General features: G+C 60.2%; 1 protein-coding gene across 1 annotated transcript; it reads left to right on the top strand.

Annotated features, from left to right (window-relative positions):
• Positions 1-51754: 51754 nt before the first annotated feature.
• On the top strand, positions 51755-136960 carry TCERG1L (transcription elongation regulator 1 like). The gene is made up of 12 exons (XM_053668614.1): positions 51755-52006; positions 53945-54091; positions 54829-55009; positions 70824-71003; positions 108128-108219; positions 110461-110549; positions 112923-113077; positions 119947-120016; positions 125210-125345; positions 131558-131647; positions 134983-135101; positions 136804-136960. Exons 1-12 carry the CDS (start codon positions 51755-51757, stop codon positions 136958-136960), a joined length of 1668 nt encoding a protein of 555 aa, XP_053524589.1.
• The last annotated feature ends 2513 nt before the right edge of the window (positions 136961-139473 follow it).

Here is a 139473-nt window from a genome sequence, read left to right as displayed (position 1 = left end):
CGGAAGGGGCTGGGCTTTCACTTAGGAGGACACGGGCTGTGGGCCTGATTCGTGGTGGAGCTGAGCGCGGACCCCGGGCGCACAGAGGGTCCACCTCGGGCACCGGCGTGGGGCCCGGCCGGGTGGAGGCCTTCTACAGGTAGGAGCCGCCGGCCCTTCAGTGCAGTTGTGAGAAGGGGGGGCAGCCCCGTGACTCAGGCCCCTCCTGGAGCCGCATCCTGTCCCCAAGCGGGTGGGGGGGGTCTCTCAGGGAAAATAGCGCCCCAGGCACTTGCTGCTGGTCCTCGATTTCAGGAAGTGTCACCCCCCTGGACGGTTTCGGAAGGGGACCCGGGCTTGGACCCTGCACGAAGGTGCTGCTGCCCCTGGCCCCCACCCACCCGGCGTGTGGCCCCTGTGAGGTGCCACACGGAGAGACACCGCCCAGACTCCCACAGGGAGGAGAGGGTCCACGCTCCGACACGGGCAGGCCTGGGGGGTCCCGAAGTGTCCACAGGAGCCGGACGTCACCGGTCAGGGACGCGTGTTTGGGGGCTGTGGGTGCGCAGAGCAGGCGTGAACTCGGAAACTCAGTGGAGGCTGGGGTCACGCAGCCGGTTCACAGCCGAGCGCCGAGGCCCAGCCGTCCCCTTCCCCGGGGTCAGCCGAGTTCCAAAACACTGCGGAGGAGTCCGGAGACTCACATTCGGGACCCGCGTGTGGGTCTGAGTGGCAGGAGGAAGCCCCCAGCTCCCCGCAGCCTCCCGCTGGCACGAGCACGGTCCCACCCAGCACGTCCTCGCCGCCCGCGCTCCCGGCCCGGCTGCCGTCTGTCCAGGTGACGCTCGTGTTACGTGGCCACAGGTCCCAGGCCGCTCAGGTACTGCTGCTGCGGCTTCTCGCTGCCGTCCTGCCGGTTTCCTGCCAGTCACTGCTGTCAGCCTCTGTCTGCGCCTGAGCCACATGTTAACCTGCATCACAGGCGTGTTTGCGTTGGCAGAAACACAGGCTATCGGGGTCTCTGTGACCCGAGGTTTCAGGCATCCACGCCGGCCTTGGAACGGACCCCCTGTGTTGAGGGGGCTACTGTGAACCCAAATGCCCGACTCAGCCAGTGGGACAGAGAGGAAGGGGAACCGAGGGTCAGGCCCAGGTTTCTGGGGGTGGAGGGAGCAGGGCAGCAAACCCACCTCCCTAAGAGGACCGTACACAGGACAAAATGACCAGGACCACCAGGCAGTGGCCGGGACGCCAACCCAACCCCTGCAGGGAGCCCGAGGCCTTTACTCCTGGAACCTCCCATTCCTGGGTGAGAACCGTGGGTCCGCCTCTAACGGGGCAGGCGGGACTACCGGCCACTTCACCGCTGGAGGGGCTGACTCGCTTCGGAGCTGAAGTGGCAGAACCCCTGCGTGTCGGCATCAGCCGGGATCCCAGGGCTGGTGAGCGGGGGCCGCGGGCAGGCCGGGAGGAGCACAGACCGGCCGGCACCTGCAGGCCGATGTCCCGCATGAACACAGATGCGAAAAGCCTTCTCCGAAGTACAGCCAGCGGGACCAGCAGCGTATTAATGAGATTGATGGCCGGTGGACCTCTCCCGAGACTACGAGGTCGGGGTAACGACTAGCGGTGAATTAACGAAGTAAATCATTAATGAAGGACAGAACGGAGGACAGAATCCACTTGACCGTCTCCGCAGAGGCCGGACACGCATCTGGCAAGCCCGCCATCCGCTCAGGAGGAAAACCACCTTGCACACTCGGAAGATCAGGGTCCTCAGCTCTGGAGGGACCTGCTCTGGAAGATCTCAGCTCAGGTTGGACGCGGCGTAAGAGACGGGCCGCGTTCCTGTAAGATGAGGAACAAGACCCGCGCCGCCCACCGCCGCCCCGCCAGCTGCTGCCGCCACGCAGAACAGGAGGCAGCAGGACAGGAAGAAAGGAAACCCCCTGTATGTGAAGATAGCATGATCCACGCAAAGAAAACACGGACAATCCCGGAAAACACTACGGGAAACGTAAACAAGGTCACAACGCTGCACAATGTTGAGCCCAGTAAAAACCTGCGTTTCTGTGTGTGGGCGCAGAGCCACCTGGAAATGAACTAGGACAACAGTTTCATTCGCGACAGCACCTTGTGCAGCGGGACAGATGGCAGCACTGGAGAGAACTTTCGGGAGAGGGGCACGTCATTCTACCCCACTGGGGTGGACACTTGGGGGCCCAGGTCCCACCAGCCCGAGGGCCCGCGTCCCCCTCTCCTCCTCTGACAGGTGACAGGCAGACCTGTGGTGCCTCCGGCAGAGACGGGGGCCCCTCGGCGCCCAGGCACTGGAGCCTGTTGGGGGGACAGGGGACGGCTGCACGGACAAGACTCCTGGCAGCTCTGTCCTGAACCGGGAGCCCCGAGGCTGCGGTGACGTCAGCAGGTACCGGAGGGCGGACTCGTCCTCGAAGCTGATGTGGAGCAGTTCTGGAAGGCACTTCCGAGACACACTGGCCAGTTCAGGAAGGACGGGGGCCCCCCCCGCCCCCACCAAGGCACTGCCAGCCCAGGTGTGGGCCTGGGGAGCTCGGGGCTGGTGCCCACATGGCGCTGAGTCTCTGGTGGACGCAGCCGAGACGCCCCGGGCTGTGCAGTGCGGGCCTGCACCCTGGTCCCCGGGGTCCTGGCTGCGAGTCCTCTGGTCCCACTGGGACCTTTAGGTACTGAAAACTGGTAGAAAGCTCCAAGTCCAGGAGAGCTCAAGTTCTTCACCTGGATGCCCTGGGGTTGCTCCTGGCCACCTTCCCTATTTAGAATGCATCTTGAAACGTGGCTGTTGCTGGCTTTGCCCTGCAAATGTAATGTGTTTCTGAAAGCTGCACTCACGCCAGTGGGGAGGGGACGGATGCTCCGCACCCAGTGCCCGGTGTTCAGCACAAGCACAGTGTGATCATTCATCCCATGGCAGCGGTCCCAGCTTCCCCCCCTTGGCGCTCCTGCCCCCAGCCCAGCCCCGCTGCCCAGCCAGTCCCCGCACCGTGGTCCACGTCCCCTGGCTCCTGGCAGGGACAGCCTCTGACGGGGGACCTTGGAGGGCCACAAGGGCTGCGGAGCTAGGCGGACGGGGTGTTCATGTACCGGTCTGCAGCCGTGTTGGGGAGGGCCTGACGCTCGAACACAGTGGTAGTGTGGGTCGCCTTTACTGTCCCCGCTGTCCCCGTCCCCTCCCACTCAGTGCCCGCCTGGTCACAGACGTGGTTCTCACCCTGGCCTCCTCCCCCGAGGCCCAGCCCTCCCGGAGGCAGACCTCTCAGCTGCGGGAGCAGTTGGGTCGCACCTGCAGCTGCGTCCCAGGGCCCCCACCCAATCACCCGCCGGGTGCAAAGCTGCAGGGGCCGGCCCTTCCTCCCGGGTGGGGGTGGGGGCGGGGCAGGCCCGTCAGCACAGGGCTGAGTCGCTGGCCCGTGGAGTCACTTGGTGTCACAGGCACACGAGTGGAGGTGACTTCTTTGCACTCACACGGGACTGAGGAGATCGGTGCAGGCACCTGGAGTCAGACCTTTTTTGGGCAGGAAACCTAAACATGTCAAAAATGGATGCCCTGGTTCACAGAAGCTCAATACTCAGAGATCTGGGCTCATGGCTAGAAATCGCGCTTTGCTTTAAGGAAAGGCAGTCCCGTTTGATTCGGTTGCCTTGCTGTACCAATGGAACGGAGTCTCTATGTAAACATTTTAGCTCTTTGGCCACAGAGGGGGGATGTCACCCACCCCAAGGAGCCCCCCTAACCTGGAGCGGGGGCCACCTCCGCAGACGAGCGCCTGGTACTGTTCTGCTCGAAGCTCAGGGTGTGAACCCAGGGCCCAGACAGAATGGTGTGGAGACCAGTGGACGCAGTGACCCCTGGGGGAGCCCGGGGCCACCTTGTGTCTCAAACCGTCTGCAGAGAGGACAGGAAGGGGACAGGCTGACCGCCCGCTAGCGGCCGCAGACTGAAAACTCCGTCGTTTAGAATCAGTGTCACTGCGTCCGCCCACCTGCACCAGTAGCCAGGCCTTCCTTCCGGTGAGGTGATTGCCCCCTTCGCTGTCTCACGCGCCCCTCGTCTTTGTCTCCCGACCTCGGGACACTCTCCGGCTCCCGCCCGGCTCGGTGCTCCCCCGGCAGCTGTTCCCGCTCACCCCAGATAAACGCTGGCTGCCTGTCACTTTGACCTTGTGTTTGCAGGTCAACAGTGGGAATGGCACCCGAGTACAGGGGGCCCTGCTCACGCATTTTGAAAGGAGACAGAGAGGAAGTCGCTCTGAGGTTACAAACGCAGCTTGGTAACGAGGGACTGTGACAGGGCGTGCGTGCTGCCGGGACGTCCCGTGGGTGCTCCGGTCTCTGGAGACTGGTCCACACGCACCGGTTTTCTCTCCAGAGGATGTGCTGGGGACGAGGGCTGGGCGGTGGCGGTGCGCCCCACCCCCAGCCCCGGTCTGCACCTGAGACCCCGCCCCCAACACCCGGTTTCTCGGCAGGACCATCCCCTGCTTCCCGGTGCGAGACTGGACTCTGTCTCTCTCGGTTGGTCCATAGCGCTTGTCCCACAGCCCCCTCTGCACACCCCCTCCTGCCACCTTCAGGCGTTTTGCACGAAGATGCAACTCCTGCCAGGAGCTCACTGGGCCGAGGTTGACTGGACCTGATCACGATCGGAAGCACAAAGCTGAGCCACGCACTCCCGTAGCCGCTCGTGGCGGAGACACTTGGGAGGGAAGGGCCGAAGTGGCTCTGCTTTGTGCAGGGTTTGGGGGTAAGTGACCCGCAGGCCGGCTGAAGCCAGACCTTCACGAGGACGGGTGCACAGTCCCATTCCAGTCACCGCGAGGAAATGGACTCAGAGGGAGAGGAGGAGGAGGAAGGCCGCTGGGCGCCACCCGGAATCTCGGGAGGGGCCGCCGCCGCCGCCGCCGCCAGGGAGCCCGGGGGTCACAGGGCCTTTGGTGTGCAGGCAAGACGGCCATCAGGGGCTCGGCCACCCACACCACAGGGCAGATTCGTGGTCCTGGGAGCTGCCTCGGAGAGAGGGCAGGGCGGGTGGGGGGAGTGAGGCCTGTGGCTGCTGCTGGTGACGCTTTTAAGCAATCCGGACTTCCGGCCAGGACGGAGGTGTAGGTAGAGACGCTTCGCCTCCCTGCACAACCATGGGAAGGATCACCGCCGACCTGAACACAAAAACCCGGAACTGCCAGAAAACTGAGCGGCACAGAGGTCTGGCAACCAAGGACTTAAAGAAGCCACACTCGTCCAGGTGGGTAGGAGGTGCAGGGGCAGGGACCTGGGGTGCAGGGGACCTGCCGTGGCAGCGACGAGCCAGCGGCAGCAAGGCGGGGCGGCCAGTGGAATGGTGCGTCCCACATTCAGGTGCGGTGACTAAAAACCCAAGGGACACCTGGGGAGAGAGCGACCCCTGGCCCAGGCCAGGCCACACAACCCAGGGTTCCAGCACCGGGAAAATAAAACCGTTCTGGGGTGGGTTCTGCAGGGGGTGGGCCCTCGGGGTCCTCGGTCCATGGGGGGCTGCCGACAAGGGTGTGGTTCCCCGGGCTCTGTATCCTGTGTCATAAACTGACACTTATTTCTTTATTTGTCATTGTCCTCAGAGGGGTGAGGACTCCCAGATGCCAGGTCTTAGTCTGCGTGGGTGCTGCCGCCCAGGGCCCGAGGCTGCGCGACTCTTGGACACTGAGTTAGGCCCCCCCAGCCCCTCTGCCGGCAGGCCGGTGCTCCACAGGAGCTCCCCTGTGGGGGGCCTCAGCCCACCCACTCTCCCCGCCGGGTTACCTGGAGCCTGCCTTTGGCTCAGGCCATTTCCAAAGTCAGATCTGATGGGAAAAATGTTCTCCCACAGACCTGACGCTGCAGGCCTTCCAAACCGGCTATGAGTGGATGACAAAAATCAATCCCAGCCATTAAAGCGGAGGATGTGGCACAGGACGGAAAGGACGGGGACACTCTGGTCTCAGAGTCTGGTTCCTGCAGCACAGACGTGGTGGCGGCCGCCCTGGTCGTGCCTCAGACCGTCCCCCACGGAGCCCGGTGCTGCTGTGATGGCCGTGGGCATCCGCCATATGGCCTGGGGCTGCTGCTGAGGTGGAGGCCGTGATACCGAGAGCCTGTCGGCAAGAAGGCCGTGTTGGCTGGTCCAGGCTTGGTGGTGGCCAGTGGGGGGGTACTGACAGATCTCGGGGGTGCATGGCTCTCCTCGGTGAAACGGCAGAGGGGCCAGGGTGATGTGCCGGCTGCCCCCTGTCTGAGGGGTAACCTTCGGGTAGCTGCAGAATTTTTAAATCTGTGACATGTGGGGACGGCGCAGGTCACATACGACCTGGACGTTTCTTTGCATTCGACCAGCAGACCAGCCGCAGCAGCATCACTCGTGTCTCCTCCCTGGGGACGAGGGGCTTGTGAGTGTCACCCGGGCACGCAGCTGGCGGCCGACGCGCACGGCTCGCCGGCGAGGTTCCTGCACAGGCTCCGGGGTTCCGGCGGGCGAGCCCACAGTGGCCCCGTCCGCTGTCTACTTCTGAGTGTCCACCGCCCTGCGGCTGTGCTGCCAGGCCCACCGTGAGACCCCAGGGGTAGCCCACCGGGCCAGGCCGGGCTCAGGCTGTGGGGCCCCGGGACGTCACCACGAAGCAGGGAGAGTGAGTGTCCTGTGAGAAGCCTCCAGAGGAGGCCCGGCCACCTGCCCCCTGTCCTGGTGACAAAAGGAGCTTCTTCCAGCCTTGCCAAGTGTTTACCCGTCAAGCACCTTTCTCCCAGTTTGAGTGCTTCCGACACTTCTTTTTGCAGCAAAATACACTCCTTAACTTTCAGTACAAAGAGCTTCTTTGTGTAAAATCAGGGAAGCAGCGGGAACAATGCACTGAAATTTGACAAACCGCCGTGGGGCGGACGCCTGCCCTGGGCCAGCTGGACTCCAAGGCGCATCAGAGGCAATTCTTCTGGAAAGAAGCAAGAAACAATGGCTTAAAAATCACAAATGGGAGAGAAACCCTCGAAGCTCCTGACAATTTGGGTCATTTTACTTTTTCTATTTTCTGCATGTTTGATCTGGGCGGCCATTCGGGTGGAGAATGGGCCGTTCTGTGTGGCTGGTCGCGTTTTTCTGCAGCCAGCCTAGCAGGAAGGGGTTTGATTGAGGTGATTCACAAGGACCAGACTCAAGGTCGCGTGGACGCCTGGAGGACAGACGAGGGACCTTCAGATGGAGGCCCCAACTCTCCCAGGACCCCCCCTGCAGCAGGCTGAGCAGGTGCTGAGCTGGGCCCCGCCCACCTCGCGGCAAACCCAGAGCTAATGACCAGGTGGCGTGACTGTGTCCACTGCTGGCCTTCCCACCGGGAGAGGCAGGTCCATCGGACCACCCAGCCTGCCTGCAGGGGCCAGACAGCAGGAAGCGCGGAGGTCCTCCTCCGCCCCCACACCTTGCCCAGCAGGTCGGCTGGTGCAGGAGAACCACACGCATGAGACGCAGGCCAGGGCGTGTCCCCGCCTGGCAGCACACACATGACCGACCCACCTGTTCACTGTGACACCTGCTTGGACCGTGGCCTCCTCCGGCTCCCGCCGGCCCCAGCTCCTCCTCCCCTCCCAGCGGCCTGGTCTCAGGCCATGGTCAAGGGCCTGCAACGCCAGCCCCTCCTCTCGACATGACAACCGAGGTTCGTTTCCCCAGAAAGAAGTTCAGAATTACGTGCCCTACTCACGTCAGAGCCTGCCGCTCCGAGGCCCAGGCTTTGGACCACAGAGACCTCCTGCATCCAAAGAGAAGAAGACACCCAGAGAGTCCACGGACAGCCCTCCACCCTGCGCCCCGTCACCCCTCTTTTCTAGTTGCTCCCACCCGGCCAGCCACGCTGGTCCCCCAGCGGCTGCCCCAGGAGGCGCTGTGGAGGCTGCTGTCGGAGCACTGACCGTCTGCGGGCGATCTGGGAGCACCCCGGGGTGGGGAGGCCTGGGACGCAGGACTCGGGTGGGGGGCAGAGACCCGAGGAGGGCCCCGCACGGGGGCGAGGGAGGGCGGTGTCCGGAGACGGGGCTCCGTCGGGGGTGGGGAGGTCGCAGGTCTGTGCCCAGAGGGGGCACAGCCTGAGCCTAAGGGCCAGTGGGGGGGGGCCCAGCTTCACCACAAGGGTCGCAGTTCCTCAGCAGCAGGTGGCCGGGCCACGGGGACAGCCCTCTGGGTGAAACTCAAACCAAACCAAACCTGCCAGCCCAGGTCATTTCGGTCGAACTCACTCGGTTCACAGAGGCTGAGGACGGACCCACGTGGAAAACCCGAGGCCGACAGGCTGAGCCTGGGCAGCGCGTCCCTTGCTCCTGATCCAGTGGGTCCCAGTCCTCTGCCCTCCCCCCTCCAGCCTTTGGTCGAAAGCAGAGGAAAGGCCCAGGGGCCCAGGAGGCCCCTCCGCCGTTGGGTGTGGCCCCCGCCGACCCCCCCCCGCCCCCATCATGCTCCCCCGGCTAACGCCCAGACCTGCGGTTTTCAACACTTGCGGACCAACGGGGGTAACGGTGACACAAACAAGCAGAGTTGGCATCTGAACGAGGTTTTGTGTCCTGGTGACTTTTCTCGGTGACCTCCTTTGGGCAATGTTTCTCTCTCTCACCGGAGAAAGCGGCGGTAGGCAGACGCAGAGGCCTGAAGCCGCTGTGTCGCTCCAAACTATGACGTGCGTGTGACGTGAGCTGGGGCTCCGCGGAGCCGAGGGCGCCCCGGTGGCGGGGCCTCTGGTGTGCGTGTTGCTTGGTACGGCTCCAAACGGCGGTCGTGGGCTCTGACCCTGATGGCGGGTCACGCAGCTGAGCCCAGAGCCAGGGTGCGGGGCTGCGTGACCCGGGGCAGACAGTGGGCACGGCCCTTCCCGCCATCCGGAGCAGCTGCCCGTTGTCACCTCAGGCACCGCAGGGACTTGGTGCCGTCAGTTCTCCGGAAACAAGACAAATAGGAGACTAAGCAGAGTGTGCAGAGGGGGATGGGATTCCGGCGAGAAAATGGCCTGGTAATAGCTGGCATTGTGTCGCGGTGAACAGACCTGAGTGTGTCCGAATCAATGTCTATTCATTTCAAACAAACGTCAATTAAACAAGCTGGTGTAATTGCCAGGTTCCGAAATGATGACGTCCACCAGGCTGAGCCTGCGTGAGGGCGGGAAATGACAGGACCGACCGTGTCACTCACCTGATGTGCCCGCCCCCCCCTTGCCCGTTTCACTGTGGGGAGGACCACACGCCTGGCTAACCCCGTATTTCCTTCCGGTACCGATCCCGCCTCGGCAAGTCCAATACGAGTCAGAAAGCCTGACCTCGGTGTGGGGGGGTTAATTAGCCCCCTTTGCCTGTGCCTGCTCTTCCACACAGAAGGATGGCGGCGTCATTTTGAATTTCTGCCATGTGCCTGTCAAAGGCCCGCAAACCACCCACAGCAGAGCTCATTTCGGTGGAGATCTGTGGGCCTCACAGACATAGCCTTTCTCAAAAGGAAGTGTCCTGTAGTCACACAGAAAAGATGGGGTGTTATGTCGAAGGAAAGGAACTTGCGAGTGTCTGTTCCCACCGCACGGTCTGCCTGCCGACTGTGGCACTGCCAGGCCCGCCTGCCCTCCTCCCACCAGCGGAGAGGGCCCGGCGTCAGCGCGGCCTCTCCCGCCACCCAGGGGGACGTGCCAGGTGTCCCCAGGGAGAGGGTGTCCGCCCAGGCTGCGGAGAGGCGGAGGTTTCCTCGCTCTGTTACTGCGGCCGTCAGAGGGAAGCCGCGGGGACGGGGCTGCGGGCGGGTTGGTCCACGGAGGGCAGCGCCCGGCGCTGGTTTTCACAGCCTGTGTTTGCATCCGCCTGGCACTGCTGGGCATGTCACCCACCTGCTCTGAGCTCTGCTCCTCCACCTGTCACGGGCATCTGTGGCCACGCCGAGTGCCAGCTGCTTGCCGTCCTGACGAGCCGCGGGCAGGCTGGGCTGCGTAGGGTCCCTGCAGAGAGTCACCGGGACCCCAGGCGCAGTGTTCGGTCCGGCCACCTGGGGGCCTCAACCTCTACTGAAGCACCGGAGGGTCCTGGGTGCATGTCAGTGTGCGGCCACCTGCCTCCAGGGCCCGCAGACCCGGGGCAGCTGCTGAGACGCCTCTGTGCCCTTGACTTTGTTCGCAGCTCCCTTTCCGTGGAGCCCTGGCCCCGCCTCGCCGGCCCCACTGCAGACTGAGAAAATGCTCCTAAACGTGAGAGGTGGGCACAGTAGATAGTGATGGCCCAGGGGGCCGGGAGCGGCTGCCACCTGAGGTTCTGGCCAAAGCCTCGGCCGCTGCCCAGACTGGCCACTCCACCAGAGCAAGTCCATCTCTCCTCCGCTGGAACCCTGTGGACCGATCCCCCTGTGTCCTCATCGGACGCCGCTGACCTGCCTCTCCACGTTTTGTCTCGTGCAAGGCACCGCCCAAGAAGGGTCCAGATCGGAGCAGCCAGTTTTGTTTGAGGTCCTTTGACCTTGGCTTGAGTGGGGACCTCAGCGACACCTGAATGTGAAGCCTGAATCCCGAGAAGTCAGAGGGAGGGAAGAATTCTCAAACAGCTTCACCCAACTCTGCACTTTCTTTTTAAATTAGCCTTGTGCATTTATCACGCGAGCTATTAAAAACGGAATCTTAAATGCTTTGCGTGAGCAGCTGAAAGGCTTCCATTGTTGAGGTTTGGAATGGAATTTGCTAATTTTAATGTCAAGGGCTTTGTTACAATGTTTATCCAGCTTCTTAATGGGAAAACAATGCACAATAACCTTTAAAAGTTAATACAAGGGGACGGAGGATGACGGCAAAGATGGGTTTGTTTTCTAAGAGCTTCCGTGTGTCACTCTGCCTACAGCCCAAGGCTCCCCTGTCGAAGTCACAGTCTGGAATGGGATGCAGTGACAGGTGACTGATGCCACAATATTTTTCTGTCACCTCCGCGGGGCCACTGTGTCCTCGGGGCCGCGTCTCCCTCTGCAGACTGAGACCGAGACTTCGCCAGCAGGCGTCTGGCACCCAGGACGAGACTCCGGGTGCTTCCTCTTTGAAAACATTCCATTTTGTCTTTATTACATTTGCCAGTGACAAGACTGAAAAGTAAATCTTTGCTTTAGGACTCACAGATCACAACCACAGTTAACACAGAAGTAAAAGCCAGAGCCCACTGGTGTGCGAGCACCGTGTGTACTCGCCCAGACTCTGCCCCCCAAGAGGGTGTGGTCGCTGCGGGTCATGCAGCCGTGTGATGAGAGGTGACATTTGTGCACCACTTTGAGGTGCCTGGTTCCATGGATTTGTTCATGGGACACAGGGACGCCGTGACACTTGCGCGGCGTCGCCCGGGTCGGCTTGGGCGACGTGACACAGGAGCCCTGGTCCCCCCCACCATGTCTTGTCATTGTCCCCCACACGACTGTGACACGCTCTCACTTCCGAAACCTGCCTCGGCCTCGCCCCACGACTTGCGCCTCCTCACACGTCAGGGCCTCTGACCGCTGGGAACCCGCCACACGTGTGCGAGGTCAAGACCTGGAGTGTCTAGTCGTCGCTGACAGACTGGCCCCTCATCTGTTCAACCCCACGGCCAGGAAGGTCCCGGGACGGGCGTGCGGTGGGACGGATGGTGAGAGGACAGTGCGGTCCGGGCTCCCCCCACCCCGCCGAGCCGGGCGTCCTGGATTTCTCGCCTTCGCCGCCCGATGGAGAAGCGGCAGCCGCGTCGCGTTTCCCGGCGGTTCTTTGTTTCCTAGCGAGGTCGGGCGTCTCCTCTCACTCCATTCGTGTGACTTTCACTGGGGGCGTCATGTCCCTCTCTGTTTTTACGTCGAGTTTAATTTTCTTGCTCTGGAAGGTTCCCTTGCATAGGAGGGTTGGGGCCGGTGACTGTGCAGCAAAGAGAAGCGGTAAAGGAGGTGTTAGTGTCTGACCGGGGACTCGGCTCTGGTGCGGGAGCTGCCACGGCACGCTCGGCGCCCGTCAGAACGACACGCACGGAGTCCTCAGGGCACGTGGGCAGCTGCACTGAGCTCCTCGCCGCCTCCGAGAACGGCCGGAAAAGCGGGGAGGCTGCGCCAAGGGGGCTCCGGGGACCTGCCACTCGGGGGACACGTGACAGGTGGGAGCCAAACGCTCGATGCTGTGAAGCAGCCGGTCGCCCCCCAGCTTGTCCGCCAAGGTCAGGCAGCACCACGCCGGACGCCCACGTGTCTGTTCTTTTGCTATTTTGTTAAGTTTTAAATAAGTTAACAAGCAAATTCTAACACTTACATGGAAAGGGGAAGGCCCTCAGATGGCCAAGGCCACAGTGAAGAAAAAGAAAACAGTGAGACATTTGATTCCCCTGTGATCGACACCAATTCCCGTGAGATTTAAGAAAGCGGTTATTAGAACAAAGGTCTGCAGAGGCCGATGTTACAGAGAAGCCAGAGCAAACTGTGCGTGTGGGGCCTGATTCACGGCAGACACGGTGTCTGTGTCACAGACGAGGCAGGTCATGCACACGGTCAGCACCATCGGAAGGACACGGAGTCCTTGTCCCCAGCGTGCGCACCGGCCCCCACCCTGGGCAGTGTCGCTGGCTGCCGTTGAGGGGACGGGCCCCAGAGCCACGTCCCCCCGCTTATGGCTCATCGGCAGTGTCCAGTGGCACCTGCCGGGGTCGGGTGGTTGAGGCCACTTTTCCCGGCTGTCAGCTCGGGGGCCCGGGCCCGCCTGCCTTCCCTGCAGCCACTGGGGTTGTGAGGCGGTTTGCTCAGTAAACAAACGTGTTGAGTCCGGAGAGAAGAATACGCCAAGGGCTCAGGCCGCCTCTTCCCTAATCTTTTCAGCTTAGTGAGAAAATTTGCTGTGGCCTCTCCCTTCACAGGCCGCTGGTGACACATGGGGGACAATCCGTGAGAGAACGACATTCTCTGTCCTTCCAGAGCCGCCCCCGCATGTCCTCCCGCCAGCTGGGAGTCCCGCTGTCCCTTTAAAAAGAGACAGGCCGGGCTGAGCTGCGAGCCGCCTTCCTGCTGGGAGGTGCTCTCAGGGAACAAGCTCGCGGTGACGGTCCCGGTCTGAGAGGCGACCGCCTTCGCCGAACGGCCAGCGTGCGGCCCCCAGAATAACTTCTCCAGCGGGAGCCACAGGGTGTCCCTCTCTCTGGAAAGGTGAACCAAGGCAGCGGTTTGGAAATCGAAGGCCGAGAATTACGTCATAGAACCTGCTAGAGGGGAACATTCCCATGAAAGGTCTCTGGCCGACCGTCGCAGCCCTGTGTCCCTGGGGCTCTCCGTGGCTTTCCATGGCTCTCCCGGCTCTTCACGCCTCTCCACGGCTCTCCAGTCACCTGCAGGCACTGTCCTTGCCTGCTCCCATGCCACGTTCCTGGGTTGTGTGTCTGTGTGTCCACCTGCATCCACTCCAGAACGCGGGTCATCCAAGGCCCAGGTTCAGTCAGGTCAGCAGAAGCCGGTTGGACTCTCAGGCAGCTCTCGGGCCTTGGCTTCTTCTACCTCACGTGGTGGTGAGGGAGGAACCGAACCCTGCAGCCTTCCCGGCGGCCACTGCTGGGCCATTCACAGAGCGGGGAACGTGCCACGCGTCTGCATCTCCCCGCCCCACAGCCAGTGGGTCTCTCCGGGGCCACCGGAGCCCCGACCCTGCGTCCTCCCGGCATCTCCCCTGACCCGGCCCATGGGGAGCTTGAGCCGCTCCGCCCTGTGCAGAAAGGGCACCTGCGCCTGTGCTGGAGCCGCTCACTATGAGGCCCCGATGCGGCCGGGCCTCCATGTGTCTCGCCGCCGCCTCCCTGGAGAAAGTCGGAGCTGTAGCCGGGGCCCTCGGGGCCGCTCAGCGTGTGTGGTCCCACCCGTCAGCGTGTCGTCCGCGTGCCCTCTCCACTCCTCCGCCCGGCTCGGCCCCGGTGACTGGAGCCTGCAGGTCGAGCGAGTCGCCCACTGATGCGGCACAAGTGCATGTCCACTTCCTCGTGGCCTCTGAGCAGCCAGGCGCTGGGCAGCGGCCGCTGGTTCCCGGGTGACAGCCCAGAGCAGAGGACGCTCCCCGCCTCCCCCACCCCTGTGGCTGTGCTGGGGGTCGCTTTCCTTTGCTGCTTTTGCTCCTGTGCTTGATGGGTTCTGGGGTGCAGTACGCAGACTCTCTGCCCGTCATCGGCCCCTAGATATGTCTCCGGGGACCCACTGGGGCGACTTTGCTAAATGACAGCCAAAGAACAACATAAAAAGCTGCTGGGGACCGACTCTCTAAGGTGATCGAATGTCACCCAATCACAAATGACTTCCATGTCAACGCAGTCAGGGTCGAGTGGCCATCAACGATGCATTTCCCAAGCCAGTTCTCCTGACACTGTCACTGTTTCATCAGCCTCGAGGGGGCCGGTGCTGTGGTTTGTGACAGCGGAGTGCCAGCTGCTCCTGGTGCGTCCGGACTGTGGGAACCAGATTTGGAAGCCGTGCTCCCCCCCCCCCCCCCCGTCAGCACCATTTAGAATGGGGACCAGCCGCCACTTTTCGAACATCGCAAACCCAGCCGAGGGCCGGAATCGATGTTGGAGGGTTGCAGATGCAGGCGTGGTCTGCGGGCTGGTGTCTGCCGACTTGTGAGAGATCAGCGAGCCCCACGGAGGGTCTCGGGGGCATTTACACTGGGTGACAGGACGGAAGCGAGGAAACCTGTCAGGAGACGCACCTGAGGCTGTGACACTGTGCAGGGGGTGTGTGGAGGGACAAATGAACGGAGCTCCATCGCTGGTTTTCTTACAGTTTTCTTTCCGCCCTGCATGTCCGTGGAGCAGACAGAATGTGACCCGGAAAAAGTTGTCAAAATCCGCTTTTCAAGCAGCTGAGTGCCGAGCTGGAGTGCGGGCAGCGGCACCCCTGTAGGAAGCCAGGTGGCCCTGAGCCCGGACACCTCCCTGGATCCCCCGGCACCTCCCCCGGCGGCGGCTGACCTGCACCTCCCCCGGCTCCCTCGTCACCCCCCCACTGGCCTCCCCGTCCCAAGTCTCCGACGCGTGTCCTCAGGACAAACACCAGCCGCAGCATCGCACCCTCAGCCGCGGCAGCTGGCCTGGCCCTGAGCTGCCTCCCACGTGGCCGTTGCCCCCTTTTGGTAAAAAGAGCCCCGGGTGTCAGCACTGTGAGAGCTGGTCTCTGGGGCTCCCAGGGCCCCTCCGATGCTGCACCCCAAATCCCTCTCCCCTCCACCGAGGCCTGTCCCTCCAGCGGGGAGAGGGATGTGGAGTAAGGAGGAGGCGTAAGGGATGTGCCTCCTGCTCTGGTCCGAGCGGCGCCCCAGGCCCTGTCCTTCCTCACCTACTCCTCCCCCGCCCCCCCCAAGGGTACAATGTTGGTTCCACCACCATCACCACCGGTGCCCTCTGATACGCTGAGCTGGACGGGGCAGCAGCCAGAACCAGGACCATGGCTGGTGGGCAGCGCCGTGCCTGTGGACGGGGGCGGGGCTCCTCCCTCCAGCACACGTGCCCTCTGTGCTGTGGCACCACGACCTCACAGGGCACGTGGCAGCGCCGTGGCACCCAGGGACGCTCGTCTGTTTGGGCTGTGAGCTCTAGCACTGCTGCCGGCCACGTGGGTGTCCAGACCAAAGTGGAGGCACCGTGGTGGTCTGCACGCGAACCATCCGGGCAGGATGGCACAGACCGGGTTCCCGAGCCCCCGTGTCACCCCGTCTCTCACGTGGTCCCCACCCCCGGGTTCTCACGAAGCGGTTCTAGTGTGAGTCCTGCGGACGGTCTGACGTTCCCGGTAAGGGTGGGGTTGGCTCTAGAAACTGTGTGGTGGCCCGTGGTTGTGGAGAGGCCCTGGCGGCTTCTGCACGGCTCCCGTCGCGACTCCCACTCTGCGCTCCGGCACGAGACACGGGCTCTGGGTGGAGGTGGGGCTCCAGTGGGTGTGGACACGAGTGCAGGTCCCCTGACCCCACGACTCCCAGGCCCTTCGGAGCCTTTGCCACCACTCAGCTCCTCTCAGACGCTCGGGGGCTGGGAGCCCCGTGACATTGCCCGTCTCCCGCTTGTCATCCCCCTTGTCATCCCGCGGCCGCGTCCCTGCTTCCCCAGCGCCCACCCCACCCACGCCGAGCACTGTGGACACCGGTGACATGTGGCCTGCAGTGGCCGGCCAACAGAGCATGTCCCCACTTGACTTCTGAACGTGAGCGAGGTGGCAGCGGGTCGGGCCGCCTGCTCTGCCCCAGCGCCACCGAGCCCTCCCTGGGCAGCCGGGATTGATTAGAAGCAGCGATCGAAGCTGCGCGTAATCAATGATGTCGTTGGAGCGACTTGGGTTTTAATTACACTACAATCACCTCACATGCCTGGGGCATGTGGCGGGGGACCCAACCCCAGGCCGCCCGCAGGTCCCGCCTCACACCCCCCGGGATGCTCACCTTACACCAGCAGCCGAGGGGCCCCCATCACCTTCTCGGTTGCCGGAGCCCACCCCTCGGCCGCCCATGAGGGAACAACCTGGGCTCAGGAGGCCTGGCTATGTTGCCCTTGGTGAGGCCCAGAGGGGCCGTAGACAACTGTCCCTTGTCACCTGTGGATGTGAGGGTGAGGCTGGTACGGGGCATCTGCACCTCCGTCTGGAGGAAGCTTCGTCTGTGCTCCACGCAGTCAGTGCTGGCCCCGCACCAGTGGGGCCGCTGCGGGGCCGCCGCTCACAGGATGCCGTTCCTTTCCCTGTGACTGACCTCTGGCTCATTCTTGGGGGTCTCTGCCAAGTCGGACGCTGGTTCGGACAGAGGTTCCTGTTCCTCAGAGGGGCCTCAGACCAGTCACATGGATGGGATGGTTCATTGTGCAGCTGGGATTCTCTCCAATGTCACCGGGCAGCGAATGTCCCCGGGGACAGAGGCCCCTGGGCTCTTTGGCGTCTCCACGGTGTGGCCACTACTCTGTGCAATGGGGGTCTCCCCTACACAGGCCCCTCTGCGGCCTCACCACTCGGACCGGCCCTCCTGACTGCTGGGCGTCTGGCTGGCTTGTTGCTCATTACCGGGACCAGCCACAGGCTCCAACGCAGGGGACTCTGTGGGCGGGCGTCCAGGCCCCGGGCGGTGTCTTGTCTGCAATACGAGCCCCAAGTGGCAGGACTTGCACCCTCTCAGGTTCACCGTCCGGTGCTCACGGTGTCTGTTCCCAGCTGAGGCTCATTCGCCGCAGAGCCCTGCCAGGGCCCTCAGGGAGTGGCCGGGACCCAGGCCCGTCATGGTCGGCCGTGATCCTGGTCCTTCCTGCCCGCCTGGACGTCTGCTGGCCCCCCTCTTGCTCCTGCCCCCTCCGGCCTTGATGCCCAGAACCTGTGCTCTGGTGACTGCTCTTTGGGGAGGTGTGGTCTGGATTCTCGGGGGTGCGGCCTCTCCCTGGGCTCCCACACTGAGTGCGGGACCTGCCTCTGTTTCCCAGGCCGGCACCTGCGGCGTGGGGCCGCTGCCCGCTGAGGGATGTGGAAGGTCTCTGCAGGTCCTCGAACTCTGAACAAACTTAGGACGCTGGTCCTCTGCGTTGTGTAGTAAATCCCTCCTGTCCCCAAAGCACCTTCGAAAACGCCGGACCAGCGGACCCCAAAGCGAATCGCTTGTGTTGCTCAAATGCCAGGACGCCCGGCGGAGACGCGCTGAGCTGGCGCTAAGGCCCACACAGCCTCGCTTGGAAACGCAGCGTCCGGGCTGCTTAGAGCCACAGCCCCCACCAAGCCTTGAAGCGCCCAAATTGGAGGGCCCTGGGGACCACCTTCCAACCAGTCACTCCAGATCCATGGCGTTGGGGTAGGGGCTCACAGCAGTGTCCCCGCGCCGCGCCGCGGTCCGGGACTCGTGCTTTCGTGGTGGATGTTCGGCTTGGGCTCGGGGCTCCATGCGTTTGCTGACTCGGCGCGTGTGGGAAGGACCTTCGTAAATAGTAATTACCAGGTTTGTCGCTCTTCTCGAATCCCAATAAATCACGGGAACCGAGCGACACACCCATCGATCTGCGAGACACCAGCCCGTTGCGCAGTCCGGGTCCTCGAGGCCCCACAGTGCTTCTGGGTCCCTGAGCGGCCTCGTGCGGTGGAGCCAGGCCCGTGTCTCTCGGGCCATCGGCTGCAGGGACAGAAACATGACGTCACCGCCCAGGCTGCCATCTGAGAGATGCAGATTAAAATTTGATCTTCTTTTTAAGAAAAGTTTAATATACTCATTGCAAAGGGCGTTGTGTGCCTTTCAGCATTTGAAAGAAAACAAGAATAAGGTAAGGGGTTATTTTTATTTGGGGCTCAAAAGCATATTTAAAATGGATTAAAATGGAGTACTCCGTTTGCCGGGACTTAGGTCCTTGAGTGTGTATGTGTGTGTGCGTGTGTGTGCACGGGTGTCTGTGTGTCCATTTCCACTTTTTAACCATCAGCAGAGGAGAGCAGGGTGCCCAGCGAGGCGCAGGGCATGGCCTGGGGGAGATGCACGGCCAACGCTGGCGAGTGGACACCGCGGGGCAGGGCGGCGCACAGAGCACCTCTACCTCCCCCTTAGCGTTCGGCAGGCCACCCCGTTCTGCAGAGCGAGGCTCTCTCGAAGGCAACAGCCCGACTCCGAAGGTCCCCTCCCAGGCGTTGGGTCCTGGGACACGCTTCTCAGGACAGAAAGAGAAGCAACGTCAGCCTTGTGGACGTTCCCCAGCCCCCGAGACCCCCGAAACCTTCTGTGACCCGTGAGTCATACTTAGGTGGTAAAGGAAGAGCAAAGCTATAAACTACATTTCTTTCTACTTTAAAAGCTTGAAGAGATTTGGACTTTAAACCCTGTGCCTGGAGCCGGCTGAGAGTGGGCTGTCCCCAGAGCTGCCCCGCCCCTGTGTGTGCCCGGAGGCGGAGGCCGGCTGTGCCCAAGGAAAAGCCTGGCCCGCGTCGGTGGGTCACCCCTGGGGCGGGGATGAAGCCGTGAGCTCTGCCCCCACGTCTGGGGCCTGGGAAGAGGGTCTCTTGGTCCTGAAGGAGTGAGTCGGGGGCCTCACAGCGCCCCCCACGGACCCACCCAAACCCCACATGCCCCCAACAGAGTGACGTGCAGGCCGCGGAGAGGCCGCTACATGGCGCGTGCGCAGGTGAAAATGTTAAGTGATTATTTCTCTTCCAGGCCAAAGACACCAAAAGACTGAATTTCTGGGGCTGCACTTAAAATTTTAGTCTACACTCTCAGATTACTACTTGGAGAGGTGGAATTCACAATTTTACTCTTAACAATAACTATTTAAAATTATTAAAGTGTCGATTCTTCCATTATTACTCTATAATTTAATGACATTTCTATTAAAACATTAATAATACTTTTTTGAGAAATGCAGTTACTGAGCCTGAAACTTGTCTGGAGAGATAAAAGAGGAAACTCAGAATTCAGAGTGTGTGTGCCAGCCGCAGCCCCTCTCCTGTGACTAGTGGGAAAGTAAGGACAACCCGGGGGCGGGGCGGGGGCGGGGCAGACAAGGGCGGGGTTCCGGTGGGGGGGCGGTCATGCCACAGAGTCTCGGGACAACCCAGTCTCCATCTGCGAAAAAGGAACGTGACTTTGCTGGGCTCCGTGTCACATGACACGCATGGGCCCCACCTGCTCCACTCGGGAGAAGTGCCAGGGCATCACAGGTGAAAGGAGGGCCGGCCACCCGCTGCAGGTTAGTCTCCGGTGCTGGAGGAGGCCGCCCGGCTGAGCCCCGGGCAGTGCGGCGGCAGGTGGGGGGTTACCTGGGACCACGGCCCGACAGGCTCTGGGGCGATGAGAACGGGTGGGAGGCGTTCGTGCGGAAAAGCAGAACTTGAAGTAGAGAGCTGCCTGCCTGTGGGTTGGGCCGTGGGAGCAGGCGGGTGCTGGGGGGGCCGGGCTGACTTTGGAGCCATCGGTGCTGGGGGCACTGGCCACTCTGGGCCCTGCAGAAGTGCAGCTGGGCCCCCAGAAACAGTGGTGGTGTGTGAGTGAACCGGGGATCCCCAGAGAACTGGGGTCGGTCCTTGAGAGCTGTCCGGTTCTGAGATGAAAACCAGAAATCTCTTTAGAAAACCTCTGAAAAAATGAGTTTTACTCTCATGAGCTGGTGGAGGGCACTGGGGTGCAGACAGGCCCTCAGACAAAAACCCTGAAGGAACCCGGGGCAGACCCAGCTTTGGGGGGGCACTGGCCCTCGGGGGAGTATGGTGACCACCCCTCCCTGGGCTCAGGGAAGGAGGGAGGGCCCCCAGGAAGGGCTGGGGCTGCGGGGTTTTATTCATGAAGCTGACCGAGGACGGTGTCCTTGGACGACGGCGCCATGGGAGCGAAGCGAAGGGCCTGGGCCAGGTCCACACGGGCGCAGGTGTCGCCCCGAAACCGTGTAAAACCAACAAATACCGCGGCGGCTCCTGGGGCGGGGGAGGGGCGACAGCGTGGACTCGGGATTCCTGCGCCGGGGTGGCCAGGGCCGTCACCTGGCCCTCCACGGGGCGTGCGGTGCTCTGCGTGTTTAGTCACTTAATGAAACGTCCACATGGGATGCCAGAGAGAGAGAGAGAAATATAAATCCCCCAGTAGAATAACGAGTGAACATTTTACGGGAACCCGAGAAACACAGAAGGGACTGAAAGGGTGTCAGCGCAGTGGAGGGTGAGGGAGCCGCACCTGGAGCAGCGGTGACGGGAGCCTGGGCGGCGACTGGGCACTCGAGGCCCCCGGTGGCCTCGGGGTCTGACCGTCGGCACTTTTTTGGCAGAACAGTCTGCCTCGCCCTTGTGTGCCCTTGTTTATGGGGACCGTGCCCTGAGGGACACAAAGGACTTCGCAGCCCTTTCGTCTGTTTGTTTACATAAACTGAATGGTTCAGCACAGGGTGGGCACACAGCCGCCCCCCAGGTCCACGGCTCTCCGCCAGTTCAATGGAGACAGGGGCAGAAAGACAGAGCCTGTCCGCAACGGGGTCACATCTCGCCTGACGGGGGCCTGGGGCGGTGAACCGCAGACCGAAGGGGAGAGGAGGCCCCGGGGCGCGCCGGGCAGGCAGCGCCCGCACCTTGGAGTGGCCGCCAGCTTTGCAGTCTCCTCCATGATTCTGTGCTTTGGGGAGGGGGACTTGTTTGTCAGGAAAGTCACTCAAAAGGACAGCCTGGGAAGAGAAGGGACGCTCACGCAGTGTTTCCCAGGGAGGCGCGCCCTGATTCCAAACCGGTGACGCTGAACCCTGTTCAGTAGAAAGGACTGCAACTCAGTGGGAGGCACTGGGAGTGTGGGGCCCCTGGTGCCCAGGACGCTGGTGCCGCCCTGTCATTTACTGGGAGGCAGTGGCACACCCTGGTGACCCCGGTGGGCAGTCGGGGGGCACAGTGAGTAGGCATCGCTGGGAACTCCGTTGGGACTAAGCTTCCTTCTTCGAGTTTACATCCCCTGTTCGTGGCGATTCAACATCCAATCAGGAAGAGGAGAGAGGGGACTGTCCTGGTTGGTTCTGGATGTTTCATGTCAGTGACCTAACTTAACTTGGGTGTCTCTTTTGTCTTTTCTTTTCTTTTTGTGGTTCCAGCCCATTTTATTATTAATAAAATAAAATGGGCTGGAAAGTCTTAATTTTTACAAGATTTTATTTATTTATTTAAAACGTATTTTATTGATTATGCTATTACAGTTGTCCTATTTCCTCCCCTTTCCTCCCCTCCACCCTGCACCCCCCTGCCCCCACATTCCCCCCTTAATTCATGTCCATGGGTCATACATGTAAGTTCTTTGGCTTCTCCATTTCCTGTACTATTCTTAACCTCCCCCTGTCTATTTTCTACCTACCATCTATGCTACTTATTCTCTGTACTTTTTCCTCCTTTCTCCCCACCCCCTTCCCCGCTGATAACCCTCCATGTGTCTCCATTTTTATGGTTCTTCTCCTGATCTAGCTGTTCACTTAATTTGCTTTTGTTTTAGGTGTGGTTGTTAATAACTGAGTTTGCTGTCCTTTCACTGTTCATATCTTTTACCTTCTTTTTCTTAGATAAGTCCCTTTCACGTTTCATATAATAAGGGCTTTGGTGATGATGAACTCCTTAAACTTGATCTTATCTGAGAAGCACTTTATCTGTCCTTCCATTCTAAATGAAAGCTTTGCTGGATAGAGCAATCTTGGATGTAGGTCCTTGCCTTTCATGACTTGGAATACTTCTTTCCAGCCCCTTCTTGCCTGCAAGGTCTCTTTTGAGAAATCAGGTGACAGTCTTATGGGAACTTCTTTGTAGGTAACTGTCTCCTTTTCTCTTGCTGCTTTTAAGATTCTCTCCTTATCTTTAATCTTGGCTAATGTAATGATGATGTGCCTTGGTGTGTGCTTCCTTGGGTCCAACTTCTTTGGGACTCTCTGAGCTTCCTGGACTTCCTGGAAGTCTATTGCCTTTGCCAGATTGGGGAAGTTCTTCATTATGTTTTTAAATAAATTTCCAATTTCTTGCTCTCCCTCTTCTCCTTCCAGAACCCCTATGATTCAAATGTTGGAACATTTAAAGTTGTCCTGGAGGTTCCTAAACCTCCCCTCAGTTTTTTGAATTCTTGTTTCTTCATTCTGTTCTGGTTGAATGTTTCTTCCTTTTGCTCCAAACTGTTTGAGCCCAGTTTCCTTCCCTTTACTGTTGGTTCCCTGTACATTTTCCTTTATTTCACTTAGTGTAGCCTTCATTTTTTTCATCTAATTTGTGACCAAATTCAACCAATTCTGTGAGCATCCTGATCACCAGTGTTTTGAACTGTGCATCTGATAAGTTGGCTATCTCTTTGTCACTTAGTTGTATTTTTTCCGGAGCTTTGAACTGTTCTTTCATTTGGGTCATTTTTTTTTTTTTGTCTCTGAGCACCTGTTAAATATAAGGGGAGGAGCCTTAGGTGTTCACCAGGGCGGGGCAGCCCATGGGGCTGCATTGTGATACTGTACATGGGGGAGGGTCTGAGAGGGATCAGTGCCACTTCCTGTGCTCTCTGCCAGTCCCCAGTCACCTCCCCCACTACCCACAAGCAAATTGGGCCCTTCTGGCGCTGATTCCTGGGTGGGTGGGTTTGTGTACATTCTGGGACCCTGTGGGTCTCTCCAATGAACTCTCCTGTGGGGCTGGGAGTTTCTCCTGCTGCCTCAACCCCCACAGGTGTTTTCATTCAGAGGTTTGAGGCTTTATTTCCCCATTGGGACCCTGGGTTGTGTGGTCTGCCTTGCTCCCCAGTTGTTTCCCTCAGTTTATGTGTTCTCAAATGTGGGACCACCTGCTCCACCAGCCACCACCTCACCGGGTTCGCCAGGTGCAGCCTGGCCCGCCCCAGGCCTCCAGCTGCCACCTTGCCACAAGTCCTCTCCGCCCCGCTGCCTGTCTCCACCCCTCCCACCATCTGGATGACTGTTTCTTCTTTAACTCCTTGGTTGTTGGATTTCTGTACGGTTTTGATTTTCTGTCAGTTCTGGTTGTTTTTTGTTTTCAGAGTTGTTGTTGTCCTTCTTCTGGTTGTGCGAGGAGGCACAGTGTGTCTACCTACGCCTCCATCTTGGCCGGAAGTCCTCCAGGGTGTCGCTTAAATGAAGAAATCAGGGGTCAAAGAAGTGAAGTCACTCAGTTGAGCCAAGCAGCTTTTTTCAACCCCACTGCACGTAAGCGTAACTTCCAAACCCCGCATTCCTGCCTCTGCTTCCTGCTGGTTTTTTTAAGACTTTGGTCTTTATTTTTCAAATGTCACAATTACCTGGCAAGGCAACGTGCCGTCGTTGGGTGTTTTGCTTTTATCAAGGTCGCTACATGCTTGACGGAGGCCCTAGCCCACATCAGCCCAGATGTGAGCGAGGGGAGTTCTCACACACCCACTCACAGAGGCGCACAGGCGTGTGTCCACACACGCACTGTGCATGGCAATGACCTGTCCCCCACGCACTGCTGTCAGGCACATGGTGACACTCAGCTGGTGCCGAAGGGGAGAAGAATGCTCTTCGGTGAGTCAGTGACACCGGTCACAGCACAAGTTAGAGGCGCCCCTGTTGCAGCCCTGGGTCCTCGGCACGGTGCTGGGGAGAGCTCCGGCCGGCACCATCAGACGGGGTGGTGGGGCCGCCATGTGGGGGTGTCTGCCAGGGCTTCCTGTCCAGAGCTGGGATCCTGGGCTCACAGCAGAGTCTGAGCGTCACTGACAGGACACATGGCACCCAAGTGTGCTCCCCTTCCCCGGGCTCCGTGGCTCTGCGGGGCGGTTTGTGCCCCTGTCTCCTGTGGGAGCACCAGCCCCCAGGCGGTGTCCACGCTCCCCACCAGGACTCAGTCCTCTCGTCCTTCCAGACACACAGAAGAGCTACCACCGTGCCTGCTCCAAGGCAGGGGCCGCAGGGCTAGCAGGGGCAGAACTGTGATGCGGCGGTCACCACCAGACCAAGCACGTCATCCCCGGTGTGACACCTGTGGGTGAGCGAGGAAGCTGAGTGCCTTCACCCCCGACTCCTGGAGGGTTCCCAGAGCCGTGGTGCACTTTGCTTGTGAAGTCCAGAGGCACAGGGGATGCTCGTTACTGTGGCGTAACCTCCCCTGTGCGGATGGATGCACCTGCCCTGAACACTCATGCCCGTCCCTGTGGGCGCCGCCCCACCATCGGTCCTCTCCCCTTCCCCGCACTGGGCCTGGGCCTGATCCCTGGGGCTCCCGCTGTCCCTGGGACCCAGCTCTCATGAGGCACTTTGTCACACTCCGTCACAGCCGTGTGTGTGCATGTCTGCCTCTTAAGGATGGCACTGTGCCAGCCTTAGTTACCGCGATGGTCCCCGTGTGTGTTCAGGGACGTTTGGGGGACAAGGGAAGGAATGAATGAAGCTTTGTGGAGGGACAAGAATGACATTGTGCAAATAACCACTTGATAACGTGTTGTCTCTGTGAGTCAGGAATGTTTATGTTGGGCTTGTTTCAGATGGGGCCCACATATCACGCGGCTGCTGGAATTATTTTTAATTAAGTGAACATTCGAGCTGCAGTTGTTTTTGCTTTAACCTTTTAATGCTGCTCCTTGTTCATGTGTGATTCTGCCTGTGGCTTTCTCTCCCGAAAGCAAGGGGGCCTGACTTTCATCAGGAGATCTCCGAGTTTGTTACAGAGGGGCCGGCTCAGACAGGTGAGCACACACCTGTCTCCACGGCGGTTCTCCTCTCGGGTGCCCTGCCGGCCGGGCGGGCTGGGGTGCAGGCAGGTGGGGGTGCTTCTCACCTGGGGGCTGTGCGTGACGGGGGGCTGCGGGCAGTGTCCTGTGCGGGGTCTTGCTCTCACTTGCCAGCTGCTCTCTTACCCAGGTGTTCATGCCCTGATTCACTTGTCGACCTGCGTGGGGCCGGTGTCCGGGGTCCGTGACGAACGAGGCCCAGTCCTTGTCCTCACAGAACTTTGAGTCTCCTCCTATGGGCCCCAGTGCTCAGGCTGCCTACTTGCAGCCCTGCCCCATGGAGCACACACGTGTGTGTGACACACACATTGGTGTACCTGTACACACAGACACAGACACGTGTGCACACCAGGACATGTGCGTGCATGTGGGTGCACACATGCATGGACATGCAAGAACACACCCACATAGGGGTCAGTTCGCACACACAAGCATGAACCTATGTGCATGCGTGCACACACGTGCACGGCTCAGGCCCAGGGCCCAGTGGGGGTGGGCTGCCTCGCCCGGGCACCTGTGGCCGTGGGAGCACCGGTGAGGCTGGTGCTGCTCCCAGAGGCGGAGCCTGCAGCGGCTCCCACAGTCACTTTCCAAGGAGCCACGTTGACCACGAGCTATTTAAGTGGTGCAGCTGCGCACTGTGACCGTGATGTGCTGACAGGTTTCCCTGCTCCGACGCCGAGATCGTCGCTGAACGGAAGGACATTATCTGCTCTGGGGAATTTTGCCAAATGCTTTTCCTTCTCAGCTTCATAGGAGACTCAGTTGGCCTGCGGACCACGTGGGCAGATTGTCACCTGCCTTCCAGGGGTGAGGGGGGGAGGGGACCTGTGAGCTCACCCAAAGACACACACCGCCCCCCCGCCCCCCAGCCGCCCAGCCCGCCTGCCCTTGCACCCTCCGGCGTGGACTTAATTACCAGCCGGTGAGGAGTCAGATGAGGCACTGGTCTCGCTTCTGAAATTGATGGAGGTGCCTTTCATTTCACTGGTTTAGAGTTTTCTGGTGGGAAAGGGCTCGGTGACGAGCTCTGTGACCAGAGTAAGTCACGGTTTTCATAGCAGAGGACATGAAAAACCGAGGGGAACCCTCGGCTGGAGCCCGCGGCACACTGGGCTCTGGGCTGTTGCCCCATCCCAAGGGTGACATTCTTCATTCTTCCCCCAAACCAGAAATAGTTGGTGACGAGGACAGAAGGGGCATCCCGAGGGCGTGGAGGTAGCTGAGCACAGTGTCCCAGCTGCAGCAGCGGGGACAAGGTGATGAGCCGGTGCCGAGAGGCCGAGGCCCTCAGAGTTCGGTGCAGAGTCTGGAGACAGAGTGGGGGCGGGGGGCCCCCACCTCCCCCCGTGGGGTGAACCGGGTCTCCCTGGGCGTGGGGAGGACAGCACTGTGCTGAGCAGACGCACCCCCCGGCGAGTCCGCCGTGACCGATCTTCAAAGGTCCTGGAGTGACGGGATCTTTGCTTCTGTCTCCTGCTGTTAAAACAGTTTCAGGGAAGCACGTTCTGATCCCGTTGCTTGTATACGTCTCTGCGGTGACAGTTTGGCTGCGTTCTTTTGCCAGGACGTGCCGGTATCTCTCCCCCCAAAGCTCCGCTCGCCGGCGGTGCCCCCCGGAGTGGACCGAGGAGGGTCCTGGGCCTTCTTTGCACGATGAGTGGTTTCCAGCCCCGACGGCTAATGGCCGGCGAGGGCAGCCCTGCTCTCCTGCAGTCTCTCACGGAACAGCGTGTGGCCTGCCCAGAACCTGGACGGCCACCTGGGAACCGAGACCGGGAATGACCCAGTCGGTCTCCGGAGGTGTCAGGAGTCCACGTTAAACCCTGTGACTGCTGCCTGGGGGGACTCGGGGTGATTCTGGGGGGTCCCCTTATCCAGATGTGGGCAGTGGTGGCTTCTCTGCCAGCGCACGTGACACAGCGTGACAGCACTGTCATCTTGAGTCACTGCCACCAGATAGTGAGCCTGTGCTCGGGTCCTGGGGGCCCATGTGGCATGGACAGGACCTGCCTCCCGCACCGGGGGCCCCGTCAGGTGAGCGACAAGTCAGGGCGCACACAACCGATGTCTCGGGCGTGGGAGCGAAGGGTGAGAGAGCCGCGTTTTCCCAGTGGGAGATGTCACCTCCCGTTTTCACTGGACGTGCATGTCCTTAGCGAGTTCCCCGCTACGGGGGAATGAACCCCATGCTGCTGTGCTAACTCGTCTCGGTCGAAATTTCTAATGGCGCCGTGATTTCAGTGGGATTTGTGGCTGGTTTCCAGTGTCTGGGATCCTGTCGTCAGTCTCCCTGGGACCCCTCGTCCTCTCACTTGGCCTCCGTCAAGTTCCCCTTCATCAAAACCTGGTGCCGGGGGGAGGGGTGCGAAGCAGCCCACAGGGGAGGGGCCGTCACACCCCGGGACTCGGGGCTCATGGCATTTCCTACTCTGAGCGAGTGACTCCAGGGTGGGGACACTCAGCTGTTCTGAGTGGGGGTGCTCAGCCCGGAGGGAACAGGTCCCCAGGTGAACGTGAACGGCTCCAGTGGTGGTGGCGATTATGTGTCACGCAGGGCTTGAGCTCTGGGTGGAACCAGGGCGGGTGAGTCACAGGCCAGCCCCCAGCATGAGGTTGGGCTTGTCATTCCACAGAGAGGTCTGTGACGGGGGACAGGCCCATCAGGTAACTGGCTGCAGCCAGTTGGAGCCCCTTCTTCTTGCTGGCCGTCACTCACAATTCCGTGCTGAGTCCCTTCTGAGGGATGGGCTGCCATTCCTGGTGCCAAGCTGCAGCCGTGGACGCAGATAAAGCAGTTAGGAAGGAGGACGGTGGCCGCGGCAGAGGGCGAGGAGAGGCTCCAGGAGGAGCCCCAGTAAATGGGATGCTCACTGCGCCCCACTTCCCGGCACTGCCCGCTTCCACTTTAACAGGGTGTCATTGAAAATAGCACCCATGCCTCCTAAAACTCAGAAAACAAAATCTCTTCAGATATTCCCGGCCATAAAAGTGGGCCTGAACGTCAGGGGAAGGGTTCTGGTTGTGAACCGCCTCTCCCTGGGTCTCCCTGGGTCTCCCTGCACCGTCAAGCCCTGATCGTCTCCTGCTGGGACAGGAGCCAGTCCCGGTCACACAGCCCCTTCGAGTTCCACGGTGGTAGGTGGTGGGTGGCGGGAGGAAGCCATGGCCCAAGCTTCAGGACAAGCTGGGCTGCCTTGGAAAAAGCTGGTGAGGCCGGCGGTGGGGAAGCCAGGCTCCTTCCTGAGCTGGGCGCTCTCCCAGGTGCTGAAGACACGAGCCGGAAAAGATGAGGGTCAAACGCTGACCTCTAGGAGGGGCCTGAAGGAGTCCCGCCCAAAGCAGCCGGCCCTGGCCCAGGTCACAGAGCCGTAGGCCAACCCGTGACTGCTGGGGGACACCAGATGTGGGGTGGCCGAGGACAGGGGACCCAACGACAGCAAAGCCCCCGTCTGAGATCCCGGCAGGGAGCAGCAATCCCGGGAACCTGTGACCCACGGACGGCATGAGCTGTGGGGCAAACTGAGCCGATGGGCAGGGACTGAGCGCCAGCTGCCCATGTACCACAAGGGTGCAGCCCCTGGGGAGCCAGTGCCTGGCCGCTGAGAGCCCTGTGCAGCTGGACTGGCACAAGGGAGTGTGAGAGATGGAGGGAGGGACCAGGGCCGCTGAGCAGGGCCCGGCTGCCCAGTGTGAAGGCCTTGGCTTCACCCTCAGCTAGACAGGGGGCATTGCTTGGTCTGTGAGGCCCAGGGGTCCCTGACAGCAGGTGGCCATGCTTCCACCGGGGCCCTAGGGTGCACAGGTGTGTGGGAAAAAGGAGGCCCTCCAGCCCGCACAGCCCACCTTACTCACTCACCCTCATCTGGGAAGAGCCAATCACTGTCTTCAGAGACCGTGAGGTTTTGCCAGGAGAGCCTTCCCTTCCAGCAAGGACCACAGCAGCGTGGCTTTTGGTCAGTGAAGAGTCTCATGTTTGCAAAGAAATGCCCCCACCACCTCCCAGTGTGCCTGGCGTGCCCGGTGTGCACGGTGGTGGAGCACAGAGCAGGAGAAGCTCCCCAGACTGCGCTGAGTCCTCCGTCTGCTGTCTCACCTCCGGGCGTGCCGCTGAGCCTGCGGTGAGAATGGGGCACGTCACCGTTCAGCTGTCGTGCTGGTCACACCACAGCAGCCCGCACTGGGGAGAACCGGTGGAGGAAACAGCAGCCGCCGGCGCCCGGTGGATGGCACCCCACGCAGCACACAGCGGAGACGCCACTGGTCCTGGGGGTAAAGGCCGAGTGTGCGGGCTCTCCGGCCGGCGACCTGCATCGCTTATTCCGAAATTAGACTGACTTCCCCCAACCAGCGCCAAGTGGGGGTCTCACTGCAGCCTTTGCCCCACGCACCTGGCCCAGGGCCACCTGCACTGTGTGTTCATGCGTGTCCCTGTGTCCCCGGCCGCCTAAGCCTAAACCCCCACCACTCCAGGTGTAAAAGGGGTGTTTCCAAGGATACGGGGACTCAGCACCCACATTGCATCACCTGGGGAGTCCCAATGCAGACTCTGCCCCCCAAAGTCTGGGGGACCGGGAAATGCATCCCAGGGACTCTGAGACATTGGGCGAGGACACCCTGTGACAACGCTGTCACCAAGGGGGTGAGGGTGAGGGGACAGTCTCCTCTTCCCCAAAGTCCAAGTGCTGCTTCCAAGGTCAGGGGCTGGGCTCTGAGAATCCGCAGGAAGAGCCGGCTGCTGAGGGCTGGGGTGGCCGCGATGACAGTCCTCTCGGGTGGACCAGAGGCCACAGTGCAGGGGGGGGATGGGCAACCATGCCCTGCAGGCCGGGGGTGGGGAGATGACAGGCTGGCTGTGTGGGGAGGGGGAGAGGAGGGGAAGGAGCAGAGGGAAGGGCGGGAGGAGCTCACTGTCCTCGCAGCCAGCCCTCCGGGCTCCTCCCAGCGCACGAGTGGACGTCCGTGCTCTGGGACTCTAAGCGGCACCGTGGTGGGCGGTCCAGCTGGTGTTCGGTGAGCAGCTGTTGAGTGGACCAGTCCAGGCTGTCCAGCGAATATTTATTAATTAGCCTTCTCTGCGTGGCTCGGCCTGCGAGGGCAGACCACACCCACTGTGGTGCCACCTGGCGTCGCCGCACCTGGTGCCCACCGTGCCCCCCAGGCTCCTTTCAGTAGCAGGAGGCCCGGCCTCGCCGGTTTCTGCCATCCCATCTGGACGGCCGGTGGGACCTGGCGACGCTCCGTCAGGAGGTCCTGACACGAGCGGGCCGGGCGTGGGGGAGCGGCGCCACGCTGAGGGCTGTCTCGGGGCACAGTGCTTGTCCCAAGTGGGCCCGTCTCCTCGGGTGGTCTCTGGACCCCAAAATTACCAGACGGCGGCAGTGAAGCTGAAGCTGAGGCAGAAGCACAGAGAACACCCCAAGTGTAGGGCACACGCCCTGCCCGGGTGCCACAGACGCTGCGGTGAAGGAAGTGCCGTTGGCGTGCTGTCGGTGTGGTACCGGCTACATGCTGAGCCTCTGTGTGCATCTGTGGCTCACAATCACGCATTTGCACACATGCCAAGTCTGTTTTCCACAGTGACCTGAAGAACAGGACGTCCATCTGCCGTGGGGGGACCAGGCAAAGAGGGTTGCAGGCCACGTGACCAGAGGAGAAGAGGGCAGGGGTTGAACCCCAAGGGAGCGTCTCCCGCGATGACAGAGGCGGCGACCCTGGAATGAGCAGGAGGACAGACGCTGAGTCCCCCCACCCCAGAGCCAGGCCATGGGGAGGGACCTTCACAGGGGCCCGAGGGTGCTGGCCACGCAGCACAGCAGGGGGCGCCCAGGGGGGTCCCACCCAGGGGTCCTGCCCCACTGCAGAGGCTCCTCTCAGGACGCAGCCCCCAGCACCTGCAGCTCGGCTCCCCCCTCGGGGACCCCTTCCCTTGCTCGGACGCCGTCCATCCCACACTTCCATCTTCTGGTCCTCATCCCCGCTCCCCACAAGGGTCTGCTGCCCCCAGAGCTCCTATTGTGGAAAATGGAGCTGTGGCGGCCACGTGTGGAGGCTGGGCCTTCTGGTCCACGTGACAGGCCCACAGGGGTCAGGGCGGGGCTGTGTCACAGCCGCCCGTCCACAGCGCGGCTCCCCGTCCCCGGCCACCCGATCACATCAGACCTAGCCCGCCCTGCAGGCGGGAAGGACCGAGTCAGCGTGGGGGCCACCGTGCCACCAGAAGAGAGCGCTGCAGTGACAAGTGGTGACAGGCTTCCGACGCTGCCTGGGTCATTGCCTCCCTGCCCCCCCACCCAGTGGTGTCCCCTTACACTGACTCCAGAGCAGCCAGACGGGCTCCGTGACAAGCAAACCGGATGCGAGCGGAGGCCTGGGAAGGTCTTGCAGTCCGGGCCTCCCAGTCTGTCCCTCTCCTGGGCCAGAGCAGCGGGTCTCCGCTGCCCGCGGGAGGACAGGGACGTGTGGAAGTAAAGCCCCTGCAGGCACCAGCCTCCAGACCGGCGAGTGAGCCCACCCGAGAGCACAGCAGCAGGGCCACCCCGTGGGGCCGTGAGCCCGGAGTGTCTGTGGTTTTGAACCAGACACTGTGGGCTCACTGTGGCCCAGCCTCCACACGTGGCCGCCACAGCTCCGTTTTCCACAATAGGAGCTCTGGGGGCAGCAGACCTTGTGGGGAGCGGGGATGAGGACCAGAAGATGGAAGTGTGGGATGGACGGGCGTCCCAGGCCGAGGAAGGGGTCTCTGAGGGGGGAGCCGAGGGTGGTGGTGGCTCGTCAGAGCAGTGGATACGCTGGCAAAAGGTGACCGAGACCCAGGGCGACAGAGTGGCAGCTGCAGACACCGGCCCAAGGGGGCCTTTCCCACCAGGACAGGGGTGCTGGGAGGGCAGAGACCTGCGGGGCAGGGACCCGGATCGTCCACCAGGGCCCAGGACCAAGCTCTGGGGACAGAGATGGAAAGACAGGCAGCCACCTCCCAGCTGTTTCCTCTGCAGACACACAGCTGGGGGGGGGGGAGGGGTGTGGACCAGAAATAGTGGTTGCCCCGAGGGCTTGCTGGGGGAGGCCCAGCCCAGGGTGAATGTCCTCCCCACCAGGACACTCCCTGGGGCCCAGCCCGCCCTGCCTTCTGGAGACGGAGCGTCTATCTCCACCGCAAATGTGGCCGCAGGGTCCACCGGCTTCCACGGCGCGGCGATACAATAATCACGCTGAACAGATAAAATGATGTATTTGGACAGTGATGAACCTGCGGAGAACGGGATTGGTGGAATTAAATTAAACAAAAGTCTGAACCGGGAACAGGCCTGGCTCCCATTATCTGGGCTGCAGAAAAATTTGTTTCTGTAAACATTTTTAAAAAAGATTTCATCCCGTTATTCCTGGATCTCGATTACTCTTGAAAATGAGACAAGCTGGCAGTTTAAAACAGCTTTCTTTTAACTATTCGGTGCCAAGGAAAAACATAAACATGACTCTTTTATTGAGCGAACTTCCCTTATGCTCTTGACCTTGTGGGAACCCTGGCCCTGCAGGAGACCCCACTCTCCGTGAGGTCAGGGGCCGCTCCCTCCCATGGGTGACCTCTGCCCCCGCTTCCCGGAATCGAGAAGGCCACATTGATCTCGATTCCCCATAGTCTAGAGAACAAGTAAGTGACCATTTCTTGTCAAGGGGGCACAAAGCCAAGCCCCCCATCCCTGTGCCCTGTCCCGGCGCATGTGCCTCCATTGGGAAGAACGGCAGGGGAGGGGCGGGTCCCCGCTGAGCTGAGGAGGGGCCCCGGAGCCTCGTGTCCCAGTCCCTGGGACGGACAGGCACCTCCTCTTTTCAAGTAGGGTTGTTGAGCGGCCCAGGGTGGACGCTCAGGACTGTGGGCGGCCGTGCCTGGCCTGTGGACACAGCTCCGCAAGGTCAAGGAGGCCAGCGGTGTGGGCGGCTCATCTGGCCCCAGTCACCTGCCCGTTGTTGGCCGGCTCACTGACTGCGGCTCTACTGGGGAGTGCGATGGGGTCCTGGCTGCGGGCTGCCCGTCGGACTCAGCCTGACCTGCAGTGCGGGCCCCCGTCCAGCTGCGTTTTTTGCTCAGGGAATGTTTGGGCCAGATTTCTGCCTCTGCCTCTGCCCCTGCCTAAGGCCAGTCTTCCCACTTGGCCTCAGATTTGCCAGAACACTGGCCAGTCTCCCCAGTTCCTCCTTGGGTGAAGAACCAAGTGTCCCTGCTGTTGTCTCTGTCTCAGACCTCTGAGCACTGAGGCAGAGCCTCCCTGTCATTAGAGTAGCAGCACAAATTCACTCATTCATCCACCCACCCATCCATCCATCCATCCATCCATCCATCCACTCATTCATTCATTCATTCATTCATCCATTCATCTAGGCAGCATCATTCATTTATTGTACCCAAACAGCCACAGCCAGACTTCAAACATCAATCCATCCATCCATCCACTCATCCATCCACCCACCCACCCATCCATCCATTCATTCATCCATCCATCCATCCATCCACTCATTCATTCACTCACCCACCCATCCATCCATTCATTCATTCATCCATCCATCCATCCACTCATTCATTCACTCACCCACACATCCATCTATCCATTCATTCATGCATTCACACATCCATTCATCTAGGCAGCATCATTGAAGTGGTAACTGTGCACAAACAGATGAGATAGAACTCCTGTTCTTGAGAAAAACGTAAAAGATGATGCAGCAGTGACTATTCAATCTGGGGGGGACAGAATACTCTCACACAGACTCTTACGTGTCTGTTTACAGTCACGCATGTGAGGGACATTCAGTGAGATAGAAAAGCAGAGACGGCGTAAGTAAAATCTGTGTCATGGAACCACACCACAGTGTCATGGCCACAGAGAGTGGGTGCTGGTGGCGCTCTCTCAGATGTGAGTGACAGTCTGTGACTGAGAGTGTCTCATGCAATAAAGAGCTTTCTGTCATCCCTCGCTGGATGTTTGGACACAGGTGGCCCCAGAATTAGTCCAGGGCCCTTTTAAAGACTCAGAACTCTTGTCTTTCCTTCCTACCACTTTGTGAGTCCTGGCCCCTCCTGCTGCACAAGGTGATGGCCAGTATCATGGACTCACAGCTAGGCCATGGGGTTAACAACAGCAGAAAACCAACACCCAGAAGTATCTATCTACCCATCTTATCTAGCTCTCTGTCCATGTCTCTATCCATCCATCCACCATCCACCCGCCCAGCATCTCGTACCTAGTCCCCGGTAGCCTGGCCTTACGTGGATTTCACTGACCATGGTTCAACATGGCCACGCCAACACTAGTCTCTGGTGATGAGAGTGTTCAAGACAAAGCTAACATTCACGTTGCAATGGTGAGGAAGAGCCACGTTCCCCAACCACATTGCCACCTAATATCTGAACAGGCCAAGCACTTTGCCAGCAAAGACTGTGAGCAGAGGGCCTGCGGCTGCAGGGAGGACAACCGGTTTTCCTGGAATAGCCTTCGAGTGAAGAGAAAGTGCCCAGTGACTTCTCGGTGGCTGCCCCTAGGTCATGGTTGGGTTAGAACTGAGTTCCATTTTCTTCATTATGTGTCTGCACCTTTACACATATTCTCCATCACGTGTCTTTACTGGCAAGTCAGAGAGGGAGTAAGATAGAAAAAAATAAACATTCATATGAAGAAGCTTGAGTAGGTGTGAGATTTGTGTGGACCGTCCCTGACGAGCCACCACTAGAAGCCTTGCACCTAAAAGTCGGTGCGGCGTGTCCCTGCTGCCGACCTTGAGTGGCTAAGACCCAGGGTCTCTGTGCAGTGACGTCCCCCCACAGAGCGGGGAGAAATCAGGAGGGGGGTGCGGGCCGCCACTGCCGAGACCAGCTGCCAAAGCGAGATACGTAAGGAATGAAAGAAAGAAATAATTTATTCACTCAATTATAATCAAATTAAGAACAGGAATACAGAAAGCCAGGGTTCAGAGAGAAGTTAAAAGTAAAAGCAAGAATGTATCAATAAAACTCAGGAACAAATAGTATGCAAAAACACTGGACGGCCATGGCTTTAAAAGTGAAACGCATGATGACTAGAAGTAATAATAGATCATTTTAAATAAACATGTAAATAAATGAGCACGTGGCAACGAGAAACATGAAATGATGATACAGGGTTCACTGCATTCCACGTGCAGTCACGGCAGATCGGTGAGCACAGGGTGGGTGAAATCCGAAAAACAAGAGTTCGGGGTCTTCCGCTGACGGGCAGCAAACAAATGAGGTGAGTCCAGGGACCGACTCATCCCGTGTCCCTGGGGTGCGTTGTCCAGATGGGGGTCTCGGTGTGCGTGACAACCCGGCCGAGCTGAGGACACAGGCCGGAGCTCAGCACGGCCACGTGGCGGGACTCTGCAGAGCGGGTCACCAGAGAGGAGGAAGCCACGCGGAGAAGGGGCTCCAGAACTCGCCACGGGTCCCCATTGCGTGTTTGGTGGGAGGCTCAGCTGCGTGTCCACCACGTAGAGCTTCCTAGAATCAGAAAAGGGACCTACTGTGTGGTTGTAAAGTGAACAGTTTCCTCTGGTCACGCAACGAGAGGATGGTTGAGTCCCGGCTGGCCAAACGGTGTGGCCTTATAGGGACACCACTTCGTTCGTCAAAGCCGTGAGGAAAGGCAGCAATGGTAGGACAGCAGTCGCGGAGTCCACCGCGTGTCTCGGAGTCCACCGCGTGTTGTGGAGTGAAGGGAGCAGAGCGCACAGGAAGGGCGGGCGGCGGGGTGACCGTGGTCACCTCTCTGCCCACGTGCAGCTGCGTGCCGCCGCCGGCTGACTGGGTGCCGGCTGCTGGCTGACTGGGTGTTTCCATTCTTCGTGGTTCCCAGTAGCCTCCACCAAAAAAACAAACGAAAAAGGGGGGTGGTTGCTGGTACCCCAGCGGGAGAGAGAAAACGACCACGAGAATTTCTCCATCAACCCAAAACAAAGGTAAAAAAGAGGAAAAGTACTAAAAAGTTTGGAAATAAAAAAGGAAGGACGAAGTGGTGGACACAACTGTATCAGGAAGCACATCAGATGCGAACGGCCCAAGTTACGATGAAAGGGCAGAGGTCACTAGACTGGGAAAATGAGCTGCGACTCCAGCCCGTCTCCGTGGAGCGTGTGTCCGGTATGAAGAGGGGGAGGTGTTTAAAAAGTAGACCACGTAACTACTAATGGCCGGAGAGCCGGCACGACTGTGTAAGTACTGGGTTTCAGAGAGAGGGACTGTCATCGGAATAAAGAAACTTTCACGAGGATAAATGGATCCTTCCCTCTGGAAGACACACAGTTTTAAGTGTGGGTGCCACTGAGGACAAAGCCTCGGGCTCTGGAGGAGGAAATACTCAGAATTTCATCAGGAGACAGAGAAGCCAACAACTACAGCCAGATGTTCTCAACTTCCCCCTACGTTACCTGAGAACAGGTAGGCGGGAAGTCAGGGAGCGTGGAGACCTGCAGGGCCTGGACAGTCGCCGACTCAGGGCTCGCCGACCACCCACCCCAGGCAGCAGGGCACACGCCCCTCCCAGGACTCGCACACTTTGCCCAGACACGCTGCACGCCCGGCCCGAGCGAGTCACCGTAAACTTAGAAGGACTGGAGTCACCCAGGTTATCTGCTCCGAGCAAACAAAAATTAAATCAGAGCCCAATGAGAAGAATGTCTAGAAAACATCAAAATACTTGGAAATTAAACATATTTGGATTTCAATGATAACATATCACATCAAAAGTTTTGGTGTGTAGACAAAAGTGACATAGAGATAAATTTGGAGTTTTAACTGCTGATATCAGGGAATAAGAACATTTAAAAATTAATCATCAGAACGTTTACATTAAGAAGAGAGAAGAGGAACACTCTAAACCCAAAGTATGGAGAAGGAGTGAAATAATGAAGAGAAGAGGAGGAACCAATAAAACAAAACCAAATAAACAAGAACCACAGGAAATATATGAAAAGTGGCATCTTAAAAATCAGTAACATAGATGCGTTCCTACCTAGACTTATTCTTCAAACCTGAAAAAATGCAGGTATTGGGACTGAGCCAGGTGACACCGCCATGAGCCTGCAGACATGGTGGGGTCACGGGGTGACACCAGAAAGCCAAGCGGAACCGGCAGGTTCCCCAAAGACAGTGGCCCACAGACATGGTACAAGCAAATATGTTTTCTGCGAATGCATTTGAATTTATATTTCAAACCCACCCACAAAGGAAACTGAGTTAATGGTGAATTCTCTCAAAAGTTTAGGAGGGACATGGTACCAACAGTACCTAACGTCCCTCAGAAAACAGAGGAGGGGCACTTTCCAACCCACCCATGAAAAAAATCGCAAGAAAAGAAAGCGATGGACCAATATTCCTCATGAATATAGATGGGAAAATTTAGCTAAGTATTAGCAATTCAAATCAAGCAATATATAAGAGAATAACATTATCGAGGGGTGATTATTCTCAGAATGCAAGAGTGATTTTACATTAAAAATCAATTTTAATTTACTGTATTAAAAGATTTTTTTTTTTTAAAAAAGGGGCCTCAGTACTCGTGGGAAATGCCTGTGGTAGAAGGCAGTGCCCACCCCGGGGGCGGTGTCCCCGTGTGTGACCGGAGGGGCTGGCATGGGCGAGAGACCTAAATTCACTGGCGGTTCCCGGGGCTTCTTCTTTTGCTTCTGAAGTTATTTCGGCTCCTCTGGTTATTTTGAATTTCATATGATCGTACCTCTGATTTGAAAACTCACGATAACGCCGCCTTAATCAAGAAAATGTGCAATTTGCAGGGCAGGTGAGCAGAGCGAGGGAACAGGATGTAATAAGGCCAAGGTCATTCAGTGGAGAGTAAATGCCCTTCTTGGAAGCCACATCCAGAAAGCAGGGCACGGGGTCCTCTGACCGCCCCGCCCCCCACGAGCGGGGGTGGGGGACACTGGGGACAGCGGGCCACGCCCTGTGTGGTTCAGGGCTCTGAGTCCTCCCAGGACTGCAACCCTCTGAGGGGCACTCACTCAAGACAAGTGGCCGCATCCTGGGGTCGTATCCAAAACATGAATGACTCACACGCCTCAACACGAAGACAAACACGCCAGTAAAAATGGAGCAGAGGTTTGGACGCGCCTGGCAGCAGAGGGAGTATCGGTACCTTCACTGAGTTACACACTTCGAATCAGTGCATCACACTCCACGGAAACTAAATCTCAGTGGAATCGAGTTCAAATTTGAGCATTAAAAACTCAGCAAAATACCCAGGTAGACATGTGACAAGGCGAGGGGTGACCGATAAGACTGATGGCCTTTCGGGGACCGTCGGAAGGCAAACCAAAGCCCCACGGGCGAGGCCACACGGCGTGGACAGAACTGAAGAGCAGCCACTCCAGCGGGATGTCAGAAGCAGCGGAAACTCTCATGTGTTTCCCAGGGAGATTAAATGTGATATCATCACTTTGGAAAGCAGCTCGGCGATTTATTGCACAGTTTATTTATCATAAAACCGGAAACACCTCGCAGTCCCTCCGCAGATGAAGTGATAAGAAGGCTCAGGCACATTCGCTCAGCGGAAAACTGCTTATTAACCACGGGGTGCTCTTCCGCTCTCCCCGAAAATGTGCTGAAACCCTGAGGACGTTATGCCGAGCAAAAGAATCAAAATACTAATGTGTGATGTTGCAAAAATGCTTCCACATGAAATTCTGGGGCAGACCCACAAATTCACAGGACACAGAACACGCCAGGGGCTGCCGGCATCCTGGGTGGGCTGGGGGGACGGGGTTCAAAGGTCACTCTGGGGGTGGACACGTCTGTCCTGGACCTGGGATGTGGTGCTGTTTACACGCATGGGATGTTTAAAGCCAATGCACTTTATGACATCTAACATGTATCTGGGGAAAGTTTATTTAAGAAGGAACCCCCCCGAACCTTTACATTAAAAAAATCAAAATAATTAGTGTTTCCTTATAACAAATTCTCCTACTCAAGAACTTTAACAGGCAAAATTCCGTGTATTTCGCCATATCCTACGCCGGTGACTTCTGACCAGTGTGCAGTGCCTGACTGTACCCCGGTGCCTCCGGGGGCTCACAAGCTCGCTGAGGGCGAGGGAGGGGGCGGCAGAGAAGGGCGAGCGGAGAAGGACTCCAGGGGACGGGGAGGCCACAGACACAAGATGGACGCTGGGGCTGCGTCAGGAGCGACTGCTGAGCCCCAGGGGGCGGTGTCTGCGAGGGAAAGGCTGCCCGCAGGACTGGAGGGAACACGGCAGATCACGTGTGTGGTTTGGGGTTGCGGTCCAGAAATAGAAGTAACTCCTGCACTCCAACCACGGAAACAAATGACCCGGATAAACTTGGACGGAGGACTGGAGTCGATGACCCTCCAAAGAGGATGCGCAGGTGGCGGTGAGCACAGGAGGACCCGCCGGGCACCCCTAATGACAGCGCAACGCAGGTCGCACCCTGGGGGCTGCTTCCGTGGAACTCGGCCCGGAATGCGAGGGCCGGCGAGGACGCAGACCAACCAGCGCCCTTGAGCCCTGGGGTGGGAGAGAAAGTGGGTGCAGCCTCGGTGGCAACAGTGTGGAGGTTCCTCAAAAAATCAAAACCACAATTACCATGTGAGCCAGCAATTTTACTTCTGGGCATTGATCCAAAATAATGAAAAGCAAGTCTCAGAGAGATATTCCTACGCCAGGTTCATGGCAACACGATTTGATTCACCATTAGCTGAAAAGTGGAAGCAGCTCTGGTCCCCTGTGGAGCAGCGGATAAACAGACCGTGGGAGACAGCGCAACAAAGTGTCACTCGGGCCTAAGAAGGGAGGGAATTCTGACCCCGCCCAGTTCCAGCAGGAACGAAGGGCCATGAGCTCCGCTGAGTGAAATGAGCAGACACGGAAGGGGCTGTGCTGTGAGTCCCCCCAAGGTCCCCGGAGGAGCCCGTTCATGGAGACGGGGCGGCTGGGGTGCGGGGGTGGGGGGTGTGGAGGCGCCGGGTGTGAGTGTTCGGTGGGCAGAGAGCTCCAGTTCTGCAAGACAGACGGAGTGGACAGACTCATGGCCGAGGCGTGGGTGGGCCCGTGCCGCCGAGCGGGCAATGGGAGGCGTGTGAGGGGATGGAGGCCGTGTCCTGTGAGCGTCACCGCAGTGAAGAAAAGGTAAAAGAGCAAACAGGGTGGAGGCGAGTGAGGCTCTGCACCGGGCAGCTCCCCGCGGAAAGATCCAGAAAGAGAAGGGAGTGAGGGCGAAGTGCTGGCCGTGAAAGCACCAAAGGTCGGACGCGTCCTCCTGGCGAAAGGGCCGTGGGGTGGCCGGGAGGAACCGCAGAAATGACACGCAGAGCCGGTGCCCAGGCCGTTTCCATGGTCCCGGTGTCCCCTCCCTCCCCCTGATGTTCCGAATCCCTCCCAGCGACGGGGGGCCGACCCTCCCCTGCACTGAGGCTTCCCCAGCGGTTTGTGGGAAACACGGAGACGGCGTGGGTGTGGGCGGTGACTGACGCGTGGGACCGCACAGCATATGCCTCTCCACAGCCCCTGGAGGTTTTCTTGCTCTTCCTCAGGGGCCGTGCCCTGGTTCTCTCCAGCAGGTGTCGGCTCAGTCCCCCGGGTCTCCCCGGCCTGACACCCCGGCGGGGTCAGGGCGGCTTGGCCCAGGGCACCCTTCCTCCCACAGCGCCGGCTTCGGGGCAGTGGGCACAGCTCTGCGGTTGACCTTGGGCGTGGCCCCGTCCGTCCCGGGGTTGGGAAGGTGCTCAGGCTACCTGCGCCAGGCTCCTCCCCGGCCCCCTCCAGCTCCCGCCCCGCCCAGGGAAGACCCGGGCTGGGCATCTTTTATTCATAGGCTCTTCTTGAAGCGGGCTCCCCGGGGACGGCCACCGCAGCATGAGTGATGGCATTTAAAAGCGTTGTGCCACTTGATAGCAGAAGTGGAATTATTCTTGTAGAACAGCTCATCAATCTGTAAATACGGCTTTTTAATGCGTTTTCCTGAGGAAGGTCAAGTTTGAATGAAACGGCAGGAGTGGCATCCCGGTGGCTCCTTGCATGTGGACTCATAGCTCTTCCGTAAGGACGCTGGGCAAGACTTTGTGCTGGACGTTGTCCAGCCGAGGGTCCTCCTGCGGTGACGGGACCGCTGCCCGGGTTCCTGGAGTGGGGGGTCATCCTGCAGAAGCCGTGGAAGCCACGGTTCAGCCGGGCAGAGAGGGAGAGGCCTGGGGCCGGCCCCCGTTGGAGCTGGGCGGGCAGGGTCTGTCCGTGGCGGACGGGAGCCCCGCGCCCAGCCGTCCCGGGCGTGACAACGTGCAGGAGGTCCCCTGGACCCAAGTCCCGTGTGCGACTCAAAAACTGAGTCAAAATGAATCCTGGGCTTAATGTAAAATGTGAACCTCAAAATTAAAATATTTTGCTCTGTGAAAAACCTAGTTAGAGGGTGAAAAGACAAGGCAAATGCTGACATAAAATCTGTGCCGATCACCTATGCAGCGGAGTTGTTGCTAAAAATATATACGGCACACCCAAAACTCCACTCTGAAGCCCCCACAGAGCCCCACTGGAGGGTGGGCAGAGACGCAGAGAGACATCAGACCGGAGGGATGCACAGGCGGCAAAGAGCCGGCGAAAGTGATCAGACGGTTTCTCCAGAAGGACACTGTCTGTGGCCCGGAAACGGCATTTCTGGACGTTTGTTCAGGGAACTGCGGGCGCCTTCACCCAGAATCCTGTGCGGGAGCTGGTACAGACACTTCGTTCCCCAAAGTGCCTGAGTAGAAGCGGTCCAGAGCCCTGTGACGAGAAGGACTCAGTGCATGGTGGCACCTCGCGCACCGCGAGACACCGCTCGGCAGGGAGGAAGGACAGACGGCAACTGGATGGGGCTCCTGGAGTCATGCTGCCCGAGGATGGGGCTCCTGGAGTCACGCTGCCCGAGAGCAGTCGGTGTGCAGTGTGGCACGGCCGTCCTGTGGGCTTCCCTGCCCTGCAAGGACAGAACCGCGCAGATGGAGGTCGGCCGGCCGGTGGCTGCGGGAGGGGTGGGGTGGCGTTGGCCTGGGTGCGGCAGCGACAGGACCGCGGGGACCTGAGTGGTGACGGAGCGTCTGGTGCCTTCACCTTCGACATTGACACCCTGGCTGTGACGCTGCTCTGTGGTCTGGTCCCCCTGGAGGAGTGGGCACGGCACACAGGCACGGCACACGGGGCCGCTCCGCGTTACCTCCGTGTGATCCTGTGTGGGAGGGCCACGGCTTTGGCTGCGTTAAAGTTACTCGCCGGTCTGGGGAGGACGGCCCTTTAAATACTGAGTCCTTCTGTCCACCTGTGGGGCGTTTCACCCTTTCAAGGTTTTTAAAACACGTCTGACAAGGTTGTAGGGTTTCATGCATGAGGAAATTACACGGTTTTTCTACTGGGTGAGTCATTTTTCCTATGATTTTAAACACAACTGACCCTTGAACTGGATGGGGTTGAGCTGTGTGGGCCCACTTCACGCAGGTGTTTTCTGACGAGCCCTGTGACCACGTCTCCCTCTCCCGAGTGTCCGGGTGACGCGGCCCTGCCTCGCTCTGTTGTGGGGGCGCAGCACAAGTCACACGCGGAGTGCGCCCTGTGGGCCCCTGATGTCGGCAGCGGGGAAGGCTTCCGGCGGCAGGGGGCTTCCAGCAGTTACGTTTGGGGGAGTCAGAGGCCGCGCCCGGCTCTGACTGTATGAAGGACCCCCAGCCCTGTGCACCCACATTTTTGGTCCTGACTTCCGGGAAAAAAAATCCCTTCATTTTAATTCTTTAATTCAATGTTTTATTTATTTATTTATACTTAGAAACAAAACTGATGATCACATTCCAGGGTATTCTTTTGCATGTGGATATCTGCACATTTGCGTGTGGTTCCTAGAGTTATACTTTTAATACATAAGCATAAATAAAAGAATTAAATACATTTATATAGATATGGAATTAGTAGTACCCATGTATAAGGCACACCCTTATTTTTCCTTAAAAATTTGGGCAAAAAAGTGCGGATTACACAGCAAAGCACGGTATATATTCCACTTGCCTGTGTTATTATGGAAATGCAGATAACTTTTATGTATTGGTTTTTTAAAAGCTTGTCAAACTCTATTTTAATTTTTAAGTGTTCTGTGCAGAAACCCGCACTTTCATGGTGAACTTCACTGGGCGGAAATGTGATTGTGTCCTCACGGCTCCCTGGACCTGCCGCTGCTGGGGTCCGGCTCCTGAGCCGGTGCCCACGGGACAGTCAGCTCCGCCTGTCACCTGTCCCCCCCCCGCCCCTGCTGGCGTCCGACCCCTCCTGAATCCTGCGCTCTGTCGGGCCGGCTGGCACGCCCCCTCACCGGCACCAGCGGGCCCTCGGTTGCCATCCGTCCTCCCAACCCCCAGCCACTGCTGTGTGTCTCTGGCCTGCCCCCCCATTACTAAGAGACAGTGTTAAAGCCCCGACATGCTCAGAACTGCTACGTCTTGTGGCACCACTTCACGCTGCCCCCTCTAACCGCTAACAGTGTTTCTTGTTCTGAAGGATACCTGGACACCGGGGCACCTGCACCGGCGGTGTCCCTTTGGCTGGTGTGCGCCCGGCTGCCCCAGGGCTTGCCCTGGTCACAAGCTCCACGGGAGGCCCCGTCCAGAGAAAGGATTTGATCGAACACCGTATTAGAAGACCTGAGGGCCCACTGGAGATACTGCGCTTCATCCGTGAACTTCTAGAACAGCAGACAGAGCCGAGGGGTGCGCGGCGGCGGACTCTGGGGTCACAGGAAGACCCCGGCGGTGTGCTGGGGCCACCTCTTCCTGTTCAGGCCCAGCCGCCTTCTCTTCTCGCTGTTTGTTGCCCAGGACACCACTCCTGGCCAATTCCTCTCTCTCAACGTGAGACGAAGATGGCGGAGCTCTCGGGACAATCGGCGGGTGGCCCCTGGGAACCTGTCTTCTCGCCCCCGACGTGACACTGTGCCCAAAGCTCCGAGAACAAGGACGTGAGGTGAGCCCCTCGGAGGATGGCCCTGGGCCTCCCGGTGACGCCCCTGAGCTCGCACATGGTCTCCTTCAGAGCAGGTGGGAGCGGTCACTTCTGTAGATTCCGGAAGGTGTTTTCCAGCTTTGCCCCGGATACCTCCCCCCTCTGTCTTCCTTCCCGTCTCTGTCCCTCTCTGGGACTCTGGCTGGACTAGAATCGCCCGCCTTCCCCGTCCTCACTCCACGCCGCCCTGCGCCCCCTCCCTGCGGGCGGTGTGTCCTTCCTCTCCTCGCCCCAGAACGAGCTCGTCGGCGAGGCCTCCTCTGCTGTTCCCTGTGCCTGTGTTTGAAAGCCCAGACGTCGTCCTTCATATGTAACAGGTTTACCAAACCAGTTTAAAGTTCACCTGCTGTTTTTATACCCTCGCGTTCTTCAGCTGCAACCTGAGCGCAGCACTTTAGACTGTGTTTTAGAGAGTGCACTGAAATACGGAGATTTTACTTGACTAGCCCAGACACACCTATTTCACAGTCCAGGCCCTGTAAGTCCACCACTGGCCGCCTTCCAGGGTTTGAATCTTCTGTTATAAATTTTGCCCACAGACCTCAGGGGGCGGCGCCTTTCCTCCGGGGCTTCTGCACGCGTCCCCGTGCCCTTCCTCTGCCGCCCACCTTTGGGGACCGGGCTGTCGGCAGAGTCTTCCTTCCCAGGACGCCTAGTCCTCTACGGCCAGGCGCGGGGGCCACCTCCCTTCAGGGGCGGCTCCGAGCATTTTCTCTGCTGCAGAGGTGACGTGGGTCCCGGCTGGCACCGCCCCCCCAGGCCGGTCTGTGCTGGTCCTGCCCAGAGGAGGCCCTCAGGCAGGGTCAGGCGGGGTCAGGCAGGGTCAGGCGGGGTCAGGCGGGGTCAGGTGGGGTCAGGCGTGGGGCGAGCATGATTCTAGCTGTCTCCCCCCGACCTGCCCGTGTGGGAGGCTCTGACTGCACACGTCCCTCGGGCCTCGCACGCCGTGTGCAGCGTGTTTTGAGGTGGCGCAGAGAACCCCGTGTGTGCACCTGTCGGGGTGTCACTGTTGTCCCCCATTTCCACATTGCCGCCCCCGTCCCGGGCATGGCACGTGGAGGCGAGGCCCTTGGAGGTGCTCAGGGTTAGATGAGGTCAGGGTGGCTGGACTGGTGTCCTTCTGAGGGTCCCAGAGGGCTGGCCTTCCCTCTGCTCTCGGCCACCTGAGGACACAGCGAGACGGCAGCCGGCTGGAAACCAAAGAGCATACTGCGCGCCTGCACCTGGATCTCGGACTCTCGGGCCCGAGGTGCTCGAGGCAGTGACGGCGTGTGCGCACCCCCGTCTCTGCTTTTCTGGTGTGGCAGCTGGGGTGGCCTAGGACACCCGATGCTCCTCCGTGGAGCTGCGAGGTCCTGAGCTCTGGACAGGGGGATGCGGCTGCGGAGCCCCGGGCGGGCCGGTGAGCGGAGGAGAAACAGGGCGAACCCCACCGACCTCAGGGACGCCCTGGCCCTGCGCACAGCTGGCGCCCCTGCCCTGTGCTCCCTGCCCTCGCGGTGTGGCTTTCTGGGGAAACAGGGCCAAGGGGGTGGCAGGACGTCTCGGGCCCGGGCCGACCTCCTGAGATGCCACAGTCCGTGTGACAACCACTGGTTTGGCCAAACCTCTGTCACTTTTGGGCACTTCAGGTCCAGTGATGTCAGGACCCTGCCCAGGAGGACACCTGGGAGGGAAAGAGTCTGATGACCCCCCCATAGGACTCTGAAGTCAGGCCGGGGGTTCCTGCCCCCCGCCCACCGACAGGCCTTAGGAACTGGCCGCGTGGAGGGAGAGCCGCCACTTCGCCGAGTCCTCTCCGTGCATCAGGCCTCGGGGCCGCCCAGAAGCTCCCAGAGCTGGTCTGTCTGTGCTGGGGGCCCGGCTGCCCCTCCGTCAGGGCCCCCCTCAGAAACCTCACTCTGGAGACCCCCAATCTCCCGTGAGCAACTCTATTTTACCATTGAGCCCCTTAAGTAATGTCAACTTTTGCTTTAACTCTGAACGTGGAAAAGGGGCGACGCCGGGAGCCCCAGAGATGGGTCCCCAAGAAAGCATATTTCAGTTCATTAGTGAGTTGGGGGGTCGGCGGGAAGGTGAAGTGGGAGGACCGCTGAACACGTGGAATTACCCATTTAACGTTTCAGGGAAGAAAACCCCGACTATCTTCTAACAGATTCCATTGTTTTCTTACCCTAAGAATATTTTATCAAGGTGAAAAATATTAAAAGACAATCAATGGTGCTCAGTTAGTCATTGCCTTATTTTGTTCCCCTTTAAAAAACCATTTCTAATCATGAGCAGAGACTCGGATGAAGAGGATTGGTCAGGGCCAGAACTCAGAGCTCTCGGCTCGCGGGGCGGGGCCGGCTCTTCAGGGAGCAGGGAAGAGCCGGTCAGGCGGAGGCCCCGGCTGGACGTCCACCTGGCTTGAGCGCTCCGGCAGGTGGTTCTGGGAAGGACCCACTTCCGCCCTGCCCTCGGTGCCCTGAGTTCCGCTGGCTTGGGCACTGGCCGACCCGGGTGTGGACGGCCACGTTGCCCCGCAGCCTGCGCGGGGACCGCCATCAGGCAGCTCCACCAGGAAGGCCGCCAGGACCTGCACAGGGGCGGTCAGTCCCACTGACGCTGCGCCAGTCTGCTGCCGCCTTGCCCGCCGGCCTCTTCCTGAGACGGGGGCGTCCCCACCACCGCCCCGAGCTGCTGTGCCGTCAGGCCGACCCCGGCCTCCACGGCCAGTAAATGTGAACCCGGTTGGACCCTTCCAAGTGCAGCCGGTGCCCGGAGGAGGCTGAGGAGCCTCCAGAAAACCGGGCGCTCAGGGCCCACTGCCAGGGCCCCAGCCTCTGGGCGGGGCTCCAGGGCTGTCCCTGATCACCTGTTCCCTTGTCACATCGAGATGGCGCCTTCAACTCACGTCGGTCACGGACACTCTTCTCCAGCTCAGACCGGCCAGGTGGTGGGTTTGTGGTTATGCGTGTCCAGTCGTGGCCGCTCTTCTGTGTCAGCAGGTGGCACGGCCACATGCAATGCGGCTGAGTGATGGCCCCACATGCCACCCCACAGTCACGCCCCGGGGAAGGGCGCTTGGCCTGGGACAGCGGGAGCTGCTTGACGTGGTGGCTGCATTTAGTGGCTTCACATCAACACACTTGGATGAAATAAAGTGAATCCAAAGGCCTCTCTCGGCCGGTGTGGCTCAGTGGTTTGAGCCACAGCCTGCAAACCAAAGGGTTGCTGATTCGATTCCCGGTCAGGGCACATGGCCGGGTTGCAGGACAGGTCCCCAGCAGGGGGCGCATGAGAGGCAACCACGCATTGCTGTTTCCTTCTCTTTCTCCTTCCCTACCCCTCTCTCTAAAAACAAATAAAATCTTTTTAAAAAATAAAGTGAAACCATACATAAGTCCTAGTGTTTGTGTCCAGACAGGGGTCCGGGGCTTTCCGGGCTGGCAGAGGCAGCGCGGTGGCTTCCAGCGGTCCGGTCGGGCTCTGGAGGAGGTGCAGACCACCCCAGGTCCCTGCACCCACAAATCATGCCGCCAGTGTGCGGAGAACAGGCAGATAGATGGTCGGGCTCTGGGAGCGCACGGCACAGCCCTCGCTGCCCTCCTGGAGGTAAAGTGCCCTGTAAATCACGGTCTGATCGGATGAAAGGCCCGTCCCCTCCCCCGGAGCTGGAGCTGCCAGACCGCCTGGGGACCCCGCAGGGTGCAGGAGGGGCTGCGCTCGGGTGGGGCTGGGGAGACCCCTTGGCCGACCTCCTTCCTTCCAGAACCTCCTGGGCCTGCGGAGCAGGAAGAGGGGGCGGTAGGTGCAGAGCGAATGCAGGGCCGGTCCCTGCCCCCGGCCTTTCCCCTGGGGACCCAGAGCTCTGGACAAACAGGGCCTGAGGCTCTCAGGACCTTTCGTTCGGTGCACTTACCTCCCAGCACAGGGACATCGGTTTCATCACTGCCTCTCTCTTGTCCCGGCTCCCAGGCTGCCCCCCTGTGGATCTCAGGGAGGGGCCCCTCTGGGTGGACACCTTCGGGGCCTCCCAGGTGGCTGGATCCCCGCCCCGGCCCCTTTGTCTGGGCACCGCCCCCAAAGTCCTCGTGGATGAGACGTGGTCATTTAGCAGCTCCGTCCCTGGGCTGGGGGTGCTGAGCCATGGGCCTCCCCGAGACTCCGGGAGGGGCCCCACAGAGCTGGAGGCTCTGCTGTCCGTTCCCCTGGGCCTTCGGTTTCCTGCCAGGTGTCCAGGGAGAGGAGAGGGGACTGGAGCCCGGTTCCCACCCTGGCCCTGCCCACCCTTCCCTGGAGCCCCGCCCTTGCCTGAGGGTTTGACAGTGACCCCACTCTCCCCGCACGGCGGCCACACATCCCAGCTCGGGAGGCCTCTGTGCACGTCTTAGAGAGACAGACAGGGAGGTAGCCAGACAGGCGGACACTACAACCGAGTGACAGATTGTTGACAGGGGTGTCCTGTTGTCTGTCCCACAGTCAGCACCGAGTCGCCATGAGGGCCACACTTACCAAAACCCCTGAATAGCCTCAGGGAGGGACTGTTCTGCCTTTGATGGCGGGGGAAGGGGGGTCCGAGAATCACTAAGAGACAGGAGAAAGGCCCAGGCTGGGATATGGAGTGAACAAGAAGATCCAGAGTTCCCTGTAGTGCCCTCGGAGCAAAGACTGCTGACCGTGAAGTGCGGTGATAGGAGGTGATAGGAGGTGACAGGAGGTGACCGTTGGCGATAACCTGCACTGCATGTTGTCACCTTGCACCGAGGGACGGAGGGATGGAATGAATACCGTGGAGGGCGGGCCGGGTACAAATCTAATTTTCTCACTGTGTTTTACAGGCGGACAAAGCCATGTAAACATGGAACACCAGCCATGTGCCCGGCCCAGGTCGGGCCCCTCGGGGCGCTGACGGGTCAGTAGACCCGCAGGCTAGTGGCAGGTCCACCTGGTACGACCCCTGCCCACAGCTGGCCCTGCCCCGATTCCTGGAGGTCAGGGAGGGCAGGGTTCCCTGTGCTGAGAATCACCGGAACCCCAACTGGGGTGCGCGTCTCTTGTCTGTGGGGTGCAGGGTTGGTCCTGGGTGGAGTGGGGGGTGGAAATGGGGAGCCCGTGACCTGGGTGCCCCATGGTGTCTGAGAGTCACCAGTGGGAGCCGTCCTGCACCTGTGATGCCCTAGCTGTGTCCCTGCAATGAAGCCCTCGACAGGTGCGGCAAAGGGTTCCAAGCGCCGAGTTGAGTGCACACAGGGCGGCTGGTGCCCTGAGGGTCTTTGCGTGGGTAGTAACCAGTGATTTCCAGCTTCCATTCAGAGTCCAGCAGTGGCCCAAGGCATCTCAGCCTCAGGACACAGGGGCCCAGTGACGAAGCCAGTATCCGCAGCAGAACCACTCTGAGGACAGAGAGTACTGTGTGGGAATGGGGAGAGACCCCCCAGTGCCTGCGGAGGCACCCGCAGAGGGGGGCTGAAGCCCGCCTTTCTGGGAGCGTGGGGTGAGTGGGCGGGGCGCTTGGTCTCCGCAGAGAGCAGCATGCACAGCCGACTCCGCCATGACGGTCCCCAGGCCCAGCTTCCAAACGATGGAGGAGGGTCATAGCTCTTATGCATGCAGGGCCCTCTCAGGGGCCCATGTCATCCGCCTAAAGGTGGCCGGCCCCGCCCCACAGCCTGGCTGTGACAATCGGGAGGACGGCACCGTCACATTTGCGGGCACCTACAGACAGATGCACATGAATTAGAAGCTTGAGCTGAATAGTAACGAGCTCCCTATCTGCGGAGCTGTTTGATTTTAGGTGAGAAAAAACAAGATCTTGCCAGGACTTGTGCATCAAAGAGAGAGGAATTTGCTAATTGAAAAAACGGTTTGCATGGAGAAAATGTGGAGATACCAGCCATGCAAATTAGCATATGCCCAGATCTGAAGGAAGCCCTGCCAGAGCAGGAGGGAATTAAGCAAATTAGGGTTATGAGGAGACAGCCCTAGAAGCCAATTGAAGCGCTCAGGTCCCTTGCTTTTTCTCCGGAGGATGGTGCGGACAGTTCAGAGGTGACGGAGCCCAGGTTTGGAGAGCCTCAGGAGTGTCCGTGGGCGCAGGTGGGTCGGCGCATGCTGTCCCGCCAGGCCACGGCGAGCTTTTCCTACGAGTTCTGGAACGCCAGCCTCGCAACGCCGCCTGGGCTTGGAGCGGCAGGAAGCCCCTTCGTCTAACTCTCCCAAGGCGCACTGGGCTTGCGCTGCAGGTTGGCTGCTCTGTCTTCCCCACCCAGCGACCTGGAGTCTCCAGTGGCCCAGAGAAATCTCCGTCCCGCCCCCCAGCAGGAATTGCCCGCAGCTGGGCTCCGTCTTCACATTGCCGTTCCGGGCAGGGATCACAGGGAGGAGACTGGGCGTCCCAGGGACGCGGGTCTGTGGCAGGAGGGAGGTTGTGGGAGCGGCCGGGGCGCACGCCGCCTGGCGGTGACTGTTCGGGAGCAGCCTGAGCCAGGCTCCGGGCCAAGCCATGGTCCTCGGAGGAAGGGTCGGTCCTAGGCCCCAGGCAGCCCGTGCTGCGCCGCGTGGGCGGCGCGCGGCGGGGAAAGGGGAGCACAGGGCTGCGCTTGCGGGACCTCAGGACCAGTTCACAGGGCCCTTCCACGGGACAATTGGGACGTCCCGCACAGAGGCTCGGAGGAGACCCACGGGAGCTAGTGGGGCGTGGGGTAGGAGCCGCGGGAAGGAGGACCCGCTGGGGCCTTAGGAAAGTGCGCGGCACGTCTTCCCGAGCCAGGTCTCCCCGTCCCCAGCGGCCACCAGTGCCGCCTAGCGTCGGGGTCTGCAACCAGCATCCCCTCGGGGACCCTGCGCCCTTGACCCGAGTCCAGTCCGGCCAAGAGCAGACCTTGCGCGGTCCCGGCTGGCGCCCCCAGCCCCGCCCGGCAGCAGGATGTGCCCGGTTCCTGCGCGGCCACCCGGGCCTCCGCTCGCCGCCGCGGGTGGATTCTGGCTCCCGGGCCACCGTGTGTGCCTCCCGCGCCGCGCCGTGCGCACAGCCCGCCAGGGCCGGCGGCCTCCAGCAGCGGCCCGGGAGTCCGGGGGCGCGATCCGCGGGATCCGGGCCAAGCGCGCCCTCAGCTCCCGCGCCCCCGCCCGCCCCGCCTGCCCGGAGGCCCGCCGGCGCGGGCGCGCAGCCCCAGGGAGGGTACGGACAAGCAGGCGGGGCAAGGAGCTGGGGGGGGGTCGGTGCGGGCGGGCGTGCGGGCGGGGCCTGGACCTAGGTCCCGGGCGCAGGCGGGCCGGAGCTCCGGACCGAGCTCCGCGGGGGCGGCGGCGCAGAGGCCTCTCCGGGAGGGGAGGGCGGTGGGCGGGAGGAGGGGCTCCCCGTGCGGGGCAGGGGCGGAGCGAGCGGCCGCCGCGGAACCAAGTGAGTTCGTTTCGGAGCCCGCCGCCCCCGCGCCCCCGCCGCCGCCGCTGCCGCCGCCGCCCGCGCGGGGATGCAGGATGCTGGTGAGCGCCGGGCTCCAGCGGCGGCGGCAGCCTCTCCTGTGGCCGATGAATGCAGACCCGCCGCCTCCGCCCTGGGTCTGGATGGTCCCCGGTTCGGCCGGGCTGCTCCGTCTGGGCTCCGGGGTCGCGCCCCAGCCCTTGCTACTCGCTACGGCCCAGCCCCCCACCGCCCCGCTGCTCCAGGGGCCGCCGGGCTGGCAGGCGCCCGGCGAGCCGCTGCTGCCGCTGCTGCCGCTGCCCTCTGCGCCAGACCACACCGCCGCCGCTGCGCACCACCTCCCCCTGCTCCACGGGCAGGTAAGGTGCCCCTGTCCCCAGCCTCGGGCCCCCGGGCTCCGCGTCCCGCGTCCCCTCTGCCCCTGGGTGCGGCCCTCGTGGTCCGGGCTGCCCTGGCCCCGGGGCTGGAGCTCCCCCACCCCTGGCGTCCTGGCTCCCCAAACCCCAGGACGCAGCAAAGGCAGCCGAGCTCCGGCAGCAAAGTTCATGCTTCGCCGTCCCGTTCTGCCTCCAGGCAGTTTTTTTCCAGTATATTTCGCGGTCTCACAGCCAAGCCGTGTAGAGACTCGCACCCCGAGGCCCCAGGGGGTGGGAGGGGGGACCGCCCTGGCCACAACTTGAGCCCCGGCCGGGGTCGCTGTCCAGAGCGCGGTGCTGAAGTCGCCCCGCCGGAGCCGCTGGCGGCCGCGGCGCACAGTGGCGACTTATCGCGGAGAAGTTAATACTTTTACAGTCTTCGCCAGACTTGAAAAGCGAGCTGGGAATCGATAGCTATTTCTGATTCTGATCTGGTTGGGCTTTTTTTTTTTTTTTTAAATGTGAAAATAGACTCAGGACAACGCTTAAGAGAATTCAAACCGATGGAAGCCGGCAGGGAAATCCTGCCTTTAATACCGAGAATTGTTACTGGTGATAAACTACCCCCGCCTCCCCGGGCCCCCCCGCCCCCGCCCCCTCCCCCAGGCCCGCCTGAGCCACCTAATTAGCCCGCTGTCGCCCGGCCGCACCAGGGAACACTCGGGTTTGAGACCTGGATTGGGAAGGAGAAGCGGCTGTGCCTTCTTCGGTTGGTGGTGCAAGGCTGGTTTTGGCAGGATCCATTGTTTGCAGATGCATTTAAACCGGGGGGGGGCGGGGTAGCATGCATTTTATTCCAAGGATCGTCTTCATTAGCATATTCAAATGAGCGGCGCGTGGGAGCGCCGTGGAACCCGCTGTGTCCCGAGGCTGTCCTCCGAGCCCTTCTGAAAGATGTCAAACTCCTGCTCTGGCCTTCAGACCGGAGCTCCGCCGCACGGGCGGTCCTGGAGAGGATCTCGGTGTGTGATGCAGTTCGTACCGGGTTTCATTGAATAAACGGCGGCCGCTTCAGCCTGTTCCGGGGCTGCTGTAGCCGAGCGCCGCCACTAGAGGTGTATGAGGTCCAGGAACTGCGATTTTCCCTCCGGGAGAGAATGCTGGCCCCCCTTTTTTTCTGTGTAATTTAAAAGAGAAAGATCTGCAAACCTTATTCATCTTTTAAATATTTTCGTGGTACCTGTTTTCTGTCCAATGACCATCTTTAGAGCCAAGAGAACATTTTCATGGAACAGGAGAGTTAAACAGATGCTCTTACGATTCAACAAGAAATAGCTGTTGAAGCATTCCACCTGACTGAGCAGTGGTTCTGTTAGTTCTTGCCTGATGGAGACGCGATTATTTCAGTCGGGGAGACGGTTCCCGGGAGGGCCTGGCTCCTGCGGCCCCTGCTCTCTCACCCTGTACTCTGGGGCCTTTGGGGAGCCGCGGGTGACTTCACGTCTCAACCCCCCAGCTCGCTGTTCTGAGAACTCGATTCGTGTTTGTCTTCACAATGACGAGCATGGTTGGTACAAGGTATTTTCCCGGAAGGGCCGGCCCACACGCAGGGCTCCGCTGGCCGCGAGTCCCGCAGCGATGCCCAGCCTTCCCTCTCACCCCGTTCTCACGGGTCTGGGCTCCCAGGCTCCTCCTCAGTCTCGAAGGACTCAGTGTGGGCAGTGCTCGTTCATGGTTCTGATGTGAAAACATACATCTCTAAAATTTGTGAAAAACTTGTGGGGTTTTCGACCGGGGGAAAAGGGAATTTTTCTCATAATCAAATACATATGTTTTTCCACTCCCTTTGTTAAAACAGCACCATCCCAGCATCTTCTGGCAGGAAGTAGAGGTGAGTGTTCCAGGCTAACGAGCACCCCCTGCTCCCTTCTTGTGTTCCAGTGGCTCTTCGGTGGCCCCTCTCTGTCTGTGGGACTGTCCCCCTCCTCCACGGCGGAGCTGGTGCCCATTTTCCCACACGCCTGCCCGTCTGCCCTCCCACCTCCTGTCGGGAAAAGCTGGCTACACAAACGGATCCCTAACTGTAAGGTAAAAACGCTCTCGGCTTCACCGGGGAAATGGGCCTCCATCGCCAAGTGGCCGGGCATTTCCACACCAGCAGGAAGCAGTGTGTTTCTCTGTGCTGACTGCACCGCACTGACCGTCCGGGTGCAGAGAGAGGTCTCTTCAGAATGAGATCTGTCTGCCAAAAAGCCAGCAGAGGGTGGGGCAGGGGCTGTTTTTGTTGACGACATTTGGGTCCCGTAGAGCGATACACATTTTTTCAATTGCAGACCCAAATCTAGTTTTTACAATTTCCAGTTTTTGCCCTGTGCCCACTGATCGAAAGATCGCCTCCGTGTTACACAATCCCAGTGGAAGTGTTAACCGTGAGCTTTTCTTGCCGGTACAGCTTTCAGTGTTCATCTTTCTGATGGTTTGTTTTGGATTTCGAGTTCAGACTTACTGGCCACACTTTGTTTAACTGAAAACTAAACAAAAAAAGTTAGGGTGGTGCCTTGTCTACACCGCACAACTCACCGGGCGCTTCTTTAACCGGGAAATGGGCTTCGGTGCCGATGTGGCCGAGTCCACACGCGAAGCCTCGTGCAGAAGCTTTAACCAGACGGTGACTGTTGCTGGGTCTTGGTTGGAGAAGGGCACTTTTATCGAGCCCCCACTTCCAGACGCCCCGATATTTGATCAGTGGAACACAAGACAAACGCAGCAGCCTTCAGCCTTTGCCGTGTGTGGTCGGAACTGTCACTTGCTTTCTCTGTGAACAGATCTTCGTGGACAATGCCCTTGCTCTGGACTCGGCGTGGATCTACCCCGGGGACTCACACGTGTTCCACGGGTACGAGAAGCCCCCCGCGCCGGCCCGCCCCGTCGCCCTGTCCCTGTCCACACTGGCTCCTGCCCGCCGGCCGCTGCCCGCCGTGGTGCTAGCGCCGCAGCCCGTTCCAGGTTGGTGCCCAGAGCGGTGAGCGTGTGCCTCTTTCCTGCTTTTAGTTTTAGCCACAAGTTAGTTTTGGCTACGGAATCTGTACTTGTGACTGCAATGAAACAACAGTTTTTAAAAAATTCTTTCAGCAATGTATGTCTTATCGTGGGTGTGCTTCCTTTTGATAAAGGACTTGAAGTTGGGGTAACTTCTTTGCCGTGTTTTGGGGGTGCAGATTTGTTTTAAGGTGAAGAGGTGGCTGAGGGACTTGCCCGGAAGTGTCTCTCTGGTGCTTTGCTTTTAGAGGTGGACTAAGGCTTCTGCCGGTGGCTCCGACTGGGGGCACTAAATGCTCTGGAATCTCACTGGAACTTGTTCTGGTGGGGAGGGCGGGTGAGGCACGCATTTTGGAGCTCCTGGTCTGCAGGTCGTGTGAGAGTTTGGTGAATTTTGCCTTCATGCCGAGGGTGGTCCTGGGTGCGGTTCGTGAAAACACACTTGTGTGGAAGTTGGAGTTTGTTCTGTCTTCGGAGACTTGTAACCTGAAATGACCCCTGGATGAAAGGTTGCGTGATAAACCCACACGGCCCCAGGAGGGTAACATCCCCTCGTGAAATTTTAAATCGATTTTCAAAATCACCTCAACAGGCGATCATGTCGTAGAAGCAAATGTTGCCTGTGCCACAGTCGCCCTGAAACCCCCCCTGTCATGGAGTCCTTTACGACTTCAGAATCACACGCGTGCCCTGTGATTCCCTACCTGCCACTGGCCTCAATGTGCGTCTCTAGCATTCAGGAAGGAGGACACGCCCCTGCGGAGGTGACATGTGCGCCGTGGCCAGGGAGATGGCGCCGTGTGCTTCTGCGTGTGCCCACCCGACGCACCCTAATGTGCAGTGGGCCCTGTGCGGCAGTGAGTTCGGACTGACTGCTGTCTGTGCTTTTCATGAGCCTCAGCGCTTCTCAGCTGGGGCTGTTCCTGTCATCGGGCGTGACGGGGTCACTGACAGCCGCGTGTGCGCCGCCCGCACGCACACCCGTAAACGTTCTGGGCTGAGAGGGCTGCGTCTCCTATGTCCTGTAACGAGGTGAAAGGCGGGTGGAGGGCCGGCATTGCCCCGGGGCGCCGTGGCTGTGAACGGCTGTTTGCATAGATGTGAGAACACTGTTTCACCGTCCTAATGCACTGGCAATAACTGTTGGTAAAATCATGAGGAATTTAGTTTAAAAGCAGATAGATTAGTTGAACCGTTTAGACAAATTCCTGGTGTGAACTTTCTGCCCCTCGGCTCGCCCTGGAATATCATGTGGACACTCGGCGGGATAAAGGGCACCTCCATCCCCTTCTCAGAAAGCTCGTGCTAGGAACACGCTGAGTGTCTGTGGAGCTGGAGGAGCTGTCGACGTGAGAAGCGTCCAGACCTGCAGAGGATTTCTAATGAGAGCGCATTCGAGCCAAACCGGGGGTGGTTGCCGGGGAGCGGGATCTCGGGTTCTCCAGAGAATAATGGTTTTGCAGTTTCCTTTATGCATTTGAAATTAAGGAGGGAACCTAAGGAGACTGGAGGAGGGGAGGGGGGATCGGGTTACGAGACAGTTGATAAGATTACGAGTCCTCTCAGGGGAGGCAGCACCTGGGGTGGGGGGGGGCTTCGCTTTCATCCTCTCAAAGCTCTGTGGACCCAGACACGCACCTAGACACACAGGGACAGCGCACGGGTGGCGCAAAACCTCTCCCGGAGGACGAGGGCCGGGCGGGGGTGGGTGGTGATGGGGAGAGACTGGACTTCGGTGGTGAGAGCCGGATGCGGGGTGCAGACCACGGTCACTGAGTCGGACACTTGAAACCTACAGGGTTAGATTAACCCCTTCCACCCCAGCACCGTCGGTAAGAAAGAAAGCGAGAAGCTACGGGTGTGACTGTCCACCGTGACGGGCCCCGTCAGGAGTTTGCGGTCGGACCACGGCACGTGGTTGCTTCCTGTGGAGCTCTGGGTCCGTCCCCAGGTCCCCTCTGGACTGTAAATCAGTCCGAGGGATGCCCGGACGACCACCAGCCCTTCGTTCGGATGGGCTGGTCTCGCGGGGCTGGGAGGGCTCGGTTCTGGGAAGCCTCAGTGTCGATGCTGTCCTGCAGAAATGGTGGGCCGCAGACGGGGTGGGTGACGCTGAGCCCAGGAGGCTGAACGTCCCCCCGGAGGGAAGGGCAGGCAAACGGAAGGGTCTGCAGGGCCTCATGGTGGTGACGCTCTGGTCTTCTCCACCCTGCGAACTCTCTTGGTGTGAGTTTCTCCTTCAGCCTCACGGTTTCTGCATTTGGCGTCTCGTGTGACATTTTTGTCAGCCACGAAGGCGACCACTGTTCAGTGATCATGAACGGTGGGCTCTGTGGAAAAACTCACAGAACGGGGATAACTGTTATGAGGGCTAGTGTCGCTGCCAGGCAGGTAAAGACAGACATTCCGCTGTTTCCTGTGTCGAACAGCACTGGCAGGTGCACAGGCCTCGCTGCTGCCTCCGGGGCCGGCAGCGTCTCCTTCCCCGGAGTCTCGGATGTCTGCGGTGGCCGGGGGCGCGTCGGAGAGGAGGGTGGGTGTCCCTTCACAGTTAGGCGCCCGATAAGCTCCCTCCCAGTGAGACCGGAGAGTGTCTTTAATTCGCTGCCCTTTCCAATAAACGCAATCTCCGGGCAGCAGTCAGGGACCTCCCAGGTCTGAGTCTCCCGAGAGCTCCCTGGGAGAGGAAGTGGTTACAGAGGTGCCATTTTCTGGAAGTGACTGCATCGCACCTTGACACTAGCTAAGATGTCTCCCTTCAATCATGTTGGCTCGTAAGTCCCTTCATCCACGTCCAGCTCAAGTGCTCGGTGGAAACAGGGACTTGCCAGGGGCCCGGGAAGGGCCATGCCACAGTCCTGGTTTCCCATGACCCCGACCAGTCCTTCAATTTCCAGCCATTGCCGACCCACACAATGTGCCCTAGACATTTCCATCACTGAGGTGACAATGACCCCCCAAGAAATTTAACATGCAAACAAAACTTCCGCTGTGTTTGGGGCTCCCAGAGTGACCGCGGAGTGGCCCCTCCGCGCCCTGAGGTTCGGGCACCAGGGAGGCCTGCTCTCCCAGTGTCGCAGCTTCGTTCTAACGTGTGCACAGAGGCTGAGCGAGGAGAGTCCGAGGGTCCTTGTCTGGGCCCCTGGGTGTCGGCGGAAGGCTGACTGTCATGGGCGGGCCTTGTGGGCCCCCCGAGGACACGGTTTCCCAGCCAACCTCTGTGAGCGCGTCCCCAGGGGAGCCGAGGAGCTGAAGGCGGAGGAGACCCCTGCAGGGCTACCTCGTGCCCTAGAGGGAGGCAGAGTCTTCCTCCCCCAAGGACCCCCGAGCAAGGGCCAGGGAGAACGTACGGGCCTCCACACCCGCACCGCGGGCTTTCCAGGCACGGCCCCTCTCTCAGGCGAACATCCTTTCACGATTTAAAGAGAGACCCTCAACAATTCGGCAGCAAAGAAGCGGGCGCTCCTCAACACAGCGGCCGCACAGCAGAGCTGACTCACTCTCAGTGCTGCGTGATGTCAGCCTTTCTCTAAGATCGGGAACAAGAACCCCGGCCACTCCCGTTCAGCACGGTAGTGGAAATCCCAGGCAAAGCGGTCATGCAGGACAGCAAATCAGAAAGGCAGGAGTAAAGTCTTTATTTGCAGACGATATGATATTATATGTAGAAGATCCTAGAGACTCCCGCAAAACGCTGTTGGAATTAATCAACAAATTCAACAGAGTTGCAAGAGACAAAACCAGCATTCAGAAATCAGCTGAGTTTCTATATGGTAACAGCAAAATACCTGGAAAAGAAACAAAGAAAAACCCATTCACGATGGCATAAAAAACAGTCAAAATACTTAGCAATACATTAAACCAAGGAAGGCAGAGATTTACCCAATGAAAACTACAAGAATTTGACAAAAGAGGTTGAAGAAGACACAAACAAGTGGAAAGATACCCCGTGTTCATGGGCCAGAAGAATGAATATTGTTAAAGTAGTCATACTTCCCAAAGCCATCTGTAGATTCAACGCAACCCCTATCAGATTTCCATGGTGATTTTCACAGAAATGGACAAAAGAACCCTAAAGTACTTCTGGAACCATAAATAATCCTGAATGGCCAAAGCAGTCCTGAGCAATAACAAAGCCAGAGGCACCCCCCCATTCAAACTATATGACAAAGCCATCACAACCAAAACAGCATGGCACCAGCCTAGATGCAGACACGCAGGCCAAGGGAGCGGAATGGAAGAACCAGCCCGGAGGCAAACTCCCGCCTGCACAGCCGGCGGTCTGACAAGGGGGTGGCTTCTGTGGGAAGTGGCGCCGGGAAAACTTCCGCCAGTGCAGAAGAGGGACGTGGGACCCCTGTCTTCCCCGCTCGCAACACTTAACCCGAAGTGGGTGAGGCACTTGGACACGAGGCCTGAATGGTCAGGTCGCCAGAACAAAACATAGAGGAGAACGCCCTTGACTTCGGTCTTGGCAACAGTTTCCTGCACGTGACTTCAGGTCACACACACGGACAAGTGGGGTCACGTCATGTAAAGAAGCGCCTACCAGGAACAGAAATAGTCAAGACAGCGAAAGGCACCCTGTGGAGCAGGAGAGGGTGTTTGTAAATTGTACATCCGACAAGGGGTTAACGTCCAAAATCAATAAAGAACTCATGCAGCTCAATAACAAAACCCCCAACAAACAAAGAAAAAGATCTGACTGGGAAATGGGCGGAGAAACTTAACAGACATTTCCCAAAGAAGGCACCCGGAGGGCCAGCAGGCGCACGGGAAGGTGCTCAGCATCACCTGTCCTCACGGAGACGCAGGTCAGCACCGCGGGGAGACGTTGCCTTCCGCCTGCCGAAATCGGCACGACCAGGAGACCGGTGTCCCCGGGGCCCGGAGAGGCCGTGGTGCAGACAGCCCCGTGCACTGTTGCGGGCTGTGGGCTGGTTCGATGATTACGGACAACGGCTCAGAACTGCCACGTGGTTCAGCGATGCCTCCACTAAGCAAGTGTCTCGAGGAGGTGGGAACAGGACATCGAAAAGCTGTCTGCGTTTCCACGTTCACTGCAGCATCGGTCACAGGTCCAGGACACGGGAGACCACCCTCGCGTCCACCTGCGAGTGAGCGGACGGGAAGACACAGGGCACTGGACGCCGCTGAGTGTTTTCCAGCCCTGAGACGGCAAGAGATCCCGCCACTTGTGACAACACGGGTGGACCTGGAGGGCGCTACACAAAATGAGATCAGCCAGGCACAGGAGGACACACACCGTGCGACCTCCCTTGTGTGTGGGATGTGAAACAGCAGAGAGCAGAGTGGTCCCCAGGACTGGGAGAGGGGACAGGGCACGGGCCTGCAGTTGGGGGAGGGGTTCCTTCTGGGACTCTGACCTCAGCACCTGATTGTCCACCCCGATGCTGCCAGGAGACTGGGTCTAGAATGTTCTCACCAAAGAAAAAAACAAACAAGAAAGGTCTCAAATCGAGCACCCACACTCCCACCTTAAGGAACCAGAAAAGGGGGCGCGGTGAACCTGCAGGAAGCTGAGGGGGAGAAATAGCCAAGGCAGGAGCGGGAATCAAAGAACCTGAAACTGAAGAAATATAAAGAGAATCGATGAAACCACAGCTTTCCTTTCTTGTTCCTTTTTTAAAGAATGACCAGTGCAATTGAAGCCGCCCTGGCTGTGGAGAATAAGAAAAAAAAAAAAGGCACCGCAGACGCCTGAAGTCCAGGAGGGGAAGAAGGCGCTGCCGTGGAGCCTGGCGCTGGAAATGTGGAAGGGGGACCATGTGGGTGACCTCGGGCAACGGCCTGGGCGACACCCATGCTCCCTCGGTCCCCAGCCCCCGCGCTCACACTGGAAGACACAGGGCCAGCTCCCTGCTGAAAACCTGGGACTCACCGTCACTCCCTCCAACAGGAGCGCACCCGCCCCGACGGCTTCCCCCGCTTCTCCCGAACACCCGCGGAGGGGCCGACCCCACCGTGAAGCAGACGTCCTCAGAAAGTGGAAGCAGGAGCAGCGTTTCCCGAGTTCTTTTTTTACAGCAGCATCCCTCAGGCACGGGAGCTGGAGCGGTGTTACAGAAAAGACCACTACAGACGGATAATACTTCACAGACATAAACGCGAAATCCCCAACACGAGATTAGTAATGTACAAAATTCGGAGCACATCACCGCCAAGCGGGGCCTTTTCCTGGAACGCGATGCCGGTGCAGCTTTAGAAAATGTGTTACTCACCTCATCAAAACAACAAAGAAGGAAAACCACATGATCATTTCAATAGATGCAGAAAATATATTTGTGAAACCCCAAATCTGGTCAGATTTTTAAAAAAACACACCCACCTCTAATTCCGCTCAGAATTCAGGGGGGCTTCATCAGACAGAAGAGGGGCGTCTGCGAAGGAGCTGCAGGCGAAGTCCTGCTCCCTGGGCACCCGCTGCTCTCTGAGACGGGGAACAGGGCGGGCGCTTGGCCTGGGGTGCGGAGGACTGCGGAGGAGCACGGGAAGGCCGCACCCTTGCGGCAGGAAGGGGGGAAGCGCAGAGAGCACACAGATTGGGGGGAAGAAATACAACCGCGCAGGGAAGAGGGGGCTGTGTATGAATACACCGCCGGTTCCAGCGGTCAGGGCCGCGGGACGTTCTGCTGCATCCCCAGGCTGTGGCCCCGGGCTGCTCTGGTGAACCACTGAAAGTGGAAATATGGCTGTGGGGCCACGGAGCACCAGGAACGTAACACACCTACAGATGAGGCTGCTAACAGCATATGTGCCCGGAGAACTTGAAAACATCGATTGGAGAAATCAGATGTCGATAGAGAGAGAGAGCGAGCTCCGTGTGCTAGTGGGCAGAGAGACCACGGCGTTAGGTGCGGCCCGTAAATTCCAGCCGATCCTAAATAAAACCCCAGCTCCCCAGACGCCGACCAGCTGGCCCTGTCGTGGGTGTGGCAGGCCACAGGGAGCAGGGCAGCGCCAGTTCTGGGAAAGAAACCCAGAGTGGGGGACTCATAACTGAGTGATCTGAATGCTTGTGAGGAAGCTGCGAGAACACCGGCTTCGTGCAGTTGGCGGAAGCGTAAGAACAAAGATCGACAGAAAGAACAACAGGCCTTCGAGACAGTGTCACACGTACGTGCTCAGTGCTCAGTCAAGTTTGGGCGAAGGCGCGAGGGCCGTTCCGTCCCAATGAATAAACGTTCCCGTCCCAAGGAAACAGTCGAGCCCTTGCCTTTGAAATAAGGAAATGCATCTCGACCAAAACCTTGTATCGTGCACAAAAATTAACTCAAGATAGACCGTAGATGTGGTTGTAAAATAAAAGCCCTGGAACCTCTGGAAGGAAACATAGAAGAGGAACTTGTGAGCCTGAATCAGGCAGAGATTTCTCAGATGTGACACCAAAATCATGAGCCATAAAAGAAAACGGGTCAACAAATTTGACTTCAATGTTAAATGCTACTGTTCTTGGAAAATACTTTAAATTAAATGCAAAGAAAAGCCAAATATGAAAAGGGAATATTTGCAAAACATATATGTAACAAAGACTTGATATCCAGAGTATACAGAGACCCTCACACGTCACATTAAGAAAACAAACAGCCCACTGGACGTGGACGGCACGTGACCAGACACGCCACCAGCAGAGAGGCGGGGACGGCAGGGCAGCTGTGAGAATGCACTCGGGATTATCCGTCCTCAGAGCACGCACGTCGACCCCGCCCCAAGCGCCCGCATGCCTGTCGAAGAGGCTGTGGCTCCAGGGACTCGGGGAGCTGCCGACACGTGCAGAGCTGGCTGGCGGGAATGCCACGTGTCACGGTCACTTCCGGCTCAGTGTGGCCGTCTCTCCTTACAGGCACACCCTGAGCTGTTTCCCCAAGAAAAACAGACGCGTCCGCCCCAAAGCCTGGGCACAGGTGTCGGAGTGGCTCCATGTGTGAGCAGCAGCAGCCAGGACGATCTAACTGCCCGGCGCCTGGCGAGGGGTTGGCCAGCGCGGGCACCTGCAAACACGGAGTGGACGGGGGCACACGGAGTGGACGGGGGCACACGCAGCGAGCGGCTGGATCCCGAAAGCGTGAATGATCCGGACAAACCTCCCTGCCCTGCGGGCTGCCCTGTTCAGGACCTAAGACTGGACACGGCTCCGCAGCTTCCAGGGGTGGGGCTGGGGGAGGGTCCTGATGACGGGGAAGGGGGCAGAGGGTTAGGGGTGCTGACAGCTGCCCGCCTGTGGCAGTTGTGTGACTTGGCTCTGTTGAAATCGGAGGGCTGGTCGCCCCCAAAGAGCCAATTTCCCCAAATGTAAATTTTACCTGAATGCACCCAACTTTTTCCTAAAGAGAGACTGAAGACACGCTCAGGGAAGTGTGTGAATCTTGTGTGACTCTAGTTTGAGAGAAGGAATTGACAGGCGACTGGAGAAATCGGGCAGCGACTGCGTGTTGGCTGCTGTCCAGGAGCCGTCACTGCAGCTGTGACGAGAACCCTGTGCTGAGGCTTCTCTTTGAAGGAACCCGGAGCTTGGGAGGGAAGGTGGGGGCGTGTCCCAGCGCACGTCCCAGTGCCCCTGAGCCCAGCGTGGGGCTGGGTGTGCGAGGGCAGCGTCAGGGCTCCGGCGGGCGGTGGTGGCAGGTGGTGGGCGCGGGCGTGGGGCTCATCGCGTGATCCTCTGTTACGTGACTGTTGGAAGTGTCCGCAATGACAATTGAAGGAAAAAAGGGTAAAAAATAATGCTGTGAAGCACAGGTCCAAAAAATTACGGAGCGACTGAGGGCCTCTCAGCACCCACGACCCAGCGAAGTGGAAAGTGGAGACGGACCACCAGGTCGCGCCCAGCAGCCTGACGGTGACAGACCGACCAGAACCCACCAACGAGGCACCTTGAGTACAATCACCTTCACCAGAGAGCCAAACACGAGCGTGCGCAGGTGTGGGCAGCTGCCCTAGGAAGCAAATGGAGAGCCCGGAGGGATGGCGGTGCGGGCCGTGAGAGCCCGTGAGAGCCCGTGGGAGCCCGTGAGAGCCCGTGAGAGCCCGTGAGAGCCCGTGGGAGCCCGTGAGAGCCCGTGAGCAGGCCCGTGAGCAGGGCCAGTTGGCGCGCACTTCCGGGCGTCAGGAAGTGAGAGAGAACGCAGGGGAAACTCGAGGGAGCACAGGATCGAGACGGAGGCAGACGTTCAGAGTTTTAAACACAACAAATTAAATTGCTTAAAAATACTCTTCTCACCCATGGTCAGAAAAAAATACATTACACGGAGAAACATCTCTGCTCAACGTTCGTAAACTTTAATGTTGTAATTAGATGAGCTGATTTCTGGGAGGGGCGCGCTATTCCACTTGGATGACGACGGGATATTCTGCCGGCGTAAACTAAGCCGTGGTCTCCGGCCCGTTCTGCCTGGGCCTGTGTGCGGTGGCCCTGTCCTCCCCGGCCCCTCACCCGAGTCCCCTCCACACCTGACCCTCCTCCAGCATCACTGGTAAAATCTCCCAGCTCCAAGGAGAACCCTTGTGAAGTTGTTTACCCTCGTTCCCGTTGCTTTTAGAAAACAGCAAAAATTAAAACGAGTCAATTATGTGGCCAGATTTCACTTGCGAAGGGAGCCGTGGCAACCCTGAACGTGCTGATGAAAACGTGGCCGTGTCGTGACAGAGATGCCCGTGAGACACCCGCTGGAACGTGAGGTGACAGTGATGCCTGCGGGATTCAGCGGCAGGCGTGCCTTTCGTGGTTGCAGAAATGTGTAAAAATAGGAAAAGCACTGACAAGGGTGAGTGGGTTTGATAAGAAAACCTGTTCTTTCCCCCGACTGTAGACGTGATACCAGCTGCAGGAAGGTAACGCCCAACGCGATGCGTGAAACGTGGCCAAACTCCGCCACGTCAGGCTGTTTCACAACAGCCGTTTGCTGCTTACTTTCACTTTGACGGCTCGCTGGGAGTCTTAGCCCACGCAATAAGAAAGGAAACACAAGTAGGAAATGCCACTCGATGTGCATCACTTCTATGTTGTCAAAAGTCGTGGCATTCAACTTAACGACTCTCAGGATTTGAGGGACAGCTTGGCAAAATGGGGGATAAAACACAGATGTTCAGAAGACGGTGCATTTCCTGCGCATTAGCAGCCACGCAGACGCTGCAGTGGGGAGCGAGCCAGCTTCGCCCGGGGCACGGACGGCGATTGAGTACCGGCCGCGCCCATCAGCACTGGCAGCCGGAGCACCACCTTCGCTTCTGTTTGAATGTTAAACGAGGACACTGAGGATCCGCTGAATTACTTCTCAACTGGAGAGCCTCGAGGTGGGCTTGGGAAGAAAGCGGAGCTCCGTGAGGTCCAATTCTTTTCAAACTCTTTATGGATATAACACAAGGCTGTGTGTATTACTTTCTTGATAGGTAAATACATTTAAAAGTGTTAGTCATGGCATACACACCTGAGATAAATAAATATATGCTTTAAGAATTTATAAGAGGGATTGGACTAATTCTAAAGTTACACCAGTTTTTAAAATGAGGTACTGATGAAGTAATCTACATATGATTTCATGTAATAAGTTTTAAAAGAATTGTTATGGAGGACAATATTCTACTACCATAATAAAACACACATAAAGAGATGACTCACAGAAAATTATAAATTATTTGTAATTATGATTATTATGCACAATGTGGTTCACTCACAGGTAATTCAGGAAATGCAAATCTAAACCAGCAAACGCAATGTTATTAAATCAGCATCGCCTTTCAAAAGCCCTCGGCCCTGCTCACCTTTTGCTGTCGTGAATAGAGTGTGTTTGGTCTTGCACGACTGTTGGAAGGAGTGTGTGACGGGTGTGCCATTTGGCCTTCGGGCCCTGTCAAGTGTGACTATAATTTTACCCGGTGGTTCTCCGTCTGTGGGCGGCCACACGTGCCAACCTGCAACCTCCAGGGGAGAACAAAACCGAAAATGTCCCCGACGAAATGACCGGGTTGCTGCATGGTGATGCGCGGCCGTCGGAAACGGACAGTCCAGGTTCCGGGAAAGTCGCACCGGAAGATTCTTCAATCCCGAGCCAATGCTCCTGTCCGGCTTCAGTGAGAGCTGATAAAAGCGGGGACACCCTGTCTGGACGGGATGGTCCAGACTCTCCGAGCTCCGGACACGCCCTCACACCCACGTCGCCCCCCTTTGGCGGACGGACAGATGGATGGACGGATGGACACCCCCGAGGTGCTGCTGCTGAGGTCACTCCTGGCTGCGGGGGTCAGGGGTGCTTTTATTCCCAACTGCATGATAGCTTTTACTTTCTATTTTAATGAGCGCGTATCACTTTTATCGTCAGAAAGAAGCTGTGAGACGCAGGCGAGTGCTTCTCTCCTCTTCGGGCCGTAGAAAGCGGGCGTGTCTGCCGCGGCCGCTGGAGCCCTCGCCTGCCCGTGATGCCGACAGGGGGTCACGGGGTCGGCCACCCCTTCCACACAGGCGGTGCCCAGCGGTGGCTCCCACCACGCGCCGCATCTTGGCCAGGGGTAGCTTTGCCGCAGCGCCAGGCGCCACCTTCCACTTTGCGAGCCTAACCCTGGGTCCTCAGGGTCCAGCCGAGGTGGCAGCGCCCACCCTGCCTAACAGGGAGCATCCCACAGAGGGCCGCCCTGAGTGGTTCGGTCTGTGGTCTGTCCCCACCCAGGGTGTGTCACAGCCAGTGGGGGAGGGGCTGAGGGCCGCCTTCCTCTGTGAGCGGACACAGTTCACAGACCGGGCTGGCAGGTGGAGGCGGGCCAGGGTCGCCCACGCCTCGCCCACATGCACGTTTGGTGGCAGAGACGACAACCCAGGGGAACTCCCGGGGCCAGTCACGGCGGAGGGAGCCCGGCCCTGACATGCACAACAGCCCAGCTCACGGGAAACCAACGAGACCAGGACTCGGTGCCTCCTCCCGGAAACAGCTGGAGGTGTGGACACCCAGAGCAGCAGGCAAGGACCGGGCTCACCTCGTTCAGCAACATTCTACCATGCGTGGGGGCACCCTCGTTGGGTGGTCCCTGAGATGCGAGCACCCCTCACTAGTCTCCTGAAAGGACTGGTCATGCTGCGTTTCCTCGTCCCAGGTCCCTGTCCTGGGCACCGTTGCTTCTGCTTGGACAGCGTCCAGCTGGTGGACATGTCGCCCACACGGCTTCCACAGGAGCTGAGCTCATTTGCTCAGTAGACATGGTGAGCCAGCGATGGCCTGTGGGTTTGAATCTGTGGCTCAGCAGGGTGAGCTCGTACCAGGAGAGGCCTCTGCCACAGCAGGAGCCCCTCTGGCCACCCTGTCCCTGGCCCCACACCCTCCTCGGCCAGCCCGGGGCTCCGAGGTCCTCCCCCTCCTACAGCAGCCTCAGACACTTGGACCCACGGGCTTCTCCTCCGTCCCGTGTGTGGACGTAGATGCCCATGTTGAGTAGTTTTTCTTTGCTGCGACCTCACCTCAGTGAGTGGTGACCCCCCAGTGCCACAACATCCCTGGGCTCGGCACGGGGACCTGGGCTGGGGCGAGGGTCCTGCAGCTCGGTCTGTCCTCCGCACGGCACAGCAGTGACCCTCTGTGGCACGCCTGGGGCAGCGGGAGTGGGGACAGGCAGAGCCCCCAGCCACTAAGCGGCACCCTGAGTGGGAACCTTGGAGTGGGGACTCTGAGTGCTGGTCTTGAACTTGTACCACACTTGGCCTCATGCTAGAAGGTTCTGGAGCCTCTGAGTGTCCCGCTGTCCCAGTCCCAGTGGCCACCAGCCTCTGTCTTTCTTCTTCTCTGTTTAATCCTTAAAAAGAAATCGGGGCTCTGCCTGGGTTCCAGTTGTAGGAGGGCGTCGGTCGCTACCAGGGTGCCTGTGAGCACGGCAGGCGACATAAGCCCTTCCCCACCCTTCCCCCCCCCCTGCCCGCCATGTTGCCGAGGCCGGTGGCGGTTACACAAGTCGGCCTGCCAGCCACTGGCAGAGGCCCCTGTGCACGGGGCCCCAGCTGGGTGCCCAGCGGAGAGCCTCCCAGACTCTCCGGTGGCCCAGGCGCCCCGCACGGAGGGGCCCGCCTGCAGAGTTCTGGCACCGCTCCGGTCTGTGGCCTCCCTGAAGGTCCGTGGGCCTCCCTGAGCCTGCCGTCTTTGGTGGCACCCCAGGGACAAGTGTCTATCGGGGGTTCCTCCGGGTGGAAGGTGCAGACAGCGCTCAGCAGGTTGGGTGGTGGCAGAAGGTGGACGGTGACGGTCAACAACTGTCAAGTTCAGCGAGGGGGGTGCAGGGGCTGCAGCAGAGGCGGTGGCCCCCTCCAAGGCAAGCGCATGGTTAATCACTGTTTTGCTTAAAACATTGATTTTTATAAGTAATCCGTGTGGGATAGCATCTCTGGCTTATCTCTTAGCTGGCTTAGCAGGGTTTTTCTTTTCTTTTTTTCTGCTGGGCCCATCTCATCTCACTGTTATTTACTGAACTCAGGGATTCTCGCAGCCCTTTGGGGAAAGCGAGTCTCGGTAATTGTTTATCGGCCAGCACAGTTTACTGAGCGCCCGCACCTCTTCCGAGGGTCAGCGGAGCGGCCCTCTCGGGAAGCAGCCGGCGTCCTGGGGCGGCCTTCAGCTCTGCGATGGCTTGTCCCTGCGGCGTCCGTCTGTCTGCGTCTGCACCCTGGCGTCACCTTTCCCTCCCGAGCGTGTGCGGTCAAGCGTGCAGAGGTACTGGGTAGACGCCTGACTGTGGGGCGGGGGGTGGGCAGGGAAGAGAGGAGTCAGGAAAACACTTGTCAGCGCCGGTTATGTATCGACTTCCCGTCTCCCTGATGATATTCCGCCGATTTCGGGAGCGCACTGGAGAGGGTACCTGTGTAATAACCAAACGAACCCCAAAGTTACAGACTCTCTCCCCGCGTGCTTTTCTCTCACCGGCAGGTACGTTTACTTCCTGGGTTTCCGTTTCAGTGGACACATCTCTTTGGACAACAAAGCCATCACGTGGGGACAGAACCGTCCCTGCACGTCCACGTACAAAGCAGCCTCTGCTTCTGCGGCCGTTTCTTTGAAAACACCGGTAGTTCCTCACTTGTCAGCAAGCCCGTGTGGGACAGGAGGGGGGTCCGCAAAAGGGGGTCCCCGGGCAGCGGTCCCCGAGGGCTCGGGCTCGGGCTCTCTGACCGCCCGGCCGCACCTGTGGGCTGGATGAGGAGGGCGCACGGGTGGGTGGGGCCCCACGAGGACACCCACGGAGAAATGACACTCATTGTGGAGGGGGAGAACCAGATTCGAACAGATGTGTTTGCACGGGGTGCAGCCGGGCGCTGATGTTCTCACACTCACTGCCTTGGTTGGCACACGCACATCCAAACGGCCACGCCGTCTGACCCCGGACGTCTGTTCTGGGGCAACGGATGTGGAAGTTGACTTTTTTGTGCCCGGTTGTGCAGGTCGTGGTTTTTAAAGTAGACAACACCTGTCACGTGGGGGCTGCTGGGCCAGTGTGGCGAATCTGTGTGGCTGGTCCCGGGCCTGGGACCCTGGGCTCCGATTCACCGTTGGCCCTGGGAAGGCCGTTTGGTGATAATGGGATGTGTTTATGTTGTAACATCTCCCAGCACGGGCTTCCTGACCACCTGACCACCCCACTGGGGGCTGAAGCCCAACTGCCGCTCCCAGCCACCTCCCCCCACTCGAGTTTTCTCCACGGCACAGCAGCCTTCGCATAAAGCAAACCGACGAGGAGAGTGTGGACCGTGCGTCCCCACTGGTGGGTGTGGTCCTGAGGGTGACCTTCCCTGAGCTTTGCTCTGTCCCCGTGAGCTAAAGTGCTCGGCCCCGAGCCAACCAGAGGGAGCGGTGTTGGCCCAGTGGACACGCAGCGTCGGCAGAGAGATGGTTTTGGGGTCTGCATGTTACTGCGCACACCGGGAGCCGTCCTGGGCCCTGACCGTTCCTCCCGATGCGGAGGGACTGGCTGCTGGGCTCGCCGAGTGGACACAGCCCCCTGCAGGCAACTGGGCCTTTTGCCGATGACTTTGGTTTCTCTCTGCAAACCGCCCTCTGAGGGCACCGGGCAGGTGGATGAGGCGCGCAAAGGGAAATGCCAAGTTGCGCACTGTGTTAGGATTAAGAAAACAATTTCTAAATTGTTTTCCAGAGCTGGGCAAACAAGATTTCCACCATCAATATAAACCGGTACCTACAAAATACTCCTTAGAAACCACCATTATTTCAGGGACTGAGGGTTCCATTTTTTTAAAGTTTCACAGGAAGAGCAGAGACGTAGGGAGACTTCCAAATTCCTCTGGTAACGCCCAAAGCCCCAGCTGGAGTCTGTGTGTGGAGCCTGGGCCCTCGCCGGGAGCTGAGCCGGGGGTTGGGTTCCCCGCCTCGGTGGCTGGTCAGGCGGCAGCCACGGCTCGGGGCCCTGTTTGCCTGAGCACAGCCCCTCCCGTCCCCTCGCACACGGCCTTGTCCCCGGGCCCTCAGCAGCCCCTGCCCCCAGCACCCGCACACTCTCCCCATCATCTCTGGCTCCGTACGGTGCGCACGCGCCCTGCAGCCCAGGCCCGGCTCTGTAGGAAATGGGTGGTAGTTGGTGCTGGGACTCGCTGACTGTCACACGCGCCCTCGACGTTCGGAAAACTCACCACACTTATCACGGCACATGGTCTGCGTGTCCCAGAAAGGGGGTCAGCTCCTCGTTCCCACCTGTTCCCGGTGCTCGCGTGTCCTGTAGTGTCATCGTCTCCTGTGGCCCCGGGTGTCCCCATGCTGACCCTCCTGTCCCTCTTCTGCAGGTGGTTGTCACAACAGCCTGAAGCCTGTCAGCACCAGCCCCGCCATCGCCATCGCCGCCGCGGCCATGGTCTCCGTGGACCCTGAGGGACTTGGGGGCCCATCCCCCTCCCAGGAGCACCCCTGCCGCTTCCTGACCTTGGCGCCCATCAGAATACCCCTGCGGACCGCCCCCTTCTCTGGTGAGTGAGCCTGAGCTGTTCCCGAGCCCACCGCGTGGGGAACAGGGAGGGACCGGCCGCAGGCGTCCACCAAGCTGGCTCCAGGGGGCGGCGCAGGGCGGGAGGGAGCCCCGGTGTGTGCGGCGTCGGTCCACGCACAGGGTCTCGTCCGGTGCACGGGGCAGACGGGGCGAAGCCGACAGTCTGCCGGAGAAGCGGCACCTCCCTTACTGACGCGTCAGGGCGGGGGTGCGGCAGGACCCCCGAGAAGTCCCCGGCTCCTTCACGCGGAGTGTGGGTGGGGGGAGCAGAGGCAGGGTGCTGGGAGACAGACGGTGGTCTCGGCCAGTACGAGATGGAAACGTAAGCTGGGGGTCTCCGGGGGAGCTCACCAAGCCATTCACCTGGCAGCACCCACCTGGGCCTGTCGGCCGGGCCCCTCAGCTCAGCGGGGCCCCGGTGGAAGCCTGCCGGAGCCTGCGGTCACAGAGGACAGATGGCCACAGAGGCGACTGAGTCCTAGTGCTGTGGGTGTGCTCTCTGACAGTCCCTGGTGGCCCAGGGCAGGTGGACGTCCTGGTGTCTTGGATGGAGCTGGGCACGCAGGGGCTCAGGAGGGTCCTAGTCCCTGGATGGGGCGCCTCCATGGTGCAAGTGTTCACCACTGCCCACCGGTGTCTGTGGACTGTAACCAGAGCGTCCCGCGTCCAGCCTGTCCCTGTGAATGAGTGTTTGGTCCCCTCCCTGACACGCAGCCATGTTGACCTGCTGTGACCTTCAGCAGGGACTCGAGTCTCGCGGGCTAGTTTTCTCACTTTAGTTTTGACGTTTTATGCGTGCGCTGACTCGAACAGAAGTCCCGCAGAATTCTAGTACTCATTCGGCCCCGGGGATAATGCCAGAATTCTAGTTCTGGCATCATTTGCTCGGTTGCCGGCAGTAGGAGACTTCACTGGGTGGCCGTAGACACGAGTTTACGGGGGAGAGAGAAAAGACCCGGCTGCTTCCTGTGCGGGGCGTGTTTTGCCGCGCTCGCCTCGCCCGACACCGGCCCCCCGGCTTCCACGTTCGTCCGCGGGGCTGATGAATTAGCTGGTTGGCAGAACACTGTATTCTCAAGAACAGGATCTTTCCCCCATTTCCGCACGTGCGTGCACATGCATTTAGGGCGCGATGGGAAGATGAATGAGCCACAGAGATAATCTCTTGCGTGGAACATAATTTACAGCTGTGTCAAGACTTTGGTTCAGATCCATCAATCCGTTGGCGTTTACGAAGGATGACTTACTATTTTTCAAGAAAATTAATCTTAGAAAGAACCAAACACCATGGAGCCCAGGGGTGGCTTCCCCTCGCGTGTCTCCACAGGATTTATAAAGTGACGCCCCAATTAGGCATCTTTCCACGTCTGTGGCGTCTAAGGCTCTGGAATCCCATTCGCCGTTACGTGCACCCAGGTGGGGGACAGACGGGCAGTGGCGTCGTCCATCTCCGGTAACTGTCCGGATGCTGTCAGGAGATGCGGGGGGCGGGCCCCGAAGGCTGCTTCTGAAATTGCATTTATGGTGTTGGCTGCGGTCCATTTGCGCTGAAAGCCTCGCTTTACTGTGGAGGCACGGGCTGACACTGAAATACAGGCGGAGGCTGGGTCTGGACCCCAGCCCGGCGGGTGGCCTCTGAGCCTGGTGGCCCGTCCCAGGCGTCTGTGGCGATGGGTTGCTGCCAGGTGTCCCTGGTGAGGGGCCGTGGGCGATGCAGCCTCCCATAGTGTCTTCCTGGCTGTCCTGCTCAACCTCAGCAGAAGGCCTGTGCCCAAGATGGGCGGGATTCATGGCCAAAAGCTCTGCAGAACTTCTCCGTGAGGTTTCTGGAAACCAGGGCTCAGAGGGGACCGAGGGGGACGCTGCATGTGTCAGGGCTGCTCTGGAGTGAAGCTAGTGGAAGAGCTGACTGTCTGAGGAGCATTCTCAGTGGGGCTCCGGGCAGCCTGCTGGGCAGTCCCCGGCCTCCCCGCCCAGAGTGGGTGGACTGGAGCAGACGGGGAGGAGGTGGCGGGGGAAGAGGGGGAGGAGGCACCCCTCCTGGGCGGGGCACGGGCTGGGGGAGGGGCGGAGACAGAGTGGTGGGGTCAGCACGACTGCAGAAAGGCAGCTGCCCCGGGGAACTCGCCCCACTCTCGCACTGGTTTCATGATGGTGTGTGAACTTGAACGTGCCTGCAGGTGGACACTGCCGTCTGCGCTGGGCAGGGAGCTCCTGCTTCTGTTAGGTGGGCGGGGCAGCCGCCAAGTCCCCCTCGGCTGAGCGTGCTGGTTCCCAACTGGGGGCAGTTTTGCCCCGGTGTGTATTTGGTGATGGCCGGAGACATCTTGGGGGGGGTTGCTACTGGGGTTTGGCTCTAGTGGGGAGAGACCTGGGGTCCCCCCACACCCAGGACAGCACCCTGGGGTGAGGAGTGAGCTGGCCCACAGTGGTAGCAGGGCCCCTGCTGAGAAGCCCTGGTGTACGTTCTAGAATTCCGCTCAAACTGCAGGGCCTGTATCAGTGTGTGAATGGCTGCCTACGCCCAGAGGGTCGGTGGGCCAGTCACCTTAGGGCTCCGAGGGAAACAGCTTGGGGCCGGGAAGGCTGGCCACGGGCCATGCTAACAGCTCACGCCTTCGCCGTGACTCAGGGTGTCAGAGAACATGCGTGTTCGAGGAACCCACTCCTCAAGGGAGTTTTCTCTGTTGGAGGGTTGCTGGCCCCGTAACTGGGTTGGTCCTTGCTGCTGTTCCCCCGAAGGCCCCGGGCGTTCCTGGGTGGGACCGGCCTCCAGCCGGTCTGTTCACGCCGGCGTCCTCCCTCCTACAGGTCCACTCCGGAAGCAGAGGCGGTGGTGGGAGGGGTGCGGTGGGGTTGCCTGCCGATGCGGCTGTGGCAGGAGAGGGGCTGATGGGGACAGTGGCAGCCGCCCTGCCCGGTCCTGGAGTGGGCCTCAGCCTCGATCTCCCTCAGTTCCAACCGTTCCTTTAAGCCTTGGAACCTCAGGTCGGAGAAGGAACGCGCCCGGGAGGGACACGTCCCTGCGTCCTGTGCACTTCCGGTCTGTAAGGAGCGCGCCACGGGTGTGGGGGGAGGAAGGAAGACCTGCCGGAGGGTTTGCCGCAGAGCCGGGGCTGCTCGCCAGCGAGGCCTCAGCCTGTGTCTAGACCGTGCGCAGGGGTCACGGCCCAGGTGCTGGGTGGGCCTGGGCACGAGGTGGCGTGGGGTGGGCGCCCACCTGCACGGGAGGGTGGCGATGGCTGCACACTGGCATCTGCCCGGTCCGAGGACATAAATAAGGTGACTCATTGTGAGAACCATGGCGGTGGGTTTTAACCCTTTGCCCACCATCTCGGAACCATTCAGGAGAAAAAAGTAGGACGTGAGGGAGCGTTCCGGCCGCGGGCAGAGCAAATTCGCAACCAGCGCAACGATCAAGAACGGCCATCTGCCCGGGAAGCCATTCACCACCTGTCCTGCGCTTCCCCGGCTACTGAAGGTTTAGATTTCACGTTTTTGTCCTGCCATCGAGCAGCTGGGAAGCGCCTATTTCCCCCTCCCCCGCTGAGCGGCAGAACGAGCCGGAAAGTGCCTGCATCGGGGCCCCACGCGCGGCCTCATTGGAGAAATCTGCAGCCAGAAACCGGCCCCCACAACCCCAGCCCGGCCGTGGGGACGCGGTCTTTCCTCTTCTTGTCTGCGAATTGTTTTCTCCTCCACTGTAATGAAAAATGTCACAATACATATGAACATTTCAGAGACAAAAATACTGTAACCACATAATTACTTCCACTCCACCAGGCCCAAGACTCGGCTGGCTCCTGTGAGGAAGACACGCGCGTTTCTAATACGGGGATTGAGCAGCTATCTGGGGTTAAAATATTAGATTTAAACAAACAAACAAAAAGACTCTCTATAGCTTGTCACCCACAGATGACCTCGTATTAAGGACGCGGGCCACCCATAGCCAAGCTGGCCTGAGCTGAGCGCACGAGGCATGGAAGGCGCAGACTTGTCTGAACGCAGGGCGCACGGCCTACTCGGTGGGTGTGGTGGGAGGGGCTCCCGCTGCTGGCAGGGGCGTCTGTTCCCGACCACCCGCCTGGGAAGGCCCTCCTCCGCCGCGGGACTGGCCAGCTCCTCCCTCACTTCCACGCGATGACGCCGGGCACTGCAGCCGCCGTCGGTGCCGCTCCCTCAGTCTGCTCTGGGGGAGAGAACCGGGAGCGTGTCGGGCACGCAGACACACGCGTGTGCTCGTGCCGAGTGTGCAGAGCGCCGACGCAGCAGACCCCAGAGGCTGCCTCTGCACCGAAGCAAGTGGGTATCGCCCTGCCCCTGGCGCTCCCAGGGTCTCCTGAGGGTCACTTTCGGACAGGCCCTGGGAGGGCTGGGAGGGAAGTGGGCAGGTCGGCGGCGTGGGAGGGACGGATACAGGGTGCTGGCTGCGGCTTCCATGGGAAATGCCCGGAAGAAGGCGTGGCCGCTGTGCGGTTTTCATCGTCGTGCCATGCTCGTCCTCGTGCCGTGCTCATCCTCGTGGCTCATCCTTGTGGTGTGCTCGTTCCCGTGGCACGCTCCTTCCCGTGTCGTGCTCGTCCCCGTGCCGTGCTGGTTCTCGTGCTGTGCTCGTCCTCGTGGCGTGCTCGTCCTCGTGGCGTGCTCGCTCCGACAAGAACTGGATCTGCCCGGGCCCTCCGTTTCACCCGTGGCAGCAGTGCCGTCCGAGACGCTGCAGTGGCCAGGGCCATAGGAGGCCGCATAGAGGAGGGGCCTCTGGCTGGACATGGGCAGGGACCAGGCGCCCAGCTCTGCACTCCAGGGGGCAGTTGGGCCACAGGAGCCCCCGGGCGTCCTCGGGCTCAGGTGCTTTGGCCCCAACTCTCACCCGAGCTCAACACTGCAGGGAGGCCTGGGCCCACGGAGGAGGGTGCAGGCCGTTTGATTTGATGGCCTGAGTCGGGACTGTGTTCTGCTCGTGGTACTCGGACACCCAGAGGCCACGCGGGAGCGGCTTCAGGGAGCATCCCCAAGGCAACTTCCAGGTGCCGGGGCTGTGGAGCAGGGTGTGGCGGGGGCCTGGAGTCCGACCGAGAGGTGCCCTGGGACCCAGCCCTCCCACCTTGGGCCCGTGTCCCCGCGACCTGTCTGATGCCCGTGCTCGCTGCAGCCTCACTCACAGCAGCTGAAATGTGGAAGGGACCACGTGGGGTGTGGGCGCCGGCCAAGGACTGTCCTTTGGCTTTAAAAGGAGGGAAGTGCAGGCGTGTGCTGCGACGCGGGTGAACCGAGGACGCGCCTCTGTGTCTTGGATGTTTTTCCCAGAAAGGAATGCGAGGGGACAAGAGCAGCTCTGTGCTCTGGACACTGGGTGCCACGCGAGCCCCCAGCCTCCTCCGCTCCAGCACAAGATGCTGGCTTGTTCTCACATGTGCACAAGTGACATTATTTTGGGGATTTGGAAAGTTCCAGAAGAACGGCACCAGGTAAGATGTTCAGCATCACTAATCATCAAGAAAGGCAAGTCAGAAACTACAGTCAGACACGGCTGTGTCTGTCGAGCAGGCCAAGCTCACTCAAGGGACAGTGACCGGTGCTGGTGGAAATGGGGGACACCCAAACCTTGTGCGGTTCGGGCAGGATGTGAAGTGGTGCAGCCGCCGTGGAGAGCCGTCTGGAAGGTCTTCGGTGGGGGGGCAGGGGCGGGGCGGTGAGCAGGATCCCCGAGGGACCCAGTGGCTCCGATCCGGAGGAAGCAAACCTCTGGCCACCCTAGAACGTGTCCCCGGGGCTTGGGTCGCGGTGGCGTCACTCACAGCGTTTCCTGAGTGGCAACCACCCAAAGCCCATCAACTGCACGTCAGATTGTACGTACAAAGTCCATACAACGGAACTTAGTGAGCGATGAAGAAACACAAGTGTGCACACACACGCACCACGGAGGCACCTCGAAAACACGCTTCATGGAATGCAAGTCGCCCCGCCGCAGGCCTGAGGCGGCAAATCCTGGAGACGGGAGACAGACTGGAGGTTGCCCCGGGCAGAGGGGCCGCAGGGGCTGAGAGAGGCAAGTGCTGGCTGATGGGTACGGGCTTCTTTGGGGGTGACAGATATTCTCACGCTGGCTGTGGTGACGGCTGCTCAACCCTGTGCCTCTTAGGGAAACTGCTGTCGTGTCCTTGTCCAGAGCCGGGTTTTGTGGTCTGGGACTTGCTTCTTCACGGAGGGTGTGCCAGTCCCGCCCAGCTCCTGCGCCCACGCTCAGCCTGCCGCAGCGGGGAGGCCTTATGCCGACGCTCACTGGAACTGCTCGGGGTGAAGTGATCGTGGGGACCCACTGTGGCCCAGTGGTTAAATGTCCCTCCTGGGGGGAGAGGGTGTCACTGAACCAGAGAGTGTCCGGCTACCTGACACGCAGCAGGGCTGAACCCTGCACGCTGAGCTCGTGGTGGAGAAATCAGGGCCGCTCCTGGGAGGACGCCGGGCAGGAAGAATGGGGAGCTATGGCTGAGCACCCGGACTCCTGATGGCTTTCAGTCAAGGTGAAGGTTGAGGGTCACGGGGTCGGGGTCATGGGTGACACTGACTGGTTAGTTCTCTGCAGCCTCCGCGCTGCCCTTGCCTGAATCAGCATAGTTTCAGGAACGTGCAGTCAGGCTCCGTGCTGATCGCTGTGTGCGTTTGGACCAGACACACCGCGGGGACCTCCGCTCCCAGGCCTCTCGCTGGACCAGACCAGCCTTCCGATGCCACTCGCAGCCCCACCTCGCACAGCCCCCTCTCACCCTGGGTGGTCGGCACACTTCCCAGATTTGACAACGTGCGCGCTGCCTCCTTTCCGCCAGGGTGGACCTCGGGCCCGCCCTTGGTTAGGATGCCAGGTGACCTCGGAGCCAGAGCGACTCCCCCGGCTGGCCCCTGTGCGTGGTCCGAGGTCACCCTGAGGCCTGTGGTCCTCCGGGCAGGGCGGCAGCTGGCTGACCTGCAGAGCAGCGGGGCGGGGCCCTGGGGTGCAAACCCACATGGCAGAGAGTGAAGTTGCTGGAGACACTTAGCCTTCCGGTATTTTCCCGATTTGTTAGTTAAGCCTGCTAACAGGCTGTGATGCCGGTTATTTCTAAAAATAATTAATCAGAGACGAAGCCAAAGAACTGAAAGAGGTTAAGCTCGGCAGGACTGCCACGCGGGTTGAACCTGGCAGTTACCACTGTCCCTGTGGTTCTGTTGCTCCAGACCCTTTAATTACATCTCGCCGGCGCTCTTTCCAGTGTGGGCCGGGGTTGCGGTCCCTGCTCCACACGCCAGGGTCCCTGCTCCACACGCCGGCGGTGGTGGCACCAGTGACGCCCCTCAGACAGTGTGCGAAGGCCTGCCAGCCCTCCCTCAGCACAGACGTGTGCCGGGAAAGTCTGACCCTCCGCACGAGGACATGACCACCTCAGGCTTGTTTCCAGGCCCCGGGCATGGTCGGTGGTGATGCCAGCACAGTGTCCCTGGGTCTCTCTCTCGGCTGGAGCCCAGAAACCAGCCCTGAATGGGGTCCTCTCTGCCCTGAGCCTGCCAGCCCTCTCCACCCTGGTCCCCGCAGAGCCCACTTCTTCCTGTGGTCACCCCAGTTTTTGCCTCAGTGCTGCCCAAGGCCACAGTGTCCTGGGCAGGAAGATGCCTGACCACCTGTGCTCCTGAGAAGCGGGTGGGCCAGGCCTTTTGTGGTCCTCTGCTCACGGGGGCGGAGGGGGGGTGAATGGTGGCGAGCAGGGCCGGGGCCACCGGGCCAGAGAGTCCATGCATCTGCGCGTCACGCCGATGCTTCCTGCAGAGGGAAAGCTTGCTCCGACTGTGATGTGACTTCAGTGGCTGTGAGCTGAGGGGAGAACTGCCCCCCCCCCATCTGATCACATGGACCAGATCTGTCAAGGACAGCCCTGAGACAGAGTCCCGGCTTGGGCGGGAAGGGGGCATGTCGTATTTGAACCAGCTGCCATCTCCTCTCGAGCCAGCTTTTAATTTTATCTGCCCCCCGCCACCCTCCCACCACTGTGAGTCTTGCCGACATGACTCTTCCAGTGCCTCCCACCCACCACACTGTCAGTAACCTTTGCTTCTGCCAGGAGCCCCGTCCACGCAAACCCCAAGCCACCTGCCCACTCAGCGTAGTCCCCTCCCTGGGCCGCCTGCTCTGAACTTGAACCTCCTAACTCTCGGACATGTGTCTGCCTCCGAGCCAGGGTCTGCCTGGGTCCAGCCTCGGCAGGTCTCAGGGTCCCCGAAGGATGGACGGCGCAGGTGACGAATGAAGAGTCAGACACCTGATTGGATGCCTGAGAGCAGCCAGCCTCTGTGGTTCTGACCGAACTCACAGGGTTTGATCTAAGCTTTATTTTTATAGAGATTGTTACATGGCATCAAAGGAACAGGTGCGTGGCATGATCAGTTAGGCAGAAAAAATCAATACAGAGGTAACTAGGAAAAGTACATGAAGTTCCATAGATTCAGTTACGCTAAACAAAGGTTATTGTGACCATGAGAGCCATCAATCGGACAATTAGAAATAGCTGTATGTACAGAGTTTTAAATGTCTTATTGTTTATTAAGGTTCTTAGAATTTGGCATGGGTCAAAAGGATACGCTAGACTGAGCAGTGGTTACAGGAAATTTATTACAAGGCCTTGTGGTGCCTAACTTAGCTATCTGTCTTTCTGTCTAGAATGTTTCTTTATGCACTGTGGACTCTAACTCCTTGGTTATTTTTCTACAGGCTCAGTTTGTAATAGTTAACCAGCTTCCCCTGCTTCTTTAACTGTCTAATCCCATTAATATATATTCCTGTCCAAGGTAGAGGAGGGGCTGTTACTCCATCAACTTTTAGATGTTCGGGGGCTACCCCATCAGGGGGGACTTTTGTTCTATGGCCAAGAAATCACTTTGTACAACTTCATTGGAATTCTGTAGATCATCGGACCTGAAATGCAGGTGTCCAAAAATCCCACCACCTATTAATCGCAAAGACAGACATGCAGGGAGAGATAGACAGGACGTCCAGCCACAGTTGCCGCTGCTGTGCAGATGCATCTCATCCGTCCGACTGTGTCAAGGGACGGCTGCTGGTCGGCTCCTGACAAGGGCCCGTGCCTTTCACATGGGGCCCGCGCCGGCTCCTGTGCTGGGCGCCCCTCGGCAGCCCCGGTGCCACCCCTCCTACCCCCGTCCGCACTCACCGGCCGTGCACCAGAGCCCTGGCACCCCCACCCCAGCCCGCCCACAGCCTGCTCTTTTGGTGGCTGCTAGTTTTGTGGATGTTTCAAAAAACCTTATTACACTTTAGTCGACTTGAAATGCTTTTTATTTATGTGTAGTTGGCATGCGGTATGGTATCAGTTTCAGCTGTGCGGCATAGTAATTCCACATTTGTATCCCTGTGATGTGACCACCAGATGACATGCAAAGAAAAAGGAAGGAAACCGGACCCTTGCTTGCTTCACCTACAAGGATAAACTCAAAGCGGGTTACAGACTCCGAGTAGGACGGGAGACCACGGGACTCGGGGAGGAAACAGAGGCAGCAAACCTCTGACACCGGCCGTGGCCGGCTCTCCTTGGATGTGTCTCCCGAGGCTGGAGCAATAGAAGCAAAAAGAAGCAAATGGGAGTGCGGCGGGGGCGGGGCGGGGCCCCTTCCCGGAGCGGCTGTCCCCCCACAGCCGCATCACTCCTGCTGCGCCACCTGCGCCTGGGCCTCGGCTGCCTCGGGCTCAGGGCCGCCTCCCCTCCCCGTTCACTGTGGCACTGGCCTGGGGCGCATCCGACAGGAATGTCCGGGTAAAAGAAGTTTCCGGTTTCCCGGGTGTTTAAAATTCTCACTTGCCTTCAAAGGTGACTGATAGTTGTCAAGTTGCAGAATATTTGTTTGAATCACTCTCTTGAGAAATGCTGTATCATCTTCAAAACTCCAAACGCGAAGAGGCACAGGCACTGCGGTCCCTGTGGGCTCCCAGGTGGCACGTGGCTTCTTTTTGGAGAGATACTGTGGGAACTGAGCTCCTTTTGTCTTTGCTCCGATTTCCTAGCGGTGTCTGCCCACTGAGAAATATTAGTTCTGAAAAATCGTCTGGGATTCTGGGCTCCGTTTGCCTCTCCAGCGGGGGCCACACCCCAGGAGCCCCCAAGGGGGAGGTGGAGGCTGACACCCTCTGGCCGCTGGGCCCAGGTCCAGAGCAAGGTCACCCAGTCACCCCCGGCAGGTGCCGCTCAGCGCCCTCGCCCTCCTCCATCCGCGCGCCCTGTTTCGGCAGAGCCGTGGTCGGGCCGTCCCCGCACACGGAAGCCGCTGAGCATGGAGTCTGCAGAGGCCCGATTGTTCCCACCGTTTGACCACTTGCCCCTCTCTGCAAAGAGCCCTCTCTCGAGATAATGAATAAATAAGTGTGTTCGACAAGCCTTTATTCTGGGAGATAAGGTGTCTGCTGACATTTACGCTCACTTCACCCCCTCGCGGGCCCATGCTGCCCCCAGATCTTCGGTTCTTCCCGTGTCAGTGAGCCGTTCAGGGCTGTTATTTGTTTTCCTGCGTCCAGTGAAGGCTGTGTCCGAGTGAAGGCATAAAATCACACTTCAAAAGGCAGCTGCGGATGTGACTCCTGTGCTGGGGGACAGTGACAGGCTGTGTCCAGTGTCCGTGCTCAGCCCTGGGCCCCCCTGTGTCCCAGCTTCCCAGGAGCCGCAGCCCGTGGTGGGCTGCCCTTTGGAGAGAGCGTTCTGCCTGGTCACGGCAGGTGCTCTGTTCTCAGAGCTCATGTCTCCGGGAGCTCAGGCACCTGTGCCAGGTGTGTGGGCTCTGCCAGGGCACCCCTGTGACAGGGAACAAAGGCTCACACCTGCCTGCACGCTGGCTCCCGGGGCCGCCAGGCAGGGGCTCCAGGTGCGCCAGTGCGGAGCCAATGCTGCGGCCAGGCCCCGCCCCTCTGGCCCAGCCTCCCTGGTGGGAGCGGGTGGGACCACCTGGGGCGGGTGCCAGGGCCATGGGCAAACTCCAAGGACAGGAAATTAGAAAACCCTGATGTCTCTCATGCTGCCTTCATGTTTTAAAATGCAAAAGCAGATCCGAATGAAAATAAAGCAGGTTCCTACTTGCTGCTTGAATTAGGGGAGCCCTGAGCAAGGATTTTGGGGTGGGAGGTAGGAGGTGAGGGGGTTTCCAGAATACTCTGACTCCACCCTGGCTGGTGTGGCCCAGTGGACTGAGTGCTGGCCTGTGAACTGAAGGGTCACTGGTTTGATTCCCAGTCAGGCACATGCCTGGGTTGCAGGCCAGGTCCCCAGCAGGGGGCACTTGAGAGGCAGCCACATACTGATGTTTCTCTCCCCGTCTTACTCCTCCTCCCCCAGTAAATAAATAAATAACTCCACCTCCAAAATCGACGAGCTCACAGGGGAGAGTGCAGGCAGCTGAGGCAGCCCCAGCCTCGCGGTACCAGGGGCAGACACCCATCGGGGTGTCCCCGGGTGGAGCTCTCCCCCTGCAGGGGACACGTGGGGAGAAGCAATGGGACCGGTCGGCTGCAGAATGGACATTGTCTCCCCAGGCGACTCGTGGACTCGTGGCTCAAGCAGAGCGGCGCCGGTGGCTTCCCACGTCACTCGAGGGGGTGAGTTCGCCACCACTCGGCCCCCCACGGCCCCCACACACCTTCTTCCCGGAGCCGCCTGAGCCTCGGGCCCTGTGAGTTCTGGCAGAGTGAGCACGAAGCTGCCGTGACACGATGCAGCCTGTGCTGCGAGGTCATGACGTGTCTCACCCACGTGGCCCTCGGGCCCCCGAGACCCAACACCCACAGGCTCTGCTCAGAATGGGGCTCAGCCCGGCACCATGTGGTAGCGCTTTTAACGCTCCCTCCCCCATCAACCAAGACTGACTGCCCGGTGGCCTGGAGTCAGTACCAAGGACGTGGGACTAAGTGGCAGCCTGTCCGTGGCCTTGCCGAGCACACAGTTCTGTGAATAATGACACCCCCCACGCACCCCCACACCACCACCACTGCTGCAGCTCTGCTCGGAGAGGTGCGCCTTCAGGTTGGGAAATGTCAGCACCTTCACAGACGGGCTGCGTCCGTGAGTGGGGCGGGGTGTGAGGAAGTGACCTGCCTGATGGGAAACAGACATGGCAGACAGGGAGAGGGGACTCGGGGGCGCCGAAGGGGCTGACCATGGGGCGTGAGACCCAGCTGCGCCCTGCACCGAGTGAGGCAGTTTTCTCGCGGGTTTGGCTTGTTGGCGGACGTGACTTCTCCCAGGAGCCCGGGGATTTCGTGTGTCTGCGCGTTCTCTGGGGGGGTGGGCTGCCGAGCGTGGCACGGAGACGGGGAGACCGGGGGCCGCAGGTCGTGGGGACGTCAGTGCTCGTGTGTGGGCGCGGTGGACGCCCCGGTGGCCAGCCAGCTGCAGAGAGACGGGCTCCTCCTCCCGTGGACTGTAGCGTGGCAGACGGTGTGTCCACACCGCCCGCGCGGGCCGGATGCATCCCCGTGTCTCAGCTCGGCACACGTCACGCACAGCACTGCGGGGGACCCGCCGGCTCTGAAAAACGGTGCCAAACAAGTTTATTTTTGCAAAGAATTTTAATGTGTTTTTAATGAGCGATAATAGCAGATGTAATTTTAACGGGTGTGTGGCGTGTTGCAGATGTGTATTACTTTCATGGGCGGTATCCCTGTTACGATCTTTTGGAAATTTCCCACTTGGAGACAGACGCAGGCCACGGTGAGGAGAGCCGTGTCCCATGGGTGGCCGCCCACTGGCGGGCGGGGTGGGTTTCTGGGGGAGTGAGCAGACTGACTGACACCTGGGCGGGGCCTCCTGTGCCCCCCAGGGTGCCTCTTGGAGGAGAAAAATCCTCATCCTGTTTAGTGGGGTCTCCTCTGCCCACCGAGTCGAGTTAGCGCTTCGACCCCCTTAGAGTCCACAGTGTGTTTCTTAGACTAAAAACAGCTTTGCGTCTATAGGACTAGACTAGTTTAATGTAAAAGAAGAGACACGGTTAAGATCTTTAAAAATGAGCAAGAAATGTGTCCTCTGAGAACCTATATAAATCAAGTCAGATAAATGTACAATTACCATCACCAATAATGATTTCCTTGATAAAATTTTAAGGTGCATTCTGTCCAAATTGTCTCTGAAATGCGCAGGTCTGAGAACTGTGCTCTGTCTCTGAAATCAGGTGACAGATGTTGGAAACGGCACATTCCTGAGCCGTAAACACTCTGCAGAGTTGGAGGCTCAGACACAGAGAGGGGGCCACTTTCTCACTCACTTCTCCTCTCCTGGGGCGGCCAGGGTCTCCATCCTCACCCGTTGCCTGGATACTGGGGGGCGGGGAGGAGGGGACTTGCAGCTCTCCGTGTGTCCGAGGTGGTCTGCCAATGCATGGCCTCACCCCCAGCCAGGCCGAGGCTTGGGGGTTGGTTTCCTAGTCCCTGTGAGCAGAAGGCTGTCTCTCAAAGTCCCCTCGTCTGTCTGTTCTCTGATTGGTCCAGGCCCATAGGCAAGGGTCAGCAGACAGGATGGATGACTAGGTGCCGGCTCAGGGGCTCACTCGTGAGCAGGGGAGCCCGGCCCCAAGCTCCGTCCTGTGTCCAGGGCTGGAGCCCTGTTCTAGCCCCACTGCAGCCCCGTGGAGCCGTCCACCTGCCCGGAGCCTGGCCATCCGGGAGGGGCCCCTCTGCTCTGAGCTCTACGCTGGGCCCGGGGAGCACAAGAAGGAGGGGTTGGTCCAGCAGGACCCAGGGGCGGGTGGGGGTTCCATGCACGTCCCCCAGGGGGTGAGGCGGGCAGTGGGCAGTGTTTCAACTACAGCGTTTACCTGAGCGATGGACGCCCACTGTGTCCTCCATCTGCCACCTGCGCCCTTAGTGACCCTGGTTGGGACGGCTCTTCCTGGAGCAAGTGGGCGATTCTGGTGGATGAGTCTCAGCTCCTGAGGTATGAGACACGTCTTTTCAGAAAAGCCGTCAGGATGGACTTGTTTGCCAAGGTCAGCAGAGGTGACATACAGTGTTGGGCTGACTAGCAAGCTGTTTCCGAATCTCTGTGGTGGTCACCGTCCTGCTGTCCCCACCGGAGCCCCAGGGAAGCAAAGAGAATGCGCGATGTCAGACAGGCCGGTCCCCGCCCAGTCTGTGGCTGGGGCACTCAGCTTCCCCCTCTGGAATCCATTAGAATGCCCGACCAGCTAAAACCTGCTGAGAGTTTGCAAAGCAGGTGTATGTCCATTTATCCAAGATTCTCCAAACAACCAACCCCAGGGGAGGCGCAAGGCTGGCCGCAGTGAAGGCCGAGCTGCAGTGTGGGAGCCGGCAGCTGCGGGGCTGCCGGCGGTGGCTGGAGTGGACCCCGAGGCCTTGAGCTTCCAAAGTGGCCCGAGGGGCAGTGAGCTCTGCCCTTCCCGGCCTCGGGAGCCCGGGCCCCACGCCCTCCCCCCTGGACCATTCTGGGCCTTTCTGACAGCAGCCAGCACTGCCCGCTGCCGCAGCAGCCGCCCCAGAGCCCATGTCCCCCACAGGTGTCCCTCCCAGCAGCTGTCCCCTTGGGCTGGTCTGTCCCACCTGGGCTCCAGCTTCCCTGCAGGAGAGTCTTTGTCTCAACAGACAGACACCCTCCGGGAGCAGAAGGCTGTGGTTCCGCCGTTGTGTCTGTGCTCAGTTACAGTTAAAACAAAGGACTTAAAAGCCGTTGTCTCCGATCTGCCATTCATTCCAGGCCCCTGTGGGCCCCGGGGCCTCCACATGGAATTCGGGGACTCGGCGGCTCGGACTTGTGGCCCGGAGCAGTCTTAATGCTCGGAAGGTGTTAGTGGATCAGGACTGGCATTGCTTTTAAATGAAGTGGGTGCCAGGTTGGTGTAGGGACGAGTCACACTTAGAAACGTCATGGGGTGTTGGTGCCAGGCGAGGACGCTGGGTGGAGCGCGCCCAGTGAGTGAGTCCTGCCACTCGGACCGTCACCTCTGGTGTCCGAAATTCCTCTTTAAGTGGGACCGAAGCCCGCCCGTGTCCCACAGTTAGCAGTGGGCACTCCCTGAGAGCCCGGAACGACTCTTAAACGAGGGGCACAGCACCTTTCTGTCACTCCTGACACTCTCGGTCCTGGGCACAGAGAAGGTGGTGACCGGGACATCAGCCCCTTAGTAAATAGCACACACACGACACATGAGAACTCCGGTTTCCTAAACCAGGGACCCTAACTCTGGAGGAGGGGCCATCCCATAGCAAGGGGTGCAGGAGCTGGAGATGGAGAGGAGCTGAGGCACCTCCGGTGACCCCGGATTCCGCAGAAGGAGAGGGGTGCAGGCGGCAGCCCCAGGGCCGCTTCTGTGTTGCGTGTTCCCGCAGGCCGGCTGGCTGAGTCCCACCTGCGTCCTGGGTAGGTGGAGGGTGTGCGGTAAAGGTGGGACAGACCTGGGGGCGGGGTTAGTGGGCTTCACAGGGGAGCTCAGAACCTGTGGCATGGGCCCTGACATCCAGCCCCAGAGGGGCCTGGCGGAGCTCCAGCCCCCGCACCCCAGCCCTGGGCGGGGGATCCCAGGAAGCCAGGGCTCCGCAAGGAGCGTGAATTCACAGAGCACACCTGGCTCCGCAGCCGACGGGCGACTGACTGGGTTTCCTTTGGCTTGTTTTGCATGGAAAGCGGGTCCTCATCCTAACTCACAGGGGACCTCGAGGGGGCTGCGCAGACTGGCTGCACAGGCACCTGCTGGTCTTGCTGCTGCTCGGAGGCCCAGCTCTCCCACCTGCCCTCGGGGGGCTGGTGTTGTGGGGGGCAGGGGTCTTGTTTCTTCCCCACTGGTCCCCAACCAGCAGCAGAGGTGGCCGGCAGCCCTAACTAAGCTCCTGCTGAACTGAATTCTCACATTAGTGTGTAAATTGCTCTCTCAATTAGGCTTTGCCTCAGCAAACAGCGGCGAGAGCAGGATACACAGAATCGCATTTGTTCTGGGCTCACCTGGGGCCAGGTGCTGTTCCGAGTGCTCTGGATAAATAAATGAGCTCAGAGAGCCTCCACAGGGTGCCAGCAGGCAGCTCTGGCTATGGTCCCCATTCCACAGAGAGGGACAGGAGGGGCCCCAGGCCAGACGGGCAGAGGGGGGCCCAGCTGAGCTGCAGTTGAAATGGAGACGGTAGGGCTCCTGGGCCCCAGCTCCTGGCTGCTCTCTGACAGCTTCCTCAGGGTTTGAAGGACAGAATCATGTCCAAACACCTCGTGGGGGGTTCGCAAACCTCAGGTTCCCACGAAAAGGGTGATTTCATAAGCATTGACCATCACTCTGTATCTATTTTCTCTGTTTGCATTTCTGTGCATGTGTCTGGCAAGTGGGCCACCTGCATTACCAGCCCCCCAAGGTCATGGGAAGGTCGGCAAGCAGGTGCTGGTTCTGCAGCAACTCTGGGCGGTCCTTCTTCTCGCCATCTTCCCGAGTGCCGGGGGCCACACGGGCCATGGGAGGAGCCCATGCAGCCTCCCTAGGGCCTGAGGTTCAGCCCCGTGAGGTTTCTCGTCACGCATGTGGCTGGAGGAACACACACTGTCATTGCTGACATAGCCTCTGATCGAGGCCGACTGGGTCGCCTGCCTTGCAGGAGCAACGAAGGGCCTTTTTAGGCTGATGCCTGATCGCAGTCTTCAGATCCAACATGCAGCTGAAGGTCAAACTCCCTGAGTGGGCAGTGGGTCTGGAACCTTCTATAAATGGGGTGCGGAAGTGTGGCCCTTGCTGGGCACCACCAGCAGCTGCTGCAGCCCGGTCACCCCGGTCGGGCCCACAGTCCCGCCTTCAATCACCTCGAGTGCCCGCGCCTTAGCTCCGTCCACCTCTCCTCGTATAATGAGCCTCGATCTGTGTCTGTGGTTGCTCACGCACACTCATGAGCCCGTTGGTTGTGCTGTCAGCTGCCGGCCCGTGGGCATCGTTCGTAGCTTTGTGTGTGGTTGAGAATGCTGGAATAGCAGCGTTCATGCCTTCCTCATGCCTGTAGCTGGATGATTGGCATTTGCCATCATGCATGTGGCCGTAGGAGTGATGTTTCCCGTCATGCCTTTGGTGATACATGAAGTTTCCCACCATGCCTCTGGCTGGATGAATGAAGTTTCCCATCATGCATTTCACTGGGTGAATGAAAGTTCCCATCATGCTTTTGTGCGGATGACCGATGTTTTCCATCATGCCCCTGGGATACTCTCACTAGACACTGAGAAGGACTTTGAGACACTGGGGGATAAAGTGCACCTGGGGCGGCTCTCCGGGCCAGTCCCCGAGGCAGCGTGAGGAGGGTGTGGGGGGCAGAAGGACCCCACTTCTGTGCCCTCCTGGGGCTGAGACAGATGGCCTCTGACCACCTGGGGAGATCAGCCTGCCCTGGCCATGCCACCCGTGAGTCCCCAAGGCTTGCGCTGTGTGCCCGAGCTTTGCTGGATGGAGGAAGAGACCCAGAAGTAAGCTCAGCGGGGATGTCTCAGCTGTGGGTGCCACCGGGTGCTCCCAGCCTGGAAAAATGACTCAGCTGACTCAGGACGCCACTGCACGGCTTCCCTGCGGTGATCGAGGTCTCCCTTGGAAAGGCGGCCCCTCCAGGAACAGAAACAGCAGTGGGAGTGACTGGTTCTGGTTCCAAACCCTCTCCCCCTTGGGTCCCAGGGGGAAGGTGCGGCAGGTGCTGTGAGGCATGGCTCCCTCTCCAGAGGACGGAGCTGAGGCCCAGGGAGGCGGCGCTGCCCCTGCAGCCACCCCGCCAGGGGGCAGAGCGGTGTCTTGGTGGCGTCGCTCCCCCTCTTGCTGGGGCAGTGGCCAGAATGCCTGTCCCCAGGTGTGCTGTGCACACGTCTGCACAGGACCTTAGAGATGCCGGGTCCCGTCTCTGTCGCTGCTTCATAACCAGGGAGGGGAGGGACCTCCCGGAGGTTCCTGACTCTTCTCCACAGCAGCAAACACTGGCTCGGTGCCGGGCTGATGCAGAGGGAGTAGCTGTTTATTTAGCTGCTTTGGCTTCTTACAGTTCCCGCATAATCCTTTTTAATCAGAGAAGTGGAGTCCGCCAGCCACCAGCCGCCAGCCCTGCTGCTCTCAAGAGGTGCCTGTGCGGGCAGCGGCCAGGCGGCCAGTTCAGGGCTCCTTGGGCCGCAGCCACCACCAGCCCTGAGGCCCCAAGCCAAGGCCCCGTCCCCGTGTGTGTGGCTCCTGTGCTTGGCTGTGCAGCTCGAAGCTGTAACGGACAGCGCACAGAGGGCGTCAAAGGAGCCGCCTTTCTCATCCGTCAGGGAGGCGTCCTGCGTCGGCTGACAGTTGGCACAGCCTGGCTCTGCCTTCCCGCTCTGGGGAGCGGGGGGCCATCTGTGTGCAGGGCGCCCTTGTCGTGCTTCTCTCAGGAGGTGCCGGGGTCCTCGAGCCTCCTGTCCCCCGGCCCTGTGTTGTGCGGCACCGCCCCACGCCCCGACTCCTGGTTTAAAGGGTCCGCCCGCAAAGGGAGCTCTCAGGGCCCTGGTCCCTTCTCCAGTGGTTCCCGCTCCGACCTGAACCACAGCTGCCGTCTCTGCAGGGCTCCTGGGTGAGGGCCCCGCTCCGCCCCGCCCCACCGCACGGGGGATGGGCCCTCACTGCTCCTGCAGCCTTGGGCACTTTGGCCCCCGCAGGGAGGACCCTGCTCTTTCCCTTCTGGCCTCTAAGTGCAGGGGAGCTCCCTGGGCGCTGAGCAGCCAGGGAGAGGAGAGTCCTCACTCACTCAGTGACACTGGAGCAACCATTATGGCTGCATCATCAGCGGGTGGCTTTTCTCAGCAGCAGGTTGTAACTTGTCCAGGTGCACACAGTCACGGTGCTTCTCTGCCTCGAGTCACGTGTCAGCTGGTTTTACCTGCAAACCGTTTCCTTGGGGGGGAGGGGAGGGGAGCAGAGGGGGGGGGCGTGGGTGGTGTCAGGGCCCTGCCAGCGGCTTGGGGCTTAGAGCCCTGGCCCAGGGGTTGGTTCAGATAAGCTTATCACGGAAAAACTGTCTGATCTTAAGGAAGTCACTCAGCCTCCCTGCACCTGAGACATGGATTAAAAATGTGGCTGTTTTTAGAGCCGAGGAAAGATGGAAGAATTAAATGAAAGGCTCCGTGTAAGGTGCTCAGTGCCGCACCTTGTGCAGAGTGAGGCTCCAGAAGCTTTAGCGGTTGTCATGGGGGTTGTGATGGCGGCTGTGATGGTGTTGATGATGGTGGTAATGATGGTGATGATGGTGGTGATGACGGTGATGATGGCGATGATGGTGATGGTGGTGGTGATGGCTGTGATGATGGTGGTATTGGTAGTGGAGGTGGTGGCCATGGTGACAGTGACTCCAGGGGCTCCCTGGCAGTGGGGGTGGGAATGCTGTGGTTAAGAGCAGAGCCCCTGGCATAGCATGGGACCTGGATAGCAGGAGCCTGGGGCAGGGGTCGGGGACAGAGCTATGGCTGCCCATGTAGGTGAGACTCTGTCCTGATCTGGGGGTCTAGTTGCATTCCAGTCCTTCCTGTTTGGGCCCGTGTGCCAGGGTGGCCCCGGGGCCCTGCAGGCCTGGGTCTCGTGCTCGCAGGAGGAGGGCTGTGCCGGCCGGACTGGCCCCCACCCAGCAGCTCTCCGGCCTGCCTTCCCCTCCCCTCCGTGACCCTTTGCTGCGGTCCCCAGAGCACAGAGGCACGGGACCTGGGCACCGTCCAAAAACAAGCATTCAGAAGGCCCCCAAGTGAGTCTGTGTGAGGGAGGGAGATTGAACGAAATGGCTCTGGACGTTTTATTTTGATTAAAACATTAAAGTGCACGGCTGCTCCTCATGGAAATGGTAAATCTTTACTGGAGGAAAATGAGAACGGGGAGAGACGCGGAATAATGACTCGCAGGCTCGCGGCGCTCCCCGATCTTCCGCGGGAAACCGGGAGCCGTCACTGCCAAATTAATTTTTGGAAAATGAGTTATTGACTGCAGTTATAATTTATTACTAATAAACAGAATATGTTGGTAACCTGGGCCTGATGGGGTAGTTAGCAAAGCAGGAGAGAGGAATAATGGGGGGAGGAGGGGTGGACATCCGGGCGCCTGGGACAGACCTGAGGGCCTCGCGGTGCCTCGGAGCTCCAGCCTGTGGTGCTGAGAACCAAGGCGTGTCGTCTGGTGCTGCCGGGTCACCGTGGAGAGGCTTGGTGGTGTGGCGGCAAAGGGGCGCCCCCTGCGTAGGTGCTTCCCAGGGGGCCATTCTCTCACATGCCCACCGAGCCACAGCCATCTGGCCGTGTCCCTGCGGAGGGGGCTGGGCGGGGAGCCCGTGGTCAGAGGTGGCTCCGGTCACAGCGGGGGCTAACTTAGAGGGACGGCAGGCTCTGGGCCCTGCAGGGGTCGGGGGCTCGGGGGCGCTGGCACTGGCCTCTGAGCTGATGCTCCCTGCAAAGCCGTGACTCGGGAGAGCAGTCTCTGACCAGTATCCTCAGCTGTAGGATGGGCACAGCAACAGCCCCGGTGTCCTTCTGGGAGTTGGTTACAGGGCCGTGAGCGGGGAGAGAGCAGGGACATCGAAACGCTCGGAAGTGCACGGCGTCGCCCCAAAGTTCAGGTCACGCCTTCTGTTCCCCGGGGCCCCTTTCCCACTGACCTTCCTCACTCAGCCACAAGTACATCTGAAAACCAGGAGAAGAAATGGGACCCTCTGGGTTTTCAGTCCCTCCCGTTCGTGGGCCTGAGCAGCCCAGGGAGGTTCCGGCGTCTCCCGAGCACAGTCCGGTCCTGGACACTGTCTCTGTCATTTGTCATCTTGCTCCTTTGGCTGCCTCATTGTTAAGGTTCTGGGATGTTAGACAACAATATTTAGAAAAAAGCCTCTTTCGGACAATTCATATTAAGCCATAAAGTCTTCTTTCAGCTTACATTGATTTAGATGCGTTTATTCAGAGATCCGATAGTGGTTTCTGCTCTATTTGAATGTGTATTTAAAGGACGGTGGTAGTGATTACAGCGGCGCGTGCCGTGTGGCCACGGAGGTGGGCGCCCAGCTGGCTGCTGAGCTGCCGGAGCCTGCGGGGTGGGGGGGACCGTTCAGAGAGGGGGGCAGGCCACACATTTCACATTAATCACCACGTTTCTAGACGGGGGCGTCCAAACATCCAGCGTCTCTGGGCCGCACTGGAAGAAGAAGAGTTGTTCCGGGCCCTACGTTAAATGCATTGCAACATGTAACCACAAGAAATTCTCATCGTGTTTTAAGGAATGTTACGGTTTTGTGTCGGCCACGTTTGTAGCCGTTCCGGGCCCCGTGTGGCCTGTGGGCTGGGCTGCGGGTGGGACACTCAAGTCCAGAGCATTGAATCCGTGGTCATGGAATTGTCTGATGGGTGTGCCAGGCACGTGTGGGGCCTGCTCCTCAGGTTCTGGCAGGGACCCCTCCCCAACTTTAGATGCCCCCATGGCCCCACAGCGGGCCCTTCCATTGGAGAAGCGGCCGCTGTAGGTGGAGCCTCAAGTGCGGGACTGTGGGTGGAGACCTCCCCATGAGTCTCCGAGCAGCGTCCTCCAGCCTCTGACGACGGCCAGCACACCGGAGGGCCCACTGCCCAGGCCTGCGGGCAGGACAGGGCACACCGGCTGGGAGACCCTGGCGCTGACCCTGCTGCTGGTCCCGGGGTGCCTGCCTGAGGCCTCCAGGGCGAGGGATGGGAGAGTCCGGGGGCCTGTCTGCCCTGTCCCTTCCTGGCCCCCAAACCCTCTCCCACCTGCCCTTGCCTGGCCACCAGGAGCCACCTGTTCTTCCCTGGACGTACCGTCCTGCCCGTGTCTCTAGTCGTCTGCAGGGAAGCCCGGTCTGCAGCCCCATCCTCTGTGTGTCTTGTTTCCTGGGAGCAGGGCTGTCTTGGGCCCCCTTCCACCCGGCTGAGCTGGACCCTCCTCCTCATCATGGTCACTTGTTAGGTACACAGTCGTCACCATCTGCCCCTCCCTGCTGCACTGTCCACTAGCAGTGGGTTCAGTAGCGGGGGACCCGTCTGTGTGGCCTCCCCGTCCCTGGCCTGTGCCCACAGTCGGCCTCCATGGGTGCTGGCCATGTGCCCAGAGGCCCGCAACTCTGCCCTTCTCCTGGGATGACTCGTTCCTGGTCAGCAGACGGGCCACTCTGGTGGGGACCTCTCAGCTTCCCGACCTTGGCTGGGCACCCAGGTTGGTGGTCAGTTGGGGCCTGGGGTGTTGGTGAAATGCTGCTTGTACCTTATTCTAGAATGTAGAGCCACAGGCCGGCTCCACGCTGGGGAACGTCGAGGGGTGCAATCGTCCGCAGTACCCTCTGCCCTCCAGGGAGTCTGGCAACTGCAGACCCCAGGTGGGGGTGGGGGTGGCCTCAGCCCCGTGTCGTCACCCACATCCTGACTCTGTGTCCAGGGCTCCCACTGTCTTGGGCGGACTTGTGTGCTGGACGGTGTCCTCGTCAGGGGGCCCTGGAGGAAGCTGTACCTTCCGGGGCGGTGGCCCTTCCCAGGCCACGCCTGCCCAGCGGGGCTGTGGAGAGTGGGGCCCCTGCAGCTGGAGCTAGTTTGCAGGAAGGTGACATTTTTTTTCCGAACTGCGGTTCGGCCCCCGAACGTGTCACTAGGAGACACAGGCTGGCAGGCGGCAGCCCCCGGGAGAAGCCCCAGGGACCCATTCCCGCTAGTGCGGTTTCCGAGGATGCGGATCTCGGGTCTAGCTCCTTCTCCGCTTCCCTCTCACTTTTTGATTTTATTGCCATTTTTTGACATTAGAAGAAATTGAAAACCTGTTTAGATTTCATAGCTTCACATTTTAGGAGTCGGTAATACAGCCAGTAGCCTGCATGCGTTTAATTTATGCCGCGCGACGTGCCTTCCCGGGTCTGCAGCCTTCCATGGAAGGGCTCTGCCGGGACGGGCGGGAAGTGCCAGCAGGAACGTTGTCATTCCCCTTTTAAGGGGACCACTTATCAGGCACAAAAGGCCGTAAAGCCAGGCCTGATGGGATGGGCTTGAGAGAGGATGGGCCTGGATACGGAATGAGCCGTCGGACGTGACTCGGGGGGCCGCAGAGGGGCCCCAGAGAGAGTGATGGACCAAGGCCCAGGCCCTGGACCGGTCCCGACACAGGCTGGCTGAGCTCCCAGCCGGGGTCACCCTGGGCCAGCGTCTGCCCACTGACACAGCTCGGGAGGCAGTGGGGAGGTCGTTCCCCAATTTCCTGCTGGTGGAAAGGACTGGCGACTTCACACCTGTGAATGTGTCCCTGTCTCCATCTGTGACTGGTCTGGGAAGTGTGGGTTGGCCTGGGTTGGGCAGAGCCTGGGGGGGTGGCGCCGTGCACCTGGGGGGGGTCTCACCGCCTGCACCTCGCTTCTTACCTGTGCACGTGGAGGTCGGTGTGCGGCTGGGGGTGAATTCAGGTCCTCCGCTGGAAACGTGCTGCCCTGCCTGGGGTCCTTCTCTGCCACCAGCCTCGTCCGACAGATGGAAGCACTCTGACCTTCGAGGCTGCACGCTGGTCTGAGGCGCTGTGCCCAGGAGTGTCACCGTGTCCCCCGTCGAAGGTCTTGGACAGCCCCGCCCATCCTGCTGCTCTCATAAAGCAAGTGAACCCGCGTGGGGCTGTCGCTGGGGTTCAGCACTGTTCACAAGCACAGCTGTGGCCCTGCCAGAGTTTCACCATTGCCCGGAGCTCCTGAGGGCCATTGTTCACCGTGGTCCCTGAATTCCAGGTGGAGCTGTAGCGTGTGCTCCTGGCAGGGTGGCCTCTGCCCCCTCTGTCACCTGCTTGCTCCAGGTGCCATGGGCTGTGCTGCTGTGGTGAGTCACTGTCCCCTCCAGCAAGGCAGGGCCAGCGGGCCCCCAGGGCGGCGGGGTGCCCTCTGTGCTCTCCCTGTGTTGTGAAGTGAAGGTGCCGGAGGAGCCGGGATTCCTGGGGCTGGTGGGCACCTCCCACCAGAGCTGCTGGGCCGGACCAGGGTAGCTGGTCCAGGGGCATCTCCAGAAATAAGTCAGGTCCTTTCAGGAAGTGCTTCTGGGCACTAATTAACCTTGAGCCTCAGGATTTCCTTTCTTCAGCCTCGGTTTGGGGTCGTCAGCGGGTTCTGGTTATGCTCGCTGTTCCGAGCCTCCAGATGTGGGGACTCAGTCAGAGGGGCCTTCCTGCCAGCCTTCCCGCCGCAGTGTGGGTCTGGGGGAGGGGCACCCACCCTGAGGCAGACAGCCACACCCCCTCGCTGCGGACAGGCTGCCACGGGCTCCAGGTTCACGGAGGCAGGTTCCCGGCTGCGTCTGCTAAGGGGCCTGGAGCTGCTCGGAGCAGATGCTGGGCGTGGCTGAATCTGAGAGCTGGCTGGCCACGGGGACAAAGGCAGGACCCCCAGCCCCAGAAGGGCTGCTCTCCGGGGTCGCTGCCACTGTCAGTGGGAAACTGGGGTGGCTGGACTCAGGGACGTGTGGGCACCCCTCGGCCACCGCCTTTGTTTGCTCTTTGACCGCAGTGCTCCACACGTGACGAAGACCATTCACATGTTCTGCCGGGTGTGACGTGCTTCCGTGTACAACGTGCACCCGTGTTTTTGGCCCAGACTTTCAGGAAAGAAATCGTCCACTTTAATTTTTTAATTCAATGTTTATTTATATATAAAACCAATTAGTGAATTCCAGGGTCTTATTTGGCATACGGATGTTATTTATTGCTTTCCAGAGTTACACTGTTAACACATAAGCATTGATAAAAGAGTTACAAACGTGTATATAAGCATGGAATTAGTCCCACCCACATGTAACGCACGTCCTCATTTTCCCCTCAAAAATCTGGGCAGAGCCGCGCATCACACACGGCAGGACACGGTGCGTCCACACCCCACACCGCCCCCGGGCGCCGTCCAGACGGACCTGAGGAAACGACGCCCTGGATGCTCTGGAGGAAATTGGGGCAGAACCGTGTGCACTTTGCAGGGAGGTGGCTTTTATCTGATCCAACAAAAACCCAGAAGCCCTGAAAGAAAAGGACAGAGAGTTTGACCCCTTAACTATAAAAATTCGGGGCAGGAAACCGTGATCCCCGCGGAAGTCAGAAGGCGACCAGCACCTTGCTGCCCTCGGCCTCGCGCCCGGGGCCCGAGTGCGTCTCGGATCGTGGGGCCGTCGAGCAGAGGCAGGGGTGTGAAGCCCGTGGGAGCGGAGGTGCAGCGTGTGGGAGGGACCCCGACGCAGCCGGACCGACTGTGTGGCCCATTAGGACTTCAGTTCCATGGGGCTGGGGTGTCATCACTTCCGTTTCTTACGTCCCCACCCCTGGGCCAAGAACCGTGCGTGGCGCGTGGCGTGTTCTCCATGAGCATCTGCTGAGTGGAGGCACCAAGAGTGAGTGCATTTCTGAGACGTATATTGTCACCCTCAGATGGGCACGGGCCGAAGTTTGAGCCCACCCTGTGGCCAGGGGGCAGGAAGCCCGACACCCCACCCCCACCCCCTCCAGGGCGGGAGCTGCACTCAATCAAAATTAGAAGTGGGACAGTCGATTTGGCAGCATCACCAAACCACAAAGCTGAGTATCCTCCTACGCAGCCAGTGCCCTTCGGAGACTCGCCCTGACGTGGCCCGGACTCCCCGGGGGCCAGGCGGGGGGCACGTGGCTGCTCATGGCAGCAAGAACCGTGACAGCAAAACCTAGAGCAACCTGTGTGCACACCCCTGGGGCGAGGGACCAGCGCTGGCCACCCGGCCACAGGGGCCATGAGCGGGTAAAACGGACGGTGCAGGCTTTACGGGCCCGGATCTCAAAGATGTAGTGTCAGGTTTTTGACATTTTGACAAATGTAGTGTCAGGTTTTTGTCAGGTTCCGGCCCATCTGTCTGCAGAGAAGCACATCGGTCTGTAGGTGCATGAACACCCAAGGGGGCTCCGGAGCGGCATGGCAGCCTCCGTTAATTCTCCGGGTTTAACGAGAGGAGGGAGGCATGTTTTGAAATTCGAATAATTAACAGTGGAGGTGTTATCTACTACAATTTGGACTGATTTAGAAAGACAGGCGTGGAGGCGTGTCCCGTGTGTGTCTCACTCACACACGCGAGCCGATCCAAGTCAGAGCATCGAGGGGTGTGTGCGAAACACCTTTGGAATCGTCCGTGATCATTGTCCTGAGTCGGTGCAGACGACGTGCATGTTATTGATCGTAGAGGAAGCCGAGACACGGAGACTGGGCTGTGCTTCTGCGGAGCTGGTGAGGCGTGGGGCTGCCGACCGGGAAGTTGATTTTCGGGGCCCACGCCTCCCATCGCAGAGGCTCATTCGTCTCTGACGTGGCCCGTGTGTTTCCGTCGTGGGCGACGTGCCCGAAGGCGGGAGGGGTCTCTGACCTGGAAGAACTTCCCCGGTGTCCTGCGGGAACCGGCCCAGCACCTCGTTTCCGTGGCGATCTGCCGTGTCAGGCGGGACGTCGATTCCCATGATTTCAACTCATTTCCCTTCCCATCGGTGAAGCTAATCGCATCAGAAAGAGTCGGGGCTCCCACAAGCATTCAAAATACACAAATAAGGCACTGATCCACCGCCCCGATGGCCAGGCCCCCCACCTCCCTGTCAGGAGCCCAGAGCTCCTGGCGCTGACCGTGCCGCAGGCTGCCGGCGGGTCTGCCCGGCCCCCACCGCGGAGTGTGCTGGGGACCGAGGGAAGGGAAGGCCGCCTCTCAGGACAGGAAGAGCGTCTCAGGACACAGAGCGTGCATTTCGCTCACGCTCACTTCTACACAGGCTCCTTTCCGTCAGGCAGGCGGTGCACTCGGAAGGTGCCGTGAGCTGGTGGGCGCGGAAGCCGTGGGCGACGAGCTGCAGGACGTGGTGGCTTTCTTCTTCCCGTCGCCTGTGCATCCTGAGTCCCCAAGAGCAGCAGCCGGGGCGCGGCTGTGGCCTGCGAGACAGCTCTGCAGGGGACCCGGTGGCCCAGACATGGCCCTTTAGGGCAGTCTGGTGTCTGGGGGACAGGGAAGGGGCCGTGGAGGAAGCTGGGAACGTTGCGGCAGAAGAGGGGACCCAGCAGACACCTGCCCGAAAGGGCAGATTATCTGAGCCTGGGGTTTTCCATCAGGGAGTTCAGGACAGACCAGCCCGGTGTGGGAGGGGACTGGGTGGGCAGGGTCAGTGCTGAATGAGGCTGTGGGGCTGCATGGTTGCACCACACAGTTCCCGCGTGTGCCCTCCGCTGGGCCTCCAGGAGGTCCCTCGCTGTGTGGGGGGCGGGGCAGGGGCCCAGGACAGCTGGGGGTTGGCATGGACCTGTCTGAGGCTGCACAGCTCTGGCTACTCGTTCATTGCTCCTTCTTCACAGTCCTGCTGCACCAGGAGCTGGGGTGGGGCAGCAGTGAACTTGACCTATGACGTTTGCCATCCATCACCAAGGTCACTGTCTTTGGTATCTGGAGCCTCTGCCTTCTGTATGAGCTTTTGGCCGGTGCTACTCTCCTCCGTTAGCCCTGAGCTGGGGCATCTGTTCGGGGCACTTGCCTCGTCCTAAGGTCAGAGCTGCGTGTAGGGGAGGGGGGCGGGCGTGGGCAGGTTGGGGAGGACCCTCGAGGGGAGCAGGGCCGCTGACCGGGGTGGTGGTGTGGGTAGGTGTAGGACAGTGAGGGGTGCGCCCTCGGATGCAGCTCTCATCCCCAGCATCCAACCCGGCGAAGCTCCCCCACCGTGTGTCATCCCATGACCCTGGGTTTGTGTGCAGCTGCTGTGCGGGGTAACCAGAGGCGTTGCCTTTGTCCCTGTGCAGCTGCTGAGAAAGGCCACGGCCAGCCACCGAGCGGAACGGAAGCCAAGGCTGACTCGGGTGTGAGCAGTGGCCGGCGCGAGTCGCCGATCCGGTCGGGACCTCGGTGCCCTTCTGTGTGTGGCTTCTCTCCCAGAGCACGGCGTTCCCAAGGCCGGCCAAGGACGTAGCCCCACTCCTGGTTATGGCGGGATAACTGTCCGCGGCTTCTTCACTCTCAGTCATGTTTTCCCAGCCTGCCAGCCATCGATGGGCAGCTGGGTTGTGTCACCTCTCGGTGGCCGTGAACATGTGTGTTCGGGGGTGGAGGACCCGTCTTCAGTTCTTTGGGGAACACACCCTGGAGTGTGTGACCGAGGAGCCTGCACGTCCGGGACCCATTTTACGCCTTTGTCTCCGTCCTTGGGTGCCTTCCTCCCTTCATCGTTACCCTTCCGGGAGGCGTGAGGTGGCCTCTCCCTGGGGCTTTGGTCTGCGGTTCCAACGGATGCTGCTGGCCTCTGTGTGCCTTCTTCAGAGAAAGGTCTGTTCTCAACGCCTCTGCTCGCTTTGTAATGGGGCTGAGTGTCATTTTCTTCTCTGATCGTAACAGTTACTTGGATGCTCTGGACACCAGGCCCGTGTGAGACACCCGATCCGCAAGTACCTTCCGGTCGGTAGGCTGTCCTGCCCTTCTCGATGAGGGGCTCTGAGACCCATGGACGGTTTGGAATCTGATGACCGCCGCCGACTACTTCTGTGCCTCGCGCTTCTCACATCCCACCTAAGAATTCACTGCCTGGGTCAAAATCATCCTCATTCTTTCAGAAGTTGGTGTCACAGTCTTCTCTGTGTTGAAATCTTTGATGTCATCTTTCAAACTTCTATTTGTTATTTTTTTATTTAGAATAGCTGTGTGTATTTGAGGGAATAAGGAGGAATTTCAGGACATATAAATATAGCTTTTCATAAACATCAGAGGATCTGCCTGTTTGTCTACAAGTTTCCAGAGCTGGTTTGGGCTTCGAGATGTGATTTTTGGCAGCATTTCGGCCTTGTTTTGTGGCGGAGGCACGTCTCCCACCCCCTTGCTGACTGCCTCTGTGTGGAGCGAGAACGGACCCTGGTTGGGGCACTTCCCGTCTTGCTGTCTGGTCCAGGAGGCTCGCTGACTTGTGTCCAGCAGTTGACCTGGTCCTTCCAGGCCGTGGACTTGCTCGGGTGTCTGGTCGTCTGGCGCTGCCCATTTGCACGTTAGGACCGGCCAGTGGGAAAGCCAGCTCCGCCCGGGTCCGTGCGTCTGTGCTCTGCTTCTGCAGACAGCCTGCCCTGAGGTCGGGGGAGCGGGGGCGCACGATCTGGTGGGGGGTCCCTGCTAGAGACAACCGCTCGCTCTGCGGTGGAAGCCCCGCCGAGGCCACAGCTCTCGCCACACACGCCGGGTGTCCAGGGTCCTACGGGCCTGTCCATGTCTCCTTCGTTTGGCCGCTCTGCACAGGGAGGGACAGACTGACAAGCCCCCTGACGTCTTCCAGTGGGTGGCTGCTCGCTCGCTTACATGAACGTTTGGTCCGGCATCGACACGCACTCAGCATCTATCTCTTTTGTGGCAGTCGGGCAGTTGGCTCAGAGCAGATCTGAAGAGGAAGCCATGGCTAATGGCCTCCAGACGCTCGCAGACACATGTCCAGTCCTTGGGTGCGTCTGTTCTCGTGGAGACGCGCCCGACGCGTTCTGGACTCGGAGGACGAGGAGGCCCTTGCCCTGCAGGCTCCGGGGCAGCTCTGTGGCCCCGGCTCTGCCTGGGGCAGGGAGGGGCCCTGCCAGGGTGGGGGGGCAGGGAGGCAGATTCCAGAACTGGCTGCGCCCAGAGTGGAGCTGGTGCGGTGGGAAAGCCGGCCCCCTGCTCGGCCCGGTCGGCAGCAGAGGGAAGGACTGGCCCTCAGGTGGGGAAGTGGCTTTGGCCTAAGGGGCCCGTTGGCCTTGGCTGGACACCAGTGCTGAGTACGGACGGAGGGCTCCCGCCTCGCAGGAGTTCGTCCTCCAAGAAGGAGGTTGTGTCAGCGGAACCTTGAGGGCGGCCTGCGCAGTGCAGAGACGCAGAAGGAGTGGACCCCATGGCTGGGCGGCCCCCCCCACTTGGTGTGGAGTCACGGGCAGCGCCCCGGGCGGGTGGAGGGGCCCCTGGCTCAGGGTGGGCCTCGGTGTGGACCGTACTCCAGCAGAGCCAGTCTGGGGAGGGGCTGCAGCCCAGAGAATTTCCAGAGAACAAGGTGCCCATGGCGAAGGGCGGGTTCGACTCTGTCTGCAGGGGTGGGGGTGCCACGGATGGACACGGAGGGTCCGAGGTCGATGTGCAGCCGAAGCGCCGGCTTGTGCGTGGACCAGAAATTCTGATTCCAGTTGACGACTCGCTGACCCATGTGCTGGCCGGCCCCACAGAACCGGGGGACGGAAAGTCTCTGACAAGGACCCCGTCCGAGTCTTCCCAGACAGAGGGTCTCTTTTTCCCAGATGTTTTGTGGCAAGAGTGGGATGGGCTGTTTTTAATTTTTAATACCTCTGGAAAGAAACAGTCATGAAAAATGCAAGTTCCTTGGAAAATCTCTGCCATGTTCCAAGACAGAGACAGATTACAGAACTCGGGCCCGCTGGGTCTCCCTCCCCTTCGAGCCGTAGGAGCGCTTGACCTTGTCATAGAAATGCATTTGTGTGTGCGGCGGGCCCCAGACGGCCTTGGCTTGGCAGTGCTCCGGCAGGTGACGGGTGGCGTCCCGATGTCAGACTGAGCGGATTGCGGGCCGAGGTCAGAAGTTGACGCCCTGAGCAAGCCGTGCTGCCCCGCTCAGCACACCACCCGCCCGGCCTGTGCTGGTTAAAGGCTGTGTTTGCCGTCAGCTAATTAAAGCCATTTGTATCGAATGGAAGAGCGTCCCTCTTGCAAATGAAGAGAATAATGGAAAGGAGTTGCTTTAAAACAAGTCTGAGTTCTGATACAGAACGCAGCGGCTGATACAAGCACCGCACCGTCAGTCCTGTGGCACCGCAGTGGGAACACCAGCCAGCCCGGTGGGGACGGCACTTTCGTGCAGATTCGTCTGTGGCCACCAGGCTGACACTGTCTGGGCCCTGGGGGGCCCGCGGCCTCCATGGGCTCGGTGGCAGGCAGGGTCGTTGGCAGCGCTGAGGTCCAGTGCACGGTGGGTGGGTTGGGGTGGGTGGGTCCCGTGAAATCTCCTCTGGCACAGTCCCGTTGAGGCGGACGGTCAAGTGCACCCTTGGGTGGTGGCAGACACCCTGGTGAGTATCTGCTCCCGCTGGTCATGCCGATGGGTTCGGTTAGGATGGGTTTATCGCAAATTGTGATTTGTATGTGGGAGAATTGTTTAAAGAGATGTTTATTCCTCTCAAATGACACACCTGACGAGGCCCTCGGGTGCTGGGCACAAGGACCCCGTGAGGCCCCAGCACCTGCAGAGCTGACTCGGGGGCCCCCCCCACATGCACTTCCCTGGCCACCAAACCAGGGCCGGGTGAGCGCACTCTGTAGGGGGCATGTGCACGGAAGACCCGGGGGCCTGGGAAGGGTCAGAGCAGTCGGGAGGGGGACTTGGCGTGAAACGTGGACACACACGATGCAGACACACCGAGAGTCGCCCGTGTGTCGAGGTGGCTCTGTTTCCACGCCCTGATCTGCCAGGAGCGGCGATGCCTCGGGAGGAACGGGTGGTCTTCCCCAGAGGGTCGGAGCGGGGCTGTCAGGTGGCCCCCGAGAAACGCTCGTGCCAGAGTGATCGCCGCTGCGGCGTTGCAGGTGCCCAGCCAGCCCACGGCTGTGACACAGCAGGGGGAGAATCGGGCCGGGGCTGAGTGTGCCCCTGAGGGCGAGGGATGCAGACCCCTGCCTGCTGACCTGCAGGGCTGGTCCTGGGGTCCCGCTGGGCCGGGGGTCCCCTCGGCCTGTTCACCGGCAGGCAGAGCCTGTGCAGACGGGGGCAGGGCTGGTTGAGGTCATTTCTGCTCCTGCAACTGCTAGAGTCCCATCGCAAGAGCGCTGCCCTGCAGACTCTGTCTGCGGCTGGAGTCTCTCATGTTCCTGCCCCCCACAAGGTCATGGGGAGCGGCCCTAACCCCGCTGGGATGAGACTTGGAGACTGGGAGGTGACTGGGGTCAGAGGAGGTGTGAGGGTGCGGCGTGCGTGACGGGACTAGTTCCCTTGTACGAGGAGACGGTTCACAGCGAGAAGCTGTGCCAGCCCGCCGGGAGGGTGCACCAGAGCCCCCCAAGGCCCGCCCTTGGCCGCCGGCTCCCAGCCCCACCCCTGGAGCAATAGGGTCACTGTCGAAGCGGCCTGTCCAGTGGCATTCGGTTGTGACAGAGGCCCTTCTGCTCATTCTGTTGGGAGAAATGGAACTCGGGGAGGGCGGGTGAGTGTCCCCACACTTCAGGGGAGCGGGGGACGGAGCCGGGCTCTGATTCTGGCCCTGATTCGGGCCTGCCCGAGTCCCAGCCTCGCCTCCGTGCTGAGCCAGACACCAGTCCGGTCCCCGGGCCGGGTGGCTGCATTCTCCCCTGCCCGATTCTGGGTCGTCCCAGGCCGGGGCTCTAACCGAACCCCACAGCAGGTTGGCTCCCTGGTGGGGTGGGCGGGGTCCCAGCGGCCCCAGAACTGAGTTTGTCTCCACCACGCGGACCAGGGAGCAGTGAGGGTCCCCCGGACGGCTGGGTGGTGCGTGTGTGTGGAGGGGCCTGAGCCCTGAGGGCCCCTGTCCTGGGCTGCGTCGAAGCTGGAGGCCCAGGGACACAGCTTCAAGGTGACAGACGTCACTAATAGTGGGACATGCTCAGTGACCGTGATTCCTAGTCCACAGACGGGGCCTCACACGCTTCGTGTTTACGTGACCCCTGCTTGCGTTCGGAATCCCCCTTCTTCACAGAAATGCTTCCCTTCGATAAATTCCCACAGCGACGGTCAGAACAGAACGTATTCAGCTGGGCCTTTCTGCTCCGTGCATACCTGGAGGTCGTAGGTACTTCGAGGAAGTTTTAAAACCCGAGGCGTGAACACTCTAACATAATGAAGCTGGCGAGCGCACCACCTGGGGCCGTGCACTCAATCTTCGCGCTGTCGGAGGGTCCCGGCCACCGGGAGGTCCCCTCTCTTCCACGCAATGGTGCTGATGGCAGAAAGCGGCCTTGGAAACAGGCTTCCTGTGCAAATAAAATGTGATCGTGGTCACCACGTGTGAAAACTCTACACGTACACTGCATACATTGTGTATGGACGGGGCGTCCTCTGTAGTGAGAATCTCACACGTGCGTCCTCACACGTGCTCCGCTTTCCCTGTGCTGTCCAGACCGGGAGGCCAGGGGGTGACGGGCGTCACCCCGGTCAGGCCTCGGTCCCCCCCCCCCCCTCCGGGTCCTGTCTTCCCTCACTGGCCCCGGCCCCTGGGGTGGGAGCTGCGTCCCCGGCACCTCAGTGACTCTGCACTTGCTCTTCCTCGTCTCCTTACGATGCCTCTGCCCCTCACCCCTGTCACTCCCCGTCTTTGGGGTCTCAGCTTAGTGTCACTGTCCCAGAGTCTCTGACCATGCCGTCGTGGGTCCTCACCACCTGCCCAGCTCCCTTGACTCCTCACCCGACGCCCTGGCTACACGGCTGGCAGGTCACATGCAGCCCCAGGCCTTGGATGCGTGTTGTGCCCAGCTGGGCACAGCTGTGCTCACACGCGCTTTTGACCCAAAGTTGAAGCTGCAGCTGCAACTCTGTCTCAGGAAGGACTAGGGTCGTGGGCACAGTGACGCGGTCAGGGCTTCAGACCTGCTGGCGGTCGCTTCTCTGTGGTGGGACCAGAAGTGGCTGCGAGGAGCCTATAGTGCCCCCCAGGGGTCCCTCCTTAACCAGCGAGTGACGGAGTGGGCACCACCCAGGGCCGCTCGTGTCCTGGTGAAGTCGTTCAAGGCTTCGCCGCCTCTGTGCCCCGTCACGCCGGGGGCCTTGCTTCCCTGAAGCACAGAAAGGGGCGGCTCCCTGAGGACTCCCCCCTCTGCAGGGCGGGGGGTGCAGGTGGGGGTCCAGGGTGGTTGCTGGGTCCCGCGTGTTCTGGGAACTGCTCAGCCGCAGGAGCACATAGTGACCGAGTCACAAGGACAGGGTTACGGCCTGTGCTCTGGGCTCGGGACCCCTGGTGGGCAGGCCCTAAGGGAAGGGGGGTCAAGGGGCGTCCTCTCTGCTCCGGGCTGCCCTTACTCGGTAGCCAGGCCTCCCTTGCACCCACCTGCCTCAGCCCCCGGCCCTCTGGGGTCCGCTGCGTCTCCCCCGTTCGTTGGCGTCCTGGGCCGGCAGCTCGTGCTGATGCACCACTCGGGCGGCAGCGCGGCAGCGGGGCTCCGGCCGCCTTCGCCAGGGGCCCCCTCCCTCCACATTCCGGCTCATTCGGGGAGGCAGGCCCACAGGTCAGTGTCCTCTGCAGGCCCCCTCAGAGCCACGTTCAGTGGGCATGAGTGTGTCATTTTATTATCTTAAACATAAATTGCATTTTGCCCTTATTATCAAATTTTTCAAGGAGCCCTGCCTCAACTGGCAGGCAGCGTGAGCCCTCCCCGGCGGTTTGCTGTGTAACCTGCGCAGTGACCCAACGAGCCTGTTTTCCTTTGTGCTCCCAGAGCCGGTGGCTCCTGCCTGGCTGGAACGTTGCAGGACTTCGTTTGAGGTGGGGCTGGCGGGGGGACCCCCAGGTGGGAGGGGAGGCAGTCGGACTCCAATTCCGCCCGTCATTCTTCTTAGGCTGTTCCCGAGAGTGGGTGGTGTGGGGGCTGCTCTGGGTGGTGGGAACGCCCACGTCTGGAAACAGCGCCACCGGGTGGCAGCCGACAGACGGAGCCCCGGCCACTCCAAGCTGTGTCTTTCCACCCCACGTCCCATGCGGGTCTCTCCAAGGACAGAGGTCGTGGGGAAAGTCATCCATCCCAGGCCACGGTTCTGCAGCGATGACCTGTGTGCTGAGCTAGTCCCTGCAGTCCCTCTCTTGGCTGCAGGCGGAGGCCAGGGGGCACGGGGTCGCTGCGTGGATTTTCCTTGTGAACCCTTCTCACAACGGCCGATGGGCAGCAACCCCAGGAACTTGTCATCCCACTGTCCCCTCCCACCTGCCAGCACCTGCAGGGTCATGAGGTACTGACCACCTGGGGGCCAGGGGTCTTCTCAGTCCTCTCAGTCCAAGAGGAGATGCGCCCCCTAATTACAGATTCCTTGGAGCAGGCTGGCTCCCCGGGAACAGTCTGTCTGAAGCCACGACTGGCCTCTCGGAATGGAAAGGCTCAGCCCCTCCTCGGCCCGGCTCCGCGGGGCTCGTCCCATTGGGGCAGCGGCTGGGCCCCAGCAGGGAGCCGGGGGGAGCGAGCCCTCAGTGGCGTCCCAGGCTCCTCCTCTGGTCGTGCGTCTCTCCTGGGTACACCCCTGACGGCTCCGGTGTCCTGCGGGCTGCTGGGATCCGGAATCACTGGGAAGGGACTCAGGACATTATTTCATAGATGAGGAAACTGAGACCAAGAGAAGAAGATATTTCGTCAGTTAAAAGTAGACTGAGTTTCAGAATCGCCCTTTGAGTTTGGAGATTCCGACACATTTCTGATGCCTTTTTGACAAGTTAGACTATTTTAGTTTGTCTGCATAAGTTCTCTATTTTAATAATTTAAAAAAGTTTCATTTATTTATAGAGACAGGGGAAGGAGAGAAACACCCACGTGTGGTTGCCTGTCACGTGGCCCCCACTAGGGACCCGGCCCACAACCCAGGCCTGTGCCCCCGCCGGGAACGGAACCGGCAATGCTTTGGTTCAGAGCCCAAGCTCAATCCACTGAGCCACAGCAGCCAGGGCATTTAATAATTTTTTAAAAAGCAGCTTTTTGAATGTTTGTAGACATCCTGTGCTTCATTCAGGAGAGGCCCCGGGCCCCAGGCCCAGCTCAGGCTGTGACGCAGCTCTCCTGACCCCTCAACACAGCACGGGGTCCGCTGGGGGGTGGGGGGCGGAGGGCCCGGAGAGCCTGTCCGTCATTGGTCTGATTTGTTCCCCCGCTGCTGCTTCATGGCTTGTGTGACTGGAGGAGAAAACACCGGGGCTGAGGGTGGCTGGGCGTTCGGGTCACCAGGTGTCCGCCTGTCCCGCGGCCTCCTGAGCACCGAAGAGCAAGTGAGGTCAGAGCGGCTTGGCCGTGGGTGCCGTGGGTGCCGTGGGTGCCGGGCATCTGTCCCTGAGGGGGGTCCCCACCTGCCCCGAGGGACCCCGAGGGACCCCGAGGGAGTGGGCCTGTGAGTTCGGGTGGAGCCCACTCTCCTGAGGTCCCCAGGTCGCTGTGTCATGTGTCTGTTCACCCCCCATCCCAGCAGGGCCTCAGCGTCTGTGACATTCAACTTGAGTCACAGCAAACGGCTGTGTCCCTGCCCCCTGCCCACCCAGTCCCTGCTCTCAGACCAGAGATAGAGGGACCCACTGAGTCCATTCTGCAGACACGGAAATCGGGGTGGGGACAGCCTGGCCCTGTGTGGAGCCTGCAGAGAGCAGTGGCAGGCGCCCCCAACCGACCGCGACGCCTTGACAAGCAGTGGGCGCTGGGGGCGACTCCCACAGGCCCCACCGGCACCACGAGAGACCACCAAGCAGAGGGCGGGCCCCGAGCCAGGCTCGCTTGCCCAGCGCCACACTGTGCAGAGGGCCCCTCCCCCAGGGCCGAGCCTGGGACAGGCCGAGCTTGGCACAGCTGGGCCCCGAGGCTGGATTCCCAGTGGTGGTCACAGTTGCCTGGAGCTTGGTGGCCAGGGCTGCCTGTGTGTGGAGGAGCAGCCTGTGTGGCCCTGGCCACAGGGGGACAGCACACCTCCCTGTGGCCACGGCACCCTCTGTCCCTTCGTTTCTCCCCTTGACGGCCGGAGGGGCCCCGTGGCTCTGCCTGCTTCTGCCTGTCCAGACGCAGCACCTCTGTGGAGCCTGGACATGTGGCCTGAGTCCAGGGCTGTCCCCTTGGCCCTGCCGTGTGGCCCCAGTGTCCCTGGCACAGACGCCCACTGGGGGCAGGACGGCCAGGCTCTCGTGGGCCCCTTGTCTTGTTGGGGAACCGACGGATCCCTCCCAGCTGTGGCCGGCACGGCCTGGTTAGCGTGCGTGGCTGGCAGTGGGCGGATGGGGCCCAGAGGAGCCAGCGGAGAGACTGGCTGTGAGTCCGCCCTCCAGGCCACGTGACGGTGCCGTCCCCAGTGTGTGTGGTGTTTGTGCGCTGACTGAACTCCCACCCTCGTTTGGTTTTCCCAGACTGACCTGACCGGTGAGCACTAACAGCTTCTGTTCTGGTCCCGCAGAGAGAGGCAGGGCCAGGGCCCGCACGCCCTGCCCTCCCGGCCTGCTGCTGCCCGCGGACAGGAAGAGCCCGGCCAGCGGCGCAGGACACCAGGTCAGTCTCAGGACTCGGGGCTCTGGCTGGGGGGCCTGGGCTGCACCCCTCCTGCGGGCTTTCCCACGTGGCCCTTGGGCGGTGCGACGTCTGACCCATCGCTGTGCGAGATGGCCGAGCCAGGAGCCGTGGGGGACGCCAGGGAAGAAGGAGCGTCACGGAGGTTTCTCAGGGCGGCCGGCCTTCCTGCAGGGGCCTGGGGCCCAGAGCTCGCTGGGCGGCGCTCTGCTCAGACGAGCCTGGGGTCTCCCTGGGCACCCTGTCCTTGTCTCCACATTATAACTCGTGCACACAGAGTGGCCGGACTGTGAGCAGACACTGCGGTTGGTTTGGTTTTGATTTTTGAAGAAAACGCTTGTTTTCTGTGTTTGGCATGTTCTAGTCTTAGGCCTCCTTACATTTGCCCAATTGCCGGCCGGCACTATAAACGCCAACCGTGAATGCCCCCGGTACGTCACCGTCACATGCCTGACCTGAGAGACTGGCTTTCACAGCCGCGTTGGAACATCCAGGTGGAGCTGGGAGCCCCCGATCTGTCACACAGGTGGGAGGCTGCGGGCCTGACCAGAGTGTGGGGACATCCCCTCTCCCTTCACCGTGGTCGGCCATGTCTCTGCCCTGTGGCGTCCCCATCCCCACTGGTTTTGGGACAGTTCCCCATCTGAGATGTTCCCAGCAGGGCTGCTGGTGTCCGCTCCATCTCAGCATTGAGGACATGGCGCAGGCTGACCCTGAATGTCCCTCGCATCCAGAAGGTCCCTAGATGGAGGGTCCATTTGGGAGAAAACAGACAATGTCTGTTACTTGGTGGTCTCTGTGGGGACATCCCCACGTCCCCGGTCACTGTGCCCTGCGTGTCTCCCTCATGTTTTCCACTTCAGTGCAAGAGGGGAGCTTGTTCCTTGACTGGCCTTTGTACCACCAACAGGGAACTGTGGCGGCCTGTGAGGCCTTGGGGACAGGCCCCTGTCACCAGGGGCTGGGAAATCCAGGTCGCCAGACTGAGGGTCTGTCCTGTCACAGATCACAGCCCCCACATTTCCTCGAGTAATTAGGAGATAACCCTCGTGGGGTCGCCGCTGTTCCGTTAGCCTCGTGATGAAACGCCCCCTTGTTTTCTTGCTGGATTAGCAGTATCAACGCGGTCTCAGTGCCTTTGCAAAGGCCAGCCCTGCTGAGCACTCCCCACTCTGTCTCTTGTCCTTCGGGACCTTGCTTTGTCACAGGGAGCACAGCCGTTTCCCACCGCCCGGAACTTCTAGGACAGCTTGTCCTCAGACACTCTCAAGCCCAGGGTGTCTGTACACATTGCCAACTGTTTACCCAGAGTGGCTTCCCGCTGCAGGGCATGAAGGGCCGTGGGCTTCTCGTCCTGCCTCGCTGCCGCCCAGTACTGACAGCAGCGGCCCTCAGGGGGACGGTGTCTCCAGGCTGCGGCCCCCCTGCTGCCCACGGTGTGAGCAGATCACTGTTTACGTGTTGGGGGTTGTCTCCCCTTTGGCTCTCAGAGACACGTGGGGTCTTTCTTTTTTTCCTTTTTAATTTGAGGGAATAAATCTTCGTTTTTTTGGGGGGGGTGCTCAAACATCCTTTATTTTCTAAATGGTGATATAGACACCTGTTGTTTTTCAAACCCAACCGTGCACAGACTTCCCTGTCGGGTGTCACGCCCCTTGAACTCTGCCCCCAGCGAGGCCCTCTAGGAAGGTGGGCTGTCCCTGGTGCACCCAGACTCCGCGGGGACCTGGGCTTGTCACTTCCTCCTGCCTTCAAGGCACCAGGACGTGCCGGCCCCAGTGGCACGCAGGGCCCCTCGTGGCTTCGGGGTTCTGTGTCAGTGAATGCCAAGTTTGGTGGCATGGTGACTCCAGCCCGCAGCCAGCCTGCTTCCGGAGACGGAGCCAGTGGGCTTGCCTGTGCCGGGGTGTTAAGGTACCGGGGGCATGTCCGGACCGGGTCCACCTGCCTTGGGTCTGCACAGCGGCTTGTTTAGTTTGTTTGGGATCATTAGGGGGCACCATTGTGGGAGCCCCCCCCCCCACGGCCTGTAGCACCGCAGACTCCACCTGCGTGGCGAACCTGCTGGCCCCTCTGCTCTGCTGCTCTGAGCAGGTCAAGGTCTCGCAGCGCCCGCAGGCAGGTCTGCCGCAGGAGGATTGCTCCTTTCCACTTGGCTGCCTGTAATGAAGACGAGTGTGTAAATACACATAGAAAAGGCTCTCTCCTTCTCTCTGTCGAAAGGACCCTCCATCGATCCTAGTGACAGGAGAGGACCGCGTGGCCAAAGGCAGCAGACCGGTGGCCTCCGCCCCGGTGCCCGGCTCCCCCTGGTAAGAGGCCCTGGACCCCGGGAGGGATGAGAAATGGCCTTGTCTTGTCGCCCCAAGGGAAACGCCTGCTCCTTAGGTGGGATTGGGGCTCAAGATGGATTTGCATCCCACGGCAGGTACAGCTCTGCCCCTTGTCACGGTCTGCAGGAGGGGAATGGGGTTTAAGAGATGAGATTCTGCCATGATGCATTTGCGAATATTTATTAAACTAATAACGCTGGTGCATAGGCATCAGACCCGGGGTCTGCAGAGATCGCGGTGGGCCCCAAGCCTGAGGGGCCCTCCTTGCTGCAGGACGAGGGTCCGGTGGCTCACCTCTCCCCGGCGGCCTTGCCTCCAAGAATGCCACACTCCAAATACCCGCTGTGCTCGAGTCCCGTCTTTGGTTTCTCAAAATGTCCTTTCATCCCAGAGTGATTTGGAAGCACAATGAAAAGGTTACTGCAGGGAAAGGTAGTTGTAGGACCTGAAGGTCAGAGAGCAGGATGCGGCCGGGAGGAGCTGGGGCAGGGGCGCCAGGCACCGTCGGCCGGCAGCCCGGGTGAGTCCCGGGTGAGTCCCGGAGCCGCGACGCCGGAGGGGCAGGCGGGGCACCGTCCTTCCCCATGGCCCCGCCCAATGGCCTGCTCGGTGTCTGCAGTGGCGGGCATTGCCCCTTCTCTGTCCTGTCTGTGGTCAGTGTCCAGAGCACTGGCAGCCTCCGCCCTCCGTCTGCCCCCAGAACCCACTCTGCACCCCAGGGCCACCCCCGGAGGGGCCCTCTTACACTCACATTGTGCCGATGAGCACCCCATAGCCCACTGGGTTCGGACACGGCCCCCAACTGACCCCGCAGGCTAAGGGGCCAGTCCCCCAGATGCCTGCCATTCAGACCCAGCCACGCGCAGGGCCCTCAGGCTGCCTGGCCCCCTGCCCAGCTCACTGCAAGTCCAGGGTCCCCACTACTCCCCTCAGGTGCCATAGCTCACCGCAGTGACCCCCAGAACCTGGCAGGGGCTTCACTTCTGATTGTGGTTTCATTGGAAGAGCAGCCTGGGGCTGCCGGACCTGCCAGGCCAACCAGGCCAGCCCCGCCCTGGAGACAGGCGTGGGCCCAATGAGGCTGGGAGAGAAGGAAGCCCCTGCCTCTCAGGCCCACGACTTCAGCCCAGGGGTGGGACCCGGGGAACACCGGGCCCTGTCGTCCAGGGGACACTTCTGGGACAGGACTCCAGGGCAAAGCACAGAGGGAGCCTTTGTGGGGGGAGGTGGGAGGCACATCCCCCCTCTCCCTGCAGGGGTGAGGTTGAAGCTCGGAGAGAAGCAGAACCGCCGCCCCTAGACAGGTGGCTTTGCTATTGGAGGCGGCTGCACCAGTTCTCCCGTGGAATGAAGTGGCGAGTCCAGTGTTTGAGAAAACGCAGACACCGCCAACTAGGGCCATGTGGGGACGTCCTGTGCCAGACCGAAATGACTGGGGCGCACGAGCCTGGCCCTGGAGGGTGGGGACAGATGGAGGGAGGGCGTCCACCATCCGAGAGGTACATGGTGGGGCCGACCAAGGGGAGCTCTGAGGCATTGCTTTTAAGGGGCGTGAAACGACAGGTAGTTAACGTTGCCTGTGTCCGGCCGGGCGGGGCTCTCAGTGGGAGTCCCCTGTGCACCTGTGCTGCCTCCCACGGTCCGGCTCAGCTGCGCGTGTCCCTGTGGCAAGGATGCTGGGCGCCCCATGTCCGGAGAGAACTGCGCCGTGTTGGTCATCATCTCTCCGCTGTCCCCTGGGGAGCCCCTGTGAAGCCCCCGACCAGCCGCACCCTCCCCTGGCTGCAGGAGCTCGGTGGTGTGGAAGTGAGGGAGCTGTGACTCTTCCCTGCCCTGGGGGCTCCAGGCGCTGGCCCTTCCCCATGCCCAGTGTCGTGGGGGTGTCTCTGGGCCTGGCACTGGGGCTCCGAAGTGGTGCGTCCCCAACGTGGCAGATGTACAGCAAACAGCCCAGCATCGGGACAGAGCTGGGCCCCGTAAATTCCCAAATGTGAAGCCTCTTTCATAGGTCCAATGAACTTTCCCTACGTTAACTTGACCCAACGGGCAAATGCCCCAGCACCTCGGTGAGAAAATGAGGGTGTCCACCTGGTAAAGGACATTAGCGGCCTCGCTGTCAGGGGACTTTTTGGAATGCGTGTTTCCTGGTGTCTCAGTACCTCCGGTTCTTCGGGGAAAGTGCGGGCAGCAGGGAGGACCCTGGACGTCAGGTTAGCGGGTTCCCTTGACGGTTGACGATGGGAAGTGGTCCCTTGTCTTCGGAAGCCAGGGCACTGGAGAGGCCCGGGGAGGGAGCTGCAGCGCCTGGACCGCAGGTGAGTGTCACTAAGGTGCGTGTCTGCATCGGCACAGGTGCGTGGTCTGGACGGGCGACGACCGGGTTTTCTTCTTCAACCCGACGATGCAGCTGTCGGTGTGGGAGAAGCCCGTGGACCTGAGACACCGCGGGGACCTCAACAGGATCATCCGGGACCCGCCGCACAAGCGCAAGCGGGGCGCCGCTGCAGGTAGCCGGCCGCGGGCCTGCGCGGGGGCCCTGTGCCCGGGAGCGGGGTCTTCCCGGCTGTGGGGGGGCTGGCTTCTCAGGAACCGTGGTCACTATCGCAGGATTGAGGGGCTCAGGTTCCGCGGTGCTTTCTGCAGAAAGGTCCCTCCTTCCCAAGGTCCGTCTTCGCTCGGGTGCATTTTCAACTCAGAGAAAGCCTTTCATGCTGTTGGTCTCGCCAGGGTCCTCCCAGCACCCCCGTGGGCCAGCAGTTCGCGTTTTCCGAATGTTTTCTGAAGCCCACGCAGGGGCCAGACATGCACAGATCGAATCTCTCCTCCCACCTGTGCACAAAACGGTCCCTCGTTTGTGTGACAGGGTCCTGGAACTCAGGGGGCCCCGTGCCGGGGGGACACGGCCGGCCCCCTCTGACAGGCCCTGCAAGTCCTGTTCCCGGGGCCAGAGGAGAACACCCAGCCCCTTCAGAAAGGACCCTGCCGGGAGCCCTGCTGCAGTTCCGATCAGCTGCGGTGTTGGGGGGCCCCTCCCTGAGCCCACGGGCCACCCCGGGGGGACTGAAGGTCAGCTCGGTGCCACCCTCACAGGCGGCGCTGGACCCCTGGGAAGACGGGTGGTGCTGTATTTTTCGGGCTGTTCTCTTGGGTTGGCAGTGGCAGTTTTGGTTCAGCCTCCTCGCGGGCAGGCGGGCGGGCGCACATGGGCGCCCACAGCCCAGTTTCACCGGATGCAGAGGCATTTGACTGGGGCTTCAGGACGTGGTGTTCTCAATGCTTTCCTGACACGGTCACAGCTCTAGGGGACATGGAGGTGGCTGTGTTTTTGAGGCCTGGGCCCGTGTGCTGAGATGGAAAGCTGGCAGGTTACGTGTGTTCACGTCCCGTGAGGCAACGAGAGCAGCCCAGGGAGCCGGAGTTGGCGGGGCTGGGAAAGGAGAGGCACTCGGGGTGCGTGGTTAGGGGGCTCTGCGATCCTCCTCGCTCCCTGGGGAGAGGGTGCACCTTTCCTCCCACCTCCCTGAGTTCTTGCTGGGCGCCCCCTTGAACGAGCGTGGGGCAGACACACAGGGTGTGTGCACAGGGTATGTGCGCCGGGTTCCACGAGGATCGGGGCCTGAGCACAGCCAGGCCCTGGGGGTCTGCGCTGCTCAGGGCTGAGGGGAAGGGGCTGCGGTGTGGGGCCCCCGAGGGCAGCTGGGTGGCTCACCAGGGGATGGCAGAGCCAGCGTTCGGTGGTGAGTCTGCGGTCTAAAGAGCGAGCGCCTCTCTCTTCGTGTTAACCGTGGTTGATGTGAGAAGCTGCCTTCCGGAGCAGGTCTTCTGGCTACAATGTTTTTGGCAATTAAGGGTCAAAGGTTCTTTGTGAGTCCTTTTTTTCATTAAAATAACCAGCTCCAAATACTCCAAACCTGAAAGAGGCTCATTGTAGGGTGACGGGCTCTGCTCCCCCTGGGCTGCGTGCAGGGCCACAGAGGTTGGGGGTGTGAGGCTACATTCCTGCCACCCCGGACACCCCGATCTCCTTGGACCTCGGGAGCTAAACGGGGTCAGGCTTAGTACTTGGAGGGGGGAAACTGGGACTGGGTCCCCTTTTGGTTGACTGGCACCCACGTATAAGAGGAACAGCTGGATGGCGGACGAGGGCTTGACCCTGACAGGACACCGTCCCCGAGGTCCGTCCTCTGGGGCAGAGAACCTGTGGGGGGTGGGGATCTTCGGGGACCACACAGTACATGAGAAAGGGCAGGTGCACTGGTGCCACAGCTTTACCTGCTTGGTGGAAGGCAGGTCTTGCAGGCAGGCTCCTTGCCCCTTGCTCAGCTTGCGTTCTGTAGGTGACCGGGTACTGTTCTCATCGGTTTATCTCTCTGGAGCCGGGTCGGTGCGAGAAGGACCTTAGCTCCTTGCAGCCCACACACACTTGCTGTCCTTTTTCTCCCACTTAGAGCAAACTGGCCAGATCCAAGAGAGCCGGGGCCACCCCTACAGGCCCCCCATGAGTCACCTGCCGGTCTGTGGCTTGGGAGGGCCCTGGGCAGTGGGCAGCGGTAACAGATCAAGGGAGGCACATCACAAATATCAAGAGTCTGTTTCGGCAAAGAGACTCTTACCCAGGAGCATCAAACTGGAAGCAGTTGGGGTGCTCTGCCCACAGGGAAAGACTAGAGTGTGGGCCAAAGAAAGAAGATCCGTGGCTGGCTGCACTCGGAAGCCTGCTGGCTGTTTGTGATGGTCGCCCCCAGGCAGACACCAGCTGAGACGTCCCTCCGCGTCTGGAAGGACCCCTGTGTTGAGCCCCTCCTCCATCTAATGGCCTCTCGGTTAACCGATGTGGCCACGGGGACCCGAGTCACTTGCGTCCAGGCTCCATGTCACTCTGGGACCACGAATCTCATTTAATGCCGACAGAGGGGGAGAATGGAGCCCGGAACCTCTCAAACGCCCCAGGAACGTCCGGGGTGTTTAGAGTTGATCTGCTGCGGTGTTTGTCTCCCGCCCCCCTGTGCGGTGCCCTGTGCGGTGCCCTGTGCTCCGGCCGGCGAGACGGCGGCGGTGCAAGTGTGCACAGCACAGTTACCGCCGTTTCACCCTCACCTTCTCTTTTAGAGGAGGTCTTCCCGCGGCGGTCATGTTAAGACCTGAATCTTAATGAGTTGCTAATGGCCTCACTTCTCAACTTCCTGTTGCAGGGGAGAGTTGCCATTTAAATGTGTGACTTCTAATGTCCTAAGATCCACTCAAATCGTTTTGGTTGCAGCAGAACAGTGGGGGCCTGAGGTGTTTGCAGGGATAATTAGCGAGTACCAGGCAGAGCTGATGACCTCCAGCCCTGGCTGGCCATCCCTCAGGACCCGCGAGATGATTTGACCCTAATTAGTGTGAGCGCCAGCTCTAGGAGAGACTGTGATTGGTGGAGATTTCACTATTTTGTTAACTATGGGAGATTTGAACCCAGTGACACCTGTGTCTAGTCTGCGCGGGAACGAGCAGGCCTTCCGGTTGACACACAGTAGTTTTCAAAACAAGCAAAGTGAATTAATCCTATAAGATAAGACCACATTTAGCTGCTGTTAGGTTTGGAGTTGTGTGTGCAGGGCTGTGTGCACGTGCCTGCATGCATCCACACACGTGCATGTGCATGCCCACACATGTGCACAGATGTTTGCGTAGCACACATGTTTTTGCACAAACACCCACGCGCAGGCGCACAGCGTGCATGTGTGTATGCACATGCTCCTGTACGAGCGCCCATGTGCAGGTGCATGGTGCACGCACACGTGTCACATGTGGACACGTGTTCCTGCACCAACACCCACATAGGCGCACACTATGCATGCGTGCACATGTTTCTGCACAACCGTCCACACATGGGATGTGCGCGTATGCACATACACATTTACGTGTGAACACCTGTGTGTGGCTGCACACCCCATGTGCACATGTGTGTGCACCTGCGTGCTCACTGGAAGTGGCAGGCACAGGGTGGGAGCCGAGCTCGTGGCCGCTCTGGGGCCGTGGGCAAAGTGCTGGCCGTGCTGAGCCGCCCATTGCCCCCGGAGGACGACGATGCCCCTCTTCCGCTCTGGCAGCATCGCCAAGAGATGTAGACGAGGCCTGGGCTGCTTTCTGATCATCTCGTGAGCGTGCAGGTTCTTTACGGCTCCAGCAGCCATGCGGGGAGTGGAGGGTAAATGCCTGAGTCACAGTGGGATGGAGAGCCCAGCCCTCCCTTCCTCCATCACGTGCTGGGGTTCACGGGCTGTGGGGAACCCTGCACTTCAAGGGTACAGAGGCTCCTCGGTCTGTGATGGGGTTACACCCCCACAAACCCGTTGTGAGTGGAAACTACCATCAGCCATGAGGGGTCCGTCCACACACACTTTTGTTCCCACCAGGACTGGCTTTCCTCAGACCCCACAGAGGTGGCGCTGTGCCGCCGCCGCCTGCCCGCAGCACCAAAGCCCCTCCTCCGAGTGACGGGCAGACATCTGCTGCAGCCCGGCCTCAGCCTCGGCCTGCCCTGCACACGTGGGGACACTGGCCTGCCTCCGGGAGGGCTTGGGGCAGCCCAGGCACCTGTCGGGGGCGATGACCGTGCCGGTGGGTCAGCCGTGGCTGCGGGTAGCAGACCTGCAGAGGTGGAGGGACGCGGGAGGGACCGGGGGTGGGATGTGAGGATTGCTCAGCGCAGTGCCCGTGGCCGTGCCTCGGAGCGAGCTCCCTGCGGCAGCTGGAGCACAGCCGCACACTCGGGGGCTGCAAACATCACGGATTTATTATCTGATGGCTCTGGAGGCCAGAGGCCAGCACGAGTGTCCCTGGTGGCAGAGCCCCATTCTCCCTGGGGGCCTGGAGGGAGGGACGCCCCCAGCCCCAGAGGTGGAAGGCACGTCCGCCACTGTCCGAGCCCCCAGCGGCACCAGCACCACTCTCTCTGCCCGGGCCTCGAAGGCCACTCCCACGTCCAGGGTCCTCACAAGGCACTGGGCCCCCGGGATGACTCAGGGTCGCCTCCCGCCCAGAGTCCGCTGTCCGGCAACCTCAGCCATGCAGCCAAATGCACCCCCAGGCTCCAGAATGAGGGCCCACATGTCCTTGGGTACCATTGTCCTGCGGCCTGCAGTGGTGACAGAGGGGTTTAAAGAGAGGAGGCTCATTGACTCGACCAGGGTCCCTCTGTGTCACATGGGGGATGACGGACTGGCACCCAGAAGGGTCCGGGCCCATGTTCAAGGAGGGCGGCCCATCCTGGTGCCTGGAGCGTGCGATCCAAACCAGCTTCTGAAAAGCACTTGGGTCCCTGTGCCTGAGGCAGGGATGGCCAGGGCGGCTGCCTTGTTCTTTCACACAGACTCATCCACCGTGGAGGTGGCACCGACCTCACTGGCCCCTCCCGCTCTGGAAACATTTTACTCTTTTGTGTCCAAGACAAACGCATGTTGACGGTGACACGCCTTTCACCAAGCAGGACAGACGTGGTCCCCACAAGCACACGCAGCTGTGGCTGTGACAGGTGGCTTTTCTGAGCTGTGGTTGCCCAGGGACAGAGCACACAGACCTCCACCTGGGGCGGGGCCCGGGGGCCACGCCAAGCAAGGTCGGGGGCCACGGAGGACGGACATGCTGAGTGTTCTCCCAAGTGGCCTGGCAAGAGGACGCGGTTGGAGAAAGGCTTCCGCTGCCCATCCCCCCACTTCTGCCTTGGGGGGATCACAGACCATCCGTGGACTGTGCCCTACCTCTGACCCGGGAGGGAGGGAGGGGTGACTGGCCTGGGACTTAACTCTGGCGACAAACCAAGCCCTGGGCTTGGCAGTGTGGGTGGGGCAGAGAGGCCCCGCCCTAGCACACCCTGAGGAGGGGCCTGTCCCCTGTGGCTGAGCTTGGAGGGGAAGGGCCTGGGCCAGCACCCAGTGAACGTGAGGACACAGGGAGCTCAGGACCCCCTGCAATGACAGATGGCACCATCAGTCCTGCGACCACGTGCCCACGGACTCTGAGCCCACCCGTGGACACTGCCGGCTCAGCGCTGCAAGAGGCTCTTGCCCAGGCCAGAGAGCCCCGTCTCACCCCTCTGACCACCCAGGGGAGTCCTGATCTTGGGGGCACTGGGTCTTCCGCACCCCTGAAGGAGCCCGGGTGCCTCTTGGGGTGTTGCATGTCGTTCATTGTTCCCATTTCTCGCCCGCGTGCTGACCTTTGATGGAAGCTGGCTCTCACAGGGTGTACACGAATGACTCTATTGCAAAGGCTGTGGACACCAGGAAACGCAGAGAGAGCTGCGCGCACAGGGCTTTGGGGAGCGGGGCGGGGGGTGGCGGTGCTGGGGGCTACAAGCACCGCATTTGGTGCCGGGACGCAGCGTGGCTGGGCGGGCGGGGGAGCCAAGATGAGGGTGGTCCAGCTTGACCCCACCTCCTCCGCGTCCTCACAGCTGCACTCTGCAGGCTGAAGGGGGGGCTGTGGGTGGATGAGGGGGCTGTGGGTGGACAGGCGCTGCGATAGAGGCGGGGCCAGGGCTCCAGACGCCTGGGCAGGTTTGCAAAGGGCACCCCAATGTCCTCATTGCCATGAACTCTACCTCGGTCACGAGCTGCGTTCTCAGGGCAGAGCCTCTCCAGGAAGAGAGAAGCGTGTACATTGTGGGTGGTGGCACAGTGGGTGCCGAGTCCCCTGCCCCTGTGCCCAGGGGGGACATGATCCTGGGGAAGTGCAGAGAACGGGACACGGGTGAGGGGCACCTGAGATGCCAGGACGCGTTTGGAAGCAGTCCGGCTGGGCAGGGCCCACACAGCGCCGCCCACCCCCCTCTCTCCCCTCTGGAGACTACAGGGAGACACCGAAGTACCTATTTACGTTTTCAACCCCAAAGCTCATCAATCATTTATGGAGCTGTCCTCTTCAGGGTGGAAGGAGGGGCGCCGTCTTCAAAATCGGTTTGGCGTTTTGAAGTAGACGGAGTCAGCAGGGAAGGGCGTGCAGCCGGTGGGAGGAATCTGATCATGCGGCGAGGTGGACAGAGGAGGGGCCCGGGTTCGGGGGGGTCACTCACAGGGGCGCCCAGCAGACGTGGACCAGAAGGGCCCAGCCAGGGCTCGTGTCCTGAGGCGTGATGGTGTGGGCGCCCACCTTCAGCGCTCCGTCCTCCGGCCCCTGTGGACAGCAGCCAGGGGTGGCTCCTTGCCCTGGAGAAAACCGGATCTCTCCTGGCTGAAGTTAAAGTGTTCAAGAGAAAGCTTAGTCGCAGGTCTGAGATGGATGCTAGAGGGAGATCTGTTTTCTTGGTTTCCCGGTGGGGCTGCAGGGAAGTCCTGGAGCCTGGCCATAGCACTGAGGGCGGACGCTCCGCCGCACTAATCGGACTTTCTTTCAGCCGACCGCAGTGATGGATCGAGTTCTGAGGACGGCAGTGAAGACCCGACCGTGAAAACCAAGAAGAACCGGTAGGTGTCTGCGTCCTTCCCCTCCATCTGTTCTTGGCGGGTCACTAGGCGGTGTACAAAGAGAAGGGTCCTCTGGCCTCTTCTGGCTGAGCGAAGGGGGATTCGAAGCTGACCGATGGCGGGAGGCCTGGGTTCTGTCTCTGCAGTGACTCCGGGTGCCCGAGTCCCAGCGGGCAGGTGTCTCAGCCGCCCTGGCTCCTGGAGCGCCGCAGGACTCGACGGGGCCCGCACTGGGCGAGGGGTGGGCTTGGGACTGGGCAGCTCTTGGTGGGTGTCCAGCTCTGTCTCACTCGCTTTGTGATTTTGGGCAAAGTCCACCTGATCTCAGGTTTTTCAGCAGAAGCTTCTGTTGGCAGCCTGAGTGGCACCTGGATGAGGTGGCCCCACGTGACGCCCCGTCACACTCAGGGGCAGAGGCTCACCACTGAAGTTCGTGGGTCGCCTTCGGTTTGTGGTGGGGGCAGCACGAGGGGGTGGGAAAGCGCCCTTCTGCTGAGGTCCAGGGAAGCGCCGTCACCCTGGGACCCTCCTGGCCGATCTGTCTGTGGTGCCTTCAGGACTGAGTTCCACATGAGGGCTGATACTTGGGGTCCGCATGTCCACCTTCCCTGGAAGGGGAGAGACAGAGGCATGGTGTGGCCACTGGGCATCTTTGGCAGAGGAGGGTGGGGGGATCTAAAAGCCGGCCCACAGGGGCAGATTCACGGGCCCCTCCCTCGTCCCCATGGTGCCCAGTGTCCCGTCAGCACTGACCCGGGCTGTGGCCCGGGGGTGCGTTCCATTCCTACCACAGTCTGTTTATGCCCCCCCCCCCACCATGGGGCACCTGAGCCCTGAGACAAGGGCCTGAGCACTGCAGAGAGGCCAGCACTGTCTGCGTTCTCCCCTCGAGGAAGTGCCCCGTGGAAGAAGCAATGCTTCTGCCATAATGGAGGTTGTCGGTGACAAAGGAAAATGAAATCTTGCCTTTGAACCTGTGCCCATTCTCACCTCTTTGGTTCTCTCCCTGAAGCTTCCAGGAAAATGATGGGGTGGGGGCAGGAGAGGGAGAGATGGAGAGAGCCCAGGCCAGCGGGTGCCCGGCAGCGGGGCCCGGGGCAGAGTCACCCCTCTGACGGACGCCCGAGGGGCCCCAAACCTAGAGAGTTAGACCCCGCGGGCTCAGAAAGCCCTTCAGTGTCTCGGGCCCGGGCCCTTTCCCACAATGCACTTTACAACGTTTCCCGCTCCTGACCCATAAAGCACTGTTCGCTGCTCAGGGCCCGGGAATATCGTCACGTTCACCGACAGCAAGCAAACATCCCAGAGCTTCTCAGAAGCAGTGCGGGGCAGGGTCCGCCCTGTCCTCCCTGCAGTGGGGCACAGTCCCTGGGGGTGGGGGTCCCCTCTAACGGAGGGGCAGAGAGGAGGCCCCTGCTTCGTGCCCCCTCCCCCCAGTCCTCTCCTTAGAAGGTCACTCTTGGAACAACGTCCCCTTCCACGTACACACCCACCACGGAGACAGGCCGGGCCGGGCTCTGCTGGTCTCGGAGACACGTAAATAATTTCCAAACAAGACGTGCTCTCGGAGGCACAAGGAAAGTGGAGATGCCGCCACTGTTGGGTGACTTTGAACCTGAGCGGGAGGCAGCCGAGCAGGATCCGAGGTCGCCGTGTGTCCGCCGGCACCGCCCGGGCCTCCACGTTCCGGGTTTGGGAGGGAAATGCCTTGGTGGCCGCCACGGGGCTGGACAAGGGCCTAGAATGTTCCATCATCACGTCTGTGAGCCGGCGCACACGCAGGGCGCCTCTCCCGGGGGAAGCTGCCCCCAGGCCCCCTCCCCGGCAGCCACCCACGCGTCGCTTGCTCAGGGCTGACACCCCGGCTGCAGGGCGTGGCCTTTTTGTGGGTTCTGTCCGTGAGCCGCTGTCGGCCGTGCCGGCTCTGCCCTAAACATTAAGAGAGCCTCTGGCATCCGTCCATCAGGGCTGACACTTCTGCACAAATAAGATAATTTTTCCTCATTGTAAAGCACTCAGCACCCTCTGGCCACGTGTGACTCTCTGTGGCCATCTAAGAAACGGGCGCCGTGGCAACAAGGCCTGTGGGGGGTGCCGCCTCCGCCCTGTGACCCCCAGTCCCCCCCAACCAACTCCCATCCATCGGGACTTTCTCATGCAGACAGAATGAGGTCAGGTCAGTTGTGCAAATCACCCGGGTCCCAGTGAGATTTTCCTAAATGTCACAACGCCAAGCTCTCGAATAACTGAAGGGTCGTAAGCTTCCTGGTGAGTGCCGTCCCAAATGGCTCGCTGTTTCCTGTTTACCAGATCCCGCGGGAGGCGCAGACCCCACGCGTGCCCGGGACAGGAACGGGGGCTGCCACCCTCTTCCCGGTGGCGCCGGAGGTTCGGCCTGTGTCTGACCTTTGCGTCATGTAGAGTTCAGACCTGCTTTTCCAGTGTGCGGTGGGTTAGGAGCTTCAGATTTATCTAAAATAACGCAATTATTTAAGTGTTCAGCAAAAGTGTGTCACACGGTGTAAAAACCAGAATGAAATTAGGCATAAAGCACATTAGAGAGGAAATTGCCTGCGATGCACTGGATGGAACAAGAAGCCGAAGTCGACCCACATTCTGGCAGCGGCCTGCCCCCGCCCACGGCCTTGGCCTCGTGGGGGACAGGGACAGCTGTGCCCATGCTCGGCCTGGCCACTCCAGGCCCCGACAGTCTGCCAGCTCTCGGCTGTGCCGCCCACGGTCCACTCAGTTCTCACACCGATTGCCTGGAGGCAGCGCCGTGCGCACCCCGAGGCTCAGGGCTCGGTCCTACAAGACCTCCCCCGCCTCAGATGCCAGACCCCCCTTTTGTGTCCGAGACTCACTGGGTGCCTCCCAGAGCTCAGGGAGTGCCACACCGACGGTCACAGGGCTGTCATAAAGGGGGCAATGTGGGAACGGCCAAGGGCAGGGTGCCCAGGCCGGGGGCCAGGAGGGGCAGGAGCCTGTGGCTCTTGGAGCTGGGGTGCCCCCTTCTGGTACCCCGATACGCTCGCCAGCCAGGAAGCTCCCCAGCCTCCTGTGCAGAGCTATTGCCAGGGTGCCAGTGTGGTGGGTACCCCCGCACGGTTGGTTAAGCACCGGCCATGGGGCTTGCACTCAGCCTCCAGGCCTCGCCCCTGCCTGGAGGGCTGGCGTTCACCTGCTGGCTGGGAGCCCTGACCGCTTAGTCAGGGCACTGGCCTCTCTTCCCTTCAGTGTGACATAAGGAAGCGATGACCACAGGCAACACCACCATCACCATCCAGTGTGAACGAATCAAAACCACACCTATTTTTTGTCAGATCGGCACAACACAGTGTGTTTCATAGTTAGTGTGCCGCAGGGGTTTCATAGTTAGTGTGCGTGCCGGCAGAGGGCAAGGTTGGACCTTGCTGCTCCAGACGGTGGGGGGCAGAGTCGGGGAGGGCTCTGTGGGCAGAGCGAAGGGACCTCGGCCCACAGCCCCGGACTTGGGGGCCCCCATAAGGGTGGGGAAGGCGGAACGAGACAAAGCCCCTTCCCACCCACACGTGCAGTGGGACATCTCCCACAGTGGCGCGTCCACCTGCGCAGGTGCTGCCAGGCTGTGAGACTGTCCCCCTCCCCTGGAGGCCAGCGTGACATGGGCAGACACTGTGACCGAGGGGCTCTGCCTCCTGCCCTGGGGCCACCTTGGGCTCGATGGGAGGTGTTCGAACTGGCTTTTGTTGCGGGCACCAGAGGCGTTCAGCCATGGGAACGCCAACAACATGTTTAGCGAGTTCACGCTGGGCTTGGACCGCCTGTGGCCGAATGGACCGCCCTGCCGCCTGGCAGGCGCCCTGGGCCTCGGGATGGGATGTCATGCTCAGTGAGTGCCAACACGCCGGCGCCACCGGCCAGCACGCTGCGCCCTTGTTCATCCCGTTTCCGGTTACAACCGTGGGAGTCTTGTTCCCACATCTCTATTTTTAACTAATGAGAATTTATTGCGAAGAAATCGTAATTACATTCTTTGGAACATACAATAGAAAATCCACAGGTAACTCTCTTTTATAAAAGTTCCACAGAATCTCGTCTGCAGCAGGGACTGTGAGTCCTACTGTGCGTCTGGCGTATAAACAGGGCTCCCTGCGGCTGAGCTGTCGTTTTCCGGTTGCACGTCCTGCGCCAGGTTGGACTAACCCGCGTCACGACCCAGTGTGGGAAAGCCCTGTGGGGCAAGGGCTGCTGTTAGACGTGGAATGTTCTCAGCAGCTGCCCGGCTTGGTCCAGTGGGTTTTCACGATGCCCTGGACAGTGACAGGCAGGCCATGTCCTTGTGCGTATCAGGAGGCGGGGACGCCCCTGGTCCTGGCCACTGAGTGACTGACCATGTGGCCTCGAGCGGTCCCACCCCGCCTGCCCAAGTGCAGTGGCACGCACACCTCCCCTGCGCCCTGAGAGTCCCCCGTGGCCGGTGGGCCCGTGTCCCACACGAGGGGCCGTCCCATGTATCTCACGGCTCAGCGGCACCCCTGGCCACTGCCCCGTGTGCTGGTGGCACCTCCCCAGTTGTGACCATTACCGATGTCTCCGGACACTGCCAAACGTCCCCGGGGGCCGAGTTGCTCCCCTGGTGGCAGCACCATGCTAGATGGGTGTCAGATGGCCTGGGTGTGACAGTGTGAGGGACTTTGGTCGTCCAACGCCTAGGGTCCTGGTGTCCCTATTGTCACTGAAATCCACGCTCTGGGTTAGAACTCAGAACAACGCGCTCCCTACCCTGTCTGGTGCTGAATTTCCCCACAAGTGTCCCCACACATTCGTACAAAGCAGGCCCCCCTAAAACAACGAAGTCGGGTGCGGGCCCCGGTGGTTTGTGCCAGTGAAAGGCTCGCCCCTGTGCCTTGGGCAACGGCCAGGTCGAGGCAGCAAAATGGAGACACTGGGCTTCCTTCGCAGGGGCCTCCACCTGCCCCACCCACCGGGGCCCTGGGTTGGGGCTTTGGTCTCGGCTCTCGGCCCCAAATGCGACAGCGGTTCGCGTCGCACCGGCAGAAGCCACCCCACTGCTGGGCCGACTGCACCAGGTGTGAGAGGAGAGTCCGGAGGAGAATCAGAGTCTTTGCCCATAAAGAGTTGCCCAGCGGGGGTTGGAGGCCGAGCCGGGTCTCCAGGGGCGTGTAACTCTCTGTGTCTGGTGTCCCCAAGGACGGAAGGCCACGTGAGTCCCAGGCCAGAGGAGCCGCAGAGAAAGGACAAGGGCCCCAGGACACCGCCGCCCCAGACCCTCCCGCCGCTGGAGGAGCGGGTGACCCACTTCCGAGACATGCTCCTGGAGAGAGGGGTAAGGGCCTGGGGCCCTGGGGCTGTCGGGGGCGGGCAGCCGAGTCACCGTCCCCGCAGCCCAGAAGCACGTTGCCGCCTCGGTGAGGTCGGGATCAGGCCTGCGGAATTCAGGTGCCGAAGGAGGGGGAAGAGGAGCCCCTGCTTCTTGGGTTTGGGGGGATGGGGCCGTGGCAGGGCCACGGGAGAGAAACAAGTAGGGTTTCACCAGGACCACGGCAGGAAGCACCTGTCTGGGTTGAGATTCCTGGGGTGCCCGGCCAGGTTCCAGGCCCGCCCCCCCCCAGTGGGACCTCCCTGTAGTTTTCTCACTCGAGTAGGGTCTCCTGTCTTTGGATCACTCCAACTAGTTTTGGTTTCTAAGATCCTTAATTGCAATTGACTACTCAATCTCATTTGGAGCTTCATGGGGGAAAAAACATTTTATAATTGAATCTCTTTCCAGTGACTTTTATTTTCTGTTTTGGCTTTTGGGTATAAAATGAGCAGAAATGATAGGTTGGCCCAGTTGGATTTCTTCACAAAATTAGACTGAGGGAGCCACAGGGCCTTGTGTGCGGTGGTGACGATGACCAGGGCTCCGTGCCCTGGGGACCCGGAAGCAGGATCCCGCCGTCAGCACCCCGGCAGGTGCAGCGGGAACTGGGGTGCGGGGGTCTGAGCAGGCTCCGCAGCACCACCCCTGCACGGGGTGGGGCCCTGGGGGGGCAGGGGGTGGAGACACCCAGCTCTGGCGAATCAGAAGCGGGATTGCCCAGGTCCCTGTCCCCAGAGCCCCAGCCTCCTCTGTACCTCCACGGTTAACGCACCTCCGATTCTCACTTGCCCAGAAATGACACGCACGGCGCTGGAAACCCAGCTACTGGTCCTGGACGGGAGAGCAGACCTGAGACCTTGAGGCCTCAGGGCAGCGAGCTTCCCTAAATTAGCTCGGGCGCCACGTCACACAGAAGTACAAAGCAGGGGACAGCAGGGGACGCAGGGAACACTCACAGGCAGAGTTCCCGATGGATGGAGCTCGCTTTTTCTTTTAGAGACATGATTTTAAAACTAGATGTGTTTATTAAGTTAAAATCTTATTTTAGAGAGTGTTGTATTCCCCCCGGCCCCTGGCCCTCGCTTTAGTTTTGGGGCCGCAGCGAGGACCTGACTCAGCCCGTCCTGCTGCGTGGCAGGTGTGCAGGCCTCCCCAGGCCCGTGGAGGATGTGGGTGGCAGCCGGAGGGGGGGCAGGTGGGGAGGGGCAGCCGAGCCTCATCCCGTGCCCCAGCTCTGTCCCCACGCCAGGCAACCTCTCCCCCTTCAATGGCAGAGACTGGTCGGAGGGCCCACTGATGCCGGATGAGCTGAGCCAGCCGGGGTGAAAGGAGCCGGGGGAGGGCGGGTGCGTCCGGGGGCTCCTGTCACCCCGACACACCCTGCTGAGCCGCAGGCTCCCTGTCTCCCGGCGGCCCGCAGGGTGTCAGCACTCGAGGTCCGTTTAGACGCCCTCCCTCCTGCCCAGTGGGGCCGGGCGTCCTGTGGCCCTCGGCCTGGCCCTGTGGTCCTAGAGGGTCACATGTACACAGTGTCACTGCTGCCACCACTGTGTGGCCGCTCTGCTCTGCCCCTCCTGGCTTTTGTGGTGTGGTTCGCGTCCCTGTGAGGCCCCCTGCCTCTGCCTGCCGCCCCTGCCCCGGCCACCCCAGGCCACAGCCCCAGTGTCCCACAACGTCACCCAGGTACCAAGCGAGCCACAGGTCCTGACGCCCTTCACTTCCTGTCTTATCCGGGAGCATTGGCCGGGCATCTGGGAGCGTGCAGCCCACCACGGGCCGCGTTCTGCCGGGAGGGAGAGGCCAGGAGGGAGAGGCCGGGGTGGGGCTGAAAGCCCGGCCTCATGGGGATCTCAGGACAAGTGCATGCGCCGCTCACAGAGAGCGAAGACCGGCTGGGACTTCGGGCAGATGGCACAGAGCAAGGCTACCACGGCGACCTCCAGGTTCTGTGAAGCCAGCAGACAGGATGTGTTTCTCCCGCCCACGGCATGCGGTGGCTGAGCTGGTCCGGTTTCCAGCTGCTGAAAAACGGGGCAGAGAAAGGTCCTTTTTTTATGAACTGAGAGATTAACAAGGTTTTTTATTGCATCTGCTCAGAATTTCCCGTGCCTGCGGAGCGTGAGGCTGGGCGCGGTGGACTTCCCCCTGTTTCAGAGGGCGGGGCGTCCGAGCTGCTCCCTGGGCGCCTGGGGCTGCAGAAGGGCCTCGGTGTTGCGGTTTTGTCGCACGTCCAGGGCTCCACGGAAGGGTTTGTTTCATTTTGTTTTACTGTTCGGACCACAACACGCTCTTGTTTAAACTTCGGTACAGAGGAGCCGGTTTAATTGGCCGGCAGACTGTGCGTCTGGCCCGGCCCGTTCAGGTACACGCATTATAGACACTCCGGCAAGAACGTCTTCCTCCTGCAAAGCTCCGCTTGGGAGGATGTCTGACTCTCCTGGGAGCCGGGGAAAGAAAGAGCTTCTGAGAACCCTAGCTCTGCATTCAGGGACTTGGGGCTGCAGCTGTGTGGCCCCCCTAGAACCCCCTCTGTGGGGGCCCTTGGCCTGTGTCCCAGCAGTGGGCAGCCTCTAGGGGACGCGCTGACCCTGTGGCCAGCTGTGGAGGTGAGACCCTGCAGTTTGGGTTCGAGTATGGCGCACCCGCCCCGACTGGGCCACCTGGCTTCCACCTGCACAGGAGGTACAGCCCGTCCTGAGGTTGTGAGGTCACAGAAAGTGGGGACAGAGGAAGCAGAGGCTCCTTGCTGAGGTCCTGCAGCTAATGGGCAGGTGACACCTCCCCCCAAGCAGCCAGAGGGCCCCACCTGGAGAGTGAGGTGGGAGCCGTGTCTCCGTCCAGGGCTGTCCTGACACGTGGGCGGGACACGTGCGAGGAGGGCTCGGCTGTCCTCACGTGTAGGCGACAGAAGGCGGGACAGGTGGCCCTGGACGTGAGGGACAGGAGAGGTGGGTGACTCAAGTCCCGGGCGCCCACAGCGTCTGCTCCGCACGGTGACTCTTTGCTCCTTGGGAAGCTTCTCTGCCTCACGTTCCCATGGCAACTCCTCAAAATCTCACAAGACACACGCGAATGCTGCTAACAGAATTATGCACAGAAGTGCTGCATGCTTATTATGGAAAACTTGCAAAATATTAAGAGTATAAATAAGAAAAAAATGCCCTGAAATGCTGCCCTAAGAGACAGTCGTTATATCAATTGGGTTCATTTTCTACAAGTCTGTTTTTTAATAACGGGGTTTAAAAAAAAAGTCCAGAATGAGCATTTTTATCTTCGAGTGTAACAAATATTAAACATCGTTAAATGTGGCTGAACAATAATTTTTTCAATATACAATAGTCAATTTCATAAGGCTTAACCTGATTTATAAACTTGTATCCTCTTTCCTCCTTTTAAGCATTTTTAAAATATGGATACAATTTTTCTGGAAAGTGTTTTTGGGGAGGGCGTAAATCGTCAGTTCAAGTCCTACGACTTCGTTTCTTTAGTGCGTCTCCCAATTTGGCCCTTCCTGCCGGCACTCCGACGGTCCCCCCGACATTGGTCCCCGAGGCGGTCCCCCGATGCAGGACCTTTCGTGTCGGGGTGGGACCGCTCCCGGCAGCCCTGCTCGTTGCTGGAAGAGGCGTTCGTGCCAGGTCCCTCCCGGCAGCGACCTTTGTCACAGGCCCTGAGAACTCGCTCCGCCAGCGCCCATCTGTAAGAAGCCGGATGTGTTCGTCACCGTTTGAATCTCATCGCCTTTCCTTGGGGGGATGTTTCCCCGGCTTCTCCACTTTCCCAGACCAGCGGCCGCCATTCAGCTTTGCAGGCAACGCCACCTCTCCGTCAGCGTTGGACTGAGTCTGCTCTTGAAGATGACCCACCGATTCCTCGGATGGATGACAATGACCCCTAACGTGCAGCAGCCCTCAGAGTCAATTAAGTCAGCCACGTACATTGTAGAGTAACTGTACAACTTCACTTATCCATCAAAATAGAAAAACAAACAAATCCTGAAATTGGTGACACACTGCGAGTGCTGGAAGGTGGGTGGTGGAAGTTGGGGTGTCCCAGGCCCCTCGCTTCCCCTGCGCCCACCTTCAGGACACCCAGCTCCATCTCTAAATTCAGAATCTCCAATCTCCAGGAGGGGTGGCGACCAGGACGCAACCCCCATGCCCTGTGCCCGGGGAGGCAAGCCTCAGGCAGGCTCCGGCGTGTCCTCCGTGACCCTCCCCGGGGTCCTGTGCCATTGAGGCTTTCCCCCCTCCACATGCTAGACCCGGCGTGCCCAGAGTCTTCTCCCAGGCGCACCGGCTGCATCTGCCCGACCCAGGGCTGCCTCCAGGAGACCCAGACTTTGATGCCGCCTTGCCGTCCAGGGCAAATTGGGGCACAGCGTCCCCCACCAGCCTGGCTCCTGCTTTCTGGGCCATGTCGCCGTCAAGCTGATGGTCAGGAGCTCCGGAGCCAGAGATGGAAGACGCGGCAGCCTGTTCCAGGAAACTGGGCAAAGAGGGTAACGGCGTGCACGCTAATTACCAAGAACAGCATTTGTTATCAGCCTGAGCCTGAGGACAGGAGGGGGCTGAGGCCCGGAGGGAGCGTGAGCCTGCGTGTCAGAAGTGGCGCTTGGGGGCATCAGGGCCGTGAGCGGTGGCTCTGGGTGCTCGGGGGTGGGGGGTAGTCCTGGAGGAGAGTCCAAGGGCGGGCTGGGGAGGGCGGGCTGAGCCCTGGGTGGAGGCGAGTGGTCCTGAGGCCAGGGTGGGACGCGGGATGGAGCGGTGGGCAGGCAAACTGACAACTTAGAGACAAGGGCCGTAGTCCCGCCTGAGCCCTGGAGGCGGAGCTGCGGGACTGGGCCTGAGGGTGGCAGAGCCCCCAGCACAGTGGGTCTGGGGGTCAAATTCGGTGGAAAGGGTCAGCTTCTGAAGGACCCAGACTTGTGTCTGGGATGCAAGTCAGGCCCCTGCGGCGCCCGGGACCCCAGCTCCATGTACCCGGCTGTGCCGGTGGCTGCCCTGGCCGGGCCCCTGACCCTGGCAGGTAGGCGGCCATGAGGAGGCTGGTGTGAGAGACGGCCCCACAGAGGGGCGCTGGACCAGGACAGGGTCCCCAGCTGCCCCAGCGGCGTCAGAGGGGAGCCCTGTGCCCCCAGCTTTAACTGGGTGCCATGTGGGGAGGCCGCCCGTGGATCCTCCGAGTCAGGGCCCAGCAGGGGCCATCCCTGGGCCCCTGCCCCTCTTCCCTATGGCCTGTTTGTCCCCGGCCTCTCCTGGGATCTGGGCATCCACACGTGTTCCCAACAGCCTTTGGTCTGGATGATGGAAATGGACAGAGAGGACCGTCCCCGTGGGCAGCTGGCGCTCACGGGACTTCCACGGTCTCACCCTGCAGTCAGCACTGGACTCGCTCAGCCCCCTTTCCTTCCACGGAATCTGTCTCCCTCAGAAATGGGCCCCCCAGGAGCCGCACCGGGCCCTCATCTCGGGTTTCCGACAGGCTCTGGTTGAGACGCCGGCCACCCCCAGTGGAAGGGCCACACTTTTGAGTGCATCGGAGGTGGAGTGGAGGAGCCCCCAGGTGTGGGGTGCAATCTGTGAGACTCTTGCCTGCTGGGGTGGGTGCTCATGGCAGGGGGGCAGCTTGGCTGGCGGGGAGGCAGCCATGGCGAGGCGGGGAGGTCACAGGGACCGGGCTCCAGGGCCCAGGTGCTGGCTGCATGGTGGCCATTGCGAGGGCTGGAGAGAGAGCTGTCGGGAGGGTAGGGGCTGTGGCTGGAGGAGTGGCGTGGGAGGAGGGGCAGTTAGGAGACCACATGTCCCCGCTGGCAGGAGGTGACCTCTACTGAGTGGTACACCAGTGAGGTCACCACTTCGCTGCTTGTCCCGACAAACACATTAAGGGGGCGGGTTCCCAATGGGGCTGCCTTTGCAGAGACACGTGGTAAGTGGGAGGGCTGGTTTGTGAGGGCAGGGCAGGTGCTGGTTTCTGGTGTGGCGGTGGGGGGGGGACACGTCAGATTCCTCAGGCTCCTGGCACCGACTTCTCGGAAGTTTGACAGGTGTGACACTGTCAGGTGGCCCCTCGGCCGTGACCTGGGGGCCCTCGTGCAGTCCCTCCCAGTGACCGTTTCCGCGGGGTGTGGGCTCAGCACAGGCGCTAACGGCAGCCCTGCGGAATGTCCCCTGCAGGTGTCCGCCTTTTCCACCTGGGAGAAGGAGCTGCACAAGATCGTGTTTGACCCCCGCTACCTGCTGCTGAACTCCGAGGAGCGGAGACAGGTACCGGGGTGGGACGGCCTGGGACACGACGGGAGTGATGCGTCCTGGGAGCTGTGACGGGCGGGCGGTGGGTGTGGCCCGTGGGCTGGCACAGATGGGTTCTCCCGTCCGGGGTCCGTGGATGGTGTGGCTCGGGGCACAGGAAGGTCATCTGGGTGACTTGTGTGGTGAGAACATCCCGACAACTGTGCCGGAGAGACCGGAGCTTGACCGCACTGGTGCTGAGCAGGAGAGGACCCAGGGGACAGTGGTCACCTAAGTGAAGGAAGGACGTCCCCAGAAAAGCCAGGACTGGATCGCTGGTCGCTGACCTGGGGCCTGTTGTAAAGTCGGGCCCGGCGGGGCCGCTGTGGCCCATTCACAGACCTGGTCGCAGGGCCACAACTGCCTCCCAGAGGGGCAGGCAGACAGAGAGGGCCCGGGCGGACTGGACGTACGTACGGCACGAGGAGGAAGCCAGACAGCCCGGCGGCATCTGGTGGCCCCTGGGGCACGTTGGAGAAGGGTCCCGAGACACACTCTGGCGGGATCCGGATCTCTGGGCCTTCTCTTCCTGTCCCCCCACCCTCAGCCCTTTGCACTCAGAGGGAGAGTGGTTCTTGGGGAGAAACCACCGGAAACCCGGGAGCCAGGAGAGCCACTTACGGGAGGGCTCGGTGGCCGAGGCCGACCCTTGGGACGTCGGACAGCAGGGGGACAGAACACGATGTCACTTCAGTTTGGTTGTCAATCGTGAAGACCCTATACGCCGACACGCACGTGGCGTCCGTGAAGCCAACCAGGCCGGGCTCGGTGTGAGCTCGGGGCCCCGCGAGCTTTTCTGCAGTGGCAGAGCCGGAGACGGTGGTCGTGGGTGCTCGCCCACCCTTTCATGGAGACGTTAAACCTCAGGAAGTTCAACCGTTCTGCCATGAGGCCACGTAGGAGGCAGCCCATCTGTTTTTGTGACGGAGCACTGGATGCCACTGTTGCTACACACCGACTGGCTGGGACCGAGCAGCCGTCCGCCTGGGGGTGGGGGGCGTGCGTGCCGACCTGTCGGTCATGGTCAGCATGATTCTCTCGTTCGCGATGTTTTTAGCAGCTCGCAGCCCTGTTAAAGGAGGCTGAAGGAGTGAGACCCCCTCAACCTTCAAGAAAAGCCCAGGGGGAGATTTAATGTCACATCTTAGATGACCGGTGTCACCTGTGGCTCCATGTGTTCTCTGCATTCGGCCGGTTCTGCTCGGGGTGGGGCCCCCGCTGTCCCGAGGCCTGGGGACAAGGCCATCCTGGACTAACAAGGCCATGGGAGCTCAGTGACTGGACTTCCCAGCCGTGCCCAGGCAGGGCCGGCACCAACGGGGGGCGGGGCAGGGCCTCCCAGGCGGGGACGTCCTGCCTGCACCTGGGTGTGTGCTCTGCAGACAGGTCAGACTAGAATGTCAACTCACACCGGGAACGCACTGCTTGGGGACAGCCATCTGACATCCCCGAAAACCACCCAGGGGGACCCCGGGCCCGTCTGCAGACTGGAGTTTGGCCCGGAGGCCCGAGGGGGAAGGGCAGGAGCAGGCAGCTGAGGCCCTGGGCGGACTGCAGACTCCGGCTTTTGGGAGAAGCTGCCCCACCCAAGCGGCAGAGTCAGACCTGAGGTTGAACTGATGAGAGAAACCATCGTTGGCCCCTGTTCAAAAAACGCAATCGATTCGTGAGTAGAAGCATCCCAGGAGACGTCTGTCAGGGCCTCCCGCCAACGGTGTGCTGCTGGTGAAGGCGAGGGCTCCTGGGGGGGAGGTGGATGAGCCCAGACAGAGTCTGGGGGTCAAGGGCGTGCGGTCAGACCGGTTTCCATGGTGACATGGTGCCTTAGAGCAGGCCACGAGGAGACGAGAGCCCACAGTGCGTCTTTTGAACGGTCATGCTCCACTTTAAATAAAACCGGTATAATTCGCTGAAGAGGTAAAAAACTAGTGAGGTGAAATTGCAGCCGCCTCCATAAAGCAGCAGAGAGAAGGGAGAGGAAAGAGCGGATCCAATTAGGCGGCCAAGCCGTCCTGGGCAGGGAGAGCGGCCGATCCGTCTGGCCCGCTCTGACCCCCACCGGCTGGGGCCTCTCTCCGCATTCAAAATTAATAGAGCAAAACTCCGACCAGCAGCGGAGCCACACACTCCAGTTTGGATGGTGACCCTGTGCTCACCCTTTAGACGTGTGAAATCACAAGACAGCCGGGGAGCCCAGTTACCACTCCCTTTAAAGGCGCGACCCGCCCGTCATGCTCTCAACTAAATACACGTGTGTGCTGCTCATGCGCACTCCACCGCCCTGCCGAGCCTCCAGGAGGCGCCCAGCAGCCTTATTTCCGATCCTGTGGGGGCTTCGCCTCGGCCACTGCACTCTGGACCCAGAGAAAGGGCTGCGGAGCCCCCACGAAAGACCCCCAGCGCCCACATCCAAGTTCAGTATCGGCCATAGCCGCCAGCTGGGGGAGCCCCAGATGTCGCGTTCGGGGTCCTGCGGGGCCACACGTGGGGTTTCCACTCATCTTGTGCGCGCTTGCACACCTTCAAATGACCTCCCACGTCTGTGCCTTGTCATGCTCTCGAGGCTCCCTGCCCACGGGGACGAAGCAGGTCCCTCCCCCTCGCTGGCTTCGGGGTCTCCAGGGCCCTGTTCCCGGCACTAGAACAGCGAGCCGTCCCGGCCTGATGAGGCCGCTCTCCCGAAGCGACCACGCCGGAGAGGTGCCGTGTTGTGGCGTGCCGCCGGCTGCGGGGCTTGCCTGTCTGGGTGTCCGCGTCCCTTCGGAGAAGGGTCAGGCTTTGCCGTGGCCGAGGGTCGGGCTCTGTGACTCCTCAGGACTGTCCTTGTCCCTGGCACCCACACTCGCATGTGGGTCTTTGTGGAGGCCAGAGTGGGCAGAGCTGGACGCTGGGTGGACTTGGATGACAACGCTTTGAGGTGAGAGTTGACTGGGACAAATGACGTTCTCTACCTGTTACTGGCGCCCCTGGCTCTCTGATGGGAGAGTCGGCAGGAGGTGACCGCAGGCCTGCCCTCGGGCTCCAGAGCGGAAATCCGGTGGCCCCACGCTGGAGTCACCACACTGCCAGGTCTTTATGGTGGCGGTCATCCCCAGGCTGGTTCCGTGTCATCCCCGGGATGGTGCAGACTGGCCTCGTGGGCTTCCAGCGGAGTCCAGGCAGTGACGTCTCAGGAAGGCGGCGGCTTGGAGCTCCAGCCCCGAGTAGAGAAAGGCCACCCCCGGTCTTGCTGAGTTTCAGGTGGTGTTTGAAATATGGGGCTTCAGTATTGGTCTGCAGCCTCCCAGGGCGTGTCTCTTGTGTGCTTTCAGATATTTGAGCAGTTTGTCAAGACAAGGATAAAAGAAGAATACAAGGAAAAGAAAAGTAAATTGCTGCTAGCCAAAGAAGAGTTCAAAAAACTTCTGGAAGAATCGAAAGTGTCGCCCAGGTATAGAGAGAAATGCGCCCGGCAGTGCCTGGGGCTGGGGACTCCCAGTTGTAAGGGGGCTTGTCCCGTGTGTTCGGCTAGATCAGGGGACCCAGCTGTCCACAGACAACAGACGTGTGATTTTAGGGACCCTGGGGAGGGGTCTGCCTCCCCCTGTGTGGTCAGCCAGTGACTCAGGCCCCCCTTCCCTGGCTGCCCAGCCCGGGGACCTACCAGCGAGCCAAACACACAGACCTGTGTCCGGCCCTGCGTGTCAGGGGCTAACCAGCTAACCAGCAGGTGACCCTCCTGGGAGGTGGTCTGACTGCCGATCTGAGGGGCAAGGAGCAAGGATGCAAGACAAAGGGCAGCAAAGCAACCCCCAGCTCCTTGGTTCCTGACGCCTGAGTGCGACCTGAAGACCCCACACGCAGCTGACAGGCCCCAGTGGTCCGGTTGCCAGAACTCATCCCAAATTAATGGGCGTGAACTGCAATGCATTAGTGGGACAGTAGCTGTTAGTAATTAGGAAAGTACATAAGCTTAACTGTTCTTTAAAATTAGCTTTAATTGGATGATATTTAAAATAATGAACATGTACTACTTCTAGAATTTTAAAACTATAATAATATGAAATGATTGCTTTTGATGCGCTTTTTAGATTGGGGTATTATTTTAAATGGACATTTATGCATTTTTATTAAGTATAAAATGCATAAATGCAACATTAGTTTTTAAGTGGACCTTAGTGATGCTTGCTCTCTATGAATGTAGGTTTCCATATTTTTTTGATAATTGGTTAATTCGCCAGGTCGGTAATTGGATAGCGTGGGTTGGTCTTGGTCACGTAGCCCTCATAAAACCTTTGAGAATTCAAAGGACAGACACTTTCCAGGTGTGAAAATGAGCATAAATCTCCTGTATCGCAAAAGGCAAGCGTGCGTGACGAGCCATGAGTCCCGGCTTTCTGCGGGACGAAGCCTCGAGAGGGAGGCCTGGGTGGGGTCTCGCTGTGGCTTCCCTATGTCCCCTCACATGGTGACCAGCAGGAGGCACAGGGTGGGGCTGGGAAACTGGTCCCGGAGCCCCAGCTTCAGGGCACAGCCTGGCCTTGCGCCACCCCAGGCCCTGGCCAAGGGGTGAGGCCTTGGGCTTTCATGAGGTTTGGTGTCATTTTCTGAATGGGGCCCTTGACCTTGTCCCCCAGGGTGAGTCGCAGGCTGGGGTGGGGGCTGCCTGTGGGGATAAAAGCCTGGGGAGGTAGTGCCCGCCCTCCTCGTCGCTGTCCTTGCCACCGTCACTGTTCTGGACTTTTAGGTAATGTTTTCCACCCACTGGTGAAATGTCGACACAGCCAACACACACCCAGGCAGAGGGAAGAGTGTGCAAAAACCCGAGACAGGGGGGTGGTTGGTGAGAGCAAGGGACCGAAGGGGACCCCCTCGGCCTGACCGGTGATGGGGGCGGGTGGGCAGTGGCGGGCTCAGAGCCAGAGGAGGCCGAAGGGGCAGGGGGCGGGGCTCACTTGCAGCGTCTGATGAGACGGGCCGAGGGGGAGGGGCCCGGCATGGGGATCAGGCGGCAGGTGTTGGAGGCCCAGAGCTGCCCCTCCAGCCCAGCGCCCAGCTGAGGTGGGGCAGGAGGAAGGCCCTCTCCTCTTCCTCCTCTGTGTGGCCCCAGGACCGGCTCTGGGTTCTCGGCTCAGTGACTTTCTGTTTTCCAGGACCACGTTTAAGGAGTTTGCTGAGAAGCACGGCCGGGACCAGAGATTCCGACTGGTTCAGAAAAGGAAGGACCAGGAGCACTTCTTCAACCAGTTCATACTGATGCTCAAGAGGCGAGACAAGGAAAACCGGCTCCGGCTGCGGAAGATGAGATGAGTGGGTGGGAGACGCGGCAGTGAGGCTCAGCGGGGCGGGCGGCCGTGGGGCCGGCGGGGGGCCCGGCCCGCGCCCGCCCTCAGAGGGTTGCTGTTTCATATTGAAGCTCCTTTGTACTTCCTCGCCTTTCTACTCACCAGGACACGTTGATCCCGTAGTCGTTTTAATTATGCAAATGACTCGTGATACCTACCAGTGACGAACCCACCACGGATCTGTGGCTCGGCAGGAGGAGGCGCCCGCAGCCACCGTGGGCGTTTTTGGGAGGTGAGCTGGGGGTCTGAGGCTTCTCCGAGAGCAGGGCCCGTCCCCTCGGTTCCTCAGGAGGGCCTGGTGTCTCACTCAAGTGTCCTCGCGTCTCGGTCCGGTTTTCTGAGTAGTAGCAATAGAGCCCGTTACCATTTGTCATAGCGACATCTGTGCGCATCAGGACCCCCAGACCGCGGGCCCCTGGACCGCGGAGCCCACCAGGTGCGACCGCCCGATTCCCCGGGTGTTGGGCCTGGAGCAGGGGCTGCGCTGTCTGCCCGAGGTCCCCCTGAGAAAGATTTATTTTGTACAAAACCATCAAATGATATTTGAGTTATTTTTATCGTATGCCCAGAGTGTGCATGAGACTTTTCTCATCATCTTTGTATAAAAAAATTTTAAATTTTTTTAAGTAATAAATATTTTAAACCAATGTGCTTTTGTGGCTAACACTTCCAACACAACCATAAGTGGCAAAATTGGGTTATAGTTGAAGGCACTCCATTTTGAAGAAGTCACAAAACATTTACGGTTGTGGGAATGGGCGGTGTAAGTCCTAATCACACAAGAATCTTGCTTCCCAGCTGGCTGGTCCTGGGTGGAGTGATGTCTGATGAACCCCCAGGTGATCGGCTGATCCCTTAAGTCTCTGAGCAGGCACTTGTTCATTCCCAGGTTTACGGAGCGTCCGATGACGCACTGTCTGTCCCTCCTGCACAGTGACGCCTCAGGGCCGTCACCCCCACAAGGACCCTGCCCCATGTATTAGGACGTAGCAGGGCAAGGGGGCGGTTCTCTCCCTCGTGAGTCATGCCCTGGTCTTAATGCCAGTGCTGTTGGTGGGTCACTTCCTGGGCGGTGGCTTCTGCGGGCTCAGTGTGGCCGAGGCCCAGTGGGTGGTACCCAGTACATCCCTGCGGTGGTGGCCTCTGGGGAAGCACCTCAGCTCCGATCAGCAGGGTTGGGTTGGGGACTGGAAGCCCCCTGGTGAGGGAACAGGGTCACTGGATGGAAGGAAGTGCCAGCTGTGACAGGTGAGACTGTCACCTGTCTGGTGAGGCCAGCCAGCAGAGGCCTGCCGGGAGGAGCAGCCGTCACGCCCGGGGCTCAGGGAAGCAGCTCAGAGAAGCGTCTCCCCAGGGGTAGGGGTGCTGGGCAGCTGCAATGAGGAGCCTCGGGGGGCCCCTGGGGTTCAGCAGGACGCCGGTCCCTCCTGGCCACCACTACCACCCACTGGAAGGGCCAGCTGGCTTCCTGACACGCTCGTGATGAGCTCCCAGTGGCTGTGACCTGAGTGGCCCACCCAGAACTGTCATCTGACCCACACACATGGCAGCACTCGACCCCCGTGGAGACACTAGAGCCCCCCCCACACCCCAGGTCTGTGTGGCTCTGGAGCCACGAGTCAGAGTGTTCTCTCCCTGCAGGTGCAGCTGGTGTGCAGGGTGCGGCCCGGTGCGCACCCACCTGTGATACTGATCCCGTCCCGCCCCTCCCGCTCTCTGTCCCCTGCAGAAAGGGCACGGCGCTGGCTTCAGTGGGTCCATGGTGCTTGGCTCGTCATGCCTGTCAGAGATGGGTATCTCCGTGGTCCTCCCTGGTTCTGCCCTTGGGGCCGTGAGAGGCGGGTGTCCCAGGCGCTGTGTACGATAAGGCACCTTCTGGCAGAGTGTGCTGAGGAACGAGTCGCTTTTACCAGCTCCAAGTCCCCCTCGCCTGCGGCACCAGGCACTGCAGGGAGGTGGGGTGCAGACCCCACCCGGGCTCCGTGGCTCAGGCTGGGCGAGCGGGCGTGCCCTCTGCCCCCACATGCGTTTGCAGACTCCCCTTACTCTGTGCGGCGCCTGGGCCTCCGGGACGTGAGCAGAGGGACCTCATCTCATGGGGCCCCCACGCGGAAGTCCGAGCGCGCGGCAAACCCACTTCCTGGGAAGCCTTCCTCTGCGTGTTGGCGGTTTTGGTCTGAGCGGGGCCCTTCAGGACAGCGGGGCCGGTAAGTGCCAACACTGTCCGGCGTCGGGGACCGCGTCACTGTGGCTCATGTTTACTGCCACTAAATTTTGGCCAAATCACCAGACTGAGGCCGTAACAGGAAGACATAAAAGGGGCCCACAAAACATCCTGGGTTTTTAGGTTTTGTCAGGATGTAAAAGCAGTATTTACTGTGCTCCTGCACATAATAAATGTTTCTGCCTTGGGCGTCATCTCTGTGCAACACACACTGCATTTTAGAGCCGGAACGGCCCACAGAGGCCCCGCTGCTC

The sequence above is a fragment of the Artibeus jamaicensis genome, unplaced genomic scaffold, assembly GCF_021234435.1.
Source record: "Artibeus jamaicensis isolate MK-2021 breed Jamaican fruit bat unplaced genomic scaffold, CSHL_Jam_final contig_490, whole genome shotgun sequence".
Taxonomy (NCBI): Eukaryota; Metazoa; Chordata; class Mammalia; order Chiroptera; family Phyllostomidae; genus Artibeus; species Artibeus jamaicensis.
The sequence above is the reverse complement of the archived record's forward strand: the minus strand, read 5'-3'. Positions and strand labels throughout refer to the sequence as shown.

Excerpts from the sequence above, each read along its gene's own strand:
- TCERG1L (XM_053668614.1), top strand. The coding sequence starts at position 51,755 with ATGAATGCAGACCCGCCGCCTCCGCCCTGGGTCTGGATGGTCCCCGGT. Across the intron at positions 54,092-54,828 it reads AACGGATCCCTAACTGTAAG|ATCTTCGTGGACAATGCCCT; the intron begins GTAAAAACGCTC and ends CTCTGTGAACAG. Across the intron at positions 131,648-134,982 it reads ACTCCGAGGAGCGGAGACAG|ATATTTGAGCAGTTTGTCAA; the intron begins GTACCGGGGTGG and ends GTGTGCTTTCAG.